The sequence below is a fragment of the Oncorhynchus tshawytscha genome, linkage group LG25 (genome assembly GCF_018296145.1).
Source record: "Oncorhynchus tshawytscha isolate Ot180627B linkage group LG25, Otsh_v2.0, whole genome shotgun sequence".
NCBI classification, from domain to species: domain Eukaryota; kingdom Metazoa; phylum Chordata; class Actinopteri; order Salmoniformes; family Salmonidae; genus Oncorhynchus; species Oncorhynchus tshawytscha.
Genome location: NC_056453.1, coordinates 8,721,701 through 8,865,879, shown reverse-complemented (window position 1 = coordinate 8,865,879; position 144,179 = coordinate 8,721,701). Strand labels below are relative to the sequence as shown.

Genomic DNA, 144,179 nt, shown 5'->3' with positions numbered 1-144,179 from the left:
ATTCTGAGTGATCCTCCAAGGGAGACTAGGTAACCACCCTGAATGCCATTTGATATGTTATTCCTCAGGGCCAGCAAAGTGCGGAACAAAGGTCCCAAAGACATCATGGCTGTGGAGGAATTGAATGGGGAAGTCCGATTCTCCACACATTTACCATACCCCAACAATCTGAGCAGGTCAGACACCGTCACATATTCTATTCTAGTGTCATTATTACAGTGCTTTCAGGAAGTATTCATACCCCTTGACTTATTCTACATGTTGTTACAGCCTGGTTTCAAAATGGATCAAATATATTTTTCTCTCTCGCCCATCTACACACAATACCCCATAGTGACAGTGGAAATCGGTTCTACAAAGTATTGACTTGGGTGTGAATACTTATTTCAATTAGATATCTGTATTTAATCTTCAATAAATTTGCAACAATTTCTAAAAACATGTTTTCACTTTGTCATTATGGGGTATTGTGTGTAGATGTGTAATTAAAAATATATATAATTTAAATTCAGGCTGTAACACAAGTGTGGAATAAGTCAAGGGGTATGAATACTTTCTGAAGGCACTGTAACCACCGGTCTTATTCTGTCTGTGTATAGCAGGGGTGCCCAGCTCTGGACCTCGAGGGATGTGTATGCTGGTTTTCATCAAATCAAAATCACATTTATTTATATAGCCCTTCTTATATCAGCTAATATATCAAAGTGCTGTACAGAAACCATGCCTAAACGGCAAGCAATACAGGTGTAGAAGCACGGTGGCTAGGAAAAACTCCCTAGAAAGGCCAAAACCTAGGAAGAAACCTAGAGAGGAACCAGGCTATGAGGGGTGACCAGTCCTCTTCTGGCTGTGCTGGGTGAAGATTATAACAGAACATGGCCAAGATGTTCAAATGTTCATAGATGACCAGCAGGGTCAAATAGTAATCACCGTGAACAGGTCAGGGTTCCAGGCAGAACAGTTGAAACTGGAGCAGCAGCACAGCCAGGTGGACTGGGGACAACAAGGAGTCATCATGCCAAGTAGTCCTGAGGCATGGTCCTAGGGCTCAGGTCCTTCGAGAGAGAGAATTCGAGAGAGCATACTTAAATTCACACAGGACACCGGATAAGACAGGAGAAATACTCCAGATATAACAGACTGACCCTAGCCCCCCGAAACACAAACTCCTGCAGCATAAATACTGGAGGCTGAGACAGGAGGGGTCAGGAGACACTGTGGCCCCATCCGATGATACCCCCAGACAGGGGCCAAACAGGCAGGATATAATACCACCCACTTTTCAAAGCACAGCACCCACACCACTAGAGGGATATCTTCAACCACAAATTTACCATCCTGAGACAAGGCAGAGTATAGCCCACAAAGATCTCCGCCACGGCACAACCCAAGGGGGGGGCGCCTACCCAGACAGGAAGACCAAATCAGTGATTCAGCCCACTCAAGTGACGCACCCCTCCTAGGGACGGCATGGAAGAACACCAGTAAGCCAGTGACTCAGGCCCTGTAATAGGTTTAGAGGCAGAGAATCCCAGTGGAGAGAGGGGAACCGGCCAGGCAGAGACAGCAAGGGCCGTTCGTTGCTCCAGTGCCTTTCCGTTCACCTTCACACTTCTGGGCCAGACTACACTCAATCATATGACCCACTGAAGAGATGAGTCTTCAGTAAAGACTTAAAGATTGAGACCGAGTCTGCGTCTCTCACATGGGTGGTTAGACCATTCCATAAAATTGGAGCTCTATAGGAGAAAGCCCTGCCTCCAGTTGTTTGCTTAGAAATTCTAGGGACAATTAGGAGGCCTGCATCTTGTGACCATAGTGTACGTGTAGGTATGTACGGCAGGACCAAATCGGAAAGATGGGTAGGAGCAAGCCCATGTAATGCTTTGTAGGTTAGCAGTAAAACCTTGAAATCAGCCCTTGCCTTAACAGGAAGCCAGTGTAGGGAGGCTAGCACTGGAGTAATATGATACATTTTTGGGGTTCTAGTCAGGATTCTAGCAGCCGTATTTAGCACTAACTGAAGTTTATTTAGTGCTTTATCCGGGTAGCTGGAAAGTATAGCATTGCAGTAGTCTAACCTAGAAGTAACAAAAGCATGGGCAAATTTTTCTGCATGATTTTTGGACAGAAATTGTCAGATTTTTGCAATGTTACGTAAATGGAAAAAAGCTGTCCTTGAAGAAGTCTTGATATGTTCGTCAAAAGAGAGATCAGGGTCCAGAGTAACGCCGACCTTCACAGTTTTATTTGAGACGACTGTACAACCATTAATATTAATTGTCAGATTTAACAGAAGATCTCTTTGTTTCTTGGGACCTAGAACAATCATCTCGGTTTTGTCCGAGTTTAAAAGTAGAAAGTTTGCAGCCATCCACTTCCTTATGTCTGAAACACAGGCATCCAGCGAGGGCAATTTTGGGGCTTTACCATGTTTCATTGAAATGTACAGCTGTGTGTCATCCGCACAGCAGTGAAAATTAACATTATGTTTTCGAATGACATTCCCAAGAGGTAAAATATATAGTGAAAACAATAGTGGTCCTAAAACGGAACCTTGAGGAACACCGAAATTTACAGTTGATGTGTCAGGGAACAAACCATTCAGAGACAAACTGATATATTTCCGACAGATAAGATCTAAACCAGGCCAGAACTTGTCCGTGTAGACCAATTTGGGTTTCCAATCTCTCCAAAAGAATATGGTGATCGATGGTATCAAAAGAAGCGCTAAGGTCTAGGAGCACGATGACAGATGCAGAGCCTTGGTCTGATGCCATTAAAGGTTATCATCCTTATTTTTTAGCCACAGACTCATTGCCAAGTAACAGAACATTGAGATAAAAAAAAGAACTTATTGTGGAGAACAAATATGGTTGTCTGTCAAAAGTAGAACAGGGAATCATGTCAGCTCAAGTTATGACCACATTCTGAATGTTTCACCTCATTGAGCATCATAAATCGAAAACCAAGATGATAACTTGAGGGAAACGACCATGACCTGTATAGATTGAATTTGGGGGGGGGGGTGTTAATTTGCATTGCACTCATTCAGGACACTCCTGGAGCCCATGGAGATGCTGCTGCAGCTGATGCTGAAATGGGACCCTGTCCAGAGAGGAGGCAAGACTAACGCTGACAGCAAGAAACCCCTGTGCTTTGAAGTGCTGGAACAGATATTATGCATGAGGGTTAGTTCTGTAACGTATCATGCTGTATCTCTTGAGCTAACAATAGTCTTTCAAGTGTCTCTTAAGGCTAGGCTCTTATTTAATTTTCGCATGGACAATATTCAATTAACGCTTCTATTTCCCATAGTGTGTTAATGTACACATAATATAGTTTTTAAACCCATGTTAAGTTTGCCTGCTCGTGCTTGTTATTTTGGATTGACTCTATCTGCTAGCCAATCAGCTTCCTTTATTTTACCCATATAATTTATCCCATTGGCAGGTTGTCCACATCCTGAACATGACCACGGCCCAGGTCCACTCATTCCAGCTGGCCCCAGATGAGAGCCTCCATAGCCTGCAGCGCCGCATCGAGACTGAGACCAAGATCGAGTTGGTCAACCAGGAGCTGCTGCAGGAGACAGGGGTGTCGCTGGACCCCAGGAAGCCCGCAGCCCAGTGTGTCCTCGAGGGGGTGGTAAAAGACTTTGGTTCCACTTTGCTATTTCAGTGTTGTAATGTTGTATTTTGTTAGAATATAGTTTTGATACAGCACATTGGAAAATCTTAATCACCTGTTTAGCATTAACATATTTAGCAATTGACCACCATGTAAAGTGGTTGTCTTTGTGTGTTGTGCAGCGAGGCTGGGACAGTTACATAATCTATTTGTTTGACAAGAGTCTCACCAAGTACTCTGGTCCCTTCAGTGCTAGACAGCTGCCTGATAAAGTCAACACTATTGGTGAGTACTGCCTTCTCTGTCTGCTGATAAATATTGAGAGATCTAAAGGCGATCGGATGGAAATACAAGCTCATGGAATTAAATAGAGGTAGTGTTTTTTTATTCTTAGACAACAAAAACAGAATTGAGCATTCAGTTAAACTTGTGCTCCTTCCATGGTTTGGTTCAAAGATGTCTTCAGTCATATGTACCAAGCCTTATGTAGGAGTTTGTTGTCCTTTTTCCTAGTGCGGGAGGCTAAGTCTCAGCTGCCCCTGGTGGTGCTGAAGAAGGTGTGGGGCGAGGCGGTGAGCTACATCTGTGGATTGAAGGACGACTACAGTAGACTGTTCCAGGGCCAGAGAGCTGCCATGTGAGTAAGCCTGCTTTACTAGACACCAAAAGAGTGAAGCTAAAGGAAGCAAGATTCTTTCTTTTGAATTTGGTAATGTCTCAAACTGGAATAGCTGAAAGAAGTTTCCAGACTTGCTTTGGAAGAATCAGCTCTTTGCTTTTTCATATGGCATGTGTGATCTTGTTATTTTGATGTATGTTTTAGTTTTTGTAACAGACAAAGTTATTGTATTCTGTGTGTTTGTCCAGGCTGAGCCTCCTGCGCTACAACACCAACCTGACCCGGTGCAAGAACGGCATGTTTGCCTTCTCCCAGCAGCTGAAGGCCAAGCTGGACTTCTTCAAGAGCAGTATCCAGTACGACCTGGAGAAGTACAGCGATCAGATGCACTATGGGATCTGTGAGTAATGGCTGTCTGATGATTGGTAGTGCCAGGAATGGTCACCCACATGGCCTGCAGCTGAAATGATACCCTATTCCTTATATTATTGAGCGCTGCTTTCAACCAGGGCACAAAGGAGGGAATAGTGCCATTTTAGAAGCAATCATGGTTTTGTATTATGATAAGATAGTGTTGGTTATTTTCATGAGATTTGTTTTTTTCCCCTCTCCCACAGCCTCTGAGAAGATGCTGAAAGCTTGGCAGGAGAATGAGGAGAAGGCGGCTGCATATGCACAGGTACTGGTTGGGATGGATTTTTTGGTATTGAAGGCTGGTCATCTTAGTTGAGCTGCTGTCTGAATGGCTTGAGGTACAAGTTAACCACAGATCTAGGATCAGATTACCCCACCAATCCTAATCATCCCTAGCTACACCTGCTGTCTGAGCCCGATGTGTAATGTATGTTTTGTCCACTAGGTGGCCGAGGTGAGCCACCTGGACGAGGAAATCATGTCGTTACACTCAGAGATCGTGGAGCTGCAGAGGAGTCCCTACGCTCGTCGCCAAGGAGACATCATGGAGCAGCTGTGAGTGTTCTACTCTAGGCAGGAATGACAGGCTGTCTGCCTCTACTGAATTAAATGCATGAAGGGTCTAGGACAGTGGTTACCAACCTTTTCTGAGTCAAGATCACTTTCGTAGTCAAAAAGCAAGCTGAGATCTACTGCTCAGATTAAAAAAAATATATATTTTTACATTAAACTGACAAACAGTTTTGTAGGAATGAGGTTTGGGCAGTTGGCCTAATACCTTATCACAGCATATTGGCTATATAATTGATCATATTATATTTCAAAACTCAGAGCTTTGATAACAAAATAGGACAGTTGGTTTAGCACTTGTGAGGCACTGTGGAGCATGAAATGAAATAATTAGCTTTTTTATTTTACTGGACTGATGGTACCTGCATCTGATGGTCAACGAGGTCAATTCACAACGTCCGTGATCTTCAGGTGGAGAAGTCGGAGAGCTAGAAAGATGCCAGGGTTTCCGACTTGGAATTCAGAGTTGGATGACTGTTCAAAACTATTTTTCCCAACCGCCCCTCAGTCCCAGCTCTCCTCTTCCTTTCCTCTGGTGAGACTGACCAGAGAGAGGAGACACCGTCTTCCACCTGATGGCGAAACTCGAGTCGCACCTCATGCACAAATTAATGTTGTTCCTATGACCAGAGAAAGTTATTAAAATTGACACAACAAACTGCTAATAATAATAAAACGCAGGGCTATCGATACTTGGCTACTCATTCATTGCAGCTGCAGCCCGAACGGAAGTACGGAGAAACGCATTTTGCGATAGCGTTGAATATAAACAGTGACAGTGCTGAATATAAACATGAACTCACTCATAAAAACAGCAGCTCTTTGCTGTATTCATTGACAGTCTCTCTGTGGTATTAAATACTTGGCTAGTAGCCTATTAAACTTGGCTGTGGCCAGGGTCATGGAAGCTCTGTAGCCATGGTGATTTGAGCTATCCGATTGGTCAGCGCAGTAGATGCACTCGATTTAGTCATAGATTTGCCCTTTCCCGCCGGGTAGGCGGAGTTTGTCTCATGGGAACACTTTGCTTACCTGGTGCGCAGGACTTGAATCAAGTGAATATACTGGCAAAAGGTGAACAATATTTTAAAAAAGGAGCGCAAGCCTTTATTGTTCGTTGGCTTTTCTACAGAAATATTTGGTGATCGACTAGGAATGCCTTGAAGATGGCGATCGACCGGTTGGCAACCACTGGTCTAGGAAGTGCCAGGAAGTTGTGGAAGTAGATGGAGCCTCATTGAAATGTTTGGCTTCTGATTTTGCTAGTAGCTGACCTGATGTTGTTTGTCACTTGCATTGCCTGTCCTATACATCTAGAGTACTCAAATGCACATATTAAGAAGAAAAGGTAAACTGCTGTATCATTCTGAAAGCCTCAAACAAGATTTAAATGAATGTTCTATGAGAATTGATCATTTATTCCTTGATTTCAGGGAGGACAAGGCGATTGAACTCTACAAACAACTAAAAATGAAATGCCGAAGTAAGCCACTTTTGTCCAATAAATACAGTCACTGCATTGCAGCCATTTTCAATTTCAATAAGGCACTGTAGTACTTTTGGATATTGAATAGAATCTGTAATCGTACGATGGTAGTTGTATAAACACCACCACGTTCTGACACCTGTGTGCTGTTCTTCCCTCAGCACCTGACCCTGGTGTGAGCAGTGACAGCTCAGAGATGGTTAAAGCCATTATACAGACTGTCCAGAACCAGGACAAGGTCCTGAGAGACCTCTACACACACCTCAGGTAAGCAGGGTCTGGGACTGTTCAGTGGACTGTCACGTCACCAACTGAACGCTGCAGATAGAAGTGCCCTTAATAAAGCTGACCTGATTCTATACTCTGTATGTTAGAGAGGCATGCGTCTGTTCTATGCTATATATTTTTACCTCATTCTTAACCTTTCGCAGCAATGTGCCTTACTGCTGAGGTTCCCAAACTGGGGTCTGCGGCAGGGGGTCCACGGCCAGATCTCTAAATGTATTTATATTATATGCATTGTTTGTTTATCTTCTATGAATATTGCTAACAACAGATTAAACCAATTTTGGCTAAGGGATTTGTAAATTAAGTTAAGAGGGTGTAATACAATACTATGTAATATTAATCTACAGTATGTTCTTAACCATGGGTAACATGGTCCTGGGAGGCTCACAAGGATATTAGTATCCATAGTACTTCTTGTATTTCCCCCCCCCAAAATGTTGTTTTTGAACATAAATTCACTGTAAGGTAATCTATAGAACTGCAAAGTTTCTTCTCTGCAAAATGTGTAGAATTGCAGGAAATTAGCTTGGGGTCATGCAGGGCCTATAGTTTTGCATGCTTTCTCTCTATATTCAGCTATTAATAGGCTACATTTGGTTATTATGATATAGTTTAAAAAAAACATGGCTAATACAATTTAGCAATGCCAGTCATTACTCTTCTTTAGAATTGCATTGTATACATTTGTTTCTAAAGTACAGTGTCATTTTGTGAAGATATGAAAATGGGACGCTGCCTCTATAAGAGACATATAGACATGGCTCTAGTAGGCTAGCCAAGACAAATGCCAGGTGTCTTTTTGTTGCTTTCTTTTTGCTGACAGTCAACAGTTGCCTGCATATATTCACTATTTAAGGTTTACTGTTGTAAATCACTTTCCCTAAAATACATAAATAAGCTCTGTGAGGAGATTGATGGGCACTTATTTTTGCTCTGGACAGCTCGCGTGTGCGGTGTGAAGGAAACTCATGTACTGCTCGAAGTTTACTCGTGGGTCACCTGGCTACCCTGACTTCTTGCTCCAGCCAATCGCTTCCCCACGCCTGTTGCCAGAGAATTTAATGTTGATTTATCTGGCGTAAGCTGCCTCCAATGCTGTTTTAGAGAATTTGGCATTACGTCCAACCAGCCTCACAACCACAGACCACATGTGGCCACGCCAGCCCAGGACCTCCACATCTGGCTTCTTCACCTGCGGGATCATCTGAAACCAGCCACCCGGACAGCCGATGAAACTGTGGGTTTGAACAACTGAAAAATGTCTGTACACATTGTCAGAAACAGTCTCAGGGAAGCTCATCTGCGTGCTTGTCATCATCACAAGGGTCTTGACCTGACTGCAGTTCGGCGTCGTAACCAACTCATTGGGCATATGCTCACCTTCGATGGCCACTGGTACACTGGAGAACTGTGCTTTTCACGGATAAGTCCCGGTTTCAACTTTACCGGGCAGATGGCAGACGGTGTGTATGGCATCGTGTGGGCGAGCGGTTTGCTGATGTCAACGTTATGAACCCAATGGTGGTGGTGGGATTATGGTATGGGCAGGCAAGCTACGGACAACGAAAACAATTGCATTTCATCGATGGCAATTTGAATGCACAGAGATACCGTGATGAGATCCTGAGGCCCATTGTCACTCATCTGCCGCCATCACCTCATCTTTCAGTATGATAATGCACGCCACTGTCACAAGGACCTGTACACAATTCCTGGAAGCTGACACTGTCAGTTCTTCATGTCCTGCACACACACCAGGCATGTCCCCCATTGAGCATGTTTAAGATGCTCTGCATATGAAAGCGTATTCCAGTTCATGCGAATATCCAGCAACTTCGCACAGCCATTGAAGTACATGTCGCGCTACATGAAGTAAATGGTGGTTACACCAGATACTGGCTGGTTGTCTGATCTGCACCCCTACCTTTTTTAAGATATGTGACCAACCGGTGCAGATCTGTATTCCCAGTCGTGAAATCCATAGCTTTAGGGCCTAATGAATTGATTTAAATTGAGTGATTTCCTTGTGAACTGTAACTCAGTAAAATCTTAAATTGTTGCATGTTGTGTTTTTATATTTTTGTTCAGTGTACAAATAGCATAACATTTACATGTGTAGTCTTCAAATCTAATTTTATTTGTTACGTGCTTTGTGAATAACCGGTGTAGACTAACAGTGAAATGCTTACTTACGGGCCATTCCCAACAATGGAGGGAAATAACAAACAAAAAAACACAGGGAATAAATACACAATGAATAACGATTAACTTGGCTACATACACAGGGTACCGAGTTGATGTGCAGAGTTACTGTATCTACTTTAATTACCTTGTATGTACATATAGATAGGGATAAAGTGACAAGGCAACATGATAGTAGTAGCGGCGGCAGCGTATCTGAGTCAAGAGTTAGTGCAAAATGGGTCAATTCAGATAGTTAACCAAATACCTACCTGGACTAACTATTTAGTAGTCTTATGGCTGGGTAGAAACTGTTCAGGGTCCTGTTGGTTCCAGACTTGGTGCTTCGTTACTGCTTGCCATGTGATGGCAGAGAGAACAATATGACTTGGTTGGCTGGAGTCTTTGACAATTTTTCAGGCCTTCTTCTGACACCGCCTACTATAGTGGTCCTGGGTGGCAGGTAGCTCGGCCCCAGTGATGTACTGTGTACGCATTACCCTCTGTAGTGCCTTGTGGTCGGATGCCAAGCAGTTGCCATACCAAGTACTGATGCAGCCAGTCGATATGCTTTCAATGGTGTAGCTGTAGAACATTTTGAGGATCTGAGGGCCCATGCCCAACCTTTTCAGCTACCTGAGAGGGAAGAGGCATTGTCGTGCCTTCACGACTGGTGGTGTGTGTTTGTGGACCATGGTAATTCATTAATGATGTGGACACCGAGGAACTTGAAGCTCTCGACCCGCTCCACTACAGCCCGGTCAATGTGGATGGGGGCATGATCGGCCCTCTGTTTGCTGTAGTCCACAATCAGCTCCTTTGTTTTGTTGAGGGAGAGGATGTTGTCCTGGCACCATACTGTCAGGTCACTGACCTCCCTATAGTCTTTCTCGTCATTGGTGATCAGGTCAACCACTGTCTCGTCAGCAAACTTTAAGGATGGTGTTGGAGCCGTGCGTGGCCACACAGTCGTGGATGAGCAGGGAGTACAGGAGGGGACTAAGCACGCACCCCTTGGAGTGGGTCAAGGGTGTGTTGGATAATGTGTTGATGTGAGCATGACCAGCCTTTCAAAGCATTTCATGGCTACAGATGAGTGCTACGGGGCAATAGTCATTTAGACATGTGACCTTCGTGTTCTTGGGCACAGGGACTATGATGGTCTGCTTTAGATATTACAGACTGAGTCAGGGAAAGTTTAAAATGGCAGTGAAGACGCTTTCCAGCTGGTCAACAAATGCTCTGAGTACACGACCTGGTAAGAGTATTTGAGCGGAGCGAGGAGCGTGCCAAATTTGGCTGGGGCGTAGAGCAAGTTTCCCAAAGGCTGGAATGTTGGCCTTCTCGCCCTCTCCAATTTCGCTTCTATAGCTCTCCCAAGTAGTGCTCATGTCATCAGCTCAGGGCATGCCCAGCCCAGCATGCATTTGCAGTCTACTTGTCTGATGCTATAGCCCATGCTATGTTTTAGCTAATGTCATGGAGTTTGCTAAATATTTTCATAAAGAAACTGATAAAACACACAGGTGCAAAATCAAGGTGACTTACAAAGTTGAGGCGCAAGAGAGGGTTGTGGTCAGATTTGCCAAGTGGAGGGTGAGGGGAGAGCTTTTTCTGTGTGTTTTCAATGGTAGACTGTGACAGAGTAGGTAAATGTTGAACTGGAATACCAAAATGCGCTGAACAGTTACTGTCCCAACATGTTTTTACTGGTCCCAGGCCATCGTTAATGTCGGACCTTGCACGCAAAATAAAATAAATTAATATGCCAGATATGGAAAGTGCAAATTCACTCACATTGTATGGAACGTGCAAATTCATTTTCTCTCCCTCGACTGCAACCACGGCACACACAACGCATACAACCAGGTACCGAAAGGCGGGACAGACAGCAGACCGTCAAACCAGCAGTATTTCGCCATCATTGCTGACTTTGACTGACAGGCGCCTGACCTATCGAAAGATCGCTAGAAGATGCATATTGTTCTTTCTAGAGGGAGAGGGCTCGGAAGACTTTTCTGACTAACGAATTGAAGAGTAGCCTACTTAATTTAAGTGGAAAACACTGTTTAACTTCTGTTTCCCCATCCAGTAAGATCTTATTGAGCAAGCAGAAGATCATTGACCTGTTCCCGCGCATCGAGAAGACACTGGAGAACATCAAGGATGCCGACAACACCGTGATGCAGATGCAGATTAAGAGACAGAGAGAGTTCTGGCACCTATTGAAGATTGCCTGTGTGAGTGATGATGAGGTTTTATCTATAGAACTTCAGTAAAGTTAGTCATAAGATCATGAAGTCATATAACTTACTATAAGATGGCATTGGGTTATTTTAAGTCATGTGCAATTGACCCTTTGCTATGCCTCGTCCCAGATTTATGGGCAACCAATTGCTGATTGGACACGAGCTAACCTTGCTCGTGTCCGACAAGCCTCAAACAAGCTCTAGTTTTAAACGGATGGAAGCCAATGATGGCAATGGCAAAAACCAGAATGTATTGTTTAAATGGCAAAATCATTTAAAAGTGCACCAGGGTACTTGCGACTGTGATCCCTAAAATGCAGAGCCTGTTGGGGTATTTTTTGAATCCAAAATTATACTTTTGTTCCATTGTTTGCTAGCAGGTTAGCTAGCTACACTGGCACTGCCTCCATTGAAAATGCTAGCTGGCCATTAAAGTTGCACTATGCAAAAATCGCTCCGCCATTTCCTCATTGGTAAAGCTAATAGTTCACCTAATTTCAATTTGTGACAAAATAAGATGGTACAATGATTCTCTATACTATCTAAACCACTGCTAAATATATTTTCCATAACCAAAAATATTGTTTCAGCTGGTTGAAGCTTGTGTACAAAACTTAAGAACGTGAAGCATAGATATAACGCACATAGAACAGATCTACCGCTTCTTAGACTTGTTTTCAAGTAGAATGAGAGATTTATAACTCACATTTCTATGTGAATTTGGTCAGGTCTTGTTTTTTAACTTGTTTTCTATAAATGTATTAACTAGTTAAGCTAGCTATATTATGCATATAACACCTATTGTCAACATATGATTTGAGAGCACTAATTAGCTCAGAGAGTGGTTAGTATCTTTGACTACATGCTGACAGTTTATTCAGAGTCATCCAGTGTCTAGTCACACCTAAAAACATAATTTTACCATGATCCTGTGAAGCAATTGATATGACAGTCCACCACAACATACCAGGGGGTCTCCTGATTAGCAAGAAGCAGTCTGCTTAATTTCATTGTTTATTAAAAATACTGTTTATGATCATTGTGAGCGTTTTTCTCCACTAGTTTGGAGAATTGGGCTTCCCAGGAAAATGCCTGCGGTTGCAACAGTAACCAAGGGGGCGGGCTTGACTTGACTTAGCAAAGGGTACATTTTCTATAGAATTCACTTAGCCTAGTTCATAATGTGAACGTGTTCTATATGAGTAATGGCATTTGTCTTCTCCCAGGCTCAGAATTCTGCAAGGAACTCGATAGCAGCCAGCCCAGAGTCGTCCAACCCTCTGCAGGTGTCCCAGTGGGCCCAGTCTGCCCAGCCCATCAGCTCCCCTCACCCACTCACCTCCCTACCTGGACCCAATGACAGGTACTGGTCAATACAGCAGACAGGAAGGGTTTGTGTTTTGTGTAGCAGATTGAAAGGAATGTCCAGACATTCAGCAGCAGACCAAAAAGAATGTCCTTCGTACATTGTGACTTATTCTGCCTCTCTCTTTCTCTCTCCCTTCCAGTGATGCTGCCCCACGACTGCTTCAGGAGAACCAGAAGTACCTCAGTCAGCTGACCAGCCTGATGCAAGAAGCTGCTGACGAGCAGTCCAAAAGCGTAGTGGTAAGTTAGGCCATTTTCTCAAAGCTAGCTAGGCTTGTAATGGAATCCTGTTTCCTGGTATTCTGTCAATGCAGTGTCTTATATTTCACTGTTGCACTTCACCACATTTTCTTCAGTGTGTTAGAGAGACTGCCGCTAAAAATCTACTTCTGTTTTGAAAATGACCTATGTGGCATCGATAAAGAGTCATCAACATTTTATTCTAGTGTCAAAATTTACTACAAAGTGTAAATAGGATAATTAGGGTCATAAAGTTAGTCTAATACAAAATGGAGATTTGCGAGAATATGGCAAAAAAATGTGATGTAACATAATAAAGGGTACCGTAAGTTTTCCTTGGGTTGGGTTTATATTTCAATCTTGCCCTCAGCTGGCAGCAACCAAGTAATCATCAATCGCAGCACAGCTGCATGTGACCCGTGTAGTAATGGTCAGTTTAGTAGTTAGGGACCATCAGTTAATTACACAAGGAATAAAATATTGGGACAATTTCAATAGCTTCAAATTTCAATTACTTAAAACTGTCAAACCAAATCTATTGTAGAAATTCATATACAAATATTTAAAGCATTTGAGACAACTAAAAGATGTGCAACATTAAAATATTGTCGCATTTAAATTGTGACAAAAGCCCAAATCAGAAAGTTCAGCCCCCTTTTAAGTCTTTATAATATGTGATTCACACCTGAAACACATACTTTCTTCTTTAGTTGGCACCACTGGTGTGCGTCATTTACCCAGCACTCTCTTATGTGGGTCAACTCCCTATAAGGGTGGGATTAAGTATCCCAGGTCAGGAGCGTGATGAGGTTCTGAGTTTGTTCCTTCTCTTTTGGCCTTCAGGATGTCTCTTATCTGACCTTGTTAAGTGTAGAACATTACCTTAAGGCTAACTGAGTTTGAATTTAGACTCTGATCCATTTAAAACAAGTCTGGGGAGGTAGCCTAGCGGTTAAGTTGGGCCAGTAACCGAATCCGTGAGCCGACTAAGTGCTAAATCTGCCTTGAGCAAGGCACTTAACCTTACTTGCTCCTGTAAGTCGCTCTGGATAAGAGCGTCTGCTAAGTTACTCAAATGTAAATGGGAGGTTGGCTGCCTTGCTGGAGGGAACGGAGATTAATATCTAAACCACAACCCAAACGCCATTCTACAGCGACAACCTTAAAACCTGACCTCAATGTAGCTTTGTGTCATAATAATGTTTGTCTTTGTAGGACCAAGATTGGAGCTGGACTAAATATGAAACGTCTACAAAACTGCAAAAACGAAATGTGTGAATTCGTCAACCACGGGAGACTGCTGAGGGGAGGATGGATCATAATAATGGCTGGAATAGAGTGTATGGAATGGCATCAAACACATGGAAACCATGTGTTGAATACCATTCCATTCATGCTGTTCCAGCCTTTTATATGAGCCCGCCCTCCCCAATTCAGGTGCCACCGGCTGTCTCTGATGTCAACAACAAACAAGGCATTGTCTAGCTAATCCCTGCCTGCTCTCCAACCAAGTAACACTAAGGACTGAATGTCGTTAACAAAATGGAGTCACGGTTATGTTGTACATTTTGATGTGTGGTCATCCACTTTAACGACTAGCCGGAGGGCCCCCCCAAAAAAAAATGGCTGATAAAAAATACACATGCTCAATGACTCACTTCTCCATTTTCTCAGCTATTTGGTGGGAAAGGTGGATGATGTAGCATGGCTTTTATATGAACAAAAAAACGGATTATCTGAACACAAGACGTCAGTCGTCCTTTGCTCTTCAAGCAAATGTCACCTTTTCCTCACTGATTATTGTGCAAATCTAAGTACCACTATTCATCAAAATTCACATTTTACTATTAATATCATATCAAAGTATCTAAACTGTTAAATCAGGCGAACTGTAGCATCTGATTGTGAGTGAAAGTTTTGTAATGACGGAGTATAGCTACAGTGTGTTTGGGCTATGGAAATGGGACTGATGTGCATGCATATCAAGCTTTCTTATTTGTATTGAGCCTTATCATGTCTCCTGATGTGACTCAACACAAGGAAAACCACAAAAGATGGAGGTGGTAAAAGGAAATTACAATCAAGCAACAGCACTTTGACACTCCCAAGTATCCTGGTTCCCTTCTATACAGAGGAAGTAGTCAGACATCTGGGGGATGGATAACCTCTAGAATCCTGTTTGAGTCTGCTCTAGTGACACAGCTCTCGTTTCAATCATCCAATGGGACAGGAAATGTATAAACTGTATTTAAAATAAAGTCATGCATCGATCAAGGGGATAGGGTTTTGATCATGTGTGAATCTTATTTTGATTTAAGAAAAGTATTCTATCATGACTACACACTTTACATAGAAGGGGGGGAAATATGGAAATCCCATAGTTTGTGACAAAGGATGCTGGTCTGTTTCATATGTTGGAATTGTTGATATGTTTAAACCTGAAATGGAATACATACAAGTTAAATTCAGTTTTTTGTGTGCATTCTTTTCACTGGATGCTCAATGTATGGAAACAAATGGCGGGACATGGTAAATTATTGAATGTACTGTAGTTACAACCCTTGAGGTGTAACTTAAGTGTTGACTGTAACAAAGATAAAGTGGATGCTAATGCTCCAGAAAGATGTATTTATGTAGTTAAGTGCAATGGACAACATTTATTTTTAGTAGTTAAGTGACATATCAGTTTCCTTCATTAAGGTTTGTTTCCATCTGATGGTTTTAACCTGTCTATGAATGTTTACTTTCTAGCAATTGTATAGATTAACATTTTCTTGGTATTACAATAAAAAATTACTTTGGCATGAATTTGTATTCCTTACATTGGTTCTGAAGATGCTCTTTAACTGTATTAAAGCAGTCCCCTGGCTGCTGTGGATTGAGAAAATGTAGCCCTACTTTACTATGTTTGTGGTACTCCCTATTTCTGCCAGTGGTGGTTACTATGCCCATATTTCTGCTTTACCAAATTCCAAAGGTTGATTTTAAATATGCTTGCTGAAGCTTGAGGAATGTGTGTAAAGAAGAAACCTGTCTGCAAACAAACAAGCTGTGTCTTTGGTTTACTGTGGTTACATGATTGCTTGTGTTCAGGGAAACCTTTAACATATACTTGGCAAGAAGATTATATCATTCTTCTGATTTTAAATATGCAGCTGTAATCAATTAGGCCTAGTTTTTTTTACATTTTTTAATTTTTACAGGAATTTAATATCATACTGGTGATTTTTATCTCACCATTGAGATTAACATGAAGGAAGTTTAAACCCCGTTCTTTCTCTTCACACTAATAATCAGTCACTGATTCATTACATGAATCACTGTCCAAAGAATATGCTGGTATTCTTGTACTTTTTCCACCGTTCAATATGACACATTTCTTTGTTTCCATTGAAAAGAGTCACTCTCAGCTGGCCATGTGACATGTTAGTTTTTCTGCAGATGTGAGGAAATGATTTAGGAGCTGTGAGGGTGAGTGAGTGCTTGTCAGGTCATGTCTGGCAGAGAAATGTACCTCCACATTTTTTATTTTTTATAAATGAATGGAAGAGTAGGTCTATTGGTCCTCGCTTCAGATGTGATCAATGCAATTGTCAGAAATGTTTGCATTCCCTTCATGAAGAGGCAGTTAGTCATCTCTTCACCTAGTATTTAAACTTAACGGAAAACTCCTCCCATTTGTCCATTTGTTAATATTATAGTCCCAAAATGTTTTATGTCAGTAAGATTTAGTTTTCCAGATTTATAACCTACAAAATACAGAAATAGAGCTGGTACTGGCTGTATTTCTGAAAATTGTATTGGTCACATACGTGGTTAGCAGATGTTATTGCGGGTGTAGGGAGGGAAATGCTTATTCTTCTAGCTCCGACAGTGCATCTAAGCAATATCTAACATTACACAACATACACAACATCAGCAATATCTAACAAATTACACAACATATACCCAATACACACACATCTAAGTAGGAATGAATTAAGACTATATACATACAGTTAGTCAGAAGTTTACATGGGTAATTCTGCAACTACGGGAACTTCTATGTCCTCAGTCAATTTTGGGGTTTTATAAAAATATGTTTTTATTCTTGGTTAAGTTCACACTACAATCACCCCAGATTTTTTTCAACATCTCTATCAAGTATTTTAGCTACTTTTCAGATGCATTTTATACCTCAATTTCACTGTTTTGCCCTTGTCCCTGACAGACTGAGCTTCTATGAGAAAACATTACATAATGTGTAATTATTCTAGATAATTAAATAAAATCTATATCAATATTTATTGTGAGTATGCCCATTATATTGTTATTTACACAAAATATACCTGTCCATTGGTAGTGGTGTCATTTCCACCACTGAGGGCAAATTCCTCTAAGGTTGTCAAGAGAATGTTTCCAGGGTAACTAAATTAACATAGTGACACTGAAGAACATGGCTGCAGAGGACAGTTGTTCCAGATGTGATGTCCAGAAGTTGTGCTTGTGTAGAGAATATTTTTCTCAGTCATTTCCAAACAGGCTACAATTTCTTTAATATATTTGATGTATTTAGTGTAAACCATATGCGAGCTTGTAATACTGGCCAAAGCATGCTAAGCAGTCTCATTTTTCTCCAAAAACAGCAAAAGCATCATTTCCATCACAAACTTAACTGTGATGGAAATGTCAGAACGTGATGGAAATGTCAGAACGTGGTGGAAATGACAAAAATCCATTGTTATTACTTTAGGCTTATTTCATAATGTTTTAAATTACTTGAATCTAGAAAATGATCCAAGGTGTGAACAATTGGAAAACATAAGTAGTATTTCTTTGTTTTTAGAAGCTGCCACAAAAAACAGCATAGAGGTCAGACATAGAAACACAATTTTAAATGATCCTATATGTGATACCAGGAACATCTGCAAAAAGACAGGTGGAGATACTGGAAGAAAAAAATGAAGGGAGAAGTGATTTCTGAGCTTACAAAGCGAGAACAAAGAAGCAAGAGATGGCAATGTAACCAACGGAATAGAAGACGGACTTTAAAGAGAGCAGTTGCAATGGAGACCTACCTATCAGGCAACACAACACCTTATAGTCACCAGATGACTTGCAGCCAGAAAAAGTGGCCATCATACCTGCCCCTAACTTACCTGCCCTGATAACCCGTCCTCATCTCCAACAGGAATGAGAAGTCTAATACTTGCTAGAAGGAAAAAGGTTGGAAGAGGTCACTGAAAAACATAGAGATCTTTGCATGACAAATGTAAAACTTGATAAAGCTTAATGGAAAACAGAAATACAAAAAAAGGTATGATCAACTGATGAAGAAAATGGATAGACAAGATTCCCCAAAGAAAAAACAGAAATTGAAGGGAACCTCGAAGAACTTGAGAAGGATTATTGTTTCAAAATGCCATCATTGCAGAGTTAAAGCAAAAGTATAAAATAATGCGCAGTGCCAAGGACAAACAAGTGGCTTCAAAAATTCTCAGAGGCAACATCCTGAGAAAGTATGGCCTGGCCAAAGCTGCAAAACAGAGAATTTGGATTTTCAGCAAAAGCAATGAGGGCAAATGAAATCAGGCCATCAAGTCTTCAATACTCCAGGAAAAAGCAGTGTAACATAATTAGCACAGCCATAGAAGAGGACATCACTAGATTCTATGAACATGATATAGTAGAGAAACAACTGGGAAAAAGGACACACTAACAAGGAACAAGAAAAAAAAGCAGAAGTGCTTCTTGAATGGCACATTTCAGAACCATTACCAGGATTTTAAAAGGGAATATTTAGAGATTAAAATGTCCTACTATGAATTTGTTAAAATATGTATTTTTGGGTTGTCAAGCCAACAGTCCAGGATAGGGACACATGCCTCTGCAAAACCCACGCCAACCTCCAGTTCATGGTGGACAAACTACAGCATCACAAAGTGATCCGCTGCAGCAACAATCAAACCTTATTGAGTCTTTGTGCTGTGAGAACCTGAATAAAGATTGCATGTACACAGAGTTCTCCCTTTGCTAAGCCAAAGAGCTTAAACATCTGACTTTGATGCTGGTGAGTAGACATGGTGGTTTGAGTGGAAAAGTAAAGCTGAAGAGAGAAAGAAGGAAAAACAAAGAGGGAAACATGGAAAAGTATGTACACACTGCATATTCTACTGGAGGACTTCTCCAAAGGATTGACAGAGAAGTTGGGGAAACACATGTACAACATTCGACACCAATACTCCAAACAGAGAATTAAAAGAGAATCTGCAGAAAGAGGAGATCATCGTGCATATTGACTTTGCAAAGAACTCAGGGGTGCAACTTTCACTATTGATGGGTGGGGGGGCATGTCCCCCTCACATTCTGAAATTGCATTTTCATCCCCTCCAGTTTTATCATTTGAATGTGATACAAAATGAGGCAACGGTGTGCTTTAGGACCATACAGGGTAGGCTGTTTGGAGTGTTTATCCGACTGGATAAATCAAATTCAAATAATTATCCCCCCCCACTTCTAAAACCAAAGTTGTGCCCCTGAGAGAACTACCTGTGTAAATACACCAGTGAAATCCAGGCAGTTCACTTTGGTGATTCTCACATGCAGGTGACCCTCCACACCTGTGTTGGACATACCACAAATGATACCGTTTCACTTTGCTCACTGAGCTCTTCTTTGCAGATGACCCCTCTGCAATATGGGTTCATCTCTCAAAAACACTGGCCTACTTCCTTGAGCTCTGCCCACTTTTGGAATCTTACTTTTTCTTAATTAAATGATCATTTAAATTAAGTTAATTCAATGTTCTACAATGGTTGTTGTTCAAAATGTTTGTAATAAAATATTGTTTTCAAGTTTTTTTTTTACATAGATGTAATTTCCACCACACCTATATTTTTAGGTAAATTAGTGTAACAGTATAGCTTCCGTCCTTCTCCTCGTCCCTACCTGGGCTCGAACCAGGGACCCTCTGCACACATCGACAACAGCCACCCTCGAAGCATCGTTACCCATCGCTTCACAAAAGCCGTGGCCCTTGCAGAGCAAAGAGAACAACTACTTCAAGGTCTCAGAGTGAGTGACGTCACCAATTGAAACGCTATTAGCGCGCACCCCGCTAACTAGCCAGCCATTTCACATCGGTTACACTAGTATATTATGTATAATTTACATTGATTGATTTGTTTTAGATAGGGAAATCACATGGTTGTTATCATCTCACAAAAAGGTTGGGTGGAAATATCTTATTTTTTTATAAATCTTTTCAGCTGTCAAAGGCAAGTTTATACATTCAATTATTGAATGTATAAATTATGAATTATTCATTTTAGGAATACCTTTAAAAATAATATTTAATGCAAGTTAAAGTACAAATGTATAAGAAATGTGTTATAAAATAATTGTATGATAATTCATTTAACTAAAATGGATGTTTAATGATGTGATGGAACTGACTATTTGTCTATGGCTGTCTGAGAAAAACAACAAATATATCCATTCCTGAATAGTACGATCGCAGCCATTATCAGATATTATTTCTAGACAAATCAAAGATGATTATAGTACTGGTAAAATAGTGTTTCAATACCTTTTTCATTTCTGAATGCTTGCCGGGACAAAGTGCCCGAAGTTGCAGAATCACCCACATACACCTTAGCCAAATACATTTAAACTCAGTTTTTCACAATTCCTGATATTTAATCCGAGTAAAAATTCCCTGTCTTAGGTGAGTTAGGGTCACCACTTTATTTTAAGAATGTGAAATGTCTGAATAATTAGTAGAGAGAATTATTTATTTCAGCTTTTATTTCTTTCATTACATTCCCAGTGGGTCAGAAGTTTACATACACTGAATTAGTATTTGGTAGCATTGCCTTTAAATTGTTTAACTTGGGTCAAACGTTTCTGGTAGCCTTCCATAAGCTTCCCACAATAAGTTGGGTGAATTTTGGCCCATTCCTTCTGACAGAGCTGGTGTAACTGAGTCAGTTTTGTAGGCCTCCTTGCTCGCACACGCTTTTTCAGTTCTGCCCACAACATTTTCTATAGGATTGAGGTCAGGGCTTTGTGATGGCCACTCCAATACCTTGACTTTATTGTCCTTAAGCCATTTTGCCACAACTTTGGAAGTATGCTTGCCCATTTGCAACCTGACTGATGTCTTGAGATGTTACTTCAATATATCCACATAATTTTCCTCCCTCATGATGCCATCTATTTTGTAAAGTGCACCAGTCCCTCCTGCAGCAAAGCACCCCCACAACATGATGCTGCCACCCCCGTACTTCACGGTTGGGATGGTGTGCTTCGGCTTGCAAGCCTCCCTCTTTTTTCTCCAAACATAACAATGGTCATTATGGCCAAACAGTTCTATTTTTGTTTCATCAGACCAGAGTACATTTCTCCAAAAAGTATGATCTTTGTTCCCATGTGCAGTTGCAAACCGTAGTCTGGCTTTTTTATGGTGGTTTTGGAGCAGTGGCTTCATCCTTGCTGAGCGACCTTTCAGGTTATGCCGATATAGGACTCGTTTTACTGTGGATATAGATACTTTTGTACCTGTTTCCTCCAGCATCTTCACATTGTCCTTTGCTGTTGTTCTGGGACTGATTTGCACATTTCGCACCAAAGTACGTTAATCTCTAGGAGACAGAACGTGTCTCCTTCCTGACTGGCATGACGGCTGTTTGGTCCCATGGTGTTTATACTTGCGTACTATTGTTTGTACAGATGAACGTGGTACCTTCAGGCATTTGGAAAATGCTCCCCAAGGATGAACCCGACTTGTGGAATTCTACAAAAAAAAATTGAGGTCTTGGCTGATTTCTTTTGATTTTCCCATGATGTCAAGCAAAGAGGAACTGAGTTTGAAGGTAGGCCTTGAAACACATCCACAGGTACATCTCCAATTGACTCAAATTATGTCAATTAGCCTATCAGAAGCTTCTAAAGCCATTACATAATTTTCGGGAATTTTCCAAGCTGTTTAAAGTCACAGTCAACTTAGTGTATGTAAAGTTCTGATCCACTGGAATTGTGATACAGTGAAATAATCTGTCTGTAAATAATTTTTGGAAAAATTACTTGTGTCATGTACAAAGTAGATGTCCTAACTGACTTGCCAAAACTATAGTTTGTTAATAAGAAATTTGTGGAGTGGTTGAAAAATGAGTTTTAATGACTCCAATCTAAGTGTATGTAAACTTCCAAAATAAAATTTAAAAAAGCCAGACTACTGTTTGCAACTGCACATTATATTTTATTTTACCAGGCAAGTCAGTTAAGAACAAATTCTTATTTTCAATGACGGCCTAGGAACAGTGGGTTAACTGCCTGTTCAGGGGCAGAATGACAGATTTGTACCTTGTCAGCTCAAGGGTTTGAACTTGCAACTTTCCAGTTGCTAGTCCAATGCTCTAACCACTAGGCTACCCTGCAGCCCCGGGGACAAAGATCGTACTTTTTGGAGAAATGTCCACTGGTCTGATGAAACAAAACTAGAACTGTTTGGCCATAATGACCATCGCTATGTTTGGAGGAAAAAGGGGAACGCTTGCAAGCCAAAGAACACCATCCCAACTGTGAAGCACAGGGGTGGCAGCAACATGTTGTGGGGGTGCTTTGCTGCAGGAGGGACTGGTGGCATCACGAGGAATAAAATGATGTGGCTAAATTGAAGCAACATCTCAATGCTACCAAATACTAATTGAGTATGTAAACTTCTGACCCACTGGGAATGTGATGAAAGAAATAAAAGCTGAAATAAATCAAATCAAATGTATTTATATAGCCCTTCTTAGATCAGCTGATATCTCAAATAATCTCAAATATCTCAAATAATTTACATAAACCCAGCCTAAACCCCAAACAGCAAGCAATGCATGTGTAGAATCACTCTTCTATTATTCTGAATTTTACATTCTTAAAATAATGTTGTGATCCTAACTGACCTAAGACATGATTAAATGTCAGGAATTGTGAAAAAGTTTAAATGTTTAAATGTATTTGGCTGAGGTGTATGTAAACATTCTACTTCAACTGCATCTGTAAGAAAGAAACATTAGCCCTTGAACAGAAGATGTAAACAAAGAGTCTCCAAACTAAACAGTTCAGTCCATTTAATCTGGAGGTTGGCTAAAACACCTAACAGAGCATATGGATGAAAGGAGGTTAAGTAGTCCTCCAGGTGAGCAGGTTGAGTTTGTGCCAGCATAGGCCGTTCTTCAGTCGCAACCGTTTGTGGCTCTGGCCCTTGGGGAGCTCAAAGTGGCTCGGGCTCAGGTGGTGATAGGAGTAGAGGAGGTCCATCAGGTGGTGTATCTGGCCTCTATGTCTGTTTTGTGGGCATTTGTATTATTTGAGGGGCAGGGACTTTTCTGAGGTGGCTGGTGTGCCAGCGTGATCCATTTCTCAGCATGAAGGTGGCGAGCCCCAGTTGTCGACTGACCTGCAAGGGGTCCGATCAGAATGAGGCCATTCTGTTGCACCGCTGAGGCCGTCTGGCTCAGACCCAGTCTGACACTTGGATGATTGACTTCTTCACCCTGTGTGCCTTGTCGAAACCCTGTTTCATTGCTCTTTGGTGCCTGGTCACTGCCTGTTTTTCTTGGGTGCGCCTAGTCGCCTAGAGACCCTGAGAGATGACTGCTCTGAGAGATGATGTTGCATCTGGAACCCTTTCGGATAGTTTGGCACTGAACTAAAAAAACTAAAGTATTTATCTTGTGAATATGTTGCAGGTACGCTCAGAGGATCGAGGTCTCTAGTGCCCAAAAGCCTGTATAACATGGACAACACCATTGAACACCATACATTGGGATCTCTGTACATCTCCATGGCTCAGGGGTGCCAGCAATTAAAAGTTAGAGTTAATTCTCCTTTTGAATTTCACTTTTTTGTTAACTAATTTTAAAAAAACATCCGCCCCCAAAAGTGGTCTCTACTGGTTTTGCTCTTGCTGCTGAAAGTCTTCAAGCAGCCTGGTTTAATCTGGGTCATCCTTGATCTCAGGCAAGGGAATCATACAGGCTACCGGTCTGAGGTAAATTCTGATGTTTTCCCAGAAGTGTTCAGCCAGGACTTGGCTACTGTCAGTATAGATAGCTTGAGGCAGCGAGCTGTCGTGCCAGGAGCAAGTTCGGAGTGACTGGTTCTGATCAGGCGGTTGGATGATGAATGGGAGTGGTACTGTCACCCCATAGAGCACCAAGTGGTGGTTCTGGAGTAGGGTGACTTGCCTGAATGGCAATTGGAGGAAGGGTTTGCCATCTGTCGGAAACACTGAAGATCTGACCCCCGTCACTGGAGGATAAGGTGGAATTGGTCTTCACATCACAGAAAGGGGCCTTGGAGGGTCCTCTTCACCAGGAGCCAGGTTGAACTCAGGTGAGAGAGTGAGATGGATGTTTGGAGACAGATGTGGCCTTGGGAGTCCTGGGTACAGAGAGAAGCTACAGTCCCATAGACTCACTCTGATGAGTCACAGAAAGTGTGCAGTTCACATTCTACCATCTGGTTGTCTGCCCGTAGGGGCACATAGCATCAGGGCATGGTTATGTTGGAGAGGTCTGAGAACTGAGAATTTTCCCATGTATGCCTTCTGTCCATTAGGAAGTCAGGCTGTATGGGGTCTTCCCAGCCCATCATGCTGAGCCAGAGGTCCTGTACAATAACCTTTGCCTGGGTTGTGAAAGGGATTATGTAGCCTAAGGGATCATATTAGCTGGCCAGTATTGTGTAAATGACCCTCAGAGTTGGTTTATCTTCTCTTTGGACAGCTCGTTGTTTGTAGCCGAGGGTGTCTGGCTGACAGCTCTTGCGCAGTCCCAGAGTTGGTTCTTGTGCCATAGCTCACTGCTCTCAGACCTCGCTTCTGGAGGAAGGTATTCCACAAAAGAGGGTTTGTTACTGGCCCATTGCCTGAACTCGAAACTCCCCGACTAAGAGGCAGCAGTACAGCCTGTCCGCCAATGACTTTCCCTCTGTCTCCGTGGGTAGACTTGAGACAGTTGTCCACATAGAAGGGTTGCACGACTCCTAAACATAAGTGTTGCCATCATGGAGCATGATTCTGGAGGGCATAGTTGGCAAAGTAAGGACAACACGTCGTTCTGAAGGGTTGGACCTGCCATTCATAGGTGCTAGGCTCTGCTTTTCAGTCAAAATCCCTCCAAATGAACCTGAGGAGTGGCTTGTCGGAGGGAAGAAGGCACACCTGGTGCAACATGCCTTTGACATGGCTGCTTATAGCCACTGTGTGTTGCCCAAACCTGAGGAGCATTCAGAGCAGGGAAGGGCCAGGTGTTGGTCCTGGTAGGAGGCATTCGTTCAGGATCTGACTGATGTGCTGATAGGAGCAGTTGAACACTAGTCTGCATTTGCCGGTGTGTTGCTCAACAAGGTGGTGTAGCAGGTACCAGAATTCCAGGGATCCTTCCTCAGCATCAGGAGTGAGTTTGGTGACATAGCCTGAGGTTACCAGCTTTTAGATCTCCTGATGGTGGACTTCGGCCAGCCTCAGATTCCTTAGCAACCGACGCTCAGTGCCACAAATGGAAGGCATCACTGCTCATTTTGTAGCATGAAGCTGTGGGCTCTTGGGGGCCCTGAGTAGAGGCTTTGCATATCTCTGGACCCCATCCACCAAGATTCTTGTGGTCTTTTCTTCCAGTAGATTCAAGGCAAACTGATCTTGTTTGGAACGTATGACTTCCTTTTCGTCTCGATGGAGGAATGTGTCCACTTGCCATAGCTTTTCTACATTCATCAGGAGTTCAGTGGCTGGGGAAACAATGGTAGAGATGCTGGACGTCTGCATTGCTGGACGTCTGTGTGTGGCATCAGGCTTGCCGGGTACTGCACAACCCAACCAAGCTGGACAGTGACAGGGCCTCCCAGAGGGTCAATATAGACTGGATTGATGGGAACCAGCAGATGTGGATGGTAAGACCCTATGAGCAATAGAGGCTGTGCCCTGTGGATCTGTGGAAGCGGCAAGGCCTTCAGATGTGGGTTCCTCCTCTGAAGCATGTCAGGGGGAGGTGTGCTCGGGCTAGGCTGAGATTGCCTGTTGTGAAAGCATTTTGGACTTGATGCAACAGTCTCCTTCAGGGTATATGGTGAATGACGCAGAAGTTCCGCTTACTTGGCGTACATCTTGATGTATAGTTCCAAGGCTCAGTACCTCTGGTTCACCCTCTACTGTAACCCAAGGCAGTAGGCAGCAGCAGGGAGAATGGATCGTTCAGAGCTGTCATCAAGAATGTCTCCATTGCCTCCTCACCATGATGTAGGATGAGTGACCACTTTTAATGTCACTCGTGGTGAGCGGTTTGGGCGGTCAAGGTATAGGACCCCCGTCTCGGCTGTGTCGGTGCTGACCATAAGGACGTTCCTGTGCTCTTGCGGTATGACCTCATGTAGCACGTTGAGGTGTAACTCCTTGAAGGTGTTGCATGGGGGGGGGCACACCTCCAGGCCTTTAACTGAGATCAATAGCTGACCTTCTCCCTCGAGAGCTGCTTAAACTCAGGAAAGGGGCATAGGAAGTGTTCTTCTCCTTCACAGTAAGGACTATAATTTAATTCTTAGGCTTGTTCTAGTTCGATTGTTGCTGCTTACCACACGAAGAGCTGTATAACTGGCTTGTTTGTCAAGTTCACTGGTCAGGAACATGTTGGTGGTACCCAGGCAATGTGGTTATTTCCGGTTAACTTCCCTCATTTTGGTAGTGTCATTGGGGTTATGGTATGGGCAGGCATAAGCTATCCTGAGGCCCATTGTCGTGCCATTCATCTAAACGACCCTATGTTTTTTCCAAGGTATCCTTGACCAACTGAAGCATATCTGTATTCCCAGTCATGTGAAATCTATAGACTAGGACCTAATGAATTTATCTAAATTGACTGATTTCCTTATATGAACTGTAACTCAGTAAAATCTTTGAAATTGTTTCATGTTGTGTTTATATTTTTGTTTGTACAATTCTCTTATCCAAACAGATTACTCATTTCTGTAGCACTTATCAATAGCTGTTGTCAAGTTGTAAATTATAGTGCATGGAGAGAATAGTGTTATTTCCATCCACTTGGAACCGGTAGGTTTGCTAGACATTATTCATGGGTTCCTCGCATGTAAAGGTGGTGGAATTATTAGGGAATTAAGTCAAGGTCAGAATATGGCATATCTGTAGACACACCTTCATTTATTCAATGTCTACCCAAACTGAATAGGAGGTGAATAGCATGCTATTCTCCTGCTCAAGTTCAAGGTCAGAATACGCATAGAGAAAAGTGCAGAAAATTGAATTTACGTTCCATTTATGTGCTTAACTTGGGTCGGAATCTGTCCCATAAAATCACCCAGAAAGACTCACAGCTGTAATCGCTGCAAAAGGTGATTCTGACATGTATTGACTCAGGAGGTTGAATACTTATCTAAATCAAGATATTCCACTTTGACATTAGATTTGTGTAGATCGTTGACAATAAATGACAATTAAATCCATTTATATCCCACTTTGTAACAACAATATGTGGAAAAAGTCAAGAGGTGTGAATACTTTCTGAAGGCACTGTACCTCTCACATGTACCATTAATTTGTAATATCTTGAAAAAAGAACTAACATCAAATGTAATACTTATTTTTTTAAAGGCACACTGGCTTGAGATCATGAAACAGTAAATTAACATTCATAAGTACAAGAATTCCAAAGTAGAATTAGGCTCTCCCCCTTGTAAAAAGTGCAAACAGAGGCAACCTATAAAAATGAGTGAAACTGCTAGGTTCATGTCAAAGGGAATGGTCTACTGTAACATGTTTTTGTTTTTTACATACAATAATTGAAGAAAGAAAAACACTGCATGAGAAATGCACCAGCAATCTGTTCCAGCATTTTCCAAACCACTTTTCCACAGTGGTTGAGAAGCACATTCTGAGACATCGCTATGTTGATGTTGAGTTTTCAAAGACATTCTCCACAGTTGATATTAGGCTCGGTCATTCAGGACCTCCTAGAGTCTGAAACAAGAACTGGGCTCATCAAAGGTCTGTCTTCCTATGAGTCAACATACTGCTACATGCAGTAGTCATCATTGACGTGGCATGGGGGGAGGCTTCAGTGCAATCTTGTGGCTTGCTCCTCCTGAGGTCTGCTGAACACACAGGGATCAGTTAGACGGCCATCTTGAAACATGCCCTTCAATTCTGGTTTCATAAGGAATTACCAACAAAGTAATTTTTTTATTTTACTTTCGTGCTATGTCATGATTTCAGGAGACAAAAGACATGACTACAATAAGTGTGTTAAATGAACACTTACTTGTGGGTATTTAATGGGTACCATTGGTGCTGTGGCCTTGACTGGTGGCACTGGGACAACATGCTTGATTTTCTAACAGAACAATATACACCAATTGATAATGAGTTCATGATAAGACTGTGTAGAGACCATGTAGTTAATTGTTATACAGTTGTTATTAAATGTCAACATGTTATTAACTGTAATGGCTGAAATGACTTACCGGTGTGCTACTCAGAGTCGGCAAAGGCTTTGATGGAGGTAGGGGTTTAGTCTGATAAAAACATAGAATAAAGAAAATGTTTGTACAAGTTTGGTACGTCAGTATACAGTACGTTTCTAAGATTCCTGAGTTTAGTAACATGATATGTTTCAGTATTTCAATTGACATAGCTCACCGGTTCAATGCAAGACTGTGGCAGCACTGCAGGCAAGCTCTTTGGTGGCTGGAAGACAAAATATTGTTCTCCGCTTAGTCTGCATTTATTTTCCTTTCCAAATATCCTTAGTCTACTCAAAACATACCCACTTTACTTTAGGTAGGCTATCTCATATAACAGCAGCTGTTGAAATTATTGTTGATATTATTATATATTACATAGGAACTACATACAGTTGAAGTTTACATAGACCTTAGCCAAATACATTTAAACTCAGTTTTTCACAATTCCTGACATTTAATCCTAGTAAAGATTCCCTGTTTTAGGTAAATTAGGATCACCACTTTATTATAAGAATGTGAAATGTCAGAATTATAGTAGATAGGATTTATTTGAGCTTTTATTTCTTTCATCACATTCCCAGTGGGTCAGAAGTTTACTTACACTGAATTGGTATTTGATAGCATTGCCTTTAAATTGTTTAACTTGGGTCAGAAATTTTGGGTAGCCTTCCCACAATAATTTGAGTGAATTTCTGCCCATTCCTCCTGACAGACATGGTGTAACTGAGTCAGTTTTGTAGGGCTCCTTCCTCACACACGCTGTTTCAGTTCTACCCACCAATTTTCTATGGGATTAAGGTCAGGGCTTTGTGATGGCCACTCCAATACCACGATTTTGTTGTCCTTAAGCCATTTTGCCACATACTTTGGAAGTATGCTTGGGGTCATTGTCCATTTGGAAGACCCATTTGCGACCAAGCTTTAACTTCCTGACTGATGTCTTGAGATGTTGCTTCAATATATCCAAATAATTTCCTCCCTCATGATGCCATCTATTTTGTGAAGTGCACCAGTCCCTCCTGCAGCAAAGCACCCCGACAACCTGATGCTGCCACCCCCGTGCTTCACGGTTGGGATGGTGTTCTTCAGCGTGCAAGCCTCCCCCTTTTTCCCCTTTTCCCCTTTTTAAAGATAATGATGGTCATTATGGCCAAACAGTTCTATTTTTGTTTCATCAGATCAGAGGACATTTCTCCAAAAAGTACGATCTTTGTTCCCATGTGCAGTTACAAACCGTAGTCTGGCTTTTTTATGGCGGTTTTGGAGCAGTGGCTTCATCCTTGCTGAGCGGCCTTTCAGGTTATGTCGATATAGGACTCGTTTTACTGTGGATATAGATACTTTTGTACCTGTTTCCTCCAGCATCTTCACAAGGTCCTTTGCTGTTGTTCTGGGATTGATTTGCACTTTTCGCACCAAAGTAAGTTAATCTCTAGGAGACAGAACGCGTCTCTTTCCTGAGCGATATGACGGCTGCGTGGTCCCATGGTGTTTATACTTGCGTACTATTGTTTGTACAGATGAACGTGGTACCTTCAGGCATTTGGAAATTGCTCCCAAGGATGAACCCGACTTGTGGAATTCTACAATTTGTTTTCTGAGGTCTTGGCTGATTTCTTTTGATTTTCCCATGATGTCAAGCAAAGAGGCATTGAGTTTGAAGGTAGGCCTTGAAATACATCCACAGGTACACCTCCTATTGACTCAAATGATGTCAATTAGCCTATCAGAAGCTTCTAAAGCCATTACAAAATGTTCTGGAATTTTCCAAGCTGTTTAAAGGCACAGTCAATTTAGTGTAAGTAAATTCAACTGGAATTGTGATACAGTTAATTATAAGTGAAATAATCTGTCTGTAAACAATTGTTGGAACAATTACTTTGTGTCATGCAAAGTAGATGTCCTAACCGACTTGCCAAAACTATAGTTCGTTAACAAGAAATTTGTGGAGTGGTTAAAAAATGAGTTTTAATGACTCCAACCTTAGTGTATGTAAACTTCCGACTTCAACTGCATATGTATGTTATGTGTAACATGATACTACAAATGACTCCACATAATAGGCCTTTATCAATCTGCCTGGACTAGTGGTAATGTTGAGATAATGTTGTGGTAATGTAGCTCACCTGTGGAGGGGGCCTGGAAGGGACCACAGTGACAAACAGAGGGATGCAGGCTTGTGTTGCAGATGACTCCATGAAGGTGGGTTGGCTGATTTGGGGGGGCTTGCTAAGGGGATTACCCTTCCCACTCTGCTCCTGGAACATTGGGTTCAACTGGCCCGGAGTAGAGTGGACTTTCCTTCAAATACAGATCAATACATAACACATCAATATGTTGATTGTGTACCAAATCATTTGAAATGACAACTGAAGAGGCATTCACAAAAAAATTAAAAATTATACGTTGGCGGACAAAACTCACCTTTTGGAAATGTAGTTCTCTCTTTTGTCCTTCTTGCAGCACATCAGTCCTGCAACCAGGAAAGTGAGCAGCAACAAGACAGCTATTGCTGCAGAGACACCAGCTACCACCCCAAATTGGTCTGCAAAACCAAAATATTACTAATCATTAAAAGATGTCAATTTTTATCAACTGTTCAGGTTTACCTTTACAAAATATAACACATGATATGAAATACATAAACCACAATGCATGTCACAACAGAGTGAATGAGGCATACCTTGAGGCAAGTCTGAATACTTGACGTCACAGTAGGGTGGAGCCCAACCTGGGTTACAGTGGCACTGTCCCTTGTTGTTGCACACCTAACAAAAGAGAGCCATGATTGTGATGACAATGTTCAAACAATTCTAGCAGAAGTTTACTAACAACTCAAAATCAACAATCAATGCACTCACCCCATTGTTGTGGCATTTTGATGAACAGTCCTCCGTTTTACCATAGACTTTGACATCTTGGCATTTGTGATCATAGCAAACCTATGGAAACAAAGATGAATTTCATCACTTCATTTGCACACTCATATGAATTCCAATAAGGCCCTCTCAAGGGATGATTTGGAATTCAGAAACAGTCTTACCTCATTCATTCCACATTTGGTTCCTGTTGGGACCATGTCGAGGGCTCTTATCTTATCCTGGTCCACTGCTATGTTGCATGTTCCCCTCATTGTATAGGAGGCCTTCTGCCCAGTGATGGGATACTCATCCCCTCCCGAGCAAAATAGCGTTCCACATTTTATATTCCTAGGAGAAGAAAATAATATGACAATGTCTTTCTTAACAACACAAACTTACGGAAGTCTTGTAATAGCTGTTTTCCATTATTTGTAAATTGCCTTGGGAGGAACATTGTGTGATCATATTGTGAAGTGAAATGTCAGGAAATGGAAATGTCAAAACACAGGAAGTCAATGTGACAGATGGGAGTGGACATACTGTGGTGTGCAACGCACAAAGCCGTATTTGGTCCTTCCGCAGTGGGCACCTTCAATGCCACCCAGGTTTAGATTAAAGCAGGAATCCGTGCCTACTTGTGCCGCTAGAAGATAAGAGAGATGAGAGTTATGATTCTTGGTTCCACAGGATATGACAGGAATCCTTACTGCATATTATCATCATTGCACAAATCACAATATGACGTTTAACTTGCACTAACTGAATGAGATTATATCTAGGTCTATTTTGTTTCTGGAAGGGTTCTGCTTTGTGTTAATGAAATAACATCATACGGTTATGGATGGTTGCGCTATGTCGTAACTAGTGTAGTGTAAATGATTAGATAATTGATAAGAAACATCATTGGCTATGTACTTAAAACAGTAAAGACAAGTACCTGGTCCCCATAGTCTCTTGCAGTGTTGCTGAAGTGTTGGGCATTGCCCATTGTAGCAGTACCCCTGACTATAGTTGCAAGGTTTCCCGTTCATTTTAAAGGTATCTTCTGGGCAATGCTCTGAAGTTCCAGTGCAATACTCTGCCAGGTCACAATCACTGGAAGCTGCTCTACACAAACTGGTTGCCTGTTTAAGCTGAAGGTTGAATGGAGAACAAATAGTTCAGAGGTTGAGTAAGTAACTTCCTAACAGATTAATAACTAATACAGCGAACATAAATGTCTGCTAAAAATCGGACACTACTACTACAGCAAAGTGTATGATTCTTGGTTAGATGCCAAGTCTGGCGGTTCATACAGTACAGATTTTATTTGATGACTGACTAGGCCCGCTTCTTACAGTCCCCTGACTGTCATATTGGAAGGAGGAAGGATATGGACAGTACAGTACAGGGAAACACATTATTGCTAGTATCCCAACCCTGGTTTCTCAATCCACCCATCTGCTCTTTATGGAGCCGAACCCTACTTCTCTTATGGCTATGTTCTTTTTTTGTTGCTGGTGGTTATTAGTTGCAGTTGGTTGGGTGTGTCTGTCTGAGTCGTGGTGAGCAGAGAGAGATCAGAGATGGACGTTACCAGCTGGTCTGAGTCATTCAATCATACGTTTAATAAAGCACCCAGATTTGAATATGGTTTTACATAAAGATCAAAAATGCACTTACTTGGCAGTTTTCGCAGCATGTTCCATGATCACAGCTGGATCCCTCAGTGAGGCGACAGGTTGTGGGGTCACAGCAGGGATTCTTACACTCCTGGGAGGGACAAAAGACACACCAGTCCGAGACAAAAGACAAAAATAACTATTTCATCTTACCACTGTCAAATGAATTATTTATAAAAGTCAGTCACCCAAAAAATTTCATTTACGGTGCAAAGCATTCATGCATGTGTATATTTTGTCTCCCTTTCATATGCATTTGAAAATGTTTGTCATCCTTATAACAAAGCCAAACCTTTGATTGAGTCAGAGGTATAGTGTAAGACAATATAATCAATGGCAGTGTACATACAGTACCAGTCAAACGTTTGGACACACCTACTCATTCAAGGGTTTTATATTTTTCAAAGTAGCCACACTTTGCCTTGACGACAGCTTTGCACAGTCTTGGCATTCGCTCAACCAGCTTCATGAGGAATGCTTTTCCAACAGTCTAGAAGGAGTTCCCACATATGCTGAGCACTTGTTAGCTGCTTTTCCTTCACTCTGAGGTCCAACTCATCCCAAACCATCTCAATTGGGTTGAGGTCGGGTGACTGCAGAGGCCAGGTCCTCTGATGCAGCACTCCATCACTCTCTTTAGTCAAATAGCCCTTACACAGCCTGGAGGTGTGTTGGGTCATTGTCCTGTTGAAAAACAAATGATAGTCCCACTAAGCACACACCAGATGGGATGGCGTATGCTGCTGAGTGTTGTGGTAGCCATGCTGGTTAAGTGTGCCTGGAATTCTAAATAAAATCACAGACAGAGTCACTAGCAAAGCACCCCCACACCTCCTCCTCCATGCTTCACGGTGGGAACCACACATGGGGAGATCATTCGTTCACCTACTCTGCATCTCACAAAGATATGGAGGTTGGAACCAAAAATCTAAAATTTGGACCCATCAGACTAAAGGACAGATTTCAACCGGTCTAATGTCCATTGCTCGCGTTTCTTGGCCCAAGAAAATCTCTTCTTCTCATTGGTGTCCTTTAGTAGTGGTTTCTTTGAAGCAATTGGACCATGAAGGCCTGATTCACGCAGTCTCCTCTGAACAGTTTATGTTGATATGTGTATGTTACTTGAACTCTGTGAAGCATTTATTTGGGCTGCAATCTGAGGTGGAGTTAACTCTAATGAACTTATCCTCTGCAGCAGAAGTAACTCTGGGTCTTCCTTTCCTGTGGCGGTCCTCATGAGAGTCAGTTTCATCATAGCGCTTGATGGTTTTTGCAACTGCACTTCAAGAGTTCTTGACATTTTCTGGATTGATTGGCCATCATGTCTTATAGTAATGATGGACTGTCATTTATCTTTGCTTATTTGACTTGGTCTTTTACTAAATAGGGCTATCTTTTGTATACCACCCCTACCTTGTCACAACACAACTGATTGTCTCAAACGCATTACGAAGGAAAGAAATTCTACAAATGAACTTTTAACAAGACACACTTGTTAATTGAAATGCATTCATGAAGCTGGTTGAGAGAATGCCAAGAGTGTGCAAAGCTGTGTTCAAGGCGAAGGGTGGCTACTTTGAAGAATCTCAAATATAAAATATATTTTTATTTGTTTAACACTTTTTTGGTTACTACATGATTCCATGTGTTATTTCATAGTTTTATTCTACAATGTAGAAAATAGTACAACTAAAGAAAAACCCTGCAATGAGTAGGTGTGTCCAAACTTTTGACTGGTACTGTACATGGAGCCTGACTAACCTCCACAGTTCCACAGTCACACTCCTCTCCAGGGTCCAGGAAGGCATTGCCACAGGCAGGCCCCACATACAGCTTGTCAGAGCCGGGTGTGTCCTGCAGACAGCTGGGATTGGCTCTCTCCAGGAAGTCACTCAGCTGCTCCTGACTGCAGCCACTGAACAGCTCTGGGTACACTGACCTGAAGGTGTGGGAATGATAGCTCACTTTAGAATGACTAACATAATAACATAGGAAATGACTCAGTGTGTCAATGTGTCGCGGACCAGGATGTCTTGCTCCCAGGCAGACTAAATAACTTTTGCTCGCTTTGAGGACAATACAGTGCCACTGACACGGCCCGCTACCAAAACCTGCGGGCTCTCCTTCACTGCAGCTGACTTGAGTAAAACATTTAAACGTGTTAACCCTCGCAAGGCTGCAGGCCCAGACGGCATCCCCAGCCGCGTCCTCAGAGCATGCGCAGACCAGCTGGCTGGTGTGTTTACGGACATATTCAATCAATCCTTATCCCAGTCTGCTGTTCCCACATGCTTCAAGAGGGCCACCATTGTTCCTGTTCCCAAGAAAGCTAAGGTAACTGAGCTAAACGACTACCTCACTTCCGTCATCATGAAGTGCTTTGAGAGACTAGTCAAGGACCATATCACCTCCACCTTACCTGACACCCTTGACCCACTCCAATTTGCTTACCGCCCCAATAGGTCCACAGACGACGCAATCGCAACCACACTGCACACTGCCCTAACCCATCTGGACAAGAGGAATACCTATGTGAGAATGCTGTTCATTGACTACAGCTCAGCATTTAACACCATAGTACCCTCCAAACTCGTCATCAAGCTCGAGACCCTGGGTCTCGACCCCGCCCTGTGCAACTGGGTACTGGACTTCCTTACAGCCACCCCCAGGTGGTGAGGGTAGGTATAACAACATCTCCACCCCACTGATCCTCAACACTGGGGCCCCACAAGGGTGCGTTCTGAGCCCTCTCCTGTACTCCCTGTTCACCCACGACTGCGTGGCCATGCATGCCTCCAACTCAATCATCAAGTTTGCGGACGACACTACAGTGGTAGGCTTGATTACCAACAACGACGAGACGGCCTACAGGGAGGAGGTGAGGGTCCTCGGAGTGTGGTGTCAGGAAAATAACCTCACACTCAACGTCAACAAAACAAAGGAGATGATTGTGGACTTCAGGAAACAGCAGAGGGAGCACCCCCCTATCCACATCGACGGGACAGTAGTGGAGAGGGTAGTAAGTTTTAAGTTCCTCGGCGTACACATCACGGACAAACTGAATTGGTCCACCCACACAGACAGCGTTGTGAAGAAGGCGCAGCAGTGCCTCTTCAACCTCAGGAGGCTGAAGAAATTCGGCTTGTCACCAAAAGCACTCACAAACTTCTACAGATGCACAATCGAGAGCATCCTGTCGGGCTGTATCACCGCCTGGTACGGCAACTGCTCCGCCCACAACCTTAAGGCTCTCCAGAGGGTAGTGAGGTCTGCACAACGCATCACCGGGGGCAAACTACCTGCCCTCCAGGAAACCTACACCACCCGATGTCACAGGAAGGCCATAAAGATCATCAAGGATAACAACCACCCGAGCCACTGCCTGTTCACCCCGCTATCATCCAGAAGGCGAGGTCAGTACAGGTGCATCAATGCAGGGACCGAGAGACTGAAAAACAGCTTCTATCTCAAGGCCATCAGACTGTTAAACAGCCACCATTAACATTGAGTGGCTGCTGCCAACATACAGACTCAACTCCAGCCTCTTTAATAATGGAAATGGATGGAAATTGATGTAAAAATGTATCACTAGCCACTTTAAACAATGCCACTTAATATAATGTTTATATACCCTACATTACTCATCTCATATGTATATACTGTACTCTATACCATCTACTGCATATTCCCTATGCCGTTCTGTACCATCACACATTCATATATCTTTATGTACATATTCTTTATCCCTTTACACTTGAGTGTATAAGGTAGTAGTTGTGGAATTGTTAGGTTAGATTACTCGTTGGTTATTACTGCATTGTCGGAACTAGAAGCACAAGCATTTCGCTACACTCGCATTAACATCTGCTAACCATGTGTATGTGACAAATAAAATTTGATTTGATTTTGTGAGTAATGTATGAGTGTTTTTGTCTTTACCTGAGCCGATCTGCCATGACACAGTTGTCGTTGTACAGCGATGTCCCACAGGTGCAGCCTGAAGTATCATGGGACATGCCCAGGTTGTGGCCCATCTCATGAGCGATGGTCGAGGCAATGCCAATTGGGTTTCTATTGTGGTCCTGGTTGACTGCACCTGAACTTCCAGTGCACATGGCAAGTTTATTTGCCAGTCCGACAGTATCGCCCAAGAAATCTTTACCACTGTTAAAAACAACAAAATGTTGGGGAAAAGCTTTAGAATTTGTCCATCGTTCTAAAAAACGAGACATTTGTCCACCGTTCTAATTTTATGCATTAAAAACAACATTTTATATTTACATTTTTTACAGTACATAATATCAAACAATAATGTCATGGGAAAATTGTGATTAATTGCAATCCAGTTCCTTTCATCAACACAAAAAATAAATATAAGGCTAATTACTCACGTGACAAACTGGGCATTGTCATGCTTTACCCTCTTTAGAAGGTCATCTTGACGCCACTGGAGAAACCTATCCAGGGTGTTCTCAGGACTGGCTGTGACGTCAATGTGATCCCTGGTAGTCCACATCTCCAACCCCACCAGCATGACCCGGATGTTCAATGGCCGATACAACTAAGCAGAGACGGCGATCTTTTCAATAACTCCTTCATGAATATAAGATACACGTACTAGAGCTAGGTGGGAAAACTCCTGGCCCTAAACTCGGATTATAAACAGTAAGCAATTCAATAAAGTGCCTATAACTAGAGCCTGGACCTGGTCAGGTAAATCTCCTGGCCCTAACTATGCTTATGCAGCCATTCACATACAAACATACAAAACGACACACAAGTAGATGACTTCCTTGAAAAGGTACCTTATCAACATGATTGGCAATTTCCAGCATCCGAGTTTTGGTTTCGCTTCCAAATATTTTGTACTGAAAAATATTTTAAAAAGATATAAATGCAACATGCAACCATTTTACTGAGTTATAGTTACATATAAGGAAATCAGACAATTGAAATAAATTTAGTAGTCTATGGTTTTCACATGACTGGGCAGCGGCGCAGACATGGATGGGGGCCTGGGAGGGCACAGGCCCACCCACAAAAGGGCTTTATTATGGACAGAAATACTCCTCAGTTTCATCAGTTGTCCTGGTGACTGGTTTCAGACAATCCTGCAGGTGAAGAAGCTGGATGTGGAGGTCCTGGGCTGACGTGGTTACACATGGTCTGCTGTTGTGAGGCCGGTCGGATGTACTGCCAAATTCTCTAAAACAACGTTGGAGCGGTTTATGGTAGAGAAATTAACCTTAAATTCTCTGGCATCAGTTCTGGTGGACATTCCTGCAGTCAGCGTGCCAACTGCACACTCCGTCAAAACTTGAGACATCTGTGGTATTGTGTTGTGTGACAAAACTACCCATTTTAGAGTGGCCTTTTATTATCCCCAGCACAAAGTACACCTGTGTAATGATCATGCTGTTTAAATCAGCTTCTTGATATGCCATGTGGATGGATTATCTTGGCAAAGGAGAAATGCTCACTAACAGGGATGTAAATCACTTTGTGCACAAAATTTGAGGGCAAATGGAACATTTCAAACTATAAAATCTATGTTGATACATAATATACCTCTGTGTAGTCAGCCACCAGATACATCTCCACAAATCTTTGAGGTCCAGTGATGGGTTTACTTTTCTAAAATAAAAAAAGGGAGATAAGAAAACACTGGACTCACCTTACAAGATGAATACTAGTAGAAAACATGAACCCTGAACACTATCTTTGGATGTGTATTGTTGCAACTAAGTAACAAAAGGAAGCAGTAGTAAGTAACTGCATACCCAGCCTTTGGACTTGAAGAGGCCAGAGAGTCTGGGAGCCGGGCCCTGGTCGTGGTCATAGACCGTGCTGTCGTTGGAGTGACCACAGCTGGCCTTGTTGGTTCTGAGGTGCTCCTGCCTGTACAGAGCATGCTCCCCATCGGCAGAGTCTCCTAAAGGCTCAATCAAGTAGACCTTCTGCTCAGCCCTCACAAAGCCACTGGAAAGACACATCAGTGAGCGGTTTACTGAGTGTGGAATTGCAAGGCACGGACAATCGGTTCTCTCCCCAATTAAAATAGCATTGTTACTCCAATTATATGATATAGTATGAATAATCAACATCAAAGGCAGTAAGCTATTCAGTATAGCAACTCTAATCATTGTCTTGTAGGTGAAATGCCAGCAGAGGCTACATCATAAAAGACAGGTACATTTCTAAATGTCCGCTTTCAAAAATAATTTCAACCACAAATGTCTCAGTGATTTGAATTACACATATGTGGAAATATAGCAATGTTGAATTTCTCAAACGAGAAGTTTGATTTCCTGAGAAATCTATTGATTGCCAACTAGTTCAGAAAGTTCAGAAACTGCCAATAGAAAACAGGAAATATGCAGAAATACTCACTTACCTAATGCCAGAACAGATTCCAACACTAACAGATGAATCTTCAATGCCTTGAATATGACCATGATAATAGCAGTGGTCCTAAAGGAAGTTTAAATTAGTAAAAGTATTGGTTTAGAGCTTCTCTTGAATGAAACAAAACAAAGTGACACAAATCTGGGCTATTATATTTAATGGCTCCGATACCTCATAATTTGGAAATGTTGTCACCCGCTTTCCATCTTCGGAATAGTTCGTTTCAGTGTAATGCCTCCCAATAAGTTGCCTATGAAAAGAACAATTAAAAATAACTGCTACTAAACTTGCTACCAAAACACATCTAGTAATTAGTGGATGGTTAAAATAATGTACCTATTTTTGTCAAGATGAATTGTGTGGTTCTCTCCAGAAATGGTTAATACATATTGTAGCCCATCAGGATAAACCTATAGGTAAGATGTTGTTAGTTGTCGACAATGAAACGCTGTTCTCCTCTTTATTGGGGATTTGAAATACTGTATTTCCCTAATTTACAGGAACCACTGTTACATAGTTATAGAGAAAAGATAACGGGATGTAAGCACCTGGTTTGAGAAAATGTTTCTTTTGACCCGACCAGTCAGTCTCTGAGGTCGGACGACATCGTAGCGCTCCACGTGATCTAATGTCCGTGCGCCCTTGACCAGTACAACTAAAAGAACAGACATCCAGACCTATTATAACGTTTATCTATTTCTTATAGTAATTGCTATTAATTTAAAGTCTAGACATTGATCATACGACGAGCATCAAACGAGTTCCAAACATTGCAATGTTATATATGTCAAATTGCGTTATTATCCTAACAGATGCGCTAATTAGGTCCTTATAAATACAGTACTGTACAGCAAAATACACCTTTTTGTATTTCATTCAATTGTTCATAATTAGCCCATTATTTTATATTTAAAAAACTTCAGATAGTACATATTAAACCATAATTATATATGTTAAACTTACCACGATAGATGATGCATAACAGGAATATATATAGAGTGTATCGCATGGCTGGAGCGTAATATCCCTGAGTTTCTCAAGTGTGCTGTATTGCACGGATACTGAACACAGACATTAAGCAGCTCTCTAAGGTACCAGTCCCGCCTCTCCGTTATGTAGCCTACGTTATCAGCAAAGGGCAGCCGTTGCGTGTAGCAATCATGACATCACATTTTACCGGAAAACCGGTCCAGATTATTAATACTGTTTACTGTTACCTAGGAATGTTTGAATTCTGTAAACAAAGATCACAAAGAGAATGCTTGGGGACATTTCATATTTTTTTTATTGAAAAATAAAACACAAAAACAATTTTCACAAGGTAAAAAACAAGTTACCCATATAGAGGTCCAGGTTTTCTTTAACTTCTGAGAGAAATTCATACAGTTCATGACTATTTATTCCTATGCCCATAAAGGGGAAAACACCATATAGTCAAATCTATGGTGATAGTTTCTTGAATAAAACACTAAACAGCTTTATGTTTGACAGCTTCATGTTTGATGTGGAGAGGAATGTCGTCTTTGAAGTTGGTTTTTGATATGGGCATGAGTCTGAGAAATAAATACTTATAGAGTGGGTGACCATCATGAACACTCACATAAAACAGTGCTATGCAGCAGCCTGACTTCTCTCTATAGCCATCCTCTCAAGGCGCTCTGTGTAGAACCCGTTGAAATCCAACCTATGGAATCAAGTTCAAATCAGTTTTCACTAGGATTGTAACTATAGCTAAGCCTATCCATTTAAGCAATTAACTAGGATCTATAGGCCAGGGGTTCCCAACTCTGGTCCTGGGCCCTTTTTCCCCAAAGCATCTTAAAGGGAAATTTATTTTTATTTTTTTAAATCACTTCATATTCATCATCTCCAGCACCATCCCAATATCAACATATGTGAAAAGGTGTTTTTCCAATGGCATCATCCAATTATTAGACAATTAGTAGGCAATGCCTACAATCTGATTTATCATCCAAAAGGGTCCCAGAGATAACATGAAGTGACGTTTTGTTAGATGAAATCCTTTTTCATATCCTATAAAAGGTCCATATAGCATTCATGATCGATTTTGTATTTCCACTCGTTCCACTTCACTATATCATTAGGGGTGTAGTATATCCTATAGGACTCCAAATTTGGTCAGAGAGCGACACCTTCATGGCACTCCAATGACGCGGGTGGTCTTCACTTGATCGACTCTAACTTTGTCAAATAAGCACCAATCGGGGTCAAACAAAGCTAGCTAGATAGCCAATGAGAAACCCTGTATGTGTCGCAAAATGTAGCAGCTAACCTTGTACGAAGTAATGCCTTTTCCTTTTGGACATATTCAGAATTATGAAAGTTATGAAAACTGGTTGTTTTGCAAATGTTGAACTTATAATATGGCTACTAATACTGCAAAAGCTAAATCAAAGTCCAAGTATACAGTTTATGATATTTTTGCAGAAAAATGTCATATGAATGCAAATGTCTCCTTCACGATTTGCCCAAATGTACCTGGGTGACTTCACACTAAATGTCATGTAGTTCGCTCATACTTCAAGAAACTTTGCACATACACTGCTGCTATCTTGTGGACACCAACGGAATTACAACCAGAGTGATGGCTGGAAGTGGGACCTTTCTGTTGCATTTCAAAGATGGTGGTAAAATAAAAATGTTTGGTTTCTTCTTTGTATTTTCTTCTACCAGATCTATTGTGTTATATTCTCCTACAAGCCATTCTTGTGATTATTGTGACTTTGCCATTGTAATTGTTTGTAAGCTTGTGTAGTCTAAAATGAATCTATGATTGTATGCTATCCATTTGTTGTTGATTTGTTTTTTTTGTATGCTGTTCTTTGTATGCCATTTTAATATTTGATCATTAACCAATGATATTAGGCCACACTTGGCCATGATTACAGACACCTGTACGAGTCATCCCGCAGTGTTTGATTATACCCTGATGAAGACAGCTTGGCTGTCGAAACGTTGGACATTCAATTTTTTCATCTGAGCTCCTAGAGTGTGCGGCTCTCTTTTATTTTCAAGTGTAACATGATGTACCAAATCTAGTCAGTGCATTATTATAGGGTAGGCTAAGCATTAGAATAAGCCACCTCAATATTTGCAGCCAGATGGGTGATAATATATCTCTAGGATATATCGCTGATCTGTCGTCAGTAGTGTGGAATAATTATAAATGTTAAGGTAAAGACGTGAATGGAGAAAGCTAATCAGAGCACAGCAACGCCTTTCTTTCGATCCCATCAGTATCGACACATGCTCCAATGACGCACTCAGTGAGCGTTCTCTCTGCGGGTGTTTTTGCGAAACTCATGTTACATCTTCAGCCAAAATACGTGTAAGTCTAGATTCCATCGCTATCAGAAACCAGGCGCTGTGCAGTAGACCCACCTGTAGATTATGTTTATCATGCTGTGCTCACAGTCGTTGGTGCTGTAGACGCTGAGCTTGTCCAGCAGGTCCAGGAGCAGTGTACTGAAGTTGCTGTCAAACTTGCTGACGGTGGCTTCGAAGCATGAGTCTGACTGCAGGGCGTCCACGTGCTCCGCTAGAAACTGACAACGTGGGAAACCACACAGGTAAGACACTTGCTGGTTGGGGAATAGCATAGCATATCACATCATCAATCATGCTATATTTGATAGATAGCATTTCTATTCGGTCTCAAATACTAATTGAAATCATTACAATACTACTGTATTTGGTTGTTGTTCTATATAACATACGCATATAAAACACAGATTTTCATACATGTTTAACCTTTGAAAACACTGCTACACGTTGGTTAGTGAGTATCTGCTGTAAATGAGTGAGTATGTGTGTAGCTACCTTGGAGGTGAGTCTCTTCTTCTCTTGCTCCTCGGTGCGTTCGCTCTGGGTGGGAGGACCCTCCATGGTGCCATGCTCCAGAGACAGCCGGTTCAACTCCCGGCCCAGCTTCATGCTCCGGGTGAAGCGCTACACCAGGAAAGACAAAGTATTCAAACCCCTTGACTTTTTACACATTTTGTTACGTTACAGCCTTATTCTAAAATGTATAAAATAATTTTTTCCCCCTCTCATCAATCTACACACAATACCCGATTATGACAAAGCAAAAACAGGTTTTTAGAATTTTTTGCAAATGTATTAACACAAAAAAAACTGAAATATCACATTTACATAAGTATTCATACCCTTCTTCACTCAGTACTTTGTTGAAGCACCTTTGGCAGTGATTACAGCCCTGAGTCTTCTTGGGTATGAAGCTACAAGCTTGGCACGCTGGTATTTGGGGAGTTTATCCCATTCTTCTCTGCAGATCCTCTCAAGCTCTGTCAGGTTGGATGGGGAGAGTCACTGCACAGCTATTTTCAGGTCTCTCCAGAGACGTTTGATCGGGTTCCAGTCCGGGCTCTGGCTGGGACACTCAAGGACATTCAGAGACTTGTCCCAACAGGTGAAGGTTCACCTATTGGAAGGTGAACCTTCGCCCCAGTCTGAGGTCCTGAGTGCTCTGGAGCAGGTTTTCATCAAGCATCTCTTTGCAAGTACTTTGCTTCGTTAATCTTTCCATCAATCTTAAATAGTCTACCAGTTCCTGCCACTGAAAAACATCCCCACAGCATGATGTTGCCACTACCATGCTTCACCGTAGGGATGGTGCCAGGTTTCTTCCAGACGTGACGCTTGATATTCAGGCCAAAGAGTTCAATCTTGGTTACATCAGACAAGAGAATCCGGTTCATCATGGTCCGAGAGTCCTTTAGGTGCCTCTTGGCAACACCAAGCAGGCTGTCATGTGCCTTTTACTGAGAAGTGGCTTCTGCCTGGCCACTCTAAAATAAAGGCCTCATTGGTGGAGTGCTGCAGAGATGGTTGTCCTTCTGGAAGGTTCTCCCAACTCCACAGAAGAACTCTGGAGCTTTGTCATAGTGACCATCGGGTTCTTGGTCACGTCCCTGACCAAGGCCCTTCTCCACCGATTGCTCAGTTTGGCCAGGCGGCCAGCTCTAGGAAGAGTCTTGGTGATTCAAAACTTGATGGAGGCCACTGTGTTCTTGGGGACCTTCAATGCTGCAGAGATTTTTTGGTACTCTTCCCCAGATCTGTGCCTCGACACAATCCTGTGTCGGAGCGCTATGGACAATTCCTTCAACCTCTTGGCTTGATTTTTGCTCTGACATGCACTGTCAACTGTGGGACCTTATATAGACAGGTGTGTGCCTTTCCAAATCATGCCCAATCAATTGAATTTACCACAGGTGGACTCCAAGTTGTAGATACATCTCAAGGATGATCGACGGAAACAGGATGCACCTGACCTCAATTTCGAATCTCATAGCAAAGGGTCTGAATACTTATGTAAATAAGGTACTTCTGTTTTTTAATTTTTTAAATACATTTCCAATAACCTGTTTGTGTGTAGATTGATGAGGAAAACAATTCATTTAATCAAAATTAGAATAAGTATGTAACTTAACAAAGTGTGGAAAAAGTCAAGGGGTCTGAATACTTTCCGAATACACTGTAGACACACATTTAATAAGGATCACCAGTGAGAGACACTGTAAAGTCATACACTGAACACTGGGGGGATATTAGGCTACATATCATAATACTGCAGTCAGATGATCTAATGTGCATGAGATGCACGTCAATTCAAACATTCAAAAACACTACATGTAAGCTAAAACAAGCTGCCTTGACGTTCACGGTTTTGTAGTTGCGTTCCACATCCACGCACCTGCATGCAGTTGGTGAACATGACACACACGGACATGAGCTTGGAAAAGATCTTAAGCAGCTCTGGGTTGGTCAGCATGCAGTCCTTCAGGCAGTTGTCCAGGAAGCTGGTGTGATGACACAGCACGTTGTCTATGTTGGAGGCCTGGGGAAGACAAGATGGCCTATATTAAGATATTCCTGATCAATGCAGGGCTTGGGACTGTTATGACAGTGTGCACTAAGCCACAGCATGCAGTTATTAGGAGCAATGAAAATAAATGTAATTGGGACTGGAAAACACAACAATCTTGGGTCAAAGCAAAGTAAAGCCTCACGGCTGACATTTGTAATGGATGCCACTACTACAACATGCACAGAACAATTACATTAGACACAACTATAGGCTAACACATAACAGCACTGAATGCTATCAAGGTGAAAAGCAGCCTTGGTTTACAATCCACTCACAGATTTCAAGTTCTTCTCCATGATATGCCAGGTGGGCTCCATGACTTCAAACATCATGTAGTACTGGATGTTCTGTACAAAGTTCAGCATGCGCTGTCTCAAGGCAAACGCTGTTGCAAACCTACAGGGAGGAGGAAACCAGATAGCTCATATCAGAACTTGATATTAGGAAGCTGGCACTAGAGAAAAAAAACAAGGAAGTTAACTGAAGGAGTTTTGTCAACTCACCACTTGGCCCAGTGCAAGGCGTGCTGCTTGGCTGTTTTGTTGCTGATCCACACGTTGCACAACAGCCTCTCGACATGTTTGCAGTAAAAAATGTGCCGGAACAGCATTTGGTATCTTGTCAGCGCTTTCCTGAAAAATACAAAAATATATACACTGCTCAAAAAAATAAAGTGAACACTAAAATAACACATCCTAGATCTGAATGAATGAAATATTCTTATTGAATAGTTTTTTCTTCACATAGTTGAATGTGCTGACAACAAAATCACACAAAAATTATCAATGGAAATCAAATTTATCAACCCATGGAGGTCTGGATTTGGAGTCACACTCAAAATTAAAGTGGAAAACCACACTACAGGCTGATCCAACTTTGATGTAATGTCCTTAAAACAAGTCAAAATGAGGCTCAGTAGTGTGTGTGGCCTCCACGTGCCTGTATGACCTCCCTACAACGCCTGGGCATGCTCCTGATGAGGTGGCGGATGGTCTCCTGAGGGATCTCCTCCCAGACCTGGACTAAAGCATCCGCCAACTCCTGGACAGTCTGTAGTGCAACGTGGCGTTGGTGGATGGAGTGAGACATGATGTCCCAGATGTGCTCAATTGGATTCAGGTCTGGGGAACGGGCGGGCCAGTTCATAGCATCAATGCCTTCCTCTTGCAGGAACTGCTGACACACTCCAGCCACATGAGGTCTAGCATTGTCTTGCATTAGGAGGAATCCAGGGCCAACAGCACCAGCATATGGTCTCACAAGGGATCTGAGGATCTCATCTCGGTACCTAATGGCAGTCAGGCTACCTCTGGCGAGCACATGGAGGGCTGTGCGGCTCCCCAAAGAAATGCCACCCCAAAACATGACTGACCCACCGCCAAACCGGTCATGCTGGAGGATGTTGCAGGCAGCAGAACGTTCTCCACAGCGTCTCCAGACTCTGTCACGTCTGTCACATGTGCTCAGTATGAACCTGCTTTCATCTGTGAAGAGCACAGGGCGCCAGTGGCGAATTTGCCAATCTTGGTGTTCTCTGGCAAATGCCAAACGTCCTGCACGGTGTTGGGCTGTAAGCACAACCCCCACCTGTGGATGTCGGGCCCTCATACCACCCTCATGGAGTCTGTTTCTGACTGTTTGAGCAGACACATGCACATTTGTGGCCTGCTGGAGGTCATTTTGCAGGACTCTGGCAGTGCTCCTCCTGCTCCTCCTTGCACAAAGGCGGAGGTAGCGGTCCTGCTGCTGGGTTGTTACCCTTCTACGGCCTCCTCCACGTCTCCTGATGTACTGCCCTGTCTCCTGGTAGCGCCTCCATGCTCTGGACACTACGCTGACAGACACAGCAAGCCTTCTTGCCACAGCTTGCATTGATGTGCCATCCTGGATGAGCTGCACTACCTGAGCCACTTGTGTGGGTTGTAGACTCCGTCTCATGCTACCACTAGAGTGAAAGCACCGCCAGCATTCAAAAGTGACCAAAACATCAGCCAGGAAGCATAGGAACTGAGAAGTGGTCTGTGGTCACCACCTGCAGAACCACTCCTTTATTGGGGGTGTCTTGCTAATTGCCTATAATTTCCACCTGTTGTCTATTCCATTTGCACACCAGCATGTGAAATTTGTCAATCAGTGTTGCTTCCTAAGTGGACAGTTTGATTTCACAGAAGTGTGATTGACTTGGAGTTACATTGTGTTGTTTAAGTGTTCCCTTTATTTTTTTGAGCAGTGTATATACAAATTCAGAACACATGATTATAGTATTGGCATTTGGCACGCCCTGGTTTTGGGTCCCCGAGGGGGGTTTCTCAATAGATTGAGAAGCTATACATTAGGGTATAAAACTTTATACAACTTTTTTTTAAATCCCATTTTCAAGGTCGCCTTTTTCACCTTCTTTTAACCAGGTCATACTGAGGTCCGAAGACCTGTTACCCAAGGGAGACCTGGCCTCGGGTATAGCCCCAGTGTACCTACCTGTTGATAATGAGCGACAGCGGCCACTTGACGATGTAGTCGAAGGAGAAGGCCTCCAGGCCGCTGAGGGCCACCTCGGTGGGGTCGGCATTGATGATGGCCTTCTCCTGCTTGGTCTCAATGGCCAGCACCCGCAGCAGCTGGGTGATCACGTCATGAGGCATTAGGTCAATCTGAGAAACAGGAACAGGGGGTGGATGGATGAGTTCAGTGTGAAGCCCCTCCCAAAACAGTCATATAGTCTTTTATATGTATAGCCTATAGACATTTGCGATTCTGCCCTTCAGCAATTTTCTATTACTGTGCTAAAGTGCATCTATAAGAAATGGTCTAATGCGGTAAACAGCAATGACGCCATTTGAATAACAAGATCATAAATGACTTTAGGTTCTCCTTAAAGTAGTCAACAGTGTGCCCAGCAGCTGTAATTATTTCATATTTTTTATTGGTATCCCCAATTACCCAACACAAATAAAATACATAATATAATAACATAATATACATAACACTGCGCCAACTGCTTGAACAGACAGTTTGGTACCTTCAACACATCAACACCTCACACAAAGATCAATAGTGATGCAGTCAATCTCTCAACTTTTGAGCCAGGAGAGATTGACATGCATGTTACTGACATTCACGCTCCCTGGACATTAAGTGCAATACGTGCTGCTCTGTTCTGGACCAACTGCAATTTATCCATGTTGCTGTTTGTCGCACGACCACACAACTGGGCAGTAGTCCAGGTACAACATTATTTATTTTAGTGTAATAGCCAACATATATACTGTTGAGTCGTCAGCGTACATAGACTGGCACACAGGCTTTATTCAAGGTCAGTGGAAGGTCATTAGTAAAAACGAAAAACAATAATGGCCAAAGCCGGCTGCCCGGCTGTACACCAATCCAACTCTCAATCCATAAGTGAAAGGATACAAATCCATAACACCTATGTTTATTCAGCAACAGGTTATGATCAATGATCTCAAAAGCTGAACTGAAGTCTAACAGCTCCCACAATCATGTTGAGTGCCCTTCCTATAAGCATGCTGAAAGTCTGTCATTGGTTTGTTTTCTGTAAAATAATTTTGTATCTGTTCAAACACAATTATTTCCAAAAGTTTTGGAAGTGCCGGTAACAGGCTGTTTGAACCGGTGCTCTGATATTCTTGAGCAGCGGAATGACCTTTGCCTCCCTCCAGGCCTGAGGGCACACACCATCTTCTAAGCTTTACAGTGACGATGTGGCAAACAGGAGTCGCAATGTATTCCTCTACCAACCTCAGCAATTTTACCATCCAGGTTGTTGGTTCCAGTTGGCTTGTCCTTATTTATAGATAGCAAAAAATGTTTCACCTCTTCCACTCCCACTTTGTGGAACTCATAAACTACAGTGCTTGTCTTTCATTATTTGGTCCGTTATGTATGAATATGAAAACTCAGCGTTTGATTTTTGCATGTCATGCCTAAGATTGCTAATCTTCTCAACAAAAACGTTATTAAAGTGGTTGGCAATATTATAGGGTTTTGTTATGAACAAGCCATGTGCCTCAATGAAGGTGCCTGCCTGATGGATGGAGCAGAGTTGGCTTTTATGCCTAGAATTTAACTTAAGGTACAGACATTTTTTGCAAATGTCTGAAAATAAACAAATAAATGAAATATCACATTTCTTACTTAAAAAAAACATGCATTATTGGTTAAGGGCGTGTAAAGTAAGCATTTCATGGTATATGTATTCGGCGCATGTGAGTTTGGACACACCTACTCATTGAAAGGTTTTTCTTTATTTTTACCATGTAGAATAATAGTGAACACATTAAAACTATGAAATAACACATGGAATCATGTAGTAACCAAAAAAAGTTAAACAAATCAAAATATATTTTATATTCTTCAAAGTAGCCACACTTTCGCCTTGACTACTTTGCACATTCTCTCAACCAACCTCATGAGGAATGCTTTTCCAACAGTCTTGAAGGAGTTCCCACATATGCTGTACACTTTTGGCTGCTTTTCCTTCACTCTGTGGTCCAACTCATCCCAATCCATCTCAATTGGGTTGAGGTCGGGTGATTGTGGAGGCCAGGTCATCTGATGCAGCACTCCTTCACTCTCCTTCGTGGTCAAATAGCCCTGGTTGAAAAACAAAATGTCCCACTAAGCGCAAACCAGATGGGATGGTGTATGATTCTGAATGCTGTGGTAGCCATGCTGGTTAAATGTGCCTGGCATTCTAAATAAATCTCAGACAGTGTCACCAGCAAAGCGCCTCCACACCATCACACCTCTTCCTCCATGCTTCACAGTGGGAACCACAAATGCAAGATCATCTGTTCACCTACTCTGCATCTCACAAAGACATGGCGGTTGGAACCAAAAATCTCACAGTTGGACTCATCAGACCAAAGGACAGATTTACACTGGTAATGTCCTTTGCTCGCGTTTCTTGGCCCAAGCATTTCTCTTCTTCTTATCGGTGCCCTTTAGTAGTGGTTTCTTTGCAGCAATTTGAGCATGAAGGCCTGATTCACACAGTCTCCTCTGAACAGTTGATGTTGAGATGTGTTTGTTACTTGAACACCATGAAGCATTTATTTGGTCTGCAATCTGAGGTGCAGTTAACTCTAATGAACCTATCCTCTGCAGCAGAGGTAACTCTAGGTCTTTCTTTCCTGTGGCAGTCCTCATGAGAGCCAGTTTCATCATAGCACTTGAAGGTTTTTTGCGACCTTCATGCCTTAAAGTAATGATAGACTGTTGTTTCTCTTTGCTAATTTGAGCTGTTCTTGCCATAAAATGGACTAGAGGCGTCACTACAGAAACCATGGTTCGAATCCAGGCTGTATCACAACCGGCCGTGATTGGGAGTCCCATAGGGCGGCGCACAATTGGCCCAGCGTTGTTCGGGTTTGGCCGGTGTAGGCCGTCATTGTAAATAAGAATGTTCTTAACCGACTTGCCTAGTTAAATAAAGGTTTAAATAAACACTTTTTTTTGTCACAACTGAACGCATTTAGAAGGAAAGAAATTCCACAAATTCACTTTTAACCAGGCACACCTGTTAATTGAAATGCATTCCAGGACTACCTCATGAAGCTGGTTGAAAGAATGCCAAGAATGTACAAAACTGTCATCAAGGCAAAGGGTGGCTACTTTGAAGAAACTGAAATATATAAACTTAAACCTTTTTTGGTTACTACATGATTCCATATGTGTTATTTCATAAAGAAAGGAGGACCAAGGCACTCGTCATATAATTAATTAAAATGCCTTTATTTGCATGTTCAATAGAAACCAATTTTTTTGGTTTTTATCTGACGCATTTTGGCTGCATGGCCTTCGTCAGTGGGTACAAAGAAATAATACAATGTCCGCTTTTGAACAGCTTTTCCAATTAGCCCTAATTAGTAGAGGGAGTGGTTACAAAATTGATTGGACACACCTAGTAAGCAATACTATACACATTAAAAAGTGAAATACTGTAGCTATCTTATCATAAATATACAACTCCAAGCTAGAAGTATCAGAACACTTAGAAAGGTAGTTCTAGACGGAGCACGTGATGCCGCGGAGCTGAGCAGACATTGACAAACCGAGCTCTTCAAAGTTATTCTATTTTTACCTAAATAGCAACGTTGAAACAATATTCTAACATCGGCTGATAAATTGTCAAGTACTTACCTTCCCAAAGAGCCATGGACCTCCGACCGTGAGGCAAGAAGGACGACCAAAACGTCGTTGATTTCCAAGATAACGCTACAGCTAGCAAGATTAGCATTGGCCCTCATAACTCAGACGACAGTTCCATACGGTTGTTCTCAGCAGCCTCTTGCGAGCCTGCCGACATGCTGGCTACTCTCCTCCGGGAAATTCAGGATGGTAACAGAGGTCTTTCTATGAAAATTGATAAGAAATCGGCTGAACTCCATTCTTCCATTGACGACCTGAAATCCTCCATGAATGATCTCCTTTTGAGAACGACTGAGGCAGAGTTGCGCATTAGCACAGTTGAAGATACCATCGCTAGACATGACCAGGTCTTGATACAACTGCAAAAGGACAATGCCAACCTCAAAAACAAGGTAGATCAGATGGAGAACCAGAGTAGACGTAGTAATATCCGTGTGGTGGGATTGAAAGAGGACAGCGAGGACCGTGACCCAGTCCGTTTCTTCACTCAATGGATCCCGGGGGTCCTAGGCATAATCCACTTAACCAAGCCGCTGGAAATCGAACGCGCCCACAGAACATCAGCGTCGAAACCCCGGCCAGATGAGCCCCCACGGGCCTTCCTGATCAGGTTCCTCCGTTTCCAAGACAGAGAGAAGATACTGCAACTCGCAAGAGCCAAAGGGGACATCACCATCGATGGAAGAGGGTCAGCCTTTTCCCAGATATGAGCGCGGATCTCGCCAGACGTCGCAAGCAGTTCAGACCTGCCGCCAAAGCACTGAAGGAGAAGAACATCACCGGCTACCTCATCCACCCTGCGCGGATGAAAGTTCAGTAAAGGCCGAAGCCATCTCTTCAACACCGGGAGAAGTGCACACTTTTCTCAAAGAACTGAGCAACGTCTTAGCCAGGACGGTCTCTCTGGGGGATAAAATGCAGTTCGCTTGTTTTCTCTTACTGAACTGCTGGTATCTCCCGGTCACTATAATTGATTTGTACATTTTCAACTAACCGTATCTTTTCGGGGTGAGTTCTATTACATTTACAGGAGAGTATATTTTGCTTTAGTCCATATCCACTGGGCGAAGCAATAAGTGGGTTTAGGCCCACTGCTTTCCCCCTCATTTATGTTAATCTTTCGAAAAGAGACTCAAGCAGCCCTTACCGTGGGCAGTAAATATTCAGCCATAAATATCTATTCACAACGTTTGTTTTCAACTTAGAGAGCTCGCAGGTTTTAGTTTACGCCAAGGTTTAGCTAGTAAGAGCAAGATGGAAAGCGAGCAGCAACGTATCTCTACAAGTGTATTCATGTTTGATTGTTGGGATTGTTGATTTAGTTGACAATCGCGGTGGGTGGGATTTTTATAATTTTTTTTCTATGTTTATTGTTTCCTTCCTAAAGAGAGAGACAGGTCACTTTTGTGCTCAAACCAAAGTTGAAACATTTCCTAATTATCTGCATATGATAGATTTCTATTCAATTACATATTTGAAACCCAACCTATGCTTAATCCACTAAAATATGTCACATTCAACGTAAAAGGTCTTAACAGCCCGATTTTAAAAGGAAAATCGTCTATACATACCATAAGAAATTAAAGGCTGACATTGTGTTTTTACAAGAAATACATCTTACAGCCAGTGAACACAAGAAATTGAAAAGGGAATGGGTAGGACAAGTTTTTGCATCCTCTTTTAACTCCAAAGCAAGAGGAACTGCAATTTTGATAAGTAGACACATCCCCTTCTGCGTCAACAACACCATCTGATCCCTCTGGCAGGTTTGTTTTGGTGCAGGGGCATATGTTTTCAGAGTCTTGGACCCTATTGAATATTTATGCTCCTAACTTCGATTACCATATGTTTATTCAGAATGTCTTCCTTCAGGTCGCTCAAGCACCACCAGGATGGCTACTGGTTGGAGGAGATATTATTTTTTGCTTAGATACAGTTCTTGATAGGTCTTCTGATAAACCCTCACTTCTTACCAAAGCCGGCAAGCTCACCATGTCATTCATGAAAGATCTCAATTTACTAGACATCTGGAGACAGTTGCACCCACAGGATAGGGACTACTCTTTTTATTCACACCCACACAAGACACACACACGCATAGATAACTTTTGACACAACTGTTTCATAGAGTGTTAGATGTCGAGTATCTCCCCAGATTGCTTAGTGACCATTCTCCTCTGGTATTATCAATCTCCATTCCTACCAAGGTAAATGGAGCATATAGATGGAGACTAAATTCTACACTCCTAAAGCAACCTGAATTTTGTGCATTCATCAAAGAGCAGATCAATATTTTTACTTTGACAAACAAACCCTCTGTTCCTGACAGGCCTTCAATGTGTCCCAAAGAATGAAGCTATCTGCGGGGACAGATTATTTCCTATACTAAAGGGCTGAAGTGAAAGCACGGTGCGGAACTGAGTGCCCTTGAATCTGAAATCTCAGAGCTAGAGAACCTACCAAAGAGGCCCGACTAAAGATCTATACAGGCCTTGCAAAAGGTGGAGGTTGACCTTTGTAAATGGATGGACTTACCTCTCACTCTACTGGGTAGAATCAATGTAGAATCAATGTAATTAAAATGAATGTCCTGCCCAGATTTCTATATCTGTTTCAATCTCTCCCTATCCCTGTTCCCGCAGCATTTTTTTCCTCTCTTGACAAGCTGACCAGACGGTTTATCTGGCACGGCAAAACCCCTAGGGTTGGCCTGGATAAACTGACCCTTGATTACAGTCAAGGGGGCTTAAACCTCCCCAATTTTAGAATGTACTACTGGGCTGCACAGTCTAGGTTTCTGGCTCAGAGGTTTGACAATGGTCCCTCTCCTTCATGGTTGAACATTGAAAAGCTTGAGGTAAATGATGACACTGGGGCAGAATTGTTTTACAAATGGGACAGAAAATCTATAAAAACCATCACAGACAACCCTTTAATCATACATTCTGTCCTGGCATGGTGCAAACTGCATGAGCTGTTCGGACGAAAGGGATTCCTTTCCCCTAAACCCCTTTATGGAACAATAGATTGATCCCTATGTTTTTCCAGAATAGTAATTTTAGACCATGGTCTGATAAGGGGGGATCACTCTTCTGGAACATTGTTACGAGGAGGCAGTTCTTATGTCTTTTGATCAGCTGAAACAGAAATACCACTTGACGAACAGGGACTTCTTTAGCTACCTACAACTACGAAACTTTATTAGGGTGACTCTCAAGGGACAATGGAACCTACCTAAGATGTCACCTATTGAACAACTCTGCCACGCAGACCAACCAACCAAGTTCAAGACCATTTCCCGTGTATACGATGCTCTTATGTCAGGACTAACACTGCCTGGGCTAGATAAACCCCGACTTAGATGGGGAAAAAATCTGGGTATTGATCTTGATGAGGATCTATGGAGTGACCTATGCAGGGATGGTGTTACATCCACATTGAACTCCAGATACAGACTGATCCAGTTTAATTTCCTCCATCAGCTCAATATCACCCCATCTAGACTGCACAAGTTCAACCCAGATATCTCCTCCCTATGTTTTTAGATGTGGCTCAGATGAAGGAACATTACTCCATTCCACCTGGCAGTGTTCAAAACTACACGGTTTCTGGCAGGGGGTATGCAATACCATATCCTCAATTCACGGGGTTGCATTCCCTTTAGACCCGGAGTTCTGTCTACTGGGTAACTTTACTAACACCAATCTTAGGCAAAGCCATACTATAAAGCCAACAGAAATATTGCTAGCGATTGCCAATAAATGTATTGCCTTGAAATGGAAATTGGATTCCTCCCTGCCAGTTGCAATGTGGCTATCGGAAGTTAATAGTTGTATCCCTTTGGAGAAAATCACTTACTGCTTGAGGAATAAGTTAAAGACATATTACAGAATTTGGCAACCTTTTATTGACAATATGGAGAATCCCCCCACATCTCATTGATTGAATCTATATATAATCCTCACAATGTTTCACACGTAATGTATAATATGTAGCCTACGGCAGGTGATCCAATGTCTCGTTATTATTTTTTTCTTATTGTATGTTTGTATTTATAATTTTTTTTTTTTTTTAAATTGTTACGCTCGTCTGTTACTGTCACTTTGTCCTATCGTTGTCTAATATCTTTTCACGTTTGTTATGAATGTTCTTAATTGGAAAATGCTAAAAAAAAACTTTAAAAAATGTAGTTCTAACCTTAAATATGACTGGGAGAAGTGTCAAGAATAAGAAAGAGATATATTCCATAGTACATTAGAACACAGCAAACATGAACAACAGTCTAAACATAGCTGGGGGCAATTGAGCAAAATGTCCACTAGATGACAGCAAATGGACCTATCACGACCCTTACAGGAAGGGTGAGAAATCCATATCTTCATTTAAACCAGGGTACTTAGTGGCCTGTAGTTTGTAAATCCATATCTTCATTTAAACCAGGGTATTTAGTGGCCTGTAGTTTGTAAATCCATATCTTCATTTAAACCAGGGTACATAGTGGCCTGTAGTTTGTAAATCCATATCTTCATTTAAACCAGGGTACTTAGTGGCCTGTAGTTTGTAAATTCATATCTACATTTAAACCAGGGTACATAGTGGCCTGTAGTTTGTAAATCCATATCTTCATTTAAACCAGGGTACTGAGTGGCCTGTAGTTTGTAAATCCCAAAACTTTCCATTTGTTTTAACTCTTTAAGACAGTCCCCTTTTCTAATAGAGGCCGGAATATGATCAATACCCATAGCTTGTTGGGAGGCAGGGTTGCCATGGTGTAAGGACCTGCTTCAGAGTGCTCAAGACCTCAGACTGGGGTGAAGGTTTACCTTCCAACAGGACAACGACCCTAAGCACACAGCCAAGACAACGCAGGAGTGGCTTCAGGACAAGTCTCTGAATGTCCTTGAGTGGCCCAGACAGAGCCAGGACTTGAACCCGATCTAATATCTTTGGAGAGATCTGAAAATAGCTGTGCAGCGATGCTCCCCATCCAACCTGACAGAGCTAGAGAGGATCTGCAGAGAATAATGGGAGAAACTCCCCAAATACAGGTGTGCCAAGCTTGTAGCATCGTGCCAAGAAGATTCAAGGCTGTAATTATTGCCAAAGATGCTTCAATAAAGTACTGAGTAAAGGGTATGAATGCTTATGCAAATGTGATACGTTTTTTTGTTTTAATATATTTGCAAAAATGTCTAAAACCTGTTTTGGCTTTGTCATTATTGGGTATTGTGTGTAGATTGAGGGGAAAACTATTTAATCTATTTTAGAATAAGTCTGTAACGTAACAAAATGTGGGAAAAGTCAAGAGGTCTGAATACTTTCCGAATGCACTGTATTAATGGGGATTTGGCAGTTCTAACAGTTTCTTGATGGGCACATGCCTATTAGAAACCGGAAGAAGCCGTTTCATAAATGCTTCATATGTGGCATCAGGTTGTTCCTCATCACATACATCAGACCAACAAATATTTTTCACATCTTCGACATAGGTATCATCATTACAAAATTTTAGGTCCAGTCTTTGGAACTTTGTTTTTTATAGATATGGCTATTATATTATGATCACTACATCTGATGGGTACTGCTCTAGAGCAGATTTCTGCAGCATTAGTAAAGATCTGATCAATACACGTAGATGATTCAGTTCCTATTCTGTTTGTAAATACCCTGGTAGGTTGACTGATAACATGAACCGGATTGCTGGCATCGGTTACAGATTGAAGCTTCTTTTTGAGTTGACAGCTTGATGACAACCAGTCAATATTTAGGTCACCCAAAAAATAGACCTGTTGATATCACATACATTATTGAGCATTTCAAAAATCTAGTCCAAATACAGACTTTTAGCACTCGGTGGTCTATAGCAACTTCCTACCAGAATAGGAGGCAGATGAACCTGTAGCCATATTACTTCTCCATCATCTGACAGAGGCTGAGAGAGGAGCACAACAGGAGTATGACTCGACATACATAGCAACACCTCCCCCATTTGCATTTCTCTCTTTTCTATATATTCTAGAACCATGTATAGCTACTACTGCATTAAAGGAATTATCCAAGTGTGTTTTAGAGATGGCCAGAATATAAATGTTTTCTGATGTTAGTAAGTTGTCAATTTCATGAACCTTGTTCCTCCGAATACATGTTAACATGGGCTATTTTTTAGTACTTTTCAAATCAAATTTGATTTGTCACATGGGCCAAATACAACAGGTACAACCTTACCATGAAATGCTTACTTACAAGCCCTTTAAAAAAACAACTCTGCATTATTGGATAAGTAAGAAAATATTTGCTAAAAACATTTAAAATAATAACTTTTTTTTCTTTTAACTATAAGGACTATATACAGGGCGTACTGGTACCGAGTCAATGTGTGGGGGTAGAGGTTAGTTGAGGTAATTGAGGTAATATGTACATGTAGGTAGGTTGCTTGCTTGTTTTTAGTGCTACTCTGAGAGGCAGATGCGAGGTAGAGATGTCAGTGACATTCACATTTGAGCCAATTATACTGAGTGGGCTGCCCATAGTGGGCTTCTTCCTAAGGTAGACGGTTTCAGTGCAAAGAATAGAAATCAATTCTATGGGCATGTGATTATTGCTGACAATACAATCTGAGTTAACAGTTAAAGGAACATACATTAGGTTACTTACATTGACTGCACTTATATTTCTCTGGGATATACTGTGATACGATTTCCATGTCCTGCTTATTATGACAGGGAGGACTGGAGCGCTACCAAACCCAGACCGTCACTCTCAAACTTTCTTCAAGTACTGTAAGCTATATGCTCAGACAATGAGAACTTTCTTCAAGTACTTATTTTGGGAAGGTTACATGAGCCTATTCATTCATCATAATGCATGCATGAAATAATATTTCAAAACATAATGTGTACAGTATGTATTTTAGGTCATGAACCAGAATGAATAAGGAATTAGGCTCCTCTCCTTAATAACCACTAGATAGTGCTGTTGTAATCAAAATAGCATAAATTACAGACGGGTACTCTAGCATATTTACCTTCAGGTCATCTTTGAATGGGTCTGTGTTAGCAGTACTCATCCTCAGAGCCAGCTCTAGCAAGGCCTCCAGCCTGGGAGGGACAATGTCATCAACTGGCTTTTTGAGCTCCTCTTCTGTCAGGTCCATGAAATGGACAAAGAAATCTCCCTTGTCCATCAAGAAGTAGTGCTTGATTGACCTAGGAAGAATACATCTCTTAGCATATAACAGAACATACCAAATTCGAAAAACCCATCAGACTTTATTGACCTATTTATAGTTTTGTTGTTGTTTACCTAAGGCGTGCGACCTGCTCCTTCTCCTCCATCAGGAAGTCTAGGAGGACCTTACTGGCGTAGTAGTAGGATTTTTCTATCTGCTCCACGTAGGCTCTCTCCTTGAGAGTGTAAAGGACCTCTTTAGCATCCGGACAAGTCACGTCCCGGCCACACTCTCTCACCACATTGAGATATTTACCTATAGAAGAGGACGAGAAGAAAAACCAACTCAAACAACTCAGAAAATGATCAAGAACTTGATACTATTAGTTTTTCACAGGAACACAGTGAATTGCACTGGGCATTGTCAGGATGCACTAAAAAGTGATCGGAACAAATCGGATCCAAATAGTATGATGCGTCTTACCTGTACTCAAAATTGTCTGCCATTTTCTGAAGAAAGGATGGAATTCTGTGCTGTACGATTGTGTACCGCTGATCCCAATACTTGTCGTTGTAGTCCTCCTGGATCTTCTCTTTATGTAGCTCGTGCTCTTCAACCATGAATTCACTATGAAGACAAAATAAATCACCAAAGATGTGCTGAACTAACTCATTGTCTGAAATCTAAATTGTGTCTTAAGTCATGTCCAAGCCTGTGACCCAGTAGAAAAGTACTGATGTGATTCAATGTAAGAATTGTGGTAAATGAGTTGAGCGACAAAAGACTGTACCTGTAAGGGTCCTTGATGATGCCTCTATAGATCCATTTCTCCAGTATCTCAAAGTAAGGGACACTAGCTGCTTTCGTGAGGTAGAGGCATAGTTCCTGGGCCTGACTGTCTCCAGTGTAGTTGAAGGTACGATCGTGAAGGAGGCTCAACGTCGACCCACCCATGCAGTCTCCTTTGTCCACCGAGGAGGCTTTGAAAACAGAACATGCAACCCACTGATTAAAAAGACATCAATTACCTTTGGAGACATTTTTTTTAATACTATGAGTACTTTTTACTTTGGGCAGTCTGCAACAACATACCTTAATGACCATACCACACACACAACCATCACCAAATCATCATAGACCATAAAACAAGACCGGCATAACACCACTGACAGGTAAGTCTAAGCATAATACAATTGAATGTCCAAAAGTGCGCCGAAAAAGCAACGCAAATATATCTACCAACCACATTATATTGTATGATTGAATATATGATGCATATGGAACATACAGTGGGGCAAGAAAGTATTTAGTCAGCCACCAATTGTACAAGTTCTCCCACTTAAAAAGAGGAGAGGCCTGTAATTTTCATCATAGGTACACTTCAACTGACAGACAAAATGAGATTTTTAATTAATTAATTAGCAAATTATGGTGGAAAATAAGTATTTGGTCACCTACAAACAAGCAAGATTTCTGGCTCTCATAGACCTGTAACTTCTTCTTTAAGAGGCTCCTCTGTCCTCTACTCATTACCTGTATTAATGGCACCTGCTGGAACTTGTTATCAGTATAAAAGACACCTGTCCACAACCTCAAACAGTCACACTCCAAACTCCACTATGGCCAAGACCAAAGAGCTGTCAAAGGACACCAGAAACAAAATTGTAGACCTGCACCAGGCTGGGAAGACTGAATCTGCAATAGGTAAGCAGCTTGGTTTGAAGAAATCAACTGTGGGAGCAATTATTAGGAAATGGAAGAAATACAAGACCACTGATAATCTTCCTCGATCTGGGGCTCCACACAAGATCTCACCCCGTGGGATCAAAATGATCACAAGAACGGTGAGCAAAAATCCCAGAAGTGAATGACCTGCAAAGAGCTGGGACCAAAGTAACAAAGCCTACCATCAGCAACACCAGGGACTCAAATACTGCAGTGCAAGACGTGTCCCTCTGCTTAAGCCAGTACATGTCCAGGCCTGTCTGAAGTTTGCTAGAGAGCATTTGGATGATCCAGAAGAAGATTGGGAGAATATGGTCAGATGAAACCAAAATAGAACTTTTTGGTAAAAACTCAACTCGTCGTGTTTGGAGGACAAAGAATGCTGAGTTGCATCCAAAGAACACCATACCTACTGTGAAGCATGGGGGTGGAAACATCATGCTTTGGGGCTGTTTTTCTGCAAAGGGACCAGGGAGTTGAAAGTCCGTGTTGCCCAGCAACAGCCCCAAAACATCACTGCTCTAGAGGAGATCTGCATGGAGGAATAGGCCAAAATACCAGCAACAGTGTGGGAAAACCTTGTGAAGACTTACAGAAAACGTTTGACCTCTGTCATTTGCCAACAAAAGGTATATAACAAAGTATTGAGATAAACTTTTGTTATTGACCAAATACTTATTTTCCACCATAATTTGCAAATAAATTCATTAAAAAATCCTACAATGTGATTTTCTGGATTTTTTTTCTCCATTTTGTCTGTCATAGTTGAAGTGTACCTATGATGAAAATTACAGGCCTCTCATCTTTTTAAGTGGGAGAACTTGCACAATTGGTGGCTGACAATACTTTTTTGCCCCACTGTATATAGATGTTTTATTGTTTGATCATGAAGACTTTACCAATGGAGGCTAGGATCTCCATGGTCCTCATGGTGGGCTGGATGTAGAACCAGAGCTTCTGCAGGGGAGAGCATGCCCTGCCTGTGGAAGTGCTCCAGCTGGGTCACCAGGATCAGATACTCCTTCATCAGGGTCCTCATGGCTGCCGTCAGGGCGTGGTTCACCTGGACGTACTCAAAAGACGACTTCTCCTCAGTGAAGCTGCCAGACATAACACAGCCAAAATGTTATGTCAGAAAATCCAAATGATTTGACAACACAATTAACATTTTCCTTTGAAATCAAATCAAAATCAAATCAAATTTATTTGTCACATACACATGGTTAGCAGATGTTATTGCGAGTGTAGCGAAATGCTTGTGCTTCTAGTTCCGACAATGCAGTAATAACCAACATGTAATCTAACTAACAATTACAAAACTACTGTCTTATGCACAGTGTAAGGGGATGAGAATATGTACATAGATATATGAATGAGTGATGGTACAGAGCAGCATAGGCAAGATACAGTAGATGGTATCGAGTACAGTATATACATATGAGATGAGTATGTAAACAAAGTGGCATAGTTAAAGTGGCTAGTGATACATGTAATTACATAAGGATGCAGTAGATGATATAGAGTACAGTATATACGTATACATATGAGATGAATAATGTAGGGTATGTAAACATTATATTAGGTAGCATTGTTTAAAGTGGCTAGTGATATATTTTACATCATTTCCCATCAATTCCCATTATTAAAGTGGCTGGAGTTGAGTCAGTGTGTTGGCAGCGGCCACTCAGTGTTAGTGGTTGCTGTTTAACAGTCTGATGGCCTTGAGATAGAAGCTGTTTTTCAGTCTCTCGGTCCCAGCTTTGATACATCTCCAGATGGTGTAAGGATCTACATTTGAGTCTAGCAAATGAGACAAAACAAGGTTAAGCAGCTATATTCCCCTTTTAAAGTTCACTCACCGTGTTATAGTAGAGTAGTATGAGGCGACTGGTAGTACCCTATTGACCAGCTCCTTGATGGACATGTCAAGGGTTGGGTCAACGATGAAGGAGCGATTCTGCCTCCCGAGGACAGGCTGGGCCGTGATGTCTCTGCCGTCCACACCGACCAGCACAAAGAGCAAATCATCAACCAACGCCTGCTCCTGGGCTGGTAGGGGCATTGTACCTGATCATAAAATACCAAAGAGATTATTTGTGGCGTGCTCATCCTCATAACCACTAAACATACCAGGTACATTTTCACAGATTTTGTTATTACATGAAAATGAGCAGCCACTCAGTCAGTGAAACTATGCAGGAATTTCATGAAGTCAATCAAAATGTCACAAAGTGAGATATGAGGAGCATTCATACCAATGGCCACTGCTGGGTCTCCTTCTGCTGTGGCACCGATGATGAAGTCCCCAATCAGAGCAGGACGGTCATACACCCAATACATGACCTGACCTAGTAATAGTAAAAATATGTAATAGACTATAATAGGGCATCAGGCCTTTCCTGGTCAGGAAGAAAATATCCTGGCCCTAATCAAAATTAACCTTAAATGACACGAGTACACACCTGGGGCACATTGGAGCTGGCAGTGACATTCCCCAGCTTCTTGCGCAGCTCTTCAAGTTCCTGCATTGACATCTTAGTGCTGGTTGGAGGGATAGCAAAGGTTGTACTTGTTGTCGCATTAGCAGACGCTTCAGACCTTTCTTTGGCATTCTGTTGCAGACATTGGAGCATTTGGAGAAGATCAACGCACAACACAATGTTATTGGGACATAACATAATACTGTACTGTACTTGACATTTGAACAGTGAAGTTGTCAGCATCTGAACAACATGAGATGTAAAATGTAAGTGATTACCTCTTTATCCTCACTAAGCTTTGATAGGAGGTAGACCAGTGGGTCCAGGTTGCGGACATTTTTTGACTTGAGCTCATCATATTTCCTTAGGAAGTCCTCTGGCGTCTTTGAATACTCTGCTATTTTGACCTGTGAATGAAAGTTGAATCAACGTTGAAAGTTTAATGAAAGTTTAATCATCTGTAGGAAACGCATAGGAAGATCATCAACCTATGAAACATTTGCCAATAACTTCTCCATCAATCACCTTTGCACTGTGTGCAGACACTGTTGTGGTGATTGTAAGGTGTCCTGTTCTTCTGCAGTAGATCAATAAACACTTCTGCCCCATCACCACCTCGCACATGAAGCAGACTGAGCAGCTCATTGACATCATGGTGTATCCGAAACTCACTCATGGCTCAAGCAGCTGAAATTAGAAAGGTGGTGAGAGTCAATAATCAAACCTCTGTCAACTGTCTAACAATCAATCGGTTGAATAATGTCATACTGGCAGTTCATAGTTGAAGCATGCAAATGTGTAAATGAATGTGGTAAATTGCAATCTACCACCACAGTCCTGATGTTGCAACTTCTCTGGCTGCATAGGGACAAGACTTGTGTTGTTTGAGATTCTAGCGGGTGCCCTAGTACAGTTCCCAACCAGTGGTACTAGGAACCCTGGGGGTACTTGCCCTATCCACAGGGGGCACTTGAGAAGTCTCTGGGCCAATTGTGCGCTGCCCTATGGGACTCCCGATCACGGCCGGTTGTGATACAGCCCGGGATCGAACCAGTGTCTGTAGTGACGCCTCTAACACTGGATTGCATTATCCTTCTACCGCTACGCCACTCGGGAGCTAGCTAGTTACGTTAAATTTAAAGTAGGGTCTGAAAATAGAGCTTTTAACTATCTAGCTCCCTGGTTAGCTAATGAACGGAATCTTAGCAATGGCAGCATGATTAACAGCATGCAACATGGATCGCTAGCTAGCTGTGTAGCACATTACCTGAAGCCTCTGTTGACTACAAGCAGTTACCGCCACGCCAACTACCTGCAAGTGGCAACCAATGGTAGCAACACAACGTGTACTCGTATAAGATTTTTCATAATAAAGGTTTAGATATAAAATGCTTTAATTAAAAGTACTTCGTATAAAGGAGATTTACAACATCACCAACAGAGAACACATTTATAATTTTAAATATCTATTGTATGACCGACAGCAAGCAGAATAACATTTATATTTTTTCATTAACTCTTATTTTGGAGGGGGAAAACGACATAGCGGAAGTATACAGTAATGACGTTACAACCCGGAAGGATTGCCCTCTTCTGTTAACGTTTGAATAAACAAGAATGACCCATTTGTTTTAGGAAAAGATTGCAAGCGACGTGTCAAACATATATAGTATATTTCAACTAAGTAATATCGATGTCTTGTTTAGAGTATTTATGTGTGGAAATGATCGAATGTGTGTAGCAACGCCCTAATGCCAGCCACCTTGTTGGGGAAAAAGAGCCCCGTTGTGTTTACAAATCGATAAGCATTATTGTTACCCTGAAGTGTAATAATAGTGGTGTTTTTTGACGAAGAAAATATGGCCGAATTGCATGTTGTGGAGCAGAGTGTTACTGCCACAATAGAACAAACCGAGCACCGAGATGTCCGAGGCTCTGTTCGGCTGGCTGCTTCGCCCACTCTCATGGTTTCACCGCGGAGTAGCTTGCCCACCAGTCCTGGGGTGTCGAGTACTAGTAGAGCGGTGTTTGGGTTCCCAATGAAGAGCAACCTCAGTTCCCCATCGGAGCAAGCCGAGAAGGCAGAATCCCGCTGGGTTTGCCTAAATGTCGGTGGAACCTATTTTGTCACAACCAAACAGACATTGTGCAGGGACCCCAAATCGTTCCTGTACCGATTGTGTCAAGAAGATCCGGATTTGGACTCTGACAAGGTAACATATTCTATAATAATCATTTTTGGCATAACGTTCTATCATCAATCAAGGTGCATCAATGTAGCATTCATAATGCACTGCCGCTCATCATGCACGAGATGACACCCAAACACTTTAAAATGCCTAGTTAAAATGTTAGACAATTGTAACACTCATTAAAGTGTAATGCTCAGCCATTTTACAATAATGCATTATTTTACGTGCATGTGAAGAAGCACCAGAGAAACCTTTATCTGACACTCAAATAGCAGACATATGATTTGCACTTTACACTTTTATAAATATCCTAGGATGAGACGGGTGCTTACCTAATCGACAGGGACCCCACATACTTTGGCCCCATTCTGAATTACCTGCGGCATGGGAAACTGATCATGGACAAGAACCTGGCAGAGGAAGGTAAGACTGTATAAATGGTCCCCAAAGTGTAAACCCCTGTCACACACCATGCTTTATTTAGAAGAAATGGGATTCTGCATGATACAGGCCGTTGCACAATTAGTATCATTTAAACAAAACAAAACAAAAAATCACCTTTTATTTAACCAGGTAAGCTAGTTGAGAACACAAGTTCTCATTTACAACTGCGACCTGCCCAAGATAAAGCAAAGCAGTGCGACACAAACAACAACACAGAGTTACACATGGAATAAACAAGCGTACAGTCAATAACACAATAGAAGAAGAAAAAGGTCTATATACAGTGTGTGCAAATGGCGTGAGGAGGTAAGGCAATAAATAGGCCATAGTAGTGAAGTAATTACAATTTAGAAAATTAACACTGGAGTGATAGATGAGCAGATGGTGATGTGCAAGTAGAAATACTGGTGTGCAAAAGAGCAGAAAAGTAAATAAAAACAATATGGGGATGAGGTAGGTAGAATGGGTGGGCTATTTACAGATGGTCTATGTACAGCTGCAGCGATCAGATAGCTGATGTTTAAAGTTAGTGAGGGAAATATAAGTCTCCAGCTTCAGCGATTTCTTTGGTATTCGTTCCAGTCATTGGCAGCAGAGAACTGGAAGGAAAGGAGGCCAAAGGAGGTGTTGGCTTTGGGGATGACCAATGAGATATACCTGCTGGAGTGCAAGCTACGGGTGGGTGTTGTTATCGTGACCAGTGAGCTGAGATAAAGCGGTGCTTTACCTAGCATAGACTTATAGATGACCTGGAGCCAGTGGGTCTGGCAACGAATATGTAGCGAGGGCCAGTCGACTAGAGCATACAGGTCGCAGTGGTGGGTGGTATAAGGGGCTTTGGTGACAAAACTGATGGCACTGTGATCGACTGCATCCAGTTTGCTGAGCAGTGTGTTGGAAGCTATTTTGTAAATTACATTGTCGAGGATCGGTAGGATAGTCAGTTTTACGAGGGTGTGTTTGGCGGCATGAGTGAAGGAGGCTTTGTTGCGAAATAGGAAGCCTATTCTAGATTTAATTTTGGATTGGAGATGTTTAATATGAGTCTGGAAGGAGAGTTTACAGTCTAGCCAGACACCTAGGTATTTGTAGTTGTCCACATATTCTAGGTCGGAACCGTCCATGGTGGTGATGCTATGCGGGCGGGTGCGGGCAGCGAATGGTTGAAGAGCTTGTATTTGGTTTTACTAGCGTTTAAGAGCAGTTGGAGGCTACAGAAGGAGGGTTGTATGGCATTGAAGCTCGTTTGGAGGTTAGTTAACACAGTGTCCAATGAAGGGCCAGATGTATAGAGGTGGATCAGGGAATCACCCGCAGCAAGAGCGACATTGTTGATATATACAGAGAAAAGAGTCAGCCCTGTGGTACCCCCATAGAGACTGCCAGAGGTCCGGACAACAGTCCCTCCGATTTGACACACTGAACTCTGTCTGAGAAGTAGTTGGTGAACCAGGCGAGGCAGTAATTTGAGAAACCAAGGCTGTTGAGTCTGCCGATAAGAATACGGTGATTGACAGAGTCGAAGGCCTTGGCCAGGTCGATAAAGACTGCTGCACAATACTGTCTTTTTTCAAATGGCGGTTATGATATCGTTTAGTACCTTGAGCGTGGCTGAAGTGCACCCGTGACCAGCTCGAAAACCGGATTGCACAGCGGAGAAGGTAAAATTCGAAATGGTAAAGAAGGTAAAATTCGAAATGGGAATCGAAATGGTCAGTGATCTGTATATTAACTTGGCTTTCGAAGACTTTAGAAAGGCAGGGCAGGATGGATATAGGTCTATTTATTTTATTTTACCTTCATTTAACTAGGCAAGTCAGTTAAGAACAAATTCTTATTTTCAATGAAGGCCTAGGAACAGTGGGTTAACTGCCTGTTCAGGGGCAGAATGACAGATTTGTACCTTGTCAGCTCGGGGATTTGAACTTGCAACCTTCCGGTTACTAGTCCAAAACTCTAACCACTAGGCTACCCTGCCGCCCCAACACTATAACAGTTTGGGTCTAGAGTGTCACCCCCTTTGAAGAGGGGGATGGCAGCTTTCCAATCTTGAGGGATCTCGGACAATATGAAAGAGGTTGAACAGACTGGTAATAGGGGTTGCAACAATGACGGTGGATACTTTTAGAAAGAGAGGGTCCAGATTGTCTAGCCCAGCTGATTTGTATGTTTCCAGGTTTTGCAGCTCTTTCAGAACATCTGCTATCTGGATTTGGGTGAAGGAGAAGCTGGGGAGGCTTCGACAAGTAGCTATGGGGGGGTGCGGAGTTGTTGGCTGGGGTTGGGGGTAGCCAGGAGGAAAGCTTGGCCAGCCGTAGAGAAATGCTTATTGAGATTCTTGATTATCGTGGATTCATCGGTGGTGACAGTGTTTCCTAGCCTCAGTGCAGTGGGCAGCTGGGAGGAGGTGCTCTTATTCTCCATGGACTTTAGTGTCCCAAAACTTTTTGGAGTTAGAGCTACAGGATGCAAATTTCTGTTTGAAAAGGCTAGCCTTTGCTTTCCTGACTGACTACGTGTATTGGTTCATGACTTCCTAGAAAAGTTGCATATCACGGGGACTATTCCATACTAGTGCAGTCCGCCACAGGATGTTTTTGTGCTGGTTGAGGGCAGTCAGGTCAGGAGTGAACCAAGGGCTATATTTGCTCTTAGTTCTACATCATGTGACTAAACTACTGGTTGTATCTCTCAGGTGTCCTTGAGGAGGCGGAGTTCTACAATATTGCATCACTAGTAAGGCTGGTCAAGGAGAGGATACGGGACAACGAGAACAGGACATCTCAGGTATGTCAGGGAAATGCAGACATGATGAATGGAAAGGCCTTGGACCGGGATGGATGACGCCATTGCTGTTGTGAAATAACACATGCTAAACCAAACACTAAAATGTCAGAGGATGAGTGTGTTTACAAGTCTGTTAGTGTGTATATTGACACACTCGCACACATGGCACTGTTCAAAAGCTAAACATTTACTGGCAAGTTAACCCTAATGTGTACAGGTGGCTTTTAATTGTAGTGTCTGTTTTTCTCTCAGGGCCCAGTGAAGCATGTGTACCGGGTGCTGCAGTGCCAAGAGGAGGAACTCACCCAGATGGTGTCCACAATGTCAGATGGCTGGAAGTTTGAGCAGGTGGGCCTAATAGTCCTCATGTCACACTTGTCTTTAAATCCATAGGTCATTGGTGGTAAGTCTGGTTATTTTTGAAATTTCAAACTTTGCCTAAAATTTCATGTGAAGATGACTTTTAAGCTAATTTACAATCCCACTTACCCTTTCCCCTCACAGCTCATAAGCATCGGCTCATCCTATAACTATGGCAACGAGGACCAGGCTGAATTCCTGTGTGTGGTTTCCCGGGAGCTCAACAACTCCACTAACGGCATTGTTATCGAGCCCACTGAGAAGGCCAAGGTGAGATCAGCATTTGAGAGTGTCTGGAACTCATGTGTTGGGCATGAAGTCAGAAGATTCTCGCTTGTAGGTGCAACATCAAAGTTTGTCAGGCGTTTCCAACTTCAAAAGTGGTCTAATGTGTAGATTGAGCTGCATTGTTTCCTTCAAATAAGATCATGAAATTAGCCGGTGCCTAATCTCGGAAACCCAGAACTAAAGTCTTGCATAATTATGTCAGATGCTCGATTAGGTTCTGGGGGCAGATGTGTTAGAAAAAGATATAAGAACGAGGAATGGAAGCAGACCTGTAGCTCCACTCCCCTCTGCAAGTCTATGGGCAAAAAGTACTTCCTAAATTCGAAAGACGCGAACACCTGCGAAACTGATTTGTCCAAATGATCAGTAACGAAAACACCTGAGCCTCGTCGCATCCCACAGTCGGTTGACAAATGCTACGATACCATTTATATTACGTGCGTCTGTCCGTGAGAGATTAGCCAGTGCCTATCTCTTCCATTCATTTTGGATTGAGGTGTATATACTGTTGCTGGATCTAGACTGACACGTTTTCTCTCCCTACAGATCCTCCAGGAGCGAGGTTCACGGATGTAAAGGGACTCCAAGGCCTGAGCTCACCCTTCTCAGCTCATGTGACATTTCCTGACGTCTCCTGCACCACCTCAGCCATGGTTCATATCTTTACCCCTTCCACCACCAGCCCCACTCCCCCTTTCACCTCCCCCTCCTCTGGGTGTGCCTTTCCACAGTGGGGGGGGTTCCCATCCTCTTCGCCTACAGTGCTACAACATAACCCCATTGCCATTTCTTATTCTCAGTTATATTTGTGTGAACATTTTGAGGGATTCTGAAGAGATGACAATAGAGTAGTTATTATTAAATGTAATACCTTTTGTCATAAGTTTGATTTTGAAGATTCCGGTTTTGCCCCTGATCATAGCCCCCCATCTTGTCCATAGTACATCCACACAGAGCTAAATCATTGTCACTGTCCTCATTCAGGTGATCACACAGCTAATGGGGAGCCGTTTCCTTTTCTGTCTGGCTTTGTTGACTCGGTGGAAATCTCCTCAGGACTTTCAAAGGACAAAAAAAGAAAGCCGAAAAATCTACTGACTGTGACCTGCCCCCTTCTACAACCCTGAAGATTCACCTATGGGGTGAGAGGATGCTGTAAGCAACATAGCTCACCCTCTGACCTCCATTCCTAGTCCTTACATCTCCACAGCTGGAGCGCTAAGGCAGTTCATAGTTGCTTGGGAGGCTGAAAGCCGAGAGGTGGGGCTAAGGACAGAGAAGTAAGTCACAGGAATATTCTACAGCTCTCAAATTCAAATCTGGACCTCAAAGCCAGTTCTACTGCTTTTTTTTGTTTTTCTTCCCCTCTAATCATGGACTGATTTTTAACCTGGGACACCAGGTGGGTGCAATTAATAATCAGGTAGAACAGAAAGCCAGCAGTAGTCCGGACCTTGTTGGGTAAAATTTGAACACCCCTGTTCTACAGCATCTCTCTTTTGGTCTTCTTGTGCAGTCAGTCCTGCTCTCACAGCAACTCTTGCCCAATAAGACCATACGATAGTGGGGAGATACAGACCCTTGTCTAACAGAGGCTCCACCCCACCATAGTTCATCAGTGACTTCCACTGCTGAGCATCCATCACACACATTTTCTTTTTGGCTCGGGTCAAAGTCCTTTCTCACCAGGAGGGCACATATTTTCTTACAGCTGTACTAAGGATGTTTCAGTGCAAAAGAAAACGCACAACTTAAAAGACTAAACCACACACACATGTACACAATTGTCAGGCATGTGAGGAATATAAATCTATATATAATGAAATTATATGGAGAAAAAAAATGAATGCAAATTATGTGGTTATTCATTTCTGTTTCATAGTTGTTATATTTGTGTATGGTGAGTTCTATTCCGTTGAGTGAGGAAATATCACTCCTAAACCAATTTCCCTGAGGTGTTTCCCCCAATGACAAAGGTGTACGTTTGTGTATGTAGTGCCTCTGCTATTCATCAATGATTTAAATTATGATCAGCGACCCAGTTTTTCAGCGACACAACTTCTAAGTAGATTTTTGTTACTTTATAACCCTTTCAAATGATCCTTCTTGTAGATATACTATTATGTTCTCTTGCATATCTTAGAATTGTAATTGGAGATTAAAGAGACGGGTTATTGAATAAGCTTTTATTTGACATCGAAAGATGGTATGTGTCCTATACAGTGGTCTTGTGACCCTGTTGGACTTGTATCCATCTGTATGATGCCTCAAAGCCTAGGGCCCCTTTTCCCTCTGGCGTTGTTTCATTTTCATGCCAAATGTCACTCACTCTGCATTTGCCTGTTACACACCTTGGTGTACATTCAGTTAACAGCTTTGCTTAACATTTTGCAGTATTTACTGTGTTAATTCTAGAGTATGCTGAAAGGAATGTTTTAAATGCATACGTTTGGATCTTTTTATAGAGTAGACGTAACCACAGGAACATTGGGTACTGAAAATTCTGCATGGATGTGACTTCAGCTTTCGATTTGTTACATTGGGGGAAAATAAGGAAATTATACCTTGTTTCTCACAGTGTCACATCCCTCTGTGCCATCCAACAGTGATGGGTACCTAGCTTGTCTGGTGTATACCTCTTATTATTCACATATCATTGTCCCAGGAGTAAATCCTGGCATTACCCCATTTGTAATACTGAAAAGTTCAATTTATTCGGTCAATCTGACTGTGTACTTAAAAGAAGTACCCCACAGGTAACCAATATCACATCATTTTTGTTTTACTGGCGTCACAAAATCCATACACCTTTTCCTGTGTATAATGAATATTTGGTGCAATTATGTTATATCAGCATGATTTAAGAATGCGTTCGGCTTAAAACACACAAATAATTACCTGTGCTGTTGTCATGCTCTATGACTGTTTTATCAGACTCTAGAGCTGTGACAATGTTGCTGTGACTTTTATTTCTCCTCTTGGAGTGGATGTTGTGCAATTCTAATACGAAACTGGGACAAAAGTGCAGTAGTGCACAGACTGTGCTGCTAGAAGAATGCCTGACTGTCTGATAGATAGACACCGTCTCCTCTCTGGGCCTTTTTCAAAGCTCCCAGAGGTTGTTCTATTTCCCTTTGTCGTGTCCAGTGTTGTGCCTTTGACCTGTGTTGTGCACAGTTGTTGTTGTCCCGTCCCCCCGTGGTTTATGAGGCTCATATCGGAAATGAAAAGCTACAAGACACAGAGGGACTCGCGTTGAGTGGTCCTCGGTTGGTTCAATCTCCCATTATTAGTCAATGAGAGGAAAAAGCCCCCTGGAATAGACCTTTACGAGTCTATTCTGTCATCAAGACTAAGGCCTGTTTGTTCATGTATAATGCAGATTATCAAACTTAACTCCTTTTCTTTTAATGCCAATACTTTTTAACCAAGCCTCCCGTATTGACCCCTGTAGCTCCTGAACCTTTGCCTGTGTTTGTCGCTGCATTCTTCCGGGTTTTCTTTCCTGAAATGTGTGTAGACTGTAGGTCTGGTTGGCTTTGTAAGTTTATCCCACAACCGAGGTAGAGAAAAGGAGACCGTAGTTGTAATCAAAGCAGTGCCCCAGTATATCTTAGTAAAAACCAGCAGTGCTCTATTCTTTTGGAAAAACGGCGACTGCATAAGCCACGTTTATTTGGCTTTCTCTCTTGAATTGCATGTTTAAGGCAATTTATGCTGTTTATTTTGATGCCATGATAACTATACTGACAGTTGTTTTACTGTATTGTTTGCATTCACTTTTGAAGCACTTATTTTTATGTTCAGTGAACCCAAATGTCTCCTTTTGACATTTATTTGTTTTGTTTATACTTGCAGATTGATTCATCCGATTTTGAAAGGGAACTTTTTATTCGGATAAAAACGATCATTGCAAAAAAAGAAAGTGTTCCCCCATCACTGTACTTTTCAGATATTTGTGCAATTTTAACAAATCTGCAAAAAAATACTCTCATTCTGGCACGTAAAAACATGAGAGCATGCATTGTACTAGAGATTGTTATGTACTGGAATTTGTCTGACCTCTGTGTTAGTGCAAGTGTATTTGGTGCATGGTTGGAGAGCAGAGGGAAGGCATGGCTCTGTGTTAGGTGTAGATTTTTTGTGTGGAACAGTGGGTCTGCAACTAGAAGTATTCTCTAATCATGCTTTGTTTTTATGTTGTTTTTGTATCCTGTCATGTCAATCAAACATGGTTCTAGATTAGAGGATTCAGTAGGCCTAGCTAAAAAAAAATTTTTTTTAAAGAACTAGCTTAAAGTTAAAGTTAACCTCAAATTAACATACACTCTTTGTCAAATGACAACTGAACAAAACTGCATACCCCAACCTTGGATTTAGTATCAACTCAAACTAAAACTCCACATGCAGAATGAAAAGGATCATTTGAATCCTGGCTCATTCTGCCATAGTTAATCTCTAACACCTGCATGCATTTATAAACATACACATTTAGACGTACTGAAAATGTCAACTATTAACAGTTATTTTAACTGTATTAATTTATCAACAGTATTAATGTCAAATGTGATTATTGTCAATGGAGACTGTGGAGAACGAAACAACTTTTTGTCTGATGTCCTTTTTGCTTTTATTTATTTTATATTTTGGAATTTTGTCTACCAATGCAGTTTCTTTATATGTAACATTTTTAACCAAATCCAGTCTGGTTTTTAATCATAAAATGTGTCTGTGTTTTAAAATGTGTGTGTAACTTGTGTTTTGTACAGCTGTCTACTAGCCCCAATGGTTCCGCCAAACCCAACGGTTCGCCAACGTTTACATCGTCTGGCCTTGTGCAATACACTCCTAACCCCCGCGTCCGGTTCGTACATAAAACATCCTCCATTCAGGCGGCAAAGACATTGGTTTCCTCCTTAACTTGATTTAATGGGTGGGCCGGACTTAAAAACCTGGGAAAATATGTGTACTGTCTTAACATCGCTCATTCAATAGCCAACCATGCTCGAAAGTAAAATAGACCTGTAAATATAACAAATATTTTACAGTATGGGTAGGCTACAGTATTGTTGTGCAATAGGAGCCCGATATCATACCTATTTAATTTCAGAGCAGGCCTGGACATGCAGGACAATCCACATTATTTCAAAAGAATGGACAGATTCCACAAGACATCCAATGAAACAACAGCTGACATGTCTGATTGTCCATTTCACCAGCACTGCATAAAATATGATTCCTAGGAGAAAAAGAAAATGAGATTGAATAAATATGGTAGAAGCATATCTTGTAACGAGTGAGTAATGGTGATATCACATGAACCGCTTATGTGTATTGGTGTGAAAGGGAAGAGATGTCTGCAATGGTAAACTTGGTGATAGTTGGTTTTAATATGGCTGGTACATCAACATCTGTGAGTATACATTTGTGTTGGGCTCCGTTTTAAAAGGGAGAAATGAGAGGCTGACACTGGTGTTACCTTCACTGGCAATGGCTGCCTTCTGTGGTAGTCCGTCTCACTGTTGTTTAAAGGCCCTGTCTTAATCGGGGAGGACAGCAGAGAGATTAGAGGGGAAGAGTTCACAGGATGTAACAGCAGAAACTCTCTGTGTGGGCGTTTGGCTCCATTTTAACTAGTTAGGAAAGGGGAGAAATGAGAGGGACAGAGGATTCAGTATATAACAGCTGAAACTGTGTGTTGTGTTACCTTCGCCTGCATGGCTGTCCAGTGCTGTTGCCTGCGTTTGTCAGTCTCACTGTTGTTCATAGGCTCGTTCCTAACTGGGGAAAGAGATGAGAGGGGCAGAGTTCACAGGATGTAACAGCAGAAACGCTTTGTGTGTGCATGAGGAACTGTGACAAAGGAAATAGTAAGTATGACCTAACGGTTACTTGTTATCATGAATCCAACTCAATGAAAGGGGTCATACTTGGAACAGAAACAAACTTGATTGTTGTTAAACATCGTTATTAAGCCCATATATGCGGTATTACTACTAGGCTGTCAACTCAGTCACATGAGTAAGGATTAGCCTATGCACGATTAAACACTGAAGACAACTTCCTCTTTATTAAATATTGATCATCTTTTCTCTCTATCCTAAAATTTTAAAAACGCATCTCATTGGTCCGAACCATGCAAATGGCCTCATTGAAGTGACAACACTACAAAGCTCAGGTGTTATGGAGCGCTCCACACAAGGCTCCGTTCCAGATGAAAAAGTAAAAAGCTGACCCCCTGGAAAATGTAGGACACGGAGTATAGGAGGGGTTATACTATAACTCAATAAAAGGGGTAATTTGGAGTTAAGGGAAACAGTGGCCATGTAAGCATTTTTTGTCTGAAAACACAGAAGAAATTTGTATATTAAACACTGAAAACACACCTATACATCACAAGAAAGTATGTAAACCTATACTTGATGTGAAGTTTATCGTTCATCTTCTCCCTCAGTGCTGCTCAGATGAATTTGGGGGGTATATCTGGAAACTTGTTTTGCACAGTTCCTAGAAATCCAAATCGGGTCAAAAGTCTAACATTTTATGAGTTAATATATGGGTTTTGCCACTGGAAATCACTTTCTAGTGCTGCATTAGGATCTAAATGTTTCCTATACCAATTATCAGTTTGACTTTTCCCTCATCAAGGGCCAGCTTTGCTGAAGTCCCTTTATTGGCATTTCCAATTTTTACAGATGATCTATGGGTAGCAATCACCTGTCTCCCAAACACAGCCACAGCCAGCTCTTTAACCATGGTTGTGCTTGGAGGTGCCACCTAAGTGGTTGGGCAGTGACCTGAGAGGGTAGAGGCTGGGGCACAGCTTCAAGTTTTAGAAGCAAGGCTACTCATGAGATTGAAAAACAGATAAAAAATAAACCTCTTTTCAATTCGATCATGAAAGGAGTGAGAGACAGACAGAAGAGAGAGACATTCAGATGATTCCTTAATAACAACACAAACATGCCTATAGCAATTACATACCTCTCTGCAGAGACAATGTTCAGGGTAATATCCTAATATCCTCTTCCTCCTCTTCCTTAGCCTTATTTTCCCTTTCTGTGATCTTCTCCATTAGGAGAAGATCCCTTGTCCCGTCAGCAACCTAATCAGTCAAAAGTTTAACTTGAGAAAATAGAAGCTCCTAGATATTGAGAGAGCAATTGAATTATTACATTTAAGTATCTGCATAAGGATAAAAACTCTTGGGCCTACCTTTCTCGTCTTCTTTGCTGGATTGGTTTCAGTGCTGAGGAGAGTGTATGAGTGCCCGGTCGGTGTCGGCATTTTGCGTTTGGCTTCCTTGTCCTTCCTTTGACTCTTAGGTGCTTAGTTTGAGTAATTTCCTCATCAATTTGTCTTTGTGCTCTATAAAAGTGGGAGTTGATAGACAGCAACAATTAGGCAAACATTACTTAAGCATTGCGATAATATAAGAGACACCAGTTTAACATATCCATGCAAACATTAGCGACAGACATAGGACAACCAGCCAGACAGACATGTGAGAGAGAACCGATGTCACATAAGTTACAGACAGAGTGAAACCTACCACTTGTTTCAATCACTTTGGAAGGAGAACTCTCGTCCTCCCACACAACATCCACTATTTCCCACAGGTGGAACTCTGCTTTGAGCATTTTGTTGTGAGGTACAATATCAAATTTGTGTGGCTCCTCCTGCCACTCTATTAGCATGGAGTAATCATTACAAAGGGGAGCAGTAGGTAGCCTGGCGGGTAGGAGCATTGGGCCAGTAACCGAAAGATTGCTGGATCAAATCCCTGAGCTGACCATGTAAAAATTCTGCCCCTGATCAAGGCAGTTAACCCATTGTTCCCCGGGTTCCGATGACATGGATGTCAATTAAGGCAGCCCTCTGCACCTCTCTGCTTCTGCTTAACTTAACTGTATACACATTTTTTTTTACATTGTATTTATTTATTTATTCAGAGTGTATATCAATGAGGGTGTTTCTTAAACTGGCAGCATGATATATAAATGCATTATTACATTGACTGAACTGTGGGCCTACTGAAACCATTATCAATTGTGTTGGTATCTATCAAATAAAAAAAGCATATACTATATTTATTGCATTTGAACATTGTAATTTATTACATTTCCCATCTGCTGAGTTTAAATGTCTGAATTTGCATTATATTTCAAAAGTCTATTTTCTCTGTTGTTACAACATACTGTATCTCAAATCCTGTAGGAATATCAAAATCCTGCAGTTTTTGGTTCTGCAAGATTGCTGCAGGAATGTACTTGGCCCTGCAGGTATTGCCATATCATGTATGAATATCAAAATCCTGCAGGGTGATACCTGCAGGAATGTTCATGAATGAATGTTCATGTTTGTGCAGACATTTTTGCATGAGAAGTCATACTCACGCAGGAGTCCTTTTCCTGCAGGATTTTGTCACCTGCACAATCCATCACAAAAGGTTGAATTCCTGCAGGATTCCTGTAGGACTTTTTTGTAAGGGGCCAGTGTTTTTGTAACTTGTTATATTTTTATGCAAATAAAAAAAATGCGGCATGCATTTTCAGAAAGAGTCACTGCAAAATATTAAAATATTTTGCCCACACCTCAATAGAAATGTGGCCAACATTCCAAATCATACAGGAAATAAGGGTGTTTTTGTTACCAAAAAAAGTGAACTGTTTGATAAAAGTTAGATAACTCCCAATAATATACTGCACGCAAATCCTATAATCTCCCATTACATCTGAATTTAGTGTGAAATGTACACATGGTTGATAAATGAAGCCCCTGGACTCTATGTTATCACCTGAACTCTGGTGAAGTTGTGGTCCAAATTGTTGAGAACTAGGGTTCACCTCTATGGAGGACCAAACCTGCCATAATTAGAAATAAATTATTCTGTTAATAAATCCACATATACAGTACATTTGGAAAGTATTCAGACCCCTTGACTTATTCAACATTTTGTTAAGTTACAGCCTTATTCTAAAATTGATTACATTGTTTTTTTCCCTCATCAATCTACACACAATACCCCATAATGACAAAGCAAAAACAGGTTTAGATTTTTTTGTGCAAATGTATTACAAATAAAAAAACAGATATCAAATTCACATAAGTATTCAGACCCTTTACTCAGTACTTTGTTGAAGCACCTTTGGCAGCGATTACAGCCACGAGTCTTCTTGGGTATGATGCTACAAGCTTGGCAAACCTGTATTCGGTGAGTTTCTCCCATTCTTCTCTGCAAATCCTCTCAAGCTCTTTCATGTTGGATGGGGAGTGTCACTGCAAAGCTATTTTCAAGTCTCTCCAGAGATGTTTGATTGGGTTCAAGTCCTGGCTCTGGCTGGGACACTCAAGGACATTCAGAGACTTCTCCCGAAGCCACTCCTGCATTGTCTTGTTGTGTGCTTAGGGTCATTGTCATGTTGGAAGGTGAAACTTCGTTCCCAGTCTGAGGTCCTGAGTGCTCTGGAGCAGGTTTTCATCAAGGATCTCTCTGTACTTTGCTCCGTTCATCTTTCCCTCGATCCTGTCTAGACCCGCCTTCCCTGCCGCTGAAAGACATCCCCACAGCATGATGCTGCCACCACCATGCTTCACTGTACGGATGGTGCCAGGTTTCCTCCAGACATGACACTTGGCATTCAGGCCAAAGATTTCCATGTTGGTTTCATCAGACAAGAGAATCTTGTTTCTCATGGTCTGAGAGTCTTTTAGGTGCCTTTTGGCAAATTCCAAGTGGGCTGTCATGTGCCTTTTACTGAGGAGTGGCTTCCGTCTGGCCACTCTACCATAAAGGCCTAATTGGTGGAGTGCTGCAGAGATGGGTGTCCTTCTGGAAGGTTCTCCCAACTCCACAGAGGAACTCTGGAGCTCTGTCAGAGTGATCATCGGATTCTTGGTCACCTCCCTGACCCTTCTCCCCTGATTGCTCAGTTTGGCCAGGCGGCCAGCTCTAGGAAGAGTCTTGGTGGTTCAAAACTTCTTCCATTTAAGAATGATGGAGGTCACTGTGTTCTTGGGGATATTCAATGCTGCAGACATTTGTTGGTACCCTTCCCCAAATCTGTGCCTCAATTACAATCCTGTCTCAGAGCTCTATGAACAATTCCTTCGCCCTCATGGCTTGGTTTTTGCTCTGACATATACTGTCAACTGTGGGACCTTATAGAGACAGGTGTGTGCCTTTCCAAATCATTGTAGGATGTCATTGTACATAAGAATTTGTTCTTAACTGACTTGATTGTTTTAAATAAAGGTTGAAAAAAAGCTAATAAAAATCAATTCCAATCAATTGAATTTACCACAGGTTGACTCCAAGTTGTAGAAACATCTCAAGTATGATCAATGGAAACATGATGCACCAGAGCTCAGTTTCGAGTGTCATAGCAAAGGGTCTGAATAGTTATGTAAATAAGGTTTTTCAGTTTTCACTTTGTCAATATGTGTGTAGATTGATGAGGAAAACAATTGATTTAATCCATTTTAGAATAAGGCTGTAACGTTAAAATTTTTTTTGAAAAAGTAAAGGGGTCTGAATACTTTCCAAATGCACTCTAAATAGAAACATTTATAAATCAATAAATGCACACATAAATAAATGAAATACAAAAATAGTGACCAAAGTTCATTCCTTTTTCTCCACATATTTGTATGTATTAAATGATTGATCTTTGTATCGTCTAAATATTCACACTTTCATTTATTTATATATTCATTTATATATTTCATTCATTTATATAATTGTCAATCAAACGTCTGTGGGTGGACACCATTGGTTGATCAATGTCACTGTGCAACGTCTTGCTTTTGCCTGGCTCAGATGGTCCAAAAAGAGAGATGTACAACCCGTAGATAGCTACATTAGCCCAGTTTTTCTGGCAAGTATGGCTGCAATCAGGCGAGCGCTAGCCAGAGACTTCACAGTGCTGTCTAACACAAACAACGCCTCTACAGATTACCTGTTTTTCGGTGTGGAGGCATGCATCAAAAACTTGTGTCATCTAGCTGCTACAAGGGACACAGAGGTGAACCCATACATGTTTTACAATTTGGAGGAAGTTGCCTAACGACTTCACCAGAGTTCAGGTGATAACAGAGACTCCTGGTGCAAGCACAACATAGACAATTGGCCTCTGGGTCACCATAATCACAGTTTTTCAACTGGTCATTCAGTACAGCAATGTTCCAAAACTGAACGCACCCCAGGCAAATGCGCCGTGCATTGATCAACCAATGGTGTGTTAGATACCACGCACATACGTTTGTTAGACACCCCTTCATTAACATATTGGAGGAAGAAATACAGAAATAATATAAATGAATAAAATGAAAGTGGGATTAATTATTTAAATAAGTATGTATCTATGTATGTTTGCATCATTTATCCATGTATCAATTAATATTTTTTATGCGTGCATTTATTTATGTATATGTATTTATTCATATATTTGTTTATTTATGTGTGCATTTATTCAATTTTTTCTAATTATGGCAGGTTTGATCCCTCATAGAAGCGGCTTGTACAGTAATGCCAAATCGGATAAACTGTGCTGGCCATTCCTGAGCATGTAATGTAACCATATACTGGTAAATATGACTGCTAGTTCAGCTCAGAGAAAATAAACCTTCCATCATACAAGGAAGTACGCCTCACATTGCAATTTCTTTGACCATTCTATTTTTAAAAAATGTCATAATCAAGCAGATTTTTCTACCCCTCATGTCCACGACAGATTGGTCTGGATTGACAGTACCAACGGACCAAAATATGACTATTCGTAATGCAATCTGTGAGGAACATAACCGCATCAAGGCTCTTACATCCTGTCTCCTCCCACCCCACCGAGAACGCGATATTGTTACTCCAAGGCAGAGGCTAGGAGTTCCAGCTGGTTTGTGTATGATGTGGTAGAAAGGCTAAAAATGGTCGAAGCGAAGTAATGGCCGTCAGTAATAATACTTAACCTCAAAAGGTAAGAAACTTGCGTTATGGGTGGCTTGCCAACGTGTTTATGTGTAAGGTAAACAAGCCTTTCTAGCCGACCTTAATTTGCTGAGCAATGTGACAGTCAACTGAAAAACAATAGGCTAATTGTGTTGCTTTCCTATTATGTCAGTGTTTTTATTATGAGACTGGACGTAAATTAAACTAAATGTAACCTATGTATTTTTTGACGGGAAGTAGGCTATTTGAGCCAAGAAGATCATCTTCAACAATAATAACAGACAGTAGGGCAGGCAAACTGTTTTCTCACCGCCGTAGATCCTAGTCGACGAGTTGTGTTCTCGAGTGCTGTTGCTGTACATTGATTCAAAATAGCCGCTCTGTAATTTGGTGTTCGCATGCGGTCAATGGTTTGGATGGATCGAAGTCTAGGTCTTACTTGACCCTTGATTTTGATCTCCTACAGTTAAGATTCATAATATCAAATAGATTGATATTGGCATGCCACGTGGATATGCTACTAGAGTGCCAAACGGACCAGAAAACCAATTGCTACTGGAAATTGAATAAGGATGATGATGTCGCACATGCCCAAATTGGACCATGGCACCACAGTCTTTGAAGATTAGCCAACAACTCACACATTTCAGTTTTAGAATGGGATAAATGACAGCTGAGTTACATGCTTCTCATCCTGTTATGAATGTGCGCCTAAATGCAAATGATATGCAATGTTTGGAAATATTTAAGGCTAATTGCGCACAGTCGCAATGTGAATTTGTGCCACTAAACAAAGATTACATCCATAAATCTTCACTGGAAAAGGTCTTGCACAGTAGGCCATTCATTCGAATTTGTAGACTTTCTCAAGCACATGCAAATATGTGCCATATATCCTACTCCCTTCCCCCTTCATGAACAGTCAACAACAGGGGAATTCTTTGGGATTATAATCAAATCAAAATTGATTTGTTGCATACACATGGTTAGCAGATGTTAATGCGAGTGTAGCGAAATGCTTGTGCTTCTAGTTCTGACAGTGCAGTAACATCTAACAAGTAATCTAACAGTTCCCCAACAACTACCTAATACACACAAATCTAAAGGGGTGAATGAGAATATGTACATATGGATGAGCGGCATAGGCATGTGCAGTAGATTGTATAAAATACAGTATATACATAATGTAAGATATGTAAACATTATTAAAGTGACTAGTGATACATTTATTAAAGTGGCCAGTGATTGGGTCTCAATCTATGCAGCAGCCTGTCTGAGTTAGTGATTGCTATTTAGCAGTCTGATGGCCTCTAGCTTTGATGTACCTGTACTGACATCACCTTTTGGATGATAGCTGTGTGAACAGGCAGTGGCTCGGTTGGTTGTTGTCCTTGATGGCCTTCCTGTGACATCGGGTGCTGTAGGTGTGGAGGGCAGGCAGTTTTCCCCTGTAATGTGTTGTGCAGACCGCACCACCCTCTGGAGAGCCTTGCGGTTGAGAGCGGTGCAGTTGCCGTGATACAGCCTGACAGGATGCTCTCGATTGTGTATCTTTATTTTTTTACCGTTATTTAACTAGGCAAGTCAGTTCAGAACAAATTCTTATTTTCCATGACAGCCTAGGAACAGTGGGTTAACTGCCTTGTTCAGGGGCAGAACAACAGATTTTTACCTTGTCAGCTTGGGGATTTGATCTTGCAACCTTTCTGTTACTAGTCCAACGCTCTAACCATAGGCTACATGCCGCCCCATCTGTAAAAGTTGGTAAGGGTTTTGGGTCACAAGCCAAATTTCTTCAGCCTCCCGAGGTTGAAGAAGTGCTGCTGCGCCTTCTTCCCCACACTGTCTGTGTGGGTGGACCATTTCAGTTTGTCTGTGATGTGTACGCAGAGGAACTTAATTCTTTCCACCTTCTCCACTGCTGTCCCCTTGATGTGGATAGGGGGGTGCTCCGCCTGCTGTTTCCTGAAGTCCACAATCATCTCCTTTTGTTTTGTTGACGTTGAGTGAGAGGTTGTTTTCTTGACACCACACTCCGAGTGCCCTCACCTCTTCCCTGTAGACTGTCTCGTCGTTGTTGGTAATCAAGCCTACTACTGTTGTGTCGTCTGCAAACTTGAGGATTTAGTTGAAGGCGTGCATGGCCACGCAGTCGTGGGTGAACAGGGAATACGGGAGGGGGCTGAGCATGCACCCTTTTTGGGGCCCAGTGTTGTTTCCTACCTTCACCACCTATGGGTGGCCCATCAGAAAGTCCAGGACCCAATTGCACAGGGTGGGGTTGAGACCCAGGGCCTCCAGCTTGATTATGAACTTGGAGGGTACTATGGTGTTGAATGCTGAGCTATAGTCAATGAACAGCATTCTTACATAGGGCAGTGTGATGGTGATTGCATTGTCTGTGGACCTGTTGGGATGGTATGCAAACTGAAGTGGGTCTAGAGTGGCCAGTAAAGTGGAGGTGATATGATCCTTGACTAGTCTCTCAAAGCACTTCATGATGACAGAAGTGAGTGCTACGGGGCGGTAGTCATTTAGTTCAGTTATCTTTGCCTTCTTGGGTACAGGAACAATGGTGGACATCTTAAAGCATGTGGGGACAGCGGACTGGGATAGGGAACGATTGAATATGTCCATAAACACACCAGCCAGCTGGTCTACTCATGCTCTGAGGACGCGGCTAGGGATGCCGTCTGGGACAGCAGCCTTGCGAGGGTTAACACGTTCAAATGTTTTAATCACATCGGCCACGGAGAAGGGGGGGGGGCAGTGCAGTCCTTGTTAGCGAGCCACGACGGGGGCACTGTATTATCCTCAAAGCGGGCAAAGAAGGTGTTTAGTTTGTCTGGAAGTGTGCCATTAATTTTTTGTTCAAATCCACAGCTACGATAAATGCAGCCTCAGGATATATATAGTTTCCAGTTTACATAGAGTCCAGTGAAGTTCCTTGAGGGCCATCTTGGTATCTGCTTGAGGGGGAATGTATACAGCTGTGACGATAACTGACGAGATTTCTCTTGGGAGGAAATATGGCCGGCATTTGATTGTAAGGAATTCTAGGTCGGGTGAGCAGAAGGACTTGAGTTCCTGTATGTTGTTAATGATTAACGACTCATGGTGTAATCATAAGCATACACCCCCGCCCATCCTCTTCCCAGAGAGGTGTTTATTTCTGTCGGTGCGATGCATGGAGAAGCCTGCTGGCTGAACCGATCCCGACAACATATCCCGAGAGAGCCATGTTTCTGTGAAACAGAGAATGTTACAATCTCTGTTTCTGTGAAACAGAGAATGTTACAATCTCTGATGTCTCTCTGGAAGGCAACCGTTGCTCGAATTTCGTCTACCTTGTTATCAAGAGACTGGACATTGGCGAGTAGTATAGTCGGAAGAGGTGGGCAATGTGCACGTCTATGGAGCCTGACAAGGCCGCTCCGTCTGCTCCTTCTGCGGTGCTGTTGTTTTGGGTCGGCTTCTAGGATTAGATCCATTGGGTGGTGCTCCAAACAGAGGATTCGCTTTGGGAAAGTCGTATTCCTGGTCGTAATGATGGTAAGTTGATGTCGCTCTCATATCCAATTGGTCTTCTCGGCTGTATGTCATAAGACTTAAGATTTCCTGGTGTAACAATGTAAGAAATAATACATTTAAAAAAACAATACTGCATAGTTTCCTAAGGACTCGAAGCGAGGCGACCATCTCTGTCGGCGCCATGTTGCTCGCCATCCTGTAATGATGACAGCATTAAGTGAGTTTGTATTTTAGATTTGTGGTTGCAATTACGATTTGCAAATGTGTAATCTTAATTTCGCAAGCTTGATGTGTGAATAAATGTAACAACTATCGCAAACTTGTGACTTGACACTTGAACACATTTTATAAAATTGGCAAGGATCATTTATTTTCAGAATTATAAAAGTTCCATTTATGACCATGAATATTCTGCTGTGAACACACTTGCAGATTTTGAATCTACGCGTTCTCAGATTTCTGTCGATACTGTCACACACCCAGAGATTCGTACATTTATAGACAGTGTTTCGCAAGGAAAAAATTGGGGGCAGGACCTTCGACACCTGACCAATCAGTTCCCTCTTTCAAAAACAATATTATTGGCTGTCTTGTTCCATCAACCAAACCGCATGCAACAACAAGAGCTGACCAGGACGACCCGATGGAGGAAGATGGCAGGCGCTCGACCGTAGGTGAGTTCTGGAAAGTTTGCTTTCACAGTTTGTATGAAGTGATGTTATCACCTTCGTATATGATCATGTGTGTAACCTTAGTTATAATGTTCATAATAATATATAATGTTCATCCCTATAGTTAGATACATCCCCCAAGTTCATCCATTGGCTCGTCAGCTCCCGTTAGCTAACTAGCTAGTTATTTGTCATTAACAAGTTAGATTATCTTTAGCCAGATCCTACCCCACCACAGTGGTAATTTACGTCAGCTAAATTGTGGCTTTAGCTAGTTAGCTATATGTTTTCAAAATGTCACGTATGAATAAAAGATGGCTAATTGGTGAGTCTGATTTGTCATCCCTAGATGATACCAGATCTAGCTAATATTCATGTTTGAATGCAGTAACTTTTACAGGAGAATTATGCAAACATAGTGTTGCCCACAGTCTTCTATCTCTCATTCTAGAGCATAGAACCCTGAGTTAAATGTCATTGTTCATCATTTTTTCATCAATGTATTAAAAATGGACATCTTAATTACATAAGTATTCAGATCCTTTGCTCTGAGACTTGAAATTCAGCTCAGGTGCATCCTGTTTCCATTGATCATCCTTGAGCTGTTTCTAAAACTTGATTGGAGTCAACCTGTGGTCCAATCTTTTTAATGTACATGATTTGGAAAGGCACACAGTTGTCAGAGCAAAAACGATGCCATGAGGTCAAAGGAATTGTCTGTAGAACTCCGAGACGGGATTGTGTCGGCACAGATCTGGGGAAGGGTACCAAAATATTCTGCAGCATTGAAGGTCTCCAAAAACACCGTGGCCTCCATCATTCTTCAATGGAAGAAGTTTGGAACCACCAAGACTCTTCCTAGAGCTGGCGGCATGGCAAAACAGAGCAATTTTGGGAGAAGGGCCTTGGTCAGAGAGGTGACCAAGAACCCAATGGTCACTCTGACCGAGCTCCAGAGTTCCTCTGTGGAGATTGTTGTCCTTCTCGAAGATTCTCCCATCTCTGCAGCACTCCACCAATGAGGCCTTTATGGTAGAGTGGCCAGACGGAAGCCACTCCTCAGAATAAGGCACATGACAGCCCACTTGGAGTTTGTCAAAAGGCACCTAAAGACTCTCACATCATGAGAAACCAGATTCTCTTGACTGATGAAACCAAGATTTTGGCCTGAACGTCAAGTGTCACATCTGGAGGAAACCTGGCACCATTCTTACAGTGAAGCATGGTGGTGGCAGCATCATGCTGTGGGTATGTTTTTTTAGCGGCAGGGCCTGGGAGACTAGTCAGGATCGAGGGAAAGATGAACGGAGCGAAGTACAGTGAGATCCTTGATGAAAACCTGCTCCAGAGCACTCAGGACCTCAGACCTGGATGAAGTTTCACCTTCCAACAGCACAATGATGTCCTTGAGTGGCCGGATTTGAACCCGATCGAACATTCTATAGAAAGACCTAAAAATAGCTGTGCAGAGACACTCCCCTTCCAACCTGACTGAGCTTGAGAGGATCTGCAGAGAAGAATGTCAGAAACTCCCCAAATACAGGTGTGCCAAGTTTGTAGGCTGTAATCGCTGCCAAAGGTGCTTCAACAAAGTACTGAGTAAAGGGTCTGAATATTTATGTAAATGTGATTTTTTTTTTTAGTTTGAATAGGTGTGCAACTAAAAAAATATTATGGGGTATTGTGTGGAGATTTGTATTTATTTAATCCATTTTAGAATAAGGCTGTAACGTAACTGTGGAAAAAGTCAAGGGGTCTGAATACTTTCCGAATGCACTGGTTACCTGTACATGGGTCTTGCATTATCCAAGGATGATCTATTATCCTTTACTGATGATCATTGATTATCCCGATCTCAAAGAGCTGTAATATTACATTTATTTTACTTAACCTTGGCACTTTAGTCTCAGATTCACATTCTTCCCCTGCACCTTTTTTTAAACGCATGAATTATTTCCCTATGGTTTGTCTTTTTTATTTTTCCAGAATGGAAGACCGACAGGTCATCCTCCGAGGGCAGCTTCAGGAGGATGTTACTCCAGGAGCAAGAAAAAGCTCTAAGTTTCACCATGGACATTCGTGGCAGTGTTTAGGACAGAGAAAAGTTGATAATCTGCTTTTACAAGTCCCATAAAGTCGATTGCGCTAGCACCCTTTGCTGCGTATTAGAAGGTAGACTGCAACGTGTCATTTGCATGTATTTTTTGGACTCGTCAGTTCTGCAATGTCTGACAAACTGTTTGAACCTATTTCAAAACGTACTTGTGTTATAGGGGATGCTGCCTTCGGAGACTGGGTCAGTCAAGACTTCATAAGTTTCGCTGTGCATACGTTGCAAACAGGCTTCCACATGAACTGTGGTATGTTGATCAATTATATTATTTTAGGCTATAGTTCTCTTGAAAGGACAAATCCGCACACTGCTAGTTTTATTTTACAACATTTTACGTGTCTGCCTCTGGTGAAGGCCAATAGGCTGACACGTAAGCTTTAATAAAGTGATACTAGCAAGATCAGTGTGTGGGTTTCTCATTTCTTTCCAGATCTCATTGTTATCGGCAACAGGATTGCTCAGGTGTGTGGGCCTTTTTGAATTTTGAGCCTATAGTTTTCGCACATGGTGACACTGAGCTTCAAACCGATCATTCATGTAACAATAAACACTGCATTGATCATTTGAAAAGAATGTCTTCCTGAGTGCAGGTACATCAGCATTTCTGGAGATACGTGACACATCTGATTATGTTGAGTAACGGAAAACGATTGAGCTTGTATGTATTACAATAAAGATGTAGTGATATCAGCAGGATGGATGTATTAGCTATACAAATTGAAGTGACAAATAAGTCACTTTTGACATGTGCTGCTGAGCTGTCTGATGACAAAGGCTGTAATCTGGTGTTTGGCTGACATGTGGGACATCCCTGAGGTCACAGCCGAGAACAGCAAATGGCTATTCTACCGTCTACTACAGCATGTGTTAATCAACCTTTTCCAGAGATCGTTATCTGAACAATAGTGACCGTTACCCTAGCTTAGTTTTTCAATTTAGTTATGTATCCCTTATTCCTGCTTTTATTTCAGTTTTGTGACATTGGATTATGTTTGAAATGTCTAATCGTGTGTCTGTTTTGCAGGTCCTGGGAAGAACCATTTGACAAATGAAACATTTGCGACGTGGATGTGGTTCCACTCATGTTCCCCGGCGTGGCAGATGTTGTGTGCAGGATGAGGGATGGGTCGAGTAATATAACCTCTTTCAAATACGTAGACCGAGCTATGTATGCAAGGACTGGCCATCCATATCAAAATTATAGTTTTAACCATGTTTTGAGGCAATATAGTGTTTGTTTACATTACTTTGTAGTGTTTGTTTACATTACTTTGTTTACAAGAATTGGAATAAAACAAGTTTATTTTGATTTCTGACGGTGTAAGAGTTGAATTAATGAGGCGTTTATAGTTAGTCTTCAAGAATCCATGGGTACCAAAAATCATTAATTTGCAAGCCCAATGTATGTAGCAACTGCAGATTGATCATTTTAAGTCTGTAAAATGGCATAATGTTTACTTAATCACTTGTTTATGGCATTCTGTGACACTGACCTACTGAACTTTATGCTCCTTTGAATTACTATTTTTGTTTAAATGGATAAATCATTTAACAGTGCACCAGGGGTACTTGTGACTGATTCCTGATATTAAGGGCCTGTTGGAGGATTTCATTCATGAATATGATTGCTGCAGGTGTTAAACATTATTAGTATTTTTATTTAACTGGGCAAGTTGGTTAAGAACAAATTCTTAAAGCATTTATGTAATGATTTTTTTTTTTAAAGCACAAGGTTTCAGAATGGTCATGTTAACTGACGGATATCTCATAGAACAAAATGTGTTAGATCTCCTAAGCCTGTATTAACCTGTGACATTATTTTCGGTATTTATCCACAAACCCTAATCTTTCCCCATTCATGTTGTACAATGGCTAAACAAACCAGGTAACTCATTTCTGGTTTTTAGAACTACAAGTTGGCGAGCTCGCTCTATTGCTTAACACATACAAGTGTTGCTTATGGTTTGACTGTTTCCTGTGCATTGGACACAAAAGGGAGTATCATATTGAAAAGGCAGACATAAAAAATGACAATCATTTACAAAAAGCAAATCAATCACCTCAAGATTGTCTTCCTCAAATTGGGTTTTGACTTTATCCCATAGCCAAAGCTGCTCTGGACTGCGATTTGTGTCTGTCCGTAGATGATGATTTTTCCAGCCTGCAAAAAAGGTTTTGAGGGCTGCTTGGAGGTGTGGGAGAAACAAAGTGTAGACCAGAAGAGGTGCAGTTTGTTTTCAGATGTCAAGCAGTCCATTTTATTCAAGTGTGTGTGTGAAGCAAATAGTAGATACAGGTGACTGCAACCCAGACATCACGCCATAGATGTTCAACTCTGACAAAGTACAGGATTGTTAGCATATCCAATGTATTAATGTTATCTGTAGCACATGGTTTACCTTTTATGTGGCACATCAAATCTCTGACTTCAGAAGCAGGTGTGATCGTAACAAAACGAGGGAAGGGAACATGAAGTAAACATTTCACTTGGAAACAAATGCACCCAAGGACTTTTCCTCATTGTGCAAACACAGGTGGAAGACAGCTAAATCAACAAAGGATGTTGCAAGATGGCTATTAAAAACATTCTATGCATGTTAGAGCGTTGGACTGGTAACCTGGAGGTTGCAAGTTCAAACCCCCGAGCTGACAAGGTACAAATCTGTCATTCTGCCCCTGAACAGGCAGTTAACCCACTGTTCCTTGGCCGTCATTGAAAATAAGAATTTGTTCTTAACTGACTTGCCTAGTTAAATAAATAAATAAATATTTATGTAGAAGTGGTAGGTAGAGTTTTACATTGATGTGATACCTATTTTTTTTGGTTTTGTTATTACTGTCACAGCTGTATTAATGATGATATATGTTTCATTTGTCTGATTAAAAAGACATGCCTTGATTGCACACCGTGGACTGAAAAAGTTTAAAGCCGTTGATGCCCTGTTGTTGGTAGCTGCATCCAAGTACAGAATCTGTATATACCGGTAGACAGAAAACACTCATGGTGTTGATAAATGTAAAATCATGACATTGATGATCATGAAAAAAATAACTAACTATGCTTAGGCTACTACTCTAAACACATCAAATATACATTCTTCAAAGAGTTTTGTAAGGGCTTGCAAATTATAGTATTTGAAATCATATTTCATTGTTCACAAACAGCATGTCTGACTAGACTAGAAGTTGCCCTGGACTGTAACTGTACATCAGATGCATGAATGGACATGTGAATTGGCCTACTACCAGTCTGGAGTCTCTGTTTCTATCGGTTACTCTAAGAGTGCTAGAAGTCTCACCCCAGACCAGAGGAGATAAACAATTGTCCTCTACCCCTCCTTTCCTGTTCTCTCCCTTAGCTCATTAGCGTCGCTATATTTTTTCTTGTTCCTTAATTGTTTGTACGTTTACTTCATTATGCGGCATGCATGTCTTAGCTTGCTTGAAAGTAGCCTATAGCCAAAATCCCATCATAGAAACATGGAGGCAATTGTTTCACAATGATTTACTCATGCGTTCTCCTGTTCTATTGGTTTTCTTTCAACTTTACTCCATTGTCTAGCAGCTAAAGGCATTAAAGGGAATAGGCTTTGTGTGTTTGGACCATGATTGTTTGTTGGTGACGTGGACACCAAGGAACTTGAAGCTCTCAACCAGCTCCACTACAGCCCCATCGATGAGAATGGGGGCATGCTCGGTCCACTTTTCCTGTAGTCCACAATCTTCTCCTTTGTCTTGATCATGTTGAGGGAGAGGTTGTTATCCTGGCACCACACGGCCAGGATAACAACCTCCCTATAAGTTGTCTCATCGTTGTCGGTGATCAGGCCTACCGCTGTTGTGTCGTCGGCAAACTTAATGGTGTTGGAGTCGTGCCTGGCCATGCAGTTATGGGTGAACAGAGAGTACAGGAGGGGACTGACCATGCACCCCTGAGGGGCCCCCGTGTTGAGGATAAACGTGGTAGATGTGTTGTTACCTACCCGTCAGGATGTCTGGGATCCAGTTGCAGAGAGAGGTGTTTAGTCCCAGGGTCCTTCGCTTAGTAATGAGCTTTGAGGGCACTATGGTGTTGAACGCTGAGCTGTAGTCAATGAATAGCATTCTTACGTAGGTGTTCCTTTTGTCCAGGTGGGAAAGGGCAATGTGGAGTGCAATAGAGCTTGCATCATCGGTTGGGGTGGTATGCAAATTGGAGTGGGTCTAGGGTTTCTGGGATGATGGTGTTGACGTGAGCCATGACCAGCCTTTCAAAGCATTTCATGGCTACAGACGTGAGTGCTACGGGGCGGTAGTCCTTTAGGCAGGTTACCTTAGTCCCTGTGCCCAAGAACACTATGGTGGCCTGCTTGTAACATGTTGGTATTAAAAAAGGAGTATACGCAATGCCCTCTGAAAAATAAGTGGGTATAGACTAGGGATGCACCAATTTACATATTTGACCGATATCCGATATTATCCTTGCCAAAAAAACGATACCGATATTTAAAAACTTTGCGTCCGTTTAAGCATTCTAGTACAGTTAAATAGTTCACACACACAGAACTAGCGGTTTAAGGCAATGTATCTCAGTGCAAGAGGCGTCACTACAGTCCCTGGTTCGAATCCAGGCTGTATCACATCCGGCCGTGATTGGGAGTCCTATAGGGCGGTGCACAATTGGCCCAGTGTTGTCCGGGTTTGGCCATCATTGTAAATAAGAATTTGTTCTTAACGGACTTGCCTAGTTAAACAAAGGTTACACACACCACACTGACCAAAAAGTACATTTTGTTTGCATTTACCTATGTCCCCATTACCAGTAAAAGATAATCAAAACCTATTTCTTTCACTTACTTGCTGTTTCGTTGTTCATTTGTTCTGTCTCAACCAGGATTTCATCATACATGTCAAGCTGTGAAGTTTCAGCTATATCTGACTGTGGCCTTTCTTTCCCGGTGCGCACTGTCAGTGTGTCCGTTGAGGGAAAAAAGTATTTGATCCCCTGCTGATTTTGTACATTTGCCCACTGACAAAGAAATGATCAGTCTATAATTTTAATGATAGGTTTATTTGAACAGTGAGAGACAGAATAGCGCATGTCAAAAATGTTATAAATTGATTTGCATTTTAATGAGGGAAATAAGTATTTGACCCCCTCTCAATCAGAAATATTTCTGGCTCCCAGGTGTCTTATACAGGTAATGAGCTGAGATTAGGAGCACACTCTTAAAGGGAGTGCTCCTAATCTCAGTTTGTTAACTGTACAAAAGACACCTGTCCACAGAAGCAATCAATCAGATTCCAAACTCTCCAACATGGCCAAGATCAAAGAGCTCTCCAAGGAGACTGATAATTTCTTTGTCAGTGGGCAAATGTACAAAATCAGCAGGGGATCAAATACTTTTTTCCCTCACTGTATAACATTTCACGTTAATCCTGTTTCTTATCTGCATCAAAGTAGTAGTCCTTGTACCTAGCATTAAGCATGGTGGCGACACAGTAAAGAGGCTCAGAGAGAATGCCACAGAATCGCTTGTTCACAGCCTCGAGTACTTTTGTAAGTTTTAACCCCATGGTCTATGTTGGCAGTTTTGGTGAGCACGCGTTTCAATGCCATGAGAGGGTATCACGTCTGCTGCAGACGCCGTTGATTAGCTTATTTCCCGAGTCAGTTGTTCGAATGGCGCTAGGAATGTGTTCATGTTTCAAACATGTTTTCAAATGCCATTGAAATGGCAGCAGCGGTATGAGGACCAGCACATTCTTGAGCATGCAATGCGGCTTTCCTCAGTATGAAATCCTCGTCCACCCACTGTGCTGTCAGACTCTGCATGCTCATGGGGCTGACTTCGCTGGTCCCAATGTCAGTGATGCCCATAGCAAGTAGCTCATAGATGTGCTTTTCAACAATACTGTGTGACTCTGGTAGGGCAACATCTGAAAAATAGCACCTACTTGGTAGTGTGTACCGGGGCTCAAGGTGCTCGACCAGTCGGTGAAAGCCAACATCATCCATAACCGAGAACGGTTGAGTGTCAAGGGCAATGAATTCCATTATCTTGGCGTTTAATGGATTTCGCCTTTTGCGTTGTCTCGCTGAAATGTTCTTTCTCTTTCAAATGACTGCTTGACTTTAACTTGTTTTGTTGTTGGAAGTGTGCGCTTAGTATTTTTCTGCTTTTGTTCTGTGTAGCGCTTTATTTTTCATGGCATCATTACGTCATCCACCTACGTTATATAGGTATGCACGCCAGCTTTGACATCGGTTTTGCACATCGGCGTAAAACTAAACATCGGGCCGACGTTGGCATTTTTAGCTAATATTGGCCGATTCCGATATGCGTCACCGATATATCGCACATCCCTAGTATAGACGTGACTCAACAAAATTCATAATCCGAGTAATACAGTTTGGCTACCTTTTTCTTAAAAATCCATCAACTCCCCCAAACATGATGACGTTGTACCTTTCAATAAAATAAAACAAGGAGAACTCGCAAAATAATTATTCAATAAAACAGTTTAATATGCTCAATATCTTATCAAAAAAGCATGTACCAGGAAAAAAAAAAAATCAGGTTACCTGATTAGTTTATGATTGGTGTCCGTGTGTACCAAGGAAAGGGGGCTTTGCACTGAATAACTTTGTCGCACCACACATCCAAGCCTGGCAAGGTGAGACAGGATCTCAGCTGCATCCACATGATGTATTGACACTCTCAATCTCCACCACTGAACATGGAAGCCCATTGACACCAACTGTCCCTTGACCATATGATAGCCAGCATTTGGCATCTGGGATTTGATGGTTGTCAGTGTTGTTGAGCTCTTCATCACAAATAGTACTGTATAACCCCCACAGGTAAACCATAATTCATGTCTTCTAAATATGGTACACTTGGAGACCCCCAATAACTCTGCAATGCATGGTACCGGAAGTTTTGAGCATATTCTTCACTTCTCTTTGAATGACAAGTTGTGGGCTGCCTGTTACCCCAACAACTGCCTCAAACTGAATTGATGTCGTTGGGCGAGCCTCAATTTCAGCTTTGACAAGATTTGATTAATCTCTCAATGTCTCTGTGATCATTGGAGGAAAATCAACCTGATCGGCAAAGGATTCAATGAGGATATGCTCATTATTGAACAGCAATTCCAGGTAATCCAGATCCAAGGGTTGTATGATGGCTTGCTGCAACCTGGACTGCAACCTCTCCAGGAGCTGGTCTTTCAGAATGTTCTGACAATTAGAAAAACACAATTAGCTAAGCATACAGTTCACTTATGTTTTTGTCCATCAAATATTTACCCATGTATTCTTGAATAATGTCTTAGAAATGCCTACTGCCTCTAATGGACTGTTTCACTCTATTGCTTAAGTGTTGCTGTATACAGGTTGCATGGCTGTAATGTGCAGTAGGTAGTTAGCTAGCTCGCTAAAACCAAGATGACACAACAGATGAAACCAAGATGCCACAAGTGTTGCTGAAATGATTACAGCTCTATGGATGCCAATGTGCTGTAAATTGGCTTGCTATCTTTAGTTAACGGTATCTGGCTAACCAATGCATGGATGAACTTGGGGGGGGGGGGACTTCAATTTGATGATGATTTTGAAAACCAGTCACGAACGTTAGCTACCCAATGCATCTGAATTCACACAGTGTTAATTTACCCTAGGTACGGGAACTACAAACCTAGCTACGGGTAGTTGGCTAGCCAATGCATGAATGCACGTGGGGGGTGTAATTAACGTTATAGCGATGAACAAGATCATAACATCACTTCATACAAACTGTGAAAGCAAACTTCATAGAACTCGCCTCCCGTCTTCCTCCATCACATCATGTCGTCCAGGTCAGATCTGGTTGTTGCTTGGGATTTGATCGATGGAACAATCCAGACAATATTGGTTTTGACAGAGGGAACTGATTGGTCAGGATTTAAAGATTCTGCCCTCAATTTTCAAAACACTTTTCCTTCCTTACAAATGTAGGACTCTCTTTGTGCGTCACGGTGACATAACTCAAGAGTGTGCGCAGATTCAATCTTTAAGTGTATTTTTAATTCATCGCAGAATATTAATTGTCATAAATGGAATTGTAATAATTCTGGAAATAAATTATCCTTGCAAAATTTATGAAATGTGTTCAAGTAAAAAGTTTGCGATAGTTGTTACATTTATTCACAAATCATGATACAAGCTTGCAAAATTGAAATTACACATTTGCAAATCGTAATTGCAACCACAAAATTAAAATTAAAAACTCATAGTTCTGTCATCATTATAATCTCATACCCCTCTCCCCATTCATAGGTGAGAAGGAGAGACATGGTGAGATGGAATATACTAGTGAGTGTCATCCACCCTGGCAAACTACTAGGGCATTGCCTCAGCATCTGAGAAGAATATGAACCGGAGGAATGGCAACAAGATGGCAGGGGACTGTGACAGCTTTCAGATGGAGAGCAAGGCCCCGGAGCAGGCACCCAGCATGGAGCAGAAGAATGGCGAGATCATGGACTCTGAGGAGGTGGAGAATGGCAAATCTGAACCCATAAACCCACTGGCTATGGATGGGACCGTCACTGCACCTGATGGGGGTTGGGGCTGGGTGGTGCTGGTGGCCACCATCCTGGTGCTCGCCTTGACTCTGGCCTTCCCCTCCTGCATGGGCATCTTCTACACGGACCTACAAACAGAGTTCCAGGCCAGCAACCAAGAGACCTCCTGGGTGCCTTCTATAATGACATCAGTGCTTCATGCTGGAGGTATTGTAGTCGAGTCACATCCTAGTTTCCATAGATTTCCTTAAGAATTTAAGTAGGATTTTTTTCAGGGTTCTTTTTGCAGTGACACATTCATATACAGTGAGGCAAAAATGTATTTAGTCAGCCACCAATTGTGCAAGTTCTCACACTTAAAAAGATGAGAGAGGCCTTCAACTATGACTATGACAGACAAAATGAGAAAAAAAATCCAGAAAATGACATTGTAGGATTTTTTATTAATTTATTTGCAAATTATGGTGGAAAATAAGTATTTGGTCACCTACAAAACAAGCAAGATTTCTGGCTCTCACAGACCTGTAACTTCTTCTTTAAGAGGCTCCTTTGTCCTCCACTCGTTACCTGTATTAATGGCACCTGTTTGAACTTGTTATCAGTATAAAAGACACCTGTCCACAACCTCAAACAGTCACACTCCAAACTCCACTATGAGCTAAGAGCTGTCAAAGGACACCAGAAACAAAATTGTAGACCTGCACCAGGCTGGGAAGACTGAATCTGCAATAGGTAAGCAGCTTGGTTTGAAGAAATCAACTGTGGGAGCAATTATTAGGAAATGGAAGACATACAAGACCACTGATAATCTCCCTCGATCTGGGGCTCCACGCAAGATCTCACCCCGTGGGGTTAAAATGATCACAAGAACGGTGAGCAAAAATCCCAGAACCACACGGGGGGACCTAGTGAATGACCTGCAGAGAGCTGGGACCAAAGTAACAAAGCCTACCATCAGTAACACACTACGCCGCCAGGGACTCAAATCCTGCAGTGCCAGGCGTGTCCCCCTGCTTAAGCCAGTACATGTCCAGGCCCGTCTGAAGTTTGATAGAGAGCATTTGGATGATCCAGAAGAAGATTGGGAGAATGTCATATGGTCAGATGAAACCAAAATGTAACTTTTTGGTTAAAAACTCAACTCGTCGTGTTTGGAGGACAAAGAATGCTGAGTTGCATCCAAAGAACACCATACCTACTATGAAGCATGGGGGTGGAAACATGCTTTGGGGCTGTTTTTCTGCAAAGGGACCAGGACGACTGATCCGTGTAAAGGAAAGAATGAATGGGGCCATGTATCGTGAGATTTTGAGTGAAAACCTCCTTCCATCAGCAAAGGCATTGAAGATGAAACGTGGCTGGGTCTTTCAGCATGACAATGATCCCAAACACACCACCCGGGCAACGGAGGATTGGCTTCGTAAGAAGCATTTCAAGGTCCTGGAGTGGCCTAGCCAGTCTCCAGATCTCAACCCCATAGAAAATCTTTGGAGGGAGTTGAAAGTCTGTGTTGCCCAGCAACAGCCCCAAAACATCACTGCTCTAGAGGAGATCTGCATGGAGGAATGGGCCAAAATACCAGCAACAGTGTGTGAAAACCTCGAAGACTTACAGAAAACGTTTGACCTCTGTCATTGCCAACAAAGGGTATATAACAAAGTATTGAGAAACTTTTGTTATTGACCAAATACTTAATTTCCACCATAATTTGCAAATGAATTCATAAAAAATCCTACAATGTGATTTTCTGGATTTGTTTCCCTCATTTTGTCTGTCATAGTTGAAGTGTACCTATGATGAAAATTACAGGCCTCATCTTTTTAAGTGGGAGAACATGCACAATTGGTGGCTGACTCAATACTTTTTTGCCCCATTGTATGCTTGCAGAGAAATGTGCTCAAAGTAAGTTCAATGATCACTGACAGTAAGTGTAGTACAGTATAAGACACTTAATGTAGGTGTTTCAGTGGCCGAGCCAGTCTATACATGGTACAGACGTCCTTCCATTTAAAACACTTAAAGCAGAACTTCTAAACCACTCAGCAGACTAGCAGTTCAAAGAGACTCTAAAGGTCCTAAACAGTCATTCTGATTCCCATGTAAAGTTTCCATTTGTGCCTAAAATATCACCCATATTAATGCTATTTTTTTGGTTAAAATTAACTTATCTCATGGCTAACTACCAGGAAGTTTGAAAAGACAGGCTGAGTGGGCATGGAGCTTATATTCATGAGCTCGCCTTGACTGACATTTGTTTGAAATGCCTATGTGAAGAAACTTCAATGCAGTGAGCAGTTTTGCAGTAAAATCATCTCAAGCTAATTTCTTGTCTCTTCTGATGCGGTTCCCAGCAGCACTGACGGATGTGTTGACATGCCAATTGCTTCAGAGTTTTGAACGACCCTTCCCCCATTTGTTCCATGCTGGCCGTTGACCTAGCCAGCCATTAACTAGCTGACACCAGACACAGAGGAGACATATAAGTATCTTTGCCATAGATGAATAGTGTAAACTGTTACAGTCAAATTCTGGCATCATTACAATTGCTATCTAGCTATATAAACCATACCCCTCCGCAATCACGCATTCTCCGATGTTGGTTACAAGACGGTACTTATTTAAATTAGGTAAGAGAATATCATGTAACCATTGGTGTATTGGAAGAGATGGCGAATGCACACTGTCAAAAATAAATACAAAATGTAGGCTTAAACACAAAAGGTGTTTATTAATAAAACATCATGGTGCCCAAAAAAATCATAAATGAAAGGTAAAAACAAAACACACGTTTCGGCTTTAGGTCATCATCAGTGTGAATGTCGGCACACATATTTGGCTTCTATTTCAAGGATAATTGCATGTCACATGATCAAGCAAGAATACACATAACATCTATGAGTTAGTGCCTAGTAGAATAGAATGCATGACATAGATTATATACTAAAGCGGACAGAGATATCATCAATTATTGCTTTTACATATACTATGTGAACATTTCCTCAGAATAAATAACACAGGATTGTAAGAGTAGGGAGCTAGAGATACCACTAGATAGCGGTATCGAACACCAAGAACAGGCAATATACTGTATATGACATTAGAAGAGCTGCATGTGAGGAAGTGTTTGATAAGGTAATAAACATCTTTATTTTGCATTTACGCCTCAGTTTTGGATTTATAATTTTTTTTTGACAGTGTATGGGTCCCCCATCTCTTCCAGTATTCTTATTTGGACTCCTACGCACCTGGAACAGACACTATTTAGTAGTAAGAACCTTTAAAAGAGCGCAGAATGCCTCTTACCATTAGTGTATTAAAATGAGACTTAGGGTGATGTCACTTTATCCTCATAATAATCCTGCTTGCTGAATCCAGTTGTTTGCCACGGGGGAGGGGACCAATAACTTTATGATCAAACTTTGTCAATGTAGAGGCAGTAGTAATTTTTCATACTTTGGTCATCATACTCTGACCTGGTTTCATCAAAATATCATCACATTTCATGGAAAACATGCTTTTGATTGTTCATGACCTTTAAGACCAAGGTGGAGTGTTTGTCCATCAGGAAATATTATATCAGACCATATGGATGATTTTCTTTCCAATATCTCGTATTTGCAGTATTCGTTAGCGAGACAGAGTGGGGTAGCTGATAAATGTGTTTTTATGAGATGTCACTTTGTGTATTTGTTTCACTCTTGAACGACACTGAACAAAAATTATAAATGCAACATGCAATTTCAACGAGTTTAATGAATTACAGTTCATATAAGGAAATCAGTCAATATAAATAAATAAATTGGGCTCTAATCTATGGATTTCACATGACTGGGCAGGGGTGCAGCCATGGGTGGGCCTGGAATGGCATAGGCCTACCCACTTGGGAGCCAGGCCTACCCACTTGGGAGCCAGGCCCACCCATTGGGGAGCCAGGGCCCAACCAATCAGAATGAGATTTTTTCCCCACAAAAGGGCTATATTAAAGACAGAAACACTCCTCAGCACCCCTCCCCCATTCAAACGATCCCGCAGGTGAAGTAGCCGGATGTGGAGGTCCTGGGCTGGCGTGGTTACATATGGTCTGTGGTTGTGAGGCGGGTTGGACGTACTGCCAAATTCTCTAAAACGAAATAAACATTAAATTCTCTGACAACATCTCTGATGGGCATTCCTGCAGTCAGCATGCCAATTGCACACTCCCTGAAAACTTGAAACATCTGTGGCATTGTGTGACAAAACTGCCCATTTTAAAGTGGTATTTTATTGTCCCCAGCACAAGGTGCACCTGTGTAATGACCATGCCATTTAATCAGCTTCTTGATATGCCACACCTGTCAGGTGGATGGATTATCAAATGTAAAGGAGAAATGCTCACGAACAGGGATTTAAGCAAATTTGTGCATAAGGAAAATTTCTAGGATGTTTCATTTCAGCTCATGAAACATGGGACCAACACTTTACATGTTGTTTATATTTTTGTTTGATTTACAGTGAGTGCAGAGGTTTGCGGTCTCAAAGTGACTAGTCAGATCAGACACAGTCTTGTATAACTAACCTTGTGGGGACACACAATTCAGTCCCATTCAAAATCCTATTTTCCCTAACCTATAAACCTAACCCGTACTTTAACCAAAACCTAACTTTAACCCTAAACTTAATTCAAATGTTATCCTTAACCCCCTAGAAAGAGCATTTGTGGGGACGAACAAAGTGTCACCAGTTGGTGACAAATTTTTGTTGGTTTACTATTCTTGTGGGGACTTCTGGTCCCCACAAGTATAGTTAAACACGGCTGCACACACAAAACCCATGGAAGTGTGTATGAGAGTCAACACAGCCCCTGTTTGTTTATTTGATAAGGGAGATTAAGGGATTGTGTTTCACCCTTACACACCAATGATGTGTAGCGCCACATGAGCTGCCTTCCTTTGTTCAGTCACAGGGGGTCGGTCTGTTTCTGTGTGGATTTCAAGCCCTTAACATCTGGAAGTGTGTGTGTGTGTGTCAACTGCTTCAAAGCAACAACAAAGAATCGCCAGCATTTACTTAAGTTGCTGAGTTAGAAGATTAACTTCTGAGCAATGTGTGGAGAAATCAGTAAACTGGTGGGCATTTCCATCGAAAAGGACCCATGAGCACCAACATGGAGCATATCAAATTAGGTGTCCAATGAAAGTTATATTTTGGGGAATTGAAGGCATAGATACAGTTGAAGTTGGAAGTTTACATACACCTTAGCCAAATACGTTTAAACTCAGTTTTTCACAATTGTCCCTGTCTTAAGTCAGTTAGGGTCACCACTTTATTTTAAGAATGTGAAATCTCAGAATAAGAGTAGAGAGAATGATTTCTCAGATAGAGTTCAGTGTGTCAAATCGGAGGGCCTGTTGTCCAGACCTCTGGCAGTCTCTATGGGGGTGCCACAGGGTTCAATTCTCGGGCCGACTCTTTTCTCTGTATATATCAATGATGTCGCTCTTACTGCTGGTAATTCTCTGATCCACCTCTATGCAGACGACACCATTCTGTATATATCTGGCACTTCTTTGGACACTGCTAACAAACCTACAAACAAGCTTACACCACTCCTTCCGTGGCCTCCAACTGCTTTTAAATGCTAGTAAAACTAAGTGCATTCAACCGATTGCTGCCCGCACCCCCACGCCTGACTAACATCACTACTCTAGACGGTTCTGACCTAGAATATGTGGACAATTATAAGTACCTAGGTGTCTGGTTAGACTGTACTCTCTCCTTCCAGACTCACATTAAGCATCTCCAATCTAAAATTAAATCTAGAATTTGCTTCCTATTTCGCAACAAAGCTTCCTCGACTCATGACGCCAAACATACCATCATAAAATGTACTATCCTACTGATCCTTGACTTCTGCGATGTCATTTACAAAATACCCCCCAACACTCTACTCAGCAAATTGTATGTAGTCTATCACAGTGCCATCCGTTTTGTCACCAAAGCCCCATATACTACCCACCTCTGCGACCTGTATGCTATCGTTGGCTGGCCCTCGCTACATATTCGTCACCAAACCCAATGGCTCCAGGTCATCTATAAGTCTTTGATTAGGTAAAGCCCCACCTTATCTCAGCTCACTGGTCACCATAGCAACACCCACAAATAGCACGTGCTCCAGCAGGTATATTCCACTGGTCATCCCCAAAGCCAACACTTACAGTGGGGCAAAAAAGTATTTAGTCAGCCACCAATTGTGCAAGTTCTCCCACTTAAAAATATGAGAGAGGCCTGTAATTTTCATCATAGGTACACTTCAACTATGACAGACAAAATGAGAAAAAAAATCCAGAAAATCACATTGTAGGATTTTTTTATTAATTTATTTGCAAATTATGGTGGAAAATAACGTTTTCTGTAAGTCTAAGGTTTTCACACACTTTTGCTGGTATTTTGGCCCATTCCTCCATGCAGATCTCCTCTAGAGCAGTGATGTTTTGGGGCTGTTGCTGGGCAACACGGACTTTCACTCAAAATCTCACGATACATGGCCCCATTCATTCTTTCCTTTACACGGATCAGTCGTCCTGGTCCCTTTGCAGAAAAACAGCCCCAAAGCATGATGTTTCCACCCCCATGCTTCACAGTAGGTATGATGTTCTTTGGATGCAACTCGGCATCCTTTGTCCTCCAAACACGACAAGTTGAGTTTTGACTAAAAAGTTCTATTTTGGTTTCATCTGACCATATGACATTCTCCCAATCTTCTTCTGGATCATCCAAATGCTCTCTAGCAAACTTCAGACCGGCCTGGACATGTACTGGCTTAAGCAGGGGGACACGTCTGGCACTGCAGGATTTGAGTCCCTGGCGGCGTAGTGTGTTACTGATGGGAGGCTTTGTTACTTTGGTCCCAGCTCTCTGCAGCTCATTCACTAGGTCCCCCTGTGTGGTTCTGGGGTTTTTGCTCACCGTTCTTGTGATCATTTTGATCCCACGGGGTGAGATCTTGCGTGGAGCCCCAGATCGAGGGAGATTATCAGTGGTCTTGTATGTCTTCCATTTCCTAATAATTGCTCCCACAGTTGATTTCTTCAAACCAAGCTGCTTACCTACTGTAGATTCAGTCTTCCCAGCCTGGTGCAGGTCTACAATTTTGTTTCTGGTGTCTTTTGACAGCTCTTAGCTCATAGTGGAGTTTGGAGTGTGACTGTTTGAGGTTGTGGACAGGTGTCTTTTATACTGATAACAAGTTCAAACAGGTGCCATTAATACAGGTAACGAGTGGAGGACAGATGAGCCTCTTAAAGAAGAAGTTACAGGTCTGTGAGAGCCAGAAATCTTGTTTTGTAGGTGACCAAATACTTATTTTCCACCATTTGATAATAAATACATTAAAAATCCTACAATGTGATTTTCTGGATTTTTTTCCTCATTTTGTCTGTCATAGTTGAAGTGTACCTATGATGACAATTACAGGCCTCTCTCATATTTTTAAGTGGGAGAACTTGCACAATTGGTGGCTGAATAAATACTTTTTTGCCCCACTGTACTTTGGCTGCCTTTCCTTCAAGTTCTCTGCTGCCAATGACTGGAACGAATTAGAAAAATCTCTGAAGCTCGAGTCTTATCTTCCTCTCTAACTTTAAGCATCAGCTGTCAGAGCAGCTTACCGATCACTGTACCTGTACACAGCCAATCTGTAAATAGCACACCCAACTACCTCATCTCCATATTATTACTTACCCTCTTGCTCTTTTGCACCCCAGTATCTCTACTTGCACACTCATCATCTGTACATCTATCACTCCAGTATTAATGCTAAATTGTAATTATTTTTTGCCTCTATGGCCTATTTATTGCCTACTTCCCTACTCTTCTACATTTGCCAACATTGTACATCGATTTTTCTATTTTTCTTTTCTTTTGTGTTATTGACTGTACGTTTGTTTGTGTAACTCTGTTGTTGTTTTTGTCGCACTGCTTTGCTTTATTTTGGCCAGGTCGCAGTTGTAAATGAGAACTTGTTCTCAACTGGACTACCTGGTTAAATAAAGGGGAAATAAAAAATAAATAAATAACATTTATTTCAGATTTGATTTCTTTCATCACATTCCCAGTGGGTCAGAATTTTACATACACTCAATTAGTATTTGGTAGCATTGCCTTTAAATTGTTTAACTTGGATCAAACGTTTTGGGTAGCCTTCTACAAGCTTCCCACAATAAGTTGGGTGAATTTTGGCCCATTCCTCCTGACAGAGCTGGTGTAACTGAGTCAGGTTTGTAGGCCTCCTTGCTCGCACACGCTTTTTCAGTTCTGCCTTAATTTTCTATACAATTGAGGTCAGGGCTTTGTGATGGCCACTCCAATAGCTTGACTTTGTTGTCCTTAAGCCATTTTGCAACAACTGTGGAAGTATGCTTTGGGTCATTGTCCGTTTGGAAGACCCATTTGCGACCAAGCTTTAACTTCCTGACTTATGTCTTGAGATGTTGCTTCAATATATCCAAATAAATTTCCTCCCTCATGATGCCACCTATTTTGTGAAGTGCACCAGTCCCACCTGCAGCAAAGCACCCCCACAACATGATGCTGCCACCCCCGTGCTTCACGGTTGAGATGGTGTTCTTTAGCGTGCAAGCCTCAAATGCAAGACTCAAATGATGTCAATTAGCCTAACAGAAGCTTCTAAAGCCATTACATAATTTTCTGGAATTTTCCAAGCTGTTTAAAAGGCACAGTCAACTTAGTGTATATAAACTTCTGACCCACTGCAATTGTGATTCAGTGAATTACAGTGGGCTCCAAAATTACAATACTTAAAAATATATAAACAATATAATTATAGACAAACTCGAAATACTTTACTTTATTAAAGTTTCAATGGAACCCACCAAAATCATACAATTGTTTAATACAAAATACATTTCACCAAAATCAAGGTTTCATAATTATTGGCACTCCTTAGTCACTCTCTGGCAAGGATAACAGCATGGAGTCTTTTCCTGTAATGTTTGACAAGGTTAAGGAACACATTTGGAGGGATTTTGGACCATTCCTCTATGCAGATACTTTCAAGATCCTTCACAATCTTGGGTTTGCACTTTTCAACTGCCCTCTTCAACTCAGCCCACAGGTTTTCGATTGGATTGAGGTCCGGCGACTGAGATGGCAGAACATTGATTTTGTTGCCACAAAACCAATTCTGTGTGGATCTTGAGGTATGTTTTGGGTCATTGTCTTGTTGGAAAGTCCACATACGGCCAAGTCCCAGCCTTCTGGCAGAGGCAACCAGATTGTCAGCCAAAATTGCCTGGTACTTGGTGGAATTCATTATGCCATCAATCTTAACCAGTGCCTCTGGACCTCTGGAATTAAAACAGCCCCAAAACATCACTGACCCACCACCATATTTCACTGTGAGTATGCGGTGCCTCACCTTGTATGCATCTCTGTTTCGACGCCAAACATGCCGATGCTGTATCTGACCAAAACGTTACATTTTGGTCTCATCTGACCAGAGCACCTTCTTCCGATCATAATTTAAATGACATTTGGCTAACTCCAAGCGCTTGCGTCTGTGTCTTGGAGTCATTAAGGGCTTTCTTCTGGCAACCCTTCCAAAGAGCCTGTGGTTGTGGAGGTGGCGTCTGATGGTGCTTTTTTAAAACTTGGTGACCCCAAGACGCCACCAAGGCCTGCAATTCTTTCACAGTGATTCTGGGGTTTTTGTTGCTTCTCTCATTATCCTCCTCCCTATCCTGGGGGGCAAAATGCATTTGCATTAACTGTTCCATATCTTTTGAATTTTCTAATAATTGTCCCAACAGTGCTCAGTGGTATATCCAATCGTTCATGGATCTTCTTGTAGCCATTACCAGATTTATGAAGGTCTATGACCATCCGTCTCTTTTGAACTGCCAGTTCTTTTGTTTTCTTCATGGTGTTGGATGACAGAGGGATATTGCATGTGTGTTACCTCATTTTTATACCCTAGTGTAAAAGGAAGTGATATAATGGCTCAAAATAGTTCCTTAACACTTAGATAAACTTAAATAAGTGGAATTTAATTCCTGGTTTAATTTTGGTAGATGTTATTTACAATAATGTTTAAGGGTGCCATTAATTGTGAAACCTTGATTTGGAAGACATTGATTTTTAATTTAATCAATAAATGATTTTGTTGGGTTCCATTGAAACATTAAAAGTACAGTATTTTTCACATGTTGTTATTTTGAGTTTGTCTCTATAATTATTTTGTTTATATTTGTTTGAGTATTGTTTGTGCATTGCCAGTCAGGGGTGCCAGTAATTTTGGAGCCCACTGTATAAGTAAAATAATCTGTCTGTAAACAATTGTTGGATAAATTCATTGTGTCTTGCACAAAGTAGATATCCTAACCGACTTGGCAAAACTATAGTTTGTTAACAAGAAATTCGTGGAGTGGTTGAAAAACGAGTTTTAATGACTCCTACCTAAGTGTATGTAAACTTCATACTTAAACTGTATAACCATAATTATGCATTTCTGTGTAGTAGAGATCAGGGACCCGTGATGTAATTCGATTACTGTAATTCTATTACCAGGTGTAAATCCACTTCACTTACTGTAGTTTAATAACCAAAATATACAGTTTGGACACCTACTCTTTCTTGGGTTTTTCTTTATTTTTCTATTGTCTACATTCTACAGCGAAGACATCAAAACTATGAAATAATACATGTGGAATCATGTAGTAACCAAAAAAGTGTTAAAAAGATTATTCACAGTAGCCAGCCTTTGCATTGATGACAGCTTTGCACACTTTTGGCATTCTCTCAACCAGCTTCATGAGATAGTCACCTGGAATGCATTTAAATTAACAGGTGTGCCTTGTTAATTAGTTGAATTTATTTCCTTCTAAATGCGTTTGAGCCCATCAACAAGGTAGGGGTGGTATGTAAAAGATATAACCCTATTCCGTAAAAGTCCATTTTTATGGCAAGAACAGCTCAAATAAGCAAAGAGAAACAACAGTCCATCATTACTTTAAGACATGAATGTCAGTCAATCTGGAAAATGTTCAGAATTTGTCCCGAAAGTTCAGAAAATTTCTTCAAGTGCAGTTGCAAAAAGCCATCAAGCGCTATGATGAAACTGGCTCTCATGAGGACTGCCACAGGGAAGGAAGACCCAGAGTTAACTTTGCTGCAGAGGATAAGTTCATTAGAGTTACTATCCTCAGAAATTGCAGCTCAAATAAATGCTTCAGTGTTCAAGTAACAGACACATCTCAACGTAAACTTTTCAGAGGAGACTGCGGGAATCAGGTCGAGTTGCTGCAAAGAAACTACTACAGGACACCAATAAGAAGAAGAGACTTGCTTGGGCCAACAAACACAAGCAATGGACATTATACAGGTGGAAATTTGTCCTTTGGTCTAGAGTCCAAATTTGAGATTTTTGGTTCCAACCGCCGTGTCTTTATGAGATGCAGAGTAGGTGAACGGCTGATCTCTGCATGTGTGGTTCCCACCGTGAAGCATGGAGGTGTGATGGTGTTAGGGTGCTTTGCTGGTTACACTGTCAGTGAGTTATTTAGAATTCAAGGCATACTTAACCAGCATGGCTACCACAGTATTCTGCAGCGATACACCATCCCATTTGGTTTGCGTTTAGTGGGACTATCATTTGTATTTCAACAGGACAATGATCCAAAACACACCTCCAGGCTGTGTACGGCTATTTGATCAAGAAGGAGAGTGATGGTGCTGCCTCAGATGACCTGGCCTCCACAATCATCCGACCTCAACCCAATTGAGATGGTTTGGAATGAGTTGGACCGCAGAGTGAAGGAAAAGATAACAAATGCTCAGCATATGTGGGAAATCCTTCAAGACCGTTGGAAAAGCATTCCTCAGGAATCTGGTTGAGAGAATGCCAAGAGTGAGCAAAGCTGTCATCAAGGCAAAGGGTGGCTACTTTGAAGAAAATAGCAAAAATAAAGAACAACCCTTGAATGAGTGTGTGTGTCCAAATTTTTGACTAGTACTGTATTTTGTCTTAATTCGAAGTGTATTTAACCATTTTAGGAAAACATTTTCGCATTAAAAACAGAGGGAGATTTGACTGTAATTCCGTTACCAAAGTTTGCACAGTTCTTCCACTAAATTATTTTTTGTACATTTTTCAGTGGATATTGTTAAAAGCTGTCCTTGTGCATAGAGTTGTATGGTTTGTAAAGGGGGGAAAAGCGTTTGTTTGGCATACATTTTAAAGTGACGGCAGGGTGTACTTGCCACCTATCTAATCAGTTTTTACTACTTGTTACACTTAAGTTCCCTTTGGTGCACCACATGGCTCGACTAAGTATATCTCTACAATATCTAACTGGGCATCTTACTGAGAACTCCATATTGCTGAAATTGCTGCCAATGCTTGTTTAAATACTAATTCCCAACAACTGAACATAGACACGTAGCCGCAGGAAGTATGGGTGCTAATGGTGCTGCAGCTTCCCCTGAAAAATCGGAAATGAAAATATATCTGAATAATAAAAAAATTAAACTTTTTAAAAATGTTTTTTCACAAAAGTACTGGGCCTTTACTAGTTATTTTATTAGCAGACTGATATAGCCATCTGTGGTGCAGGCAAATTCTTTTTTTTGGTATGTGTATAAAAAAAAGTTTTAAATGAAGCAGATGCTGAATATTCCTTTGAGCATGGTGAAGTTATTAATTAGGCTTTGGATGGTGTATCAATACACCCAGTCACTATAAAGATACAGGCATCCTTTTGAAACCGAGTTGAATGGTTGTCATAGTAGAACTGAGGATGGATCAACAACATTACTCCACAATACTAACCTAAACGGCAGAGTGAAAGGAAGAAGGCCTGTACAGAATAAAATTATTCCGAAACATGCATCCTTCTTGGTGGTAGCTGCATCATGTTATAGGTATGCTTGTCATCGGCAAGGACTAGTGAGTTTTTTTAGGATTAAAAAGAAACAGAATACAGCATAATCATTCCTGGACGAAATCCTGCTTCAGTCTGCTTTCCAACAGACATTGAGAGACAAATTCCCCTTTCAGCAGAGCAATAACCTAAAACACAAGGCCAAACCTACACTGGAGTTGCTTAGCAAGAAGACATTGAATGTTTCTCAGTGGCCTTGTTACAGTTTTGACTTTAAATCGGCTTGAAAATCTATGGCAAGACTTGAAATGGCTTTCTAGCAATGATCAACAATCAACTTGACAGAGCTTGAATTGTAAAAATAATAAATGGGCAAATATTGTACAATCCAGGTGTGCAAAGCTCTAGAGACTTACGCAAAAAGACTCACAGCTGTAATCATGTTCAAATCATCTAGAAGTAACATAATTGAGTTACACAATACATTTTTTAAATAATTTAAGATTTGAACATGCGTGAAAATGCTAATATAGGTACCATTGACTTGCATTGGATTTGTGCCACAAATTCTAAAAAGTTAGCATTTCAAACAGTGGCCAACCAAATCAAAGCATGGGTTGCTGTCATAGCCTGCTTACAGGGTAAGGAAACTCGTGTAATTTGGGTGAACTCTCTCATTAACATTGAGGGGGGTCTTCCAACTTTTTTCACCTAATAGCAGTAACACCACAATTTACTGGTCAGAATTTGGTAATATCAGGGTGTAGGATGGGACATAAACATAACTTGTTAAGTTTCTCTGAACAGGGGGAAAAAAACATCACCAAATTCACTGGGAATATATTACATAGGATGAAGAAACAATATTCCAGGCTGCAGCGCCATACTACTAATGAAACACAGAGAACTGATACTATATCCTCGTTGTTGGGGTGGGATTGGCATGAGGTGTGTGGAGTCCATGGGTGGCTTTTGACCATTCCTTTGGATAACTCATGTCTAATTCATTGTTAGAAAAAAACAGAACAAACTGATATAGTGGGTATCAATCCTCTTCCGTGTGCTTTTTGAGGTGGAACGACCTACTTTCTTTTAGGTTTTTGTGTGTTTAACCAATAGCATGTCTCCTTTAGGTCCATTCTGCAGTGTATTGGTGGAGAGGTTTGGTTGCCGGGCGACGGTGATGCTGGGCGGGGTCCTGAGTGGGCTTGGAATGGTGGCCAGCTCGTTCACCCACACCATCACTGAGCTCTACGTCACAGCTGGGATTATCACAGGTCACTGCGCTCCCACATACACACACGGAGTCACTCCACATCAGTGGCGGTCGGAGACGTTTAAGATGAGGGAGGACGATTTTTTTTTATGAGCATGTCCTATTACAGCATATTGGATGATTGTCATATACAGTGCATTTGTAAAGTATTCAGACCCCTTCCATTTTTCCACAGGTTACATTAGTCTCATTACAATTTATATAAGGTCCCATGGTTGACAGTGCATGTCAAAGCAAAAACCAAGCCATGAGGTCAAAGGAATTGTCCGTAGAGCTCCGAGACAGGATTGTGTCAAGGCACAGATCTAGGGAAGGGTAACAAAAAATGTCCCCAAGAACAGAGTGTGCCTCCACCAAATTTGGATCCACCAAGACTCTTCCTAGAGCTGGCCGCCTGGCCAAACTGATCAATCAGGGGAGAAGGGCCTTGGTCAGAGAGGTGACCAAGAACCCGATGGTCACTCTGACAGAGCTCCAGAGTTCCTCTGTGGAGATGGGAGAACCTTCCAGAAAGACAACCATCTTTGCAGCACTCCACCAATCAGGTCTTTATGGTAGAGTAGCCAGACGGTAGCCACTTCTCAGTAAAAGGCACATGACAGCCTGCTTGGAGTTTGCCAAAAGGCACCTAAAGGACTCTGACCATGAGATACAAGATTCTCTGGTCCGATGAAACCAAGATTGAACTCTTTGGCCTGAATGCCAAGAGTCACGTCTAGAGGAAACCTGGCACCATCCCTACGGTGAAGCATGGTGGTGGCAGCATCGGACTTGAACCCGATCTAACATCTCTGGAGAGACCTGAAAATAGCTGTGCAGCGATGCTCCCCATCCAACCTGACAGAGCTTGAGAGGATCTGCAGAGAAGAAAGTGTGGCAAGATTGTAAGCATCATACCCAAGAAGTCTCGAGGCTGTGATCGCTGCCAAAGGCACTTCAACAAAGTAGTGAGTAAAGGGTCTGAATTCATATTGTGGCAAGAAGGGGGTCGAGTGATAAATGGCAGATATGTGAGAGCAGAACTAATAAACGGGCTCTGCCCGATCACTAAAATGGCCACCCCTGTCAGAACTACAGATCACAAAATGGCCGACCGCCAAAACTACAAGTCCCAGAAGCAAGGGGAACCCTCAGAAGGTGGAGCTGACCCAAAGGGTCAAGAAAAACCAGGGGGAGGGAGAGAGAGTGCTGGAATGATCTATGAACAATGGAGATTGGCTGGATTTACTGTGTATGAGCTGGATTGTTTTGGACTTACCTGTTGGCGTTTGGACCTGGACCTACCGAGAACCCGATTCGTGTACCGAACCCTGCTATCCTCCTGACGACATCACAGAGCTGGTGGATGTTAGAGACCTTGCACTCCTCCACCTTCCATTCGAGGATGCCCCACAGATGCTCAATAGGGTTTAGGGCTGGAGACATGCTTGGCCAGTCCATCACCTTTACCCTCAGCTTCTTTAGCAAGGCAGTAGTCGTCTTGGAGGTGTGTTTGGGGTCGTTATCATGTTGGAATACTGCCCTGCGGCCCAGTCTCCGAAGGGAGGGGGATCATGCTCTGCTTCAGTATGTCACAGTACATGTTGGCATTCATGGTTCCCTCAATGAACTGTAGCTCCCCAGTGCCGGCAGCACTCATGCAGCCCCAGACCATGACACTCCCACCACCATGATTGACTGTAGGCAAGACGCACTTGTCTTTGTACTCCTCACCTGGTTCCGTCACACACACTTGACACCATCTGAACCAAATAAGTTTATCTTGGTCTCATCAGACCACGGTTCCAGTATTCCATGTCCTTAGTCAGCTTGTCTTCAGCAATCTGTTTGCGGGCTTTCTTGTGCATCATCTTTAGAAGAGGCTTCCTTCTGGAACGACAGCCATGCAGACCAATTTGATGCAGTGTATGGCGTATGGTCTGAGCACTGACAGGCTGACCCCCCCACCCCTTCAACCTCTGCAGCAATGCTGGCAGCACTCATACGTCTATTTCCCAAAGACAACCTCTGGATATGACGCTGAGCACGTGCACTCAACTTCTTTGGTCGACCATGGCGAGGCCTGTTCTGAGTGGAACCTGTCCAGTTGACCCGCTGTATGGTCTTGGCCACCGTGCTGCAGCTCAGTTTCAGGGTCTTGGCAATCTTCTTATAGCCCAGGCCATCTTTATGTAGAGCAACAATTATTTTTTTCAGATCCTCAGAGAGTTCTTTGCCATGTTGAACTTCCAGTGACCAGTCAGTATGAGGGAGTGTGAGAGTGATGACACCAAATTTAACACACCTGCTCCCCATTCACACCTGAGACCTTGTAACACTAACGAGTCACATGACACCGGGGAGGAAAAATGGCTAATTTGGCCCAATTTAGACATTTTCCCTTAGGTGTGTACTCACTTTTGTTGCCAGCGGTTTAGACATTAATGGCTGTGTGTTGAGTTATTTTGAGGGGACAGCAAATTTACACTCTTATGCAAGCTGTACACTCACTACTTTACATTGTAGCAAAGTGTCATTTCTTCAGTGTTGTCACATGAAAAGATATACTCAAATATTTACAAAAATGTGAGGCATGTACTCACATTTGTGATATACTGGGTGTATATATATATATTTTTTAATGTATTTATTTACTTTATACATTTATACAAAATGTCTAAATACTTGTTTTTGTTTTGGTATTGTGTGTAGATTGATGAGGGGGGGGGAAATATTTAATACATTTTAGAATAAGGCTGTAACGTAACAAAATGTGGAAAAAGTCAAAGGGTCTGAATACTTTCCGAATGCACTGTATATTCCATTCACCCAGCTCAATGTAACATCGAAAGGTTTAGGCTACTACATGATACTAGAATTTTCCCTATACCCATCATGAGGTTTCTACAACCTAGCCTATGAATGAACGTTTACAAGGTAGGATGCACAGGTTGAGAGAAAAAGGAGAGTGATCAAGGTGACAGACAGTGACACATTCAATATTTGCTTCTGTTAAAAAAAAAATGTTTTAAACAGAATAGCGGAATGATCACACGCAAACACAGTTCAGCCACATCCAAATAGAATAAAAATGTTGCTTGTTGTATAATTCCTTCTCGCATCTACATGCTCTCCTCCTCTCACCTTTTCCCTTCGCTTGTGGACTTCAGTGCACAACACGTCAGCTGTCTGTGACCAGGCAAAAAAAAACTTTCCAAGCCAAACCTTCATATCATAACCGCTAACTGCTACACACAGCCTACGTCGTTGTCACCATATTAGCTAAGGATGTTAGTAATGTCATAGTCAACATAGCTACTACAACTAACGTGTTAGTAACCCGCTACAATCATGCAGTACAGTGAGCAAGCAGTTTAGTAGTTACACCGGCAGGCCCCGGTGGCAATAAATTAGCTTATTAGCTGTAGCTTATGCTTTCAGTACTAGATTAATTCTCAAATCATTTGATTGACTGGACAACATATCAGTTCATGCTGCAATATCTCTGATAGGTTGAGGACGTCCTCCAGAAGTTGTCATAATTATTGTGTAAGTCTATGGAAGGGGGTGGGAACCATGAGCCTCCTATGTTTTATATTGAAGTCAATGTACATAGTGGAGGACGGAAACTATCTGTCCTCCGGCTACACCCTGGTGATGCCCTACAGAGTGCTGTTGAGGTTACTGTAGACCTTCATTGCAAAACAGTGTGTTTTTAATTAATTATTTGGTGACGTGCAAATATTTAGTGTAGTTATCTAAAAAGGATAACGTTTTTCAATATTGCACTATTTACATTTTTTTGAAATTCACTGAGGAGGATAGTCCTCCCCGTCCTCCTCCACACAGCAGTTAACCCCTAACCACAGATCTAGAATCAGATAACCCTACATTCCAATCCTTCCCATGATTATTAGGGCAGGTGAAAAAATCTGACCCTGTATCAGTGGATGGGGGCAACCTCCCATGCATTCAGCCATGTGCCTTACTCATTGTCTTCTTGTTTGATAGGACTTGGATTCTGCTTCAGCTTCCAGCCTGCAGTGACTATCCTCGGGCACTATTTTGTACGGCGGCGGGCTTTCGCCAACGCCATGTCGTCCACGGGCACGGCTCTGGGCCTGTGCACTCTGCCCCTCCTGGGCAACTACCTCCACACTGAGCTGGGCTGGCGTGGGAGTTTCCTGGTGCTGGGGGCTGTCTTGCTTAACTGCTGCGTATGCGGAGCTGTGATGAGGCCCCTGGGGGGCCCCAGACACCGTGGCCAGCCCCTGATAAACCACAGGCCTCTTCAGCTGAAGGAGGAGAAGCTAAAGGGGAGAATGAGGGCCTTGTGGACCGGTCTGATGACTGCCCTGCGTCGTCACATGGCCTTTGATCTCTTACGTAACAACCTGCGCTACCGTATGTACGCTGTGGGCATCACCTGGATGATGCTAGGCTTTGTGGTGCCGCTGATCTACTTGGTTCCCTACGCCACGGCCCACGACATGGAGCAGAGTCAAGCCGCCCTCCTCCTCTCCATCCTGGGTATCGTTAACATCGTGGTGCGGCCTCCTATCGGCCTGCTCTTCAGCCTGCCCTGGTTCAAGGGGTGCCACACCTATGTGTTCTCTGCTGCTCTGCTGGTGAATGGGCTGAGTAATAGTATCTGCTGCATCGATGCCAGCTTCCCCGTGCTGCTGGCGTACGTGGTGACCTACGGCCTGTCCATGAGCGTGGTGGGCTCGCTGATGTTCACCGTCCTCATGGATACGTTGGACATGAGTCGATTCCCCGCTGCCCTGGGCCTGCTCGCCATCATGGAGAGTGTCACGCTGCTTATCGGTCCCCCGCTCGCAGGTACTGAACTCACTGAGGCATGGTGTGTGTGTTTGTGTACTGTGTGTCTGTAATAATTACATTTTTATATTTTATATTTTACATTTTATATTTAATGAATCAAGTAAGTGCTGTAGTGTAACTTGGAGTGCTAGACATGCCAACAAAACCCTACAAATAACAACACACACAACGCTGTGGTCAAAGGCAAGCAGCATATCCTGTTGCTTGGATCCCATGGTCATCCAACCAATCATGTGTTTCCAAGGGAAACAGATTGTGTGTGTGTGTGTGTGTGTACATCCGTACGTGCCTGTGTGCACAGGGTCTCTGAATAAGTAATCGCGGGAAGTACACATCTGACTTGAATTAGAATGTAATGTTCAGCCCACAGTGTAGGTCTGGGTTCCGTCTTTCCTGGGGGGGCGCTCTCTTATTTCAGAGCTATTTTAGGCTGCATACCTGACATTTGAGCTAAGTTTTATTTTTACTGCTTATGTGGTTGGCTGAGTTTGCCTGTGCCATGGCAATACTGTATGTTATTGGTGTAGTTATCTCGTTATGTCATCATGATCTGTCTTTCATGCACTGCTAGGGCCCTAATGCTGAGATTGGTTCCTGTTGTTGTTGAAGATGTTGTTTATGTTGTTGCCGTTGCAGGAATCCTGGTGGACAGAACAGGGGAGTATTTCTACGTCTTCTTTGCCTGCAGTGCCACTGTTGCCTCATCGGCTGTATTCCTCATGGTGTCTTTCTACTGGCTGGACAGAAGGGACAGGAGGGCGCTAAAGGGGCAGCAGGTGCCACCGCAGGTCCCCCCACCAAAGCCTGCCAGTGGTAACAATTTGATCCCCCAGTGCCAGTACCGCAGTGTGCCCACAGAGGGGGACAAAGACAAGGCCCCAGACTCCGCGACGGGGGACGTCACCCGCCTGTGAACATCGTCACTGTCCAAACACACAAACCAAACTCACAGATGTGTACTTCCCGCGATTCTGTATATCGATTGTATATCCTGTGTTGCTAATATTAAAGTAGAAGTGTATGATAATTTATATCCCAATCTGTTAGGATCTGACATTCCATTTAATCATAGTATACACACTCTTGACTGTTAGAGTATTGATTGCAAAGGGGTTGAGTATTTCATCCAATGGGTGAATATTACATATAGTATAGACATGGATTATTCATTGTTATTACAGTCTACACTGTTTATGCAGACTAGAAAATACTGTTACTGGTGATTGAATGCAGTACTTTTTCACACATGCCATAAACCTTAAACCTGTGCCTTTTCCCTCACACCCTGTTGCACGTACAAGAAGACATGCCACCTTAAGAATCACTCACCACCCTTCAAAAAGCAATGACTGTGCAAAAGACACAGGGCCTTTGTACAGACAATCAAGCAAAATAAGCAAAATAAACATATTCAATTTCCTATACATACTACACCAGAAGAAACCTCAACTGAATGATAAGTACTGTACCAGTTTATTTCAATATCAAAGACTGATATCATTGATTGAGCATACCAATGTCAAACTCTTAATCTCAAGGAATCTTACATTTTTGGGCCCTAAACACATTTGTTTATGATTCTTTTCATGTCTTGATATGTTCATTGTGAAACAGAGTTAGACAACTATCAGTAGCCTACTGAGAATGGCTTGGGTAAAAGTACAGGATGAGTCACTAGGACATGGGTGCTTTCCATTGTCAAAGAATGAAGCAAGTACTGTAGCTGTTAGAGATTTATGTTACTTCTCCACCTATGAGTATTTCAAGTATGGACTGTAAATGCATCACAAGATTACTCTAAGGAACATACAGTCACATATGTGGCAACATACTTTAGGCCAGGGTTTCCCAAACTTGTTACTGGGCCCCTCCCCTGTGTGCACGTTTGTTTTTTTGCCCAAGCACTACACAGCTGATTCAAATAATCAAAGCTTGATGATGAGTTGATTATTTGAATCAGCTGTGTAGTGCTGGGGGGAAAAACAAAACGTGGACCCAGAGGGGGCCCCAGGACCGAGTTTGGGAAACCCTGCTTTAAGCTATGGCTCCCTTGCAATAGGAATATGAATATATATTTTTATATAAAGGGCTATTGTTTCTTGCACTGGGGCCAAATAATGTGATTCTATACATTATTTATATAAAATAATTATGGAAATTATAATAAATGTAATCCTAAAAAAAACATGTTTTTAATTGTGTGTTTAAAAGGGTGATTAATCGGTTCTCATCAGGAAATGTAGATTGGCAAGTGGCAATGGCAAAATTGGCTATTATTTGTCACATCTACTCCCGCTCCTTCCGTCTGGTGTTCGATGTCGATGGTCTACTAAACACCGGTTCTGGCAACCCATCTTCATGCATACCTGGCAACCACAATTACCCATACCTGTGTCTCATCTGTCACACCTGGACTTCAGTACTCCCTGATTACTTACCCTTCATATAGAACTCTTTTGTTGCTAGTCATCAGGTAGTATTGTTTGTGTTTCCATGTCAAACACTGGTCTTGTTTTGTATTGGTCCATGGTTGTTGTTATTAAACTCACTAACTGCACCTGCTTCCTGACTCCTTGCGTCTACGTTACAGAATACTACATCACCAAATGGAAGCAGCAGTTAATTTCCCAGATGGTCAGCGAATAGAGATACCTATTTCGCCAACACCACGACCAGCTGGCACAACTGGGGATGGATATGGAAGAGGTCCTCCGCTTCCTACTCCAGTACTTCCTATATTTCACTCATCAAATATCAGCCCCCACCACTGAGTGGTCCAAGGTTGCCATGGTTATTTTCATGCTGACCGGATGGGCGTTGGAGTGGGCTATGGCCGTCTGGGAGAGGAGGAGCTGGGTTCCTATGAGGGACTCAGGGGGGTCTTCGACCATCCACGCAGAGAGGGGGTTGAGCGCCTACTCCAACTATGGCAGGATGGCCAGTCCACGGCGGAGTACGCATACACTTTCAGATAGTTGCCGCATCCAGCGTATGGAACGAGCCGGCGGTCTGCACCCTTATCATAAAAGGATTGGGCGAAGAGGTCCAGACAGTGTCATCTTGGCATGCCAAATCTAACCTTGGACTCACTCATTGCGATGGCCATCCATCTGAATAACCTTCGGGAGCATCGGCACCCCCATCGACTCTCTCCCTCCTTCATTGACCGTTCTGAATCAGAGCCTGAACCCATGGAGGTTCCGCGGCTTCGCCGGAGATAGCTGTGGCTCTGTCCCAGCCGGCCAGGAGGGGCTTCAGTGGTGTCCGGTGTGCCCTAACCAGGGCAAGTCCCGTGGGGGTCGTAGACCAAAACAGAGAACACCATCGTGAGAGTAGTCTTTCCATAGTGGTCATATTAGTTTGTAGGCCACATAGGCGGATGTGGTGGATTGAGACTCAGCCCGTGCAAAAAATATATCTCTAGCTTAAACCAAAGTCTCTCCGCCCTAAAAATGGGAGTCGTTGTCCACGAAGCGGCAAGGCGGGCTGTCTAGCTCCCGCCTATCATTTCTTTGGATTGGTTGATACATCTCATTATTGTAATTTATTTTTGAGTATTCGATAAGGGTAGTTTATGTCAACCGTCGGTATTCAAGGGAGAGAGATGTTATGCTACTAGCCTCATGACATGAATATGCGTAGACATCTCGAGACAACTCCAATATAAAGTGTTTTTTTCTCAAAGTACCTGGGATGTCATGTGTCCTACTTATATCAGTGCACTCGTAACAACTTAAGCATTACGAAACTTCTATTCAATCAAATAAACCTCATGTAGCAAATAAGTCATACATTTTTTTGGTTTACCAAATTCGACTCTCATTGACCTCCATACAAATACTCCTTGCTTGGTGGGCCAAACAACAACAAAACCTGCACCTGCCAAGTTGGGCCTTTCTCTACCTCTTCTTCTCTGCTAAAACTGGGGATTTTTTATTATGCTACTTAGATTGATGCACAGGTGCAATATGCAACTTTTTGGCCGACCCGACCAAATTCATAGAAATGTGAGTTATGGGGCCTCCCGAGTGGCGCAGCGGTCTACGGCACTGCATCGCAGGTCACCTGGGTTCATTCCCGGGCTTTATTTACAACCTGCTGTGATCGGGTGTCCCATAGGGCGATGCACAATTGGTCCAGCATTTTCCGTGATAGGGGAGGATTTGTACAGGGGTGCTTTACTTGGCTCAATGCGCTCTAGCGACTCCTTGTGGCGGGCCAGGCGCCTGCAGGCTGATCTCTGTCGTCAGTTGAACAGTGTTTCCTCTGACACATTGGTGCAGCTGGCTTACGGGTTAAGCGGCTTGTTAAGAAGTGTGGTTTGGCGGGTCATTGTTTCAGAGTACACATGACTCGACCTTTGCCTCCCGAGCCCTTTAGGGAGTTGCAGTGACAAGACAAGATGGAAATTGGGGAGTTAAAGGGGATAAAATACAACAACAAAAATATCAAAATCTGCATTACCAGTCAAAGTTGGGACACACCAAGATTCAAGAGTTTATAATTTTAATTTTTTCTACATTGTAGAAAAAAAACATGAAATAACACATGGAATCATGTAGTTACCAAAAAAGTGTTAAAGAAATCTAAATATATTTTAGATTCTTCAAAGTAGCCACCCTTGGCCATGACAGCTTTGCACACATTTTCTCAACTAGCTTCACCTGGAAGGCTTTTCCAACAATCCTGAAGGTGTTCCCACATACGCTGAGCACTTGTTGGTTGCTTTTCCTTCACTCTGCGGTCCAACTCATCCCAAACCATCTCGATTGGGTTGAGGTCGGGTGATTGTGGAGGCCAGGTCATCTGATGCAGCAATCCATCACTCTCCTTCGTGTTCAAATAGCCCTTACACAGCCTGGAGGTGAGTTGGGTCATTGTCCTGTTGACAACCAAATGATAGTCCCACTAAGCGCAAACCAGATGGGGTGGCATATCGCTGCAGAATGGTGTGGTAGCCATGGTGGTTAAGTGTGCCTTGAATTCTAAATAAATCACAGACAGTGTCACCAGCAAATTACCCTAACACCATCACACCTCCTCCATGCTTCACGGTGGGAACCCCACTAAATAAAATTCGGATGAGCAATGACAGAGCGGTATAGGCAAGATGCAATAGATGGTATAAAATACAATATATACACTACCCTTCAAAAGTTTGGGGTCACTTAGAAATGCCCTTATTTTCCTTGAAAACAAACACGAAATGAGTCGCAAAATGAAAGGAAATATAGTCAAGATGTTGACAAGGTTATAAATAATGATTTATAATTGAAATAATAATTGTGTCCTTCAAACTTTGCTTTCGTCAAAGAATCCTCCATTTGCAGCAATTACAGCCTTGCAGACCTTTGCCATTTTAGTTGTCAATTTGTTGAGGTAATCTGAACAATTTTCACCCCATGCTTCCTGAAGCACCTTCCACAAGTTGGTTTAGCTTGATGGGCACTTCTTACGTACCACACGGTCAAGCAGCTCCCACAACAGCTCAATAGGGTTGAGATCCGGTGACTGTGCTGGCTCCATTATAGACAGAATACCAGCTGACTGCTTCTTCCCCAAATAGTTATTGCATAATTTGGAGCTGTGCTTTGGGTCATTGTCCTGTTGTAGGAGGAAATTGGCTCCAAATAAGTGTTGACCACAGGGCATGGCGTTGCAAGATCCCTTTTACCCTGTACAAATCTCCCACTTTACCAACACCAAAGCACCCTCAGACCTTCACATTGCCTCCACCATGCTTGACAGCACTCCTCCAGCATCTTTTCATTTTTCCTGCGTCTCATGAATGTTCTTCTTTGTGATCTGAACACCTCGAACTTAGATTAGTCTGTCCATAACACATTTTTCCAATCTTCCTCTGTCGTGTCTATTCTTTTTCCCATCTTAATCTTTTCTTTTTATTGGCCAGTCTGAGATATGGCTTTTTCTTTGCAACTCTGCCTAGAAGGCCAGCATCCCAGAGTCGCCTCTACACTGTTGACGTTGAGACTGGTGTTTTGCTGGTACTATTTAATGAAGCTGCCAGTTGAGGACTTGTGAGGCGTCTGTTTCTCAAACTAGACACTCTAATGTACTTGTCCTCTTGCTCAGTTGTGCACCGGGGCCTCCCACTCCTCTTTCTATTCTGGTTAGAGCAAGTTTGTGCTGTTCTGTGAAGGGAGTAGTACACAGCGTTGTACGAGAGCTTCAGTTTCTTGGCAATTTCTCGCATGGAATAGTCTCAATTTCTCAGAACAAGAATAGACTGAAAGAAAGTTCTTTGTTTCTGGCCATTTTGAGCCTGTAATCGAACCCACAAATACTGATGCTCCAGATACTCAACTAGTCTAAAGAAGGCCAGTTTTATTGCTTCTTTAATCAGAACAACAGTTTTCAGCTGTGCTAACATAATTGCATAAGGGTTTTCAAATGACCAATTAGCCTTTGAAAATTATAAATTTGGATTAGCTAACACAACGTGCCATTGGTTGCTGATAATGGGCCTCTGTACGTCTATGTAGATATTCCATAAAAAATCAGCCCTTTCCAGATACAATAGTCATTTAGAACATTAACAATGTCTACACTGTATTTCTGATCAATTTTATGTTATTTTAATGGACAAAAAAAAATGCTTTTGAGTAATGCAAGATATGTAAACATTCTTAAAGGGGTGTTATTAAAGTGACTAGTGATCCATTTATTAAAGTGGCCAATGTATTTAGGCAGCAGCCCCTCTAGGTTAGTGATGGCTCTTTAACAGTCTGGTGGCCTTGAGATAGAAGCTGTTTTTCAGTCCCTCGGTCCCAGCTTTGATGCACCTGTACTGACCTCGCCTTCTGGATGGTAGCGGGGTGAGTGGCTCGGGAGGTTGTTGTCCTTGATTATCTTTTTGGCCTTCCTGTGATATTGGGTGCTGTAGGCGTCCTGGAGGGCAGGTAGTTTGCCCCCGGTGATGCTTTGTACAGACCGTACCACCCTCTGGAGAGCCTTGCAGTGCAGTTGCCGTAGCAGGTGGTGATACAGCCTGACAGGAAGCTCTCAATTGTGCATCTGTAAAAGTGTGAGGGTTTTAGGTGTCAAGCCAAAGAAGGCTGGACCATTTCAGTTTGTCCGTGATGTGTACGCCGAGGAACCTAACTTTCCACCTTCTCCGCTGCTGACCCGTCTGTGGATATGGGGGTGCTCCTTCTGCTGTTTCCTGAAGTCCACGATCATCTCCTTGTTTTGTTGACGTTGAGTGAGATGTTGTTTTCCTGACACCACACTCAGAGTGCCCTCACCAGTTGGAGGCGTGCATGGCTGCGCAGTCATGGGTGAACAGGGAGTACAGGAGAGGGCTGAGCACGCACCCTTGTGGGGCCCCAGATTTTGAGGATCAGCGAAGTGGAGGTGTTGTTTCCTACCTTCACCACCTAGGGGCGGCCCGTCAGGAAGTCCAGGACCCAATTGCACAGGATGGGGTCTTGTCCAGATGGGATAGGGCAGTGTGTAGTGTGATGGCGATTGCATCGTCTGTGGACCTATTGGGGCGTTAAGCAAATTGAAGTGGATCTAGGGTGTCAGGTAAGGTGGAGGTGATATGATCCTTGACTAGTCTCTCGGCGCACTTCATGATGACAGAAGTGAGTGCTTACTACGGAGCAATAGTTGTTTAGTTCAGTTACCTTTGCCTTTCTTGGTACAGGAACAATGGTGGCCAACTTGAATTATGTGGGGACAGCAGACTGGGATAGGGAAAGATTGAACATGTCTGTAAACACCAGCCAGCTGGTCTGCGCATGCTCTGAAGCTGCAGCTAGGGATGCCGCTTTGCGAGGGTTATCACGTTTAAATGTCTTACTCACGTCGGCCACGGTGAAGGAGAGCCCACAGTCCAAGGTAGCGGGCCGTGTCTATGGCACTGTATTATCCTCAAAGCAGTTAAAGGTGTTTAGTTTGTCTGGAAGCAAGACGTCGGTGTCCGTGACGTGGCTTGTTTTCCCTTGTAGTCCGTGATTGTCTGTAGACGCTGCCACATACGTCCCGTGTCTGAGCCGTTAAATTGCGACTCCACTTTGTCTCTACACTGACATTTCGCTTTGATTGCCTTGCGGAGGGAATAACTACACTGTTTGTATTCGGCCATATTCCCAGTCACCTTTCCATTCTTAAATGCGGTGGTTTGCACTTTCAGTTTTACACGAATGCCGCCATCTATCCACAGTTTCTGGTTAGGGTAGGTTTTAATAGTCACAGTAGGTACATCTCCTATACACTTGCTTATAAACTCTCTCACCGAATCAGCGTTTATGTCGATAGTGTTCTCTGAGGCTACCCGGAACATGTCCCAGTCCGCGTGATCAAAACAATCTTGAAGTGTGGATTCCGATTGGTCAGACCAGCTTTGAATAGTCCTTAGCACGGGTACATCCTGTTTGAGTTTCTGCCTGTAGGAAGGGAAGAGCAACATGGAGTCATGTTCAGATTTGCCCAAAGGAGGTCGGGGGAGGGCCTTGTATGCATTGCGGAAGTTAGAGTAGCAGTGATCCAGCGTTTTTCCAGCGAGAGTGCTACAGTCAATATGCTGATAGAATTTAGGTAGCCATGTTCTCAAATTTGCTTTGTTAAAATCCCCAGCTACATCAAATGCAGCCTTGGGATATATGGTTTCCAGTTTGCATAAAGTCCATTGAAGTTCCTTGGGGGCCGTCGTGGTATCGGCTTGAGGGGGGATATACACAGTTGTGACAGTAACCGAGCAGAATTCTCTTGGGAGATAATACGGTCGGCATTTGATTGTAAGGAATTCTTGGTCAGGTGAACAAAATAAAAAATAACAGTTCCTGTATGTTGTTATAATTACACCAGGTTAATCATGAAACATACACCCCCGCCCTTCTTCTTCCCGGAGAGATGTCCTGTCGACATAATGCACAAAAAAATCCAGGTGGCTGTCCCGACTCCGACAGCACATCCTGAGAGAACTATATTTCCGTGAATATGTATGTTACAATCCCTGACGTCTCTCTGGAAAGCAACCCTTGCCCTAATTTCGTCTACCTTGTTATCTAGAAACTGGACATTAGAGAGTAATATACTCGGAAGCGGTGGGTGGTGTGCGCGCCTCCAAAGTCTGACCAGAAGACCGCACAGTCTACCTCTTCTCCGGCGGTGTTGTTTTGGGTCAGCCTCTGGAATCAGTTCAAATACACTGGGTGGTTCGGACAAAGGGATTTTGCTTATTTGACCTGTTCTTGCCATAATATGGACTTGGTATTTTACCAAATAGGGCAAACTTCTGTACCTTTTCAAACAAACCCTACCTTTTCACAACACAACTGATTGGCTCAAACACATAAGAAGGAAAGAAACAGGCACACCTGTTGATTGAAATGCATTCCAGGTGACTACCTCATGAAGCTGGTTGAGAGAATGCCAAGAGTGTGCAAAGATGTCATTAAGGCAAAGGGTGGCTACTTTTTATGGTTACTACATGATTCCATATGTGTTATTTTATAGTTTTGTTGTCTTCACTATTATTCTACAATGTAGAAGATAGTTCAATTAAAACCCTTGAATGAGTAGGTGTCTAAGCGTTTGACTGGTACTGTATATTTATTTTTTATTGGTCTGCGAGCCTACAAAAGGGGGGCCGGCCTGCGGCCCATCCCTGCTTTATAAGTACTATTTCACTCAACTGTCTCTTTCCATTCCTCTGTCTCTTTCATCAATGCTGCTGTGAATCTATGAATCACTTTCTAGTGTCCAGTTATGCATTGACTGTGCTCCCTTATGGCTCAGGTGGACCAGGCTGCTGCAGGCATCCTGGCCCTGGGTTTGAAGAGGGGGGACAGACTGGGCATGTGGGGACCCAACACATGAGTGGGTCCTGTTCTAGTTTGCCACAGCCAAGGCTGGCATCATACTGGTATACACTGACACTGATGGCACGTAGAAGGAGGAATCTTAATGTGGGAAAAGTGTTCGTTTTTGCACCCTCTTCGTGTGTACATTAAATAAGATGTTTTCAGTGGTTATGTTTTGTTCTCTCTGACAGACGTCTGTTAACCCAACCTATCAGGTGCAGGAGTTTCAGTTTGCTTCGAGGAAGGTGGGTCATTTGAGTTGGCAGTCATTTCATGTCATATATTTTGTTCAATGAGAACAGTACTGGGTGTGGTGCGCTTACGTAGGATGGGCCGCTGATTGCTTTTGAAACATTTTATGATGATGATAATGATGTTGATGTTCATTGGTGGTAATAAGTGTTATGCAGTTGTAATCCAAGCAGGTGAATGTAATATTCTCTTCTTTGCTGGTTTTGACCCAGGTGGGATGCAATGCCATTATGTGCCCGACCCAGTTTAAGACCCAGAAGTATTGTGGCATTCTCAGATAGAGAATCCCTGGATCTATCCCTGGATCTGTCAAGAGTGCCAGGTATGACCACACTGCTTTCTTCTTTTGATGAATTCTCAACTATCAGTTACATTGAGTGATGGTCAAAGCACAATCCCCACAAAAAACTGCATCAGGTTCTGGAGGGTACAACACTTTGAACATTGCAGAGATAAATATCTACAATAGAGCTGGCATGATTCCCTATGCTACACGGTTGAGGCGTGTCTGGGACAGTAAACCATGGTGTAGGTTGTGTTTCGTGCCTCAATCAAGTTTTTCCACTCTTCCACCCCCCCAGGTGTACCTTTGTCTACGGCAATCCTACTATATACATCGACATGCTGGGCCAGCCTGACTTGGCCAAGTTCGACTTGTCGTCAGTGGAGGGAGGTAAGAGATCATGTTTAACTGGTTTCTGTTCTAATCATATTCTTGAAATCAAATGTATTGAACATTAGTTAGGATGGTGATTGATTGGGATGAAATTCTGCATACTCGGGGGTCCTAGAGGACCGGTATTGGAATCTTGAAATTGATGATAGCAATTAGATGATTGGTAGATGATTTGGTAATTAGATGATTTGGTAATTGATAATTAGTCTTAGATGTTAGTTAGTTTGTTTCTGCATTTTAGGCATCATGGCTGGTTCCCTGTGTCCACCTGAAATAGTGAAAGTAATTTCTACCATGGGCGTTAAAGAACTCTTAGTAATCTTTTAATGTTTTTCGTAAGTTAATTACTTTAAGTTAATTGATTATTTGGATATAAGTGATTGTCCAGAGCGTTCACTCACATGGTTTCCCTGTCCTGAGTCAGTCCCTGGTTAGCAGGGAAGGATCAAAACGAGCTGTGAGCTGACCCTTCAGGACCGTCACTGCAGGGCGCAGTTTATATATTTTTTCGTTAGAGGGAGACATTTTAATGCGCAAACGTCCCTCCAGATTCATCATTGCAGGGTTGTTGGCCGACTCTACTGCATGTGTTTGTTTTAGCCAAGCACTAACACACATGCTTCTACTAATAAGCTACAGATTACGATTTTGATTAGCTGAATCGGGTGTATTAGTGTTAGGCTGGGACAAAAGCTTGCAAACCCTGTAGCTCCCCAGGAGCAAGGTTGGCTATCCCTATGATATTGTCTCTCTGTTAATGTCTTAATCTGTTAATGCAGGGCAGTTGAAAATGGAATCAAGACAGACAAGGTTACATCTTTATTTCTCAGATGTTTATTGGATGTGAGTTGTTCACCTCCAAAAGTCAAAAAAATACATTTATGATGTTCAATATACATAAAAAAGAAGAGCCAAATCTTAAGAGTTATGATACTCGCAGAGTATGCTTATGCTTATATGATGCTTATAGACAATCCATTGACTTAGCAGTAAAAAATATATATTTTCAATGTCAATCAATTACTTTAAATGAAATGTAACACAGACTGTCTGGGTGTGTCTGCTAACAAATGAAGCATTGCCACAGCAGGGTGGATGGAAAAGGCAAAATATTTAGTATATTACTTATTTAGTCAAAGACATGACACCTCTGCCACCTTTTCTCATATCCATTTTGAACTGTACACCATTTCCCCCTGTGATAACATATTTAAATGCATTGCAAACCCTTTTAAACTTAATTCATGTAAGAATAAAGTATCTTTATATCTCTAGGGAGATTGTCCTTTGTATGTATTCATTCGTTAAACGAAAGATACTGCTGGAAAACTGGAGTCCTCTCTTTGTTCATGTCGTCTCTGACTGTTCCTTCTCAACTTTGACCTGCCATCGCTCCGTTGTCTCATAAACCCTTTCAGAAAAAGTCCTCAGCCGCCTGCGCTGTGATGTATCGTTTACCTTTGGTCAGAGTTTGAGAGGGGTCACGCTACGTCAACGTCCGTTTTATGGTCACAGTCCTTTCAGGATGTTTTCTCAGTCTGACAGAGAATTTCTCACAGGAGAAGCGAGACAGCGAGACATGACCAACGGAGTGACCCATAGTTGGGGAATTATGTAGGCCATTGCTGTGGCAGTAGGCGGCAGGGTCCTGAAAGGTGAAGGTGTAAAGCTGAAGGTGTGAAGGTGTAAAGCTGGCGTCGAGGAGAGTCAACATGGCTGTTTGTCTATGTGTTGGTTGTAGGACGCTTGACAAATTCCTCAGCCGTTGAAAAGAGAGTGGGGTGAAAGAAAGGTGTGTGTTTGTATTGATAAAGGTTGTGTGTGGGTTGTGTGAATGTTGTCTTTTAACTGAACCACACAATTCTTCCACTTGTGTACAAGTGTTTTCTTGAGTCTCTGCTTCGTGTAAGCCTTTTGGTTTTCTGTTTGTGTTTTTTGTGTGCATGTGTTTGTGTCATGTATCACTTCCTGTGTGTACATGTGAAATTGAGATTTGACAGATAGTGAGTTGGACAGTCTTGAAGTAGCAGTTAGAGTTGCTTTATTTCTTTCTTTCTCTGCACACGTACAGAGCCCGTCACCTGGACAGGCCTTTCCCCTCAGGCAGCGTCTCCTGTAGAAAGACAAACATCAGCAGCCAAATCAAACAGTCTGCCCTCCTACTGGTCAACGCCATGACCGGGACACGTTGTTCTGTTCTGGACAGGACACCAAGGCCAAGATGGAAAAAGAAAAGCCAGGGACAGACTCTGACGAGCAGACAGAGAGTTCTGAGGGAAGGAAGAGGGAAAGGGAAAGATGAACGTCAAGCTAGGCAGGTCCCAAACCATCCCCTGACATTAAGTGCTACCGTCTCAAGCCAAAGTCATTTTGTGTCCTACACACACAAATTCCTTCCTTCATATGAATACAAGCTGTGAGGAAAGCATTGAAGCCTGAAAGGGACCAGCAAAAATGTGAAATGTGTAGCACAATCAAAACCCTTTGTCAAGATGTACTTCGGTAAATTCATGACTTTAAACTCTCGCAGGTCTGATACTGAGAAACTCATAACCCGGTGGGCACACCACGTCAGTGCAGTATGGATAATTGGGTAATATTTGGTTGAAACATTGATCAATAAGATTTCAACCTACAGTGCATTCGGAAAGTATTCAGACCCCTTCCCTTTTTCCACATTGTGTGACGTTACAGCCTTATTTTAAAATGTATTAAATAAAAACATAAAAAAACATCAATCTACACACATTACCCCATAATGGCAAAGCAAAAACAGTCCACCTGCAGTAAATTCAATTGATTGGACATGATTTGGAAAGGCACACGCCTGTCTATAAGAGCAAAAACCAAGCCATGAAGTCGAAGGAATTGTCCGTAGAGCTCCGAGACAGGATTGTGTAGAGGCACAGATCTGGTGAAGGGTACCAAAACATGTCCGCAGCGTTGACGGTCCCCAAGAACACAATGGTCTCCATCATTCTTAAAGTGGAAGAAGTTTGGAACCGCCAAGACTCTTCCTAGTGCTGCTCGCCTGGCGAAACTGATCAATTGGGGAGAAGGGCCTTGGTCAGGGAGGCGACCAAGAACCACATGGTCACTCTGACAGAGCTCCAGAGTTCCTCTTTGGAGATGGGATAACCTTCCAAAAGGACAACCATCTCTGCAGCACTAAACCAATCAGGCCTTTATGGTAGAGTGTCCAGGTGGAAGCCACTCCTCAGTAAAAGGCACATGGCAGCCCGCTTGGAGTTTGCCAGAAGAAACAAGATTCTCTGGTCTGATGAAACCAATATTGAACTCTTTGGCCTAAGTGCCTAGGGTCATGTCTGGAGGAAACATGGCACCATCCCTATGGTGAAGCATGGTGGTGGCAGCATCATGCTGTGGGGATGTTTTTCAACGGCAGGGAATGGGAGACTTTTCAGGATCAAGGGAAAGATGAACGGTGCAAAGTACGGACAGATCCTTGAGGAAAACCTCCTCCAGAGCGCTCAGACTGGGGCAAATGATTACCTTCCAACAGGACAATGACCCTAAGCACACAGCCAAGACAACGCAGGAGTGGATTCGGGACGAGTCTCTAAATTTCCTTGAATGAACCCGATCTAACATCTCTGGAGAGACCTGAAAATAGCTGTGCAGCGACGCTCCCCATCCAACCTGATAGAGCTTGAGAGGATCTGCAGAGAAGAATGGGAGAAACTCCCCAAATACAGGTGTGCCAAGCTTGTAGCGTCATACCCAAGAAGACTCAAGGCTGTAATCGCTGCCAAAGGTGCTTCAACAAAGTAGTGAGTAAAGGGTCTGAATACTTATATATAATGTCATATTTCAGTTACATATACATTTGCAAAAATGTCTAAACACTGTTTTTGCTTTGTCATTATGGGGTATTGTGTGTAGGTTGATGAGGGGGGAAAACGATTTAATCCATTTTAGAACAAGCGGGCTGAATACTTTCCTAATGCCCTGTACATTCACTCACTCAAATGTCTTTACTCTCAAATGTCTTTACTCTCAAATGTCTTTACTCTCAAATGTCTTTACTCTCAAATGTCTTTACTCTCAAATGTCTTTACATTTACATGTCAAACGTAAATTGAATTTCTAAAAGCACAACCAAATTCCAAAGGAAAAACAATCTCTGATTTTTGGTTTAGTTGTCAATTCAAATGTCTATCACTGCGCTTTCAACCCATTAAAAGCACAGCAAAGTTCAAATGGTAATACAATGTCAGATGTTAGGTTTATTTATACAACAGATTCATTTGTTATCATTGTGCTTAGTTTTATAGCAGAACCAAATGACCTGGATTGCAGTTGAGATTACATTAAAAGTGCATATTGCAAGTGATCAATGGCAGTCAAGATTCTGAGCAGATTATTACAGTAATTGTGAAGATCTCCACAGACCTGTGATGCTATCTTGAACATACATGCTTTATATGATTACAATAGAAGAAATGTATAGTTACAGTAACCTCAAATGTGGCCATGGATGTGTGACTCATTTTAAGGTTCAATTTTACATTTGTTTGTAAGATACTATTTACTGTATTACAAAAGTAATATTGAATTGTTTGGTTGACAACACAACCAAATATCAACATTTAAAGGTGATGTATCTACTGCTTGGAAAGTTCCATCTAAGCCACTGGCTTAATCCTATTCTTTAACTTTCATTTTTGGTTGCGTTGGAGATGTGAATCCAACATATCATTTGTTACCTTGTTGACAAGTTAATAGGTTATTTATTGTATTTCAAAAGTGATATTGAATTCTATTGGTTGTCAATGCAACCAAACAACATTTGAAGGAGATTTATCTTCTGCTTGGATAGTTCCATCTGTGCCACTGATTTAGTATGGCTTTAATTCCACTTTGTAGTTAATAATTGATATGTTAGATTCAAGTCTCCAACTCAAAATAAAATTGAAGAATAGGACTAAGTCAAACTTTAAATGCACTTTAAAGTGGCAATATGTAATTTTTTAGGCAACGTGACCAAAATCACATAGAAATATTAGTTATAAATCAATCATTCAACTTGAAAGCAAGTCCAAAGCGGTAGATCAGTTCTATATAAGCTATTTCTATGCTTCCTATTCTTAATTTTTGTTTGCACACCAGCTTCAAACAGCTGATACAACAATATTTTTGATTATGGAAAATATATTTCACAGCGGTTTAGATGTTACAATAGTTCTCTACACTATACTAGCTTATTTTGTCACACAAACTGAAATTAAGCAAATTATTAGAGATTTAGCAACCAGGGAATGGGGCAGTGATTTCTGCTCAGTGCAACAATAAATACAGTTTGATTTGATTTAGTCCTATTCTTTAACTTCGATTTTTTTGGTTGGATGGAGGAGTGAATCCAACATATGAATGATTCATTTGTAGGCCAACTGGAATTAAAGCCAGACTAAGTACAGTGGCACAGATGAAGCAGAAGATGCATCTCTTGCAAATGTTGATATTTGGTTGCATTGACAACCAAATAAAATTCAGCATCACTAAATATAATATCATACCATTTTAAATCAGCAAGGGCCTGAAATCGTAAGTCTATTGTGTTGTCTTTTTTTGTTGAATTCGGGGTTGAATTTAAACGATAGCTGTTAGGGTTGCAAATTATATATATGCCTAAATAGCATGATTGATGATATACAGTGCCTTCAGGAAGTATTCACACCTCTTGACCTTTCCACATTGTCTTGTCTTGTCTTAGTGCCTGAATTTAAAATGTATTAAATGTAGATTTTTTTTGTCACTGGCCTAAACACAACTCCCCCATAATGTCAATGTTTTTCAAAGTATTCAACCCATTTGTTATGGCAAACCTAAATAAGTTCAGGAGTGAACATTTGCTGATAAGTTGCATGGACTCTGTGTGCAATAATAGTGTTTAACATGTTTAACATGATTTGTGGATGACTACCTCATCTCTGTACCCCACATATACAATTATCTGTGAAGTCCCTCAGTCAAGCAGTGCACAGATTCAACCACCAAGAATAGGGAGGTTTGCCAATGGCACCTATTGGTAGATGGATTAAAAATGAAAAAAAAGCAAATATTGTTGTTGTTGGATATATATTGAGCATAGTGATTAATGACACTTTGGATGGTGTATCAATACACACAGTCACTACAAAGACACAGGTGTCTTTGAGGAAAATTGCTGGAGAGGAAGGAAACCGCTCAGGGATTTCAACAATGGTGACTTTAAAACAGTTACAGAGTTTAATGGCTGTGATAGGAGAAAACGGAGGATGGCTCAACAACATTGTAGTTACTCTACAATACTAACCTAATTGACGGATTGAAAATAAGGAAGCTTGTACAGAATAAAAACATTCCAAAACATGAATCTTGTTTGCAATAAGTAAAATACAGTAATATTGCAAAAAATGTTGCAAAACAATATATTTCTGTCCTGAATACAAAGTGTTATGTTTGGGGCAAACCCAACACAACACATTACTGAGTACCACTCTCCATATTTTCAAGAATAGTGGTGGCTGCATCATGTTATGGGTAATGCTTATAATTGTTAAGGACTGGGGAGTTTTACAGGATAAAAAATAAACAGAATGGAGCTAAGCACATGCATAATCCTAAAGGAAAACCTGACTCAGTCTGCCTTCCACCAGGCACTGGGAGATTAATTCACCTTTTAGCAGGACAATAACCTAAAGCCTAAGGCCCACTCTGGAGTTGCTTACCAAGAAGTCAGTGAATGTCCCTGAGTGGCCGAGATACAATTTTGACTTAAATCTACTTGAATAATCTATGGCAAGACCTGAAAATGGTTGTCTAGCAATGATCAACAACCAATTTGACAGAGCTTGATTTATTTGATTTTTTTAAAACATAATGGGCAAATGTTGCACAATCCAAGTGTGGAAGGCTCTTTAGAGACTGACCCAGAAAGACTCACAGCTGTAATTGCTGCCAAAGATGCTTCTATAAAGTATTGACTCGGGGGTGTGAATACTTGTATAAATAAGATATTTCTGCATTTCATATTCAATAAATAGGCAAACATTTTCTACAAACATGTTTTCACTTTGTCATTATGGGGTATTAAGTATAGATGGCTGAATTTTTGTTGTTGTTGATTTAATCCATTTTGAATTCCGGCTGTAACACAACAAAATGTGGAATGAGTCAAGGGGTATGAATATTTTCTCAAGGCACTGAGTGTTAAAGTATGGTCACATTTCATTTCCTCTGTTAACCTACCCTTTGGAATTATTTTTTCTCACCAATTTCGTGATACGATCTTGTCTCATCACTGCAAGGACTAGAGAGAGGTGAAGGTCGAGACTCATACGTCCTATGAAACATGACCTGCCAAGCCGCGCTGCTTCTTAACACACTGCTTGCTTAACCCGGAAGCCTGCTGCACCAATGTGTCGGCGAAAACACCATCCAACTGACAACCAAGTTCAGCTTGCAGGCACCCGGCCGCCACAAGCAGTCACTAGAGCACGATGAACCAAGAAAATCCCCCCCGGCCAAACCCTCCACTAACGACACCTTGCCAATTGTGCACCACCCCATGGGGCTTCCGGTCATGGCCGTCTGTGACACAGCCTGGGATCAAACCCAAGGCTGTAGTGGCACATCAGCACTGCGATGCAGTGCCTTAGACTGCTGCTTCACTCGGGGCTGGTCAAATGTATTTTATTTTTAAGTGGAGATCTCTCAACTATCATTCTCACAATAGCACATTGGTAATAGCCAGTGAAAATATCATAGCTGGGCTGTGCTTGGTTAACCCCTGGATGGGAGACCATAGGGTAGCTGTAGATAAATCAGTTATCCAGGAGGTGCTGCCCAGCCCATAGTATTTTTCTGATAGTGGATATAACGTTGAAGATCTGGCATGGTTTTAACGGTACAAATTCAACATATTTTATAGGGTTTTCTATGTTGAAATTTGGTTAACATGATGACAATCCTGTGCTTGAAATTTCACCCTCAAAACAACAGTTTAGGTTGAAGACCTTTTTCAAATCCAATGTATTTTCCACATGAATTCCACTACACAATACGATGACAAATTACATTGAAACAATGTTGATTCAACCAGTTTGTGTCCAGTGGGAAGCTTGCTAGCTTCAGCTCATGAATTCGCTTAACTGAGGTTTACTTTCCTATTTGCGGACTAGTTTTGTAATTTGTAGAGTCATCGACAGTCAGATTACCTCTTTTAATGGCGCGTGCCCTTCTTGGCTCTCTTTGTCTTGACTTTGCAGCTGCTGAAGGCAGAACTGTCTCTAATCTGCTTTCCTCTCTGTGAGGATGGAGATGAACAGAGCGCATCAGGGCGCTGGCGGCTAGAGTCCATCCACCTAGTGGGGGGAAACAGAGAGAATTAGACACAGGGTCTCGGAAAAGGAGAGGGCATTTTCCAATTACTGAAGGAAAAGTGTGGTACATTATGGCTACCACGTTTGTCTTGTTAGCCAGGTTAAATATGAGCTCCTTACTTGCGCAGAGGGGCAAGCATGCAGGTGCAGCTCCAGGGGTTGTTGGAGAGCGTGAGGTTGGTGATAGTGGTGAACTCCAGGCTGTTGGGGAGGGACTTGAGCTTGTTGTTGTCCAGGTGCAGAGACTTGATGGCCGTCACTCCATTGAATGCAGCGTCAGAGAACTAGAGGCAGAGATACAGACACAGTATAAGAGGCTTTTTAGTTTCACTTGAAAAGATAGACTTTGACAAGATATTCAAAACATAACCCAGAACAGTCTTGTCCTTCAAATCCAAAAGTAATTTATTGCATGTATAATAGCTTCCCACGGCTCATTTGACATCCCTGAATTAAACTACTGAAGTCCCTAAAATCAACCAATATGTCAGGTAAATCTCCCCTTTCATTTAGCAGAAGCTTTTCTCCAAAGTGACTTACAGTAGTGAGTGCATACATTTTCGTACTGGTCCCCCATGGGAATCGAACACACAACCCTTGTATTGTAAACGCCATGCTCTACCAACTGATACACTCTCACAGGGCATTGAGATCACACCAAGCCTGCTGATAGATGGATGTAGAATTTGTTCTACCCTTGCAGTTAGACCTCATCCTTAATATCTGTCAGAGGGCAGACTGAGATGTTTGGTTGAGGGAATCCTTTTTTTCTTCTTCCTACAGCAGAGTCACTCTGTCATGAAAGCCTCCACTCATAACTGGTTCCTGCAGCGTTGCTTATGTAAACTTGACTGTCTCACCCCTCTCTTCTCCTAAACTTCATATGTGTTTGTGAGGCCGCTAAAAACTACACAGAGGTGCAAGATGAACTGATGCTCACCATGTCAAGTTTGGCTCTTAGCCTTCTAGCAGGAGGAGAGAGGGAAGGAAGGAGGTCCGGGGGCAGCTGTGAGAGGAGGGTGGACTTTGCTTTGGGGGAGATTAGTTGTGTATGTCTATAAGAGATGAAGCTATTGATTGAGGCGTCTTTTTGGAAATTTCCACTGCGGAGGTTTGCGACTACCGAGTTGGATGTTTCTGGTAATTTGAGGCAATGGAAGATGGATGACTTCCAGCATGGTCAGGTTTCTCTCTCTCTCTCTCTCGGAGCCACTCCTCTGCCAGGAAGGCTTGCAAAGGGCCCAATTGTCCATTCAACTCAGGGGCGATGTACAAGCTAAAAATACCTGTCCTTCATGGGCCACGGAACACCCTGCCTCTATTTACCTCTCTCCTAAACCTTACTGACCTGTTTGCAGGATCCTCGTGCTGAGGGCACAAAAAATCACAAAGCTGAAAATAACACTTGTGTAAGAATTAGGCTGGGACATGCTTGGATATGGCCAATCAAAAACAAAACACCTTAAAAATAACCATGTCCCCCGCCACCCCAAAAACCTCAACATCTCCCGCTGCTTTCCCCTCACCCTAACTCACAGGTATACAGTCTGCCAGAGAGATGTCTTCATACTGTAGCATGGATACTGTGCACTCAAACATTAGATTCACTTCTAGTATTGAATGAACTTTGAGTTTGGAATATATGCAGCAAGGTAGTCCCTCCATCAGTATATGGAGTTATAACGGGCAGTGTGTTCATTGGGAATTAGGCAGAAAAGCTCTCATCGGAGTCTCTCTCGAGGTCTTCTCATCTCTCCACTCAGGCCTGGATTGGGGTTGGTCAGCCGAGGGAGATAGCGATTGTGCAACCTCATTACATTTTACATTGTTACGCTATGAGTTACTAGATGAAGGGTTGGCTGTGTTATCTCTAGATAGGAAACTATTTCCAGTGATACCTGGACTGTGCCTGCTGTTGTTCCATGAACTCTTTAGCCTTGGGGTGTCTGTATGATAGTTCAAACTTCTCTGCCATAGACTGGAGCGATTATAGGGGACATCTATGCATCACTCTATTTGTAAATAGTGACTCCCCAAAGGATGGAAACTAGCCAGATCTTAAAGGCCTCTTCAGACTGCACTTAAGTGTAATGAGGCAGTCACCCACCTCAAACACCAACGTGAACCTCAGGAATGATCAATCACTGCGCTAACACCGCCCCCTCACTGTATGGTCAATGATACAGTGCCTTGCGAAAGTATTCGGCCCCCTTGAACTTTGCGACCTTTTGCCACATTTCAGGCTTCAAACATAAAGATATAACTGTATTTTTTTTGTGAAGAATCAACAACAAGTGGGACACAATCATGAAGTGGAACGACATTTATTGGATATTTCAATTTTTTTTAACAAATCAAAAACTGAAAAATTGGGCGTGCAAAATTATTCAGCCCCTTTACTTTCAGTGCAGCAAACTCTCTCCAGAAGTTCAGTGAGGATCTCTGAATGATCCAATGTTGACCTAAATGACTAATGATGATAAATACAATCCACCTGTGTGTAATCAAGTCTCCGTATAAATGCACCTGCACTGTGATAGTCTCAGAGGTCCGTTAAAAGCGCAGAGAGCATCATGAAGAACAAGGAACACACCATGCAGGTCCGAGATACTGTTGTGAAGAAGTTTAAAGCCGGATTTGGATACAAAAATATTTCCCAAGCTTTAAACATCCCAAGGAGCACTGTGCAAGCGATAATATTGAAATGGAAGGAGTATCAGACCACTGCAAATCTACCAAGACCTGGCCGTCCCTCTAAACTTTCAGCTCATACAAGGAGAAGACTGATCAGAGATGCAGCCAAGAGGTCCATGATCACTCTGGATGAACTGCAGAGATCTACAGCTGAGGTGGGAGACTCTGTCCATAGGACAACAATCAGTCGTATATTGCACAAATTTGGCCTTTATGGAAGAGTGGCAAGAAGAAAGCCATTTCTTAAAGATATCCATAAAAAGTGTTGTTTAAAGTTTGCCACAAGCCACCTGGGAGACACACCAAACATGTGGAAGAAGGTGCTCTGGTCAGATGAAACCAAAATTGAACTTTTTGGCAACAATGCAAAACGTTATGTTTGGCGTAAAAGCAACACAGCTCATCACCCTGAACACGCCATCCCGATTGTCAAACATGGTGGTGGCAGCATCATGGTTTGGGCCTGCTTTTCTTCAGCAGGGACAGGGAAGATGGTTAAAATTGATGGGAAGATGGATGGAGCCAAATACAGGACCATTCTGGAAGAAAACCTGATGGAGTCTGCAAAAGACCTGAGACTGGGACGGAGATTTGTCTTCCAACAAGACAATGATCCAAAACATAAAGCAAAATCTACAATGGAATGGTTCAAAAATAAACATATCCAGGTGTTAGAATGGCCAAGTCAAAGTCCAGACCTGAATCCAATCGAGAATCTGTGGAAAGAACTGAAAACTGCTGTTCACAAATGCTCTCCATCCAACCTCACTGAGCTCGAGCTGGTTTGCAAGGAGGAATGGGAAAAAATGTCAGTCTCTCGATGTGCAAAACTGATAGAGACATACCCCAAGCGACTTACAGCTGTAATCGCAGCAAAAGGTGGCGCTACAAAGTATTAATTTAAGGGGGCTGAATAATTTTGCACGCCCAATTTTTCAGTTTTTGATTTGTTTAAAAAATTTGAAATATCCAATAAATGTCGTTCCACTTCATGATTGTGTCCCACTTGTTGTTGATTCTTCACAAAAAAAATACAGTTATATCTTTATGTTTGAAGCCTGAAATGTGGCAAAAGGTCGCAAAGTTCAAGGGGGCCGAATACTTTCGCAAGGCACTGTATCTTGGGCTATCCGTATGTGCCTTGGGAACCCCTGTGTGATGGTGTGTTTGGGTTTAAAGTACATGCTGAAGAGTTTGGTCCATACCAGCGGTTTGTTATGATGCTACTAGGTGATTGTTTGATTGTTTGTATGTTTGATGTACATTCCCATGTATTTCCTTAATGTAAAGAGCAGGGACCTCAGCACTCCAACTCCACTTCTTGTCCTCACAAAGCTTGGATTGGACATCCAATCTTCAACACCAACTGTCCACCAACCAACTACATATGGGAATGGAGCTACACAATACTAAAACACCAATGCTCTCTACCACTGTGCAAAACTCCAGACCCACACAATCTCAGATGCAGAGTAAAATAAAACAAAAACTAATCAAGAAAAAAACATGTTGTAAACTGATAGAAAATAATTAACCCATTTGAAAAACTAACACTATACTGAAACTATGTTTGACTCCAAAGAAAAGTTAAATAAAACCATTATGAATTATGTTACATTTTAGTTTTTTTTCTAGATCTAATGGGGTTGCTACATTTTGTTGTACAGTTAATTTTTGTATTTTTGTATGGGGGGGGGTCACATCTTGCATCTGAGGGGGCAGTAATACATAAGGTTAGATTAGGGGTGCTGTTAAATCCACATCACATAAAATCAGCTTTACAGCGTGATTAAAATTTAAAGGCAATGTTTCCACTTTAGCGGAGACACCATTCACGGTAACCGCTGCATACTGTATGTCAGCTCAATCGGAAATTACCTTAAAATTTCAATCGCAGAATCTCTAACGCTGAAGCGTTGAATAGAGCCCTAGATTTAAAAGGAATAGCGCCGAGACTGGTGCAAAACATATGGTGAAAGGGGACTCTCTCGCCCATGTTTACACCAATCCAATGCTTTTTCACTTAGTACATGTAAGAACAATCAAGTTAGCTACCTAGCAGATTGTTTCCATGTTAGCTAGGGTTAGTGATGCACAAGCTAGGCCTGTTTGTAACATCACAGTCTCCTAGCCATATTTACCCGCTAGATTCAGTAGCTTGAAAACCCCAGCCTCCCAGGCAATGAATTCTGTCCAACACTGCAACTAAATAATCTAAAAACTATATAGAAATATTTTTACTAAATAAAAACTAGCAAATCAGGTCTGAAAACTTACTGGAACTAAACTGAATTCAAATAAAAATCGAAAAATGAATAGAAATAACACAAAACTATAATAACCTTGACTTTTGAAAGATGCTCTCTTTTCACCACACCATACCCCAAGCAGAGCAATCAGGATCAAATAACACAATCAACTGTTTTTTTTGTGTGTTTTTATTTCCCAACCGGGAGTCATGCTGAGACCAAGTCTCTTTCTCAGATGAACCCTGCATACACATCAATACACATCAAAAACATCAATATACACTACACACATCAATAATACACATCAATACACTAAAAGCAAAACACAACTATAGAAAATAAACACATTGTTCAGTAAAAAGGTCCTCAATCAGCCTTTTGAATTGCCCTAGAGGCACCAATTCATCCAATTTTAGAGAGCCTTGGAGAGCAAGGTGCAAAAAAACTAAAAGCAGATCGACCTAACTCAATAGAGATGGAAGGGATCTCCAGAGTTCGCCATCCCTGAGACCGGGTCTGGGTATCTCGTACGTCTATAAGTTAACAATGAAGTAAGGTACGACGGAAGTTTATGCAGGAGGCTTTATAAAGAAAGAGTGCAATGCATCGATCTACAAGATTTTAATGAGGGCCAGCCTACTTTCTGACACAGAGTATAGTGATGTGTACAGAACCTATTGCCTGTAATAAAGTGTAGTGGGCTATGATAAACTGCGCCCAATGGCTTCAATACAGTAGCAGCTACATTCATATAGACAATATCCCCATAGTTTATAACCAGTATGAATGTTGACTGAATGATTTGTTTTGTGTTATTTAATGAAAGGCATGACCTATTCATATAAAATAAGTCCATTTTAATTCTTAACTACTGTAGCTCATCAACATGCTTTTTGAAAGATAGCTTTTCATCAATCCAGATGCAGGGACATGATCAATGAGGGCATGTACATATGCATAAATCATCAGATACATTTTTAAGTGGTTTGAAGAATAAAATATATACTTGGTTTTACCTGCATTAAGTACCAATTTCAGTTCAACAAAGGCTTTCGGCAAAGGAATGAAGGCAGATTGAAGCTCCAAAAAAAGAAGCTGGTCAACCATGGATGCAATAGCACACACAACAGTGTCATCTGCATACAGGTTCATGTTAATTGTTTTTGCAGATATACCAACATTGTTTAAATAGACAGTAAAATACAGGACAGTAAAATACAGGACCTAAAATCGATCCCTGTGGGATACCTTTTGTAATATCAAGGAAGCCTGACTGACAGGACTCAATGTGTTTTTTTCTGATGATGTTATTGATATTTATTGGAAAGGAGCATCAAGCCACAACTTATTTCATCTGTAGCCTAATAAACTGCAATTATTTTTTATTTTTTTTACTTAATCTTTATTTAAATTGGCAAGTCGGTTAAGAACAAATTCTTATTTACAATGATGGTCTACACTGGCCAAACCCGGACGACACTGGGCCAATTGTGCGCCGCCCTATGGGACTCCCAATCACGGCCGGTTGTGATACAGCCTGGATTTGAACCAGGGTGTAGGTAGAGACGACCCTAGCACTGACATGCAGTGCCTTACAGCTACGCCACTTGGGAGTCCCTTTCCCGATTTCGTAGTGGGAAGACCATACAATATATCATTGCGTGACTCCAAATTGACTTCGATATAATATTTCCACCACCATTTATCACATAATTCATTTTACAGACAAAAAGATCCCACCATATCGAACTAATTGTACCGGCATTTCATATTTCCATCAGCCTGATCGTAACTTTTTCATGCACTAGCTAATTTATCCGCATCAAATGGTTGGATGGAAACCTGGTTAATGATTCCGCAATCAGGGAAGCAGAAAAAAAACTATTTTAAGCAAGGCATCTACAGTACAGTGGCACATCACAAGAAGAACGTTTTTCAACAACCAGACACAGAGATCCCGCTGGTCTCATCCTGACCACGTGTGGCCTGCTTTCTTCCCATATGGGTGCTTCCCATATGGGTGGATGTCATCATAAGGATTTTATTACCATACAATGAGACAGATGGGGAGAAAGCACAACAACCAAAGCATAAATATTGTCTTCGTATCCCACACTCTCGTAAACCTGAAAGGTCAGTCAAAATATGATGAATGGTAGAGATCGGCTTAACCACCTCCCATTACCACCTGCCCTTGGCCTACGGTATGTGACCACGGAACTGGGAGAAGAGAAACAACTTTTGACTACTGGAAAATGGGGAGTTGGCCAGTGTCAAGCCAGAATGTACATGTACATAAGCAAATGAAATATGGCAAGCCAGAACCAAAACAAACAAACAACAAGCCTCCCTAATCCGCGGGGCTGCTATAATTTTTAGGACAAGAATATAGCTTTTTATATCATGGTACCTCTAATCGTTGAGACCTGTGTTGCATGAAATTAAACTTGCAATGCTCTCTCATAGTAATAGAATCATATACTGCTTCTACGCCATCCTACTATTGCATTGCCCTACTCTTAAACCAGGGCTGCCGAACCCTCTTCCTGGAGATCTACCGTCCAGTGGGTTTTCAGTCCAACCCTAATTTAACACAACTGATTCTGCTAATTAGCTGCCTGTCAACAAGACCTTAGCTATCTGAATCAGATATGCTAAATTAGGGTTGGACTGAAAACCTACAGGACAGTAGATTTCCAGGAAGAGGGTTGGGCAGCCCTGTCTTAAACTCAATTGCCAAACTCACCCTTCCCAACTCAATAAGCTCTTTGTGCAACCATAAAAGTACCCCCCTCCCCTTAAACAATATGAGACTGACCTTTTCCAGCCCCATGCCATCCAGGTTCAGCTTCTCCATGTAGCGTCCGAAGCTCTGGAAGGCGTTGTCGGGGATGCTCCTCAGGGGGTTCTTGGCCAGGCTCAGTTCCTCCACCACTCTCAGCTTGCTCATGGCCAGGCCAGGATAGGTGGACAGCCTGTTCCTGTCCAGGTGCAGGATGGCCAGGTTCTCCACATCGTCCAGAGAGCCCGGCTGCAGCGAGTTCATCTCATTGCCACTCATGTGCAACCAGCGCAGGTCTTTGGCTCCGGCGAAGGTGCCTGGCTTGATGTCACGCAGCTTGTTGTCGTTGAGCTGCAGGATGAACAGGTTGATCATGGGTGAGAAGATTCCCTTGGGCAGGTCGCTGATGCGGTTGCCATCCAGGTAGAGGTAAGTGAGCTCAGTGAGGTCCTCGAAGGCACCTGGCTTGATGCTGGTGATCTCGTTGTTGGACAGGTAGAGGTAGATTAGCTTCTTGAGTCCCTTGAAGGCCTGGCCGCCAATCTCATGGAGCTGGCAGTGCTGCATGTGCAACGAGATGAGACCCTTGCTGCTGGCGAAGGAGCCAGTGGGCAGGCTACCCAGGTTGTTCCTTTGCAGGTTGAGCAGACGGGTGGCCTCGGACACCTGCGGGATCTTCTTCAGCCCCACGTTGTCACAGATGACATGCTGCAGGTCCCCATGGCAGTGACACTGAGCCGGGCACTGGCTGGGGGCGCCCCAAACAGCCGGGCCGAGGACCAGCAGGCAAGTCCCCACCAACAGGAAGCTCACACACGGCATACTGACTCCGCTACTCTGCTCAGTCTCTCCACCTGGTCTGTCTTCTGTCTTCTTGAGAGCTTCTTCTTACTGCTTGACAGGCACTCTAAGGTAAAAATTCCTCCAGAAAGCCTCAGGGAGATAGAAAGAGAGAGCAAAAGGATTCAGAGAGGGAAGGCAAGAGGTGAATGGTGTGAAAGAGGGTGAGAGTGAGAGTGCACGTGACTGAGAGAGGAGGGCAGTGCAAAAAAGATTCACTCTGGGCTTTGAGAGGAGGATGGAATGGCAGTCAACAGAACACAGCACTATTTATAACATTTATTTAAGGAAAAAATTGAGAAGGGCTTGCCAGGGTGTTACGTGGAGACCGCGGGGCTGCAAGAGGAAGTCAAGTGTCTTTGACAGTTTAACCCTGCACATGCAGGAGGACAAGTCGGGATCTTCCACTGACCATAGTCAGTCAATTTTACTAACTTCTGGTTAAACTTTGTAAAAAGCTTTCAGATCTTCTGCATGAGACATTTAAGCAAATAGTTTGTGTGCGTGCATACTTTTCTGTTGCTTGTTATGTTAAGCACGCAAACGATCTCTAGTTAATACTTGGTCATTTTAGTAATATAAGCAGAACAATTGTGTAAACATTGCACTCTCAAGAAGAAATCAAATACAGTGTCTTGGTGGTTCAGGCACTTTTGACTGCCACTATACAGTAGCAATGGTCTGTATACCTGTACAGGTTACCAGGGTTTTTGTTGGGTAGATAAGGAGCCCTCCACTGGTCGTGGTCATTGTCAGTCATTTCTAAAATATCTGCCTGAGTGTGCAGTCAGACGGCAGGTAAGAGGTTAAGGTGGCAGTGTTTAGGGTTGCAGATGTCTATTGTTTTTCAGTCTGTGGTCGGAGGAAAAGGAGCCCGTAATCGTCCCCAGATGGTTGGCAAGAGGCTGGACTCCTTTTCAATTCACAACAATGGATGCATTTATGAATCCGATGGACACTCTCATGATAAGTGAAATCTTGAGTTTACTCAACAAATCTAGCGGTTTATCGGGAACATCTTTCTCCTGGCTGTCCAAGTGAATTTCTCACCGTCCCCATCCCCAAGCTCCTGCAATGCTTCTTTGTTCACCAGTCATGACCCTACTCAGCCACTCTATCACTACTGAACATTTCACCCCCAGAGGGATGGGCTCATGTGGCAGCAGATCAATCATCTAGCAAGCGCTTCAAAGGCTGTTACCGATGGTGACTGTGTTGGTCCAGATGCCAAGTCTTTGTCTTCACTTCACTCTATTTACAAGTTGACCTAGTTAAAATGTGTCAATTTAAAAGCAGTTATCAAGAAAAGGTTATCAGGAAGACTCACTCAGGGATGTAAACAGTGACACCTCACTGAGCTCCCATGCCCTGGCCTGCTGATTCCCCTCCTGCTCTTAGCTGACTCAGCTGGGCCCGGTGTGTGAACTGTGAAGTCCAGCGTTGACAGGGAACTCTCCACCAGACACTGGGCACTGGCATACGGGCATACTTTTCCATGCCCCCTCAGTCACCTTATCCGACTACCTCTGCAAATAACATCACTTTTGACAGGGTTGTAGATAGTCATGAATAGTGGTGTGGTGATACGGTATGTTTAATTGTGCTCTAACAGTGTGGTTTATTTTTTGATTGACAGATTGCCTATGGAACTATGGAGAACAGACCTGTGACATTCTGTGGCTTCCCATGAGA

At 42.1% G+C, this 144,179-nt stretch overlaps 5 protein-coding genes and 1 pseudogene across 11 annotated transcripts in view; 3 read left to right on the top strand and 3 right to left on the bottom strand.

The window, feature by feature from the left end:
* LOC112224128 (inhibitor of nuclear factor kappa-B kinase subunit alpha) overlaps window positions 1–15,853 on the top strand; it is a 24,762-nt gene extending 8,909 nt beyond the window's left edge. For both annotated transcript variants that reach the window (XM_024387451.2, XM_024387450.2), the window contains exons 9-22: window positions 69–176; window positions 3,056–3,191; window positions 3,454–3,648; window positions 3,813–3,915; window positions 4,144–4,267; window positions 4,498–4,649; window positions 4,867–4,928; window positions 5,109–5,218; window positions 6,667–6,716; window positions 6,881–6,986; window positions 11,281–11,428; window positions 12,664–12,800; window positions 12,946–13,045; window positions 14,261–15,853. In XM_024387451.2, the coding sequence (XP_024243219.1) occupies window positions 69–176; window positions 3,056–3,191; window positions 3,454–3,648; window positions 3,813–3,915; window positions 4,144–4,267; window positions 4,498–4,649; window positions 4,867–4,928; window positions 5,109–5,218; window positions 6,667–6,716; window positions 6,881–6,986; window positions 11,281–11,428; window positions 12,664–12,800; window positions 12,946–13,045; window positions 14,261–14,323 (1,594 nt within the window). In that variant the 3' untranslated portion in view covers window positions 14,324–15,853. The remainder of the gene's footprint in view (window positions 1–68; window positions 177–3,055; window positions 3,192–3,453; window positions 3,649–3,812; window positions 3,916–4,143; window positions 4,268–4,497; window positions 4,650–4,866; window positions 4,929–5,108; window positions 5,219–6,666; window positions 6,717–6,880; window positions 6,987–11,280; window positions 11,429–12,663; window positions 12,801–12,945; window positions 13,046–14,260) is intronic.
* An 11,340-nt stretch (window positions 15,854–27,193) lies between these two features.
* Window positions 27,194–40,587, bottom strand: LOC112224129 (disintegrin and metalloproteinase domain-containing protein 8). 4 transcript variants are annotated; one of them, XM_024387452.2, is made up of 23 exons: window positions 40,437–40,587; window positions 40,022–40,128; window positions 39,810–39,883; window positions 39,645–39,723; window positions 39,463–39,539; window positions 38,849–39,047; window positions 38,637–38,702; window positions 37,874–37,936; window positions 37,460–37,629; window positions 37,008–37,232; window positions 34,830–35,007; window positions 33,070–33,159; window positions 32,345–32,540; window positions 31,948–32,050; window positions 31,590–31,755; window positions 31,408–31,488; window positions 31,230–31,314; window positions 30,971–31,091; window positions 30,673–30,847; window positions 28,722–28,769; window positions 28,547–28,597; window positions 28,345–28,416; window positions 27,194–28,177 (listed from the first exon to the last, which is right to left on the bottom strand). In XM_024387452.2, exons 1-23 carry the CDS (start codon window positions 40,480–40,482, stop codon window positions 28,115–28,117), a joined length of 2,535 nt encoding a protein of 844 aa, XP_024243220.1. In that variant the 5' UTR covers window positions 40,483–40,587; the 3' UTR covers window positions 27,194–28,114. The 4 variants fall into 4 exon arrangements, with proteins under 4 accessions (XP_024243220.1, XP_024243221.1, XP_024243222.1 ...); XM_024387453.2 differs by having other exon boundaries at window positions 27,194–28,174; XM_024387454.2 differs by having other exon boundaries at window positions 40,022–40,150; window positions 40,437–40,539.
* Window positions 40,588–40,740: 153 nt separating this feature from the next.
* Window positions 40,741–64,251, bottom strand: LOC112224130 (annotated as a pseudogene).
* A 239-nt stretch (window positions 64,252–64,490) lies between these two features.
* LOC112224131 (BTB/POZ domain-containing protein KCTD5) lies at window positions 64,491–73,741 on the top strand. Its single transcript, XM_024387457.2, has 6 exons — window positions 64,491–65,141; window positions 65,435–65,543; window positions 68,260–68,351; window positions 68,604–68,699; window positions 68,856–68,981; window positions 69,546–73,741. The coding sequence occupies exons 1-6, from the start codon at window positions 64,788–64,790 to the stop codon at window positions 69,573–69,575; spliced, it is 807 nt and encodes a 268-aa protein (XP_024243225.1). The 5' UTR covers window positions 64,491–64,787; the 3' UTR covers window positions 69,576–73,741.
* A 7,058-nt stretch (window positions 73,742–80,799) lies between these two features.
* Window positions 80,800–117,342, top strand: LOC112224133 (monocarboxylate transporter 6). Of its 2 annotated transcripts, XM_024387458.2 has the most exons (5): window positions 80,808–80,971; window positions 95,558–96,012; window positions 109,814–109,957; window positions 113,947–114,777; window positions 115,417–117,342. In XM_024387458.2, exons 2-5 carry the CDS (start codon window positions 95,652–95,654, stop codon window positions 115,692–115,694), a joined length of 1,614 nt encoding a protein of 537 aa, XP_024243226.1. In that variant the 5' UTR covers window positions 80,808–80,971; window positions 95,558–95,651; the 3' UTR covers window positions 115,695–117,342. The 2 variants fall into 2 exon arrangements, with proteins under 2 accessions (XP_024243227.1, XP_024243226.1); XM_024387459.2 differs by lacking the exon at window positions 109,814–109,957 and having other exon boundaries at window positions 80,800–80,971.
* Window positions 117,343–126,344: 9,002 nt separating this feature from the next.
* On the bottom strand, window positions 126,345–142,719 carry LOC112224134 (chondroadherin). 2 transcript variants are annotated; one of them, XM_024387460.2, is made up of 4 exons: window positions 141,684–142,718; window positions 134,043–134,206; window positions 133,758–133,904; window positions 126,345–127,651 (listed from the first exon to the last, which is right to left on the bottom strand). In XM_024387460.2, exons 1-3 carry the CDS (start codon window positions 142,467–142,469, stop codon window positions 133,763–133,765), a joined length of 1,092 nt encoding a protein of 363 aa, XP_024243228.1. In that variant the 5' UTR covers window positions 142,470–142,718; the 3' UTR covers window positions 126,345–127,651; window positions 133,758–133,762. The 2 variants fall into 2 exon arrangements, with proteins under 2 accessions (XP_024243228.1, XP_024243230.1); XM_024387462.2 differs by lacking the exon at window positions 126,345–127,651 and adding an exon at window positions 127,661–127,808 and having other exon boundaries at window positions 141,684–142,719.
* Window positions 142,720–144,179: the final 1,460 nt, after the last annotated feature.

Bases quoted from the DNA above. Each gene is read 5' to 3' on its own strand.
- LOC112224129 (XM_024387452.2), bottom strand. From the start codon at position 40,482: ATGCGATACACTCTATATATATTCCTGTTATGCATCATCTATCGTG. The intron at 38,703-38,848 runs GTATGCAGTTAC...TTTTTATTTTAG, and splicing joins TCTTCAAGTCCAAAGGCTGG to AAAAGTAAACCCATCACTGG. The intron at 37,233-37,459 runs GTGAGTAATTAG...TGTTTTTAACAG, and splicing joins GACAATGCCCAGTTTGTCAC to TGGTAAAGATTTCTTGGGCG.
- LOC112224133 (XM_024387458.2), top strand. From the start codon at position 95,652: ATGAACCGGAGGAATGGCAACAAGATGGCAGGGGACTGTGACAGCTTT. The intron at 96,013-109,813 runs GTATTGTAGTCG...TGTCTCCTTTAG, and splicing joins ATCAGTGCTTCATGCTGGAG to GTCCATTCTGCAGTGTATTG. The intron at 114,778-115,416 runs GTACTGAACTCA...TTGCCGTTGCAG, and splicing joins TATCGGTCCCCCGCTCGCAG to GAATCCTGGTGGACAGAACA.
- LOC112224131 (XM_024387457.2), top strand. From the start codon at position 64,788: ATGGCCGAATTGCATGTTGTGGAGCAGAGTGTTACTGCCACAATAGAA. The intron at 68,352-68,603 runs GTATGTCAGGGA...TTTTTCTCTCAG, and splicing joins ACGAGAACAGGACATCTCAG to GGCCCAGTGAAGCATGTGTA. The intron at 68,700-68,855 runs GTGGGCCTAATA...TTCCCCTCACAG, and splicing joins ATGGCTGGAAGTTTGAGCAG to CTCATAAGCATCGGCTCATC.
- LOC112224134 (XM_024387462.2), bottom strand. From the start codon at position 142,469: ATGCCGTGTGTGAGCTTCCTGTTGGTGGGGACTTGCCTGCTGGTCCTC. The intron at 134,207-141,683 runs GTCAGTCTCATA...CTCTGCCTCTAG, and splicing joins ATGGCATGGGGCTGGAAAAG to TTCTCTGACGCTGCATTCAA. The intron at 133,905-134,042 runs GTAAGGAGCTCA...TCCCCCCACTAG, and splicing joins ATGCTTGCCCCTCTGCGCAA to GTGGATGGACTCTAGCCGCC.